Source organism: Oncorhynchus clarkii, chromosome 19, assembly GCF_045791955.1.
Source record: "Oncorhynchus clarkii lewisi isolate Uvic-CL-2024 chromosome 19, UVic_Ocla_1.0, whole genome shotgun sequence".
Lineage (NCBI taxonomy): Eukaryota > Metazoa > Chordata > Actinopteri > Salmoniformes > Salmonidae > Oncorhynchus > Oncorhynchus clarkii.
In genome coordinates this window covers 15,483,389-15,616,716 of record NC_092165.1, presented here as the reverse complement: position 1 = coordinate 15,616,716, position 133,328 = coordinate 15,483,389, and the positions used below count along the sequence as shown (strand labels likewise).

The 133,328-nt window shown below is 42.2% G+C and overlaps 5 protein-coding genes and 1 long non-coding RNA gene across 7 annotated transcripts; 1 reads left to right on the top strand and 5 right to left on the bottom strand.

The window, feature by feature from the left end:
• Positions 1-9,379: 9,379 nt before the first annotated feature.
• LOC139374781 (transcriptional repressor RHIT-like) lies at positions 9,380-22,928 on the bottom strand. The gene is made up of 7 exons (XM_071115918.1): positions 22,445-22,928; positions 15,475-15,605; positions 15,141-15,296; positions 13,264-13,425; positions 12,819-12,927; positions 11,510-11,637; positions 9,380-11,046 (listed from the first exon to the last, which is right to left on the bottom strand). The coding sequence occupies exons 1-7, from the start codon at positions 22,701-22,703 to the stop codon at positions 10,180-10,182; spliced, it is 1,812 nt and encodes a 603-aa protein (XP_070972019.1). The 5' UTR covers positions 22,704-22,928; the 3' UTR covers positions 9,380-10,179.
• Positions 22,929-31,924: 8,996 nt separating this feature from the next.
• Positions 31,925-55,209, bottom strand: LOC139374770 (transcriptional repressor RHIT-like). Of its 2 annotated transcripts, XM_071115903.1 has the most exons (7): positions 54,751-55,209; positions 54,318-54,448; positions 48,864-49,016; positions 47,721-47,873; positions 46,544-46,655; positions 46,214-46,326; positions 31,925-35,017 (listed from the first exon to the last, which is right to left on the bottom strand). In XM_071115903.1, the coding sequence occupies exons 1-7, from the start codon at positions 55,007-55,009 to the stop codon at positions 34,082-34,084; spliced, it is 1,857 nt and encodes a 618-aa protein (XP_070972004.1). In that variant the 5' UTR covers positions 55,010-55,209; the 3' UTR covers positions 31,925-34,081. The 2 variants fall into 2 exon arrangements, with proteins under 2 accessions (XP_070972004.1, XP_070972005.1); XM_071115904.1 differs by lacking the exon at positions 31,925-35,017 and having other exon boundaries at positions 41,928-46,326.
• A 16,738-nt stretch (positions 55,210-71,947) lies between these two features.
• On the bottom strand, positions 71,948-95,928 carry LOC139374412 (zinc finger protein 721-like). The gene is made up of 11 exons (XM_071115466.1): positions 95,448-95,928; positions 94,959-95,083; positions 91,567-92,732; positions 90,719-90,779; positions 90,508-90,633; positions 81,467-81,758; positions 80,644-80,774; positions 79,316-80,444; positions 74,971-75,170; positions 73,410-73,521; positions 71,948-73,197 (listed from the first exon to the last, which is right to left on the bottom strand). Exons 1-11 carry the CDS (start codon positions 95,728-95,730, stop codon positions 72,230-72,232), a joined length of 4,593 nt encoding a protein of 1,530 aa, XP_070971567.1. The 5' UTR covers positions 95,731-95,928; the 3' UTR covers positions 71,948-72,229.
• A 3,841-nt stretch (positions 95,929-99,769) lies between these two features.
• Positions 99,770-114,426, bottom strand: LOC139374773 (uncharacterized). Its single transcript, XM_071115908.1, has 7 exons — positions 113,942-114,426; positions 113,172-113,302; positions 112,818-112,991; positions 110,422-110,586; positions 109,941-110,052; positions 109,631-109,752; positions 99,770-102,029 (listed from the first exon to the last, which is right to left on the bottom strand). Exons 1-7 carry the CDS (start codon positions 114,216-114,218, stop codon positions 101,145-101,147), a joined length of 1,866 nt encoding a protein of 621 aa, XP_070972009.1. The 5' UTR covers positions 114,219-114,426; the 3' UTR covers positions 99,770-101,144.
• On the top strand, positions 106,270-108,213 carry LOC139374824 (uncharacterized). Its single transcript, XR_011627734.1, has 3 exons — positions 106,270-106,499; positions 107,257-107,439; positions 108,007-108,213. It is a non-coding gene; the product is annotated as an uncharacterized lncRNA (long non-coding RNA).
• Positions 114,427-122,849: 8,423 nt separating the features above from the next.
• LOC139374802 (uncharacterized) lies at positions 122,850-132,141 on the bottom strand. Its single transcript, XM_071115946.1, has 3 exons — positions 131,678-132,141; positions 125,392-125,522; positions 122,850-125,028 (listed from the first exon to the last, which is right to left on the bottom strand). Exons 1-3 carry the CDS (start codon positions 131,931-131,933, stop codon positions 123,859-123,861), a joined length of 1,557 nt encoding a protein of 518 aa, XP_070972047.1. The 5' UTR covers positions 131,934-132,141; the 3' UTR covers positions 122,850-123,858.
• Between the last annotated feature and the right edge of the window lie 1,187 nt (positions 132,142-133,328).

Genomic DNA, 133,328 nt, shown 5'->3' with positions numbered 1-133,328 from the left:
CTTCTCAGAGAGTATTCTTAAGTGACCCCTTCTACATGATCACTGACACCTTCAACTTTGAGGGTAGCTATGAAAACTAGGCAATGTTATTCAGAATTTTACAGATAAGAAACTACCGGACATTCACCCCCCTTAACTTCTTATGGCTAGGGGTTCACGTAGCGGCACCCCTCGACAACATTCCGCTGAAAAGGCAGCATGCGAAATTCTAAAATATTTTTTAGAAATATGCAACTTTCATACATTAACAAGTGCAATACACCAAATGAAAGAAACTTCTTATTAAAAAGGCTTTACAGCAAAAACACAACATAGGATTCTGTTAGGTCAGAGCCAAGTCACAAAAACACACACAGCCATTTTTCCAGCCAAAGATAGGAGTCACAAAAAGCAGAAATACAGATAAAATGAATCACTAACCTTTGATGATCTTCATCAGATGACACTCATAGGACATCATGTTACACAATACATGTATGTTTTGTTCGATAAAGTGCATATTTATATCCAAAAATCTCAGTTTACATTGGCGCGTTACGTTCATTAACCTTTCTGATCTCCCCATCCCGGATCCGGGATCGTGAATACAGACTCAAGCTCATTACCATAACGCAACGTTAACTATTCATGAAAATCACAAATGAAATGAAATAAATATGCTAGCTCTCAAGCTTAGCCTTTTGTTAACAACACTGTCATCTCAGATTTTCAAAATATGCTTCTCAACCATTGCAAAACAAGCATTTGTGTAACAGTATTGATGGCTAACGTAGCATTTAGCGTAGCATTTAGCATTAGCATTCAGCTGGCAACATTTACACAAAAAAACAGAAAAGCATTCAAATAAAATCATTTACCTTTGAAGAACTTCAGATGTTTTCAATGAGGAGACTCTCAGATAGCAAATGTTCAGTTTTTCCTGAAAGATTATTTGTTTAGGACAAATCGCTCCGTTTTCTGCATCACGTTTAGCTACGAAAAAACCCCTGTATCCAGGATTGTGTAAATCTATCAGCAAGCTCATTAGCATAACACAACGTTAACTATTCATGAAAATGGCTAATGAAATGAAATTAATCTATTTGCTCTCAAGCTTAGCCTTTTGTTAACAACACTGTCATCTCAGATTTTCAAAATATGCTTTTGAACCATAGCTAAACATTGGTGTAAGAGTATTGATAGCCAAGCATTGCATTAAGCCTAGCATTCAGCATGCAACATTTTCCACAAAAAAAACATAAAAGCATTCAAATAAAATAATTTACCTTTGAAGAACTTCAGATGTTTTCAATGAGGAGACTCTGTTAGATAGCAAATGTTCCGTTTTTACAAAAAAATATTATTTGTGTCGACTAATCACTCCGTTTTGTTCATCACGTTTGGGTAAGAAAAAAAAAAAGTCATTAAAACGCGAACTTTTTTCCAAATTAACTCCATAATATCGACAGAAACATGGCAAACGATGTTTAGAATCAATCCTCAAGGTGTTTTTCACATATCTATCGACGATAAAATCCATCGTGGCAGTTTACTTTCAATTCTGAAGAAATGGAACGCGCATGGACTTACTGATTACGCACACAGGACACCGGGCGGGACACCAGGTAAATGTAGTCTCTTATGGTCAATCTTCCAATGATATGCCTACAAACACGTCACAATGCTGCAGACACCTCGGGTAATATACAGAAAGCGCAGGCTCATTCCTGGCGCATTCACAGCCATATAAGGAGACATTGGAACACAGCGCCTTCAGAATCCGGGGCATTTCCTGTATGAAACATCATCTTGGTTTTGCCTGTTGCATTAGTTCTGGGGCACGCACAGATAATATCTTTGCAGTTTTGGAGACGTCAGAGTTGTGTCTTTCCAAGGCTGTCAATTCCATGCATAGTCGAGCATCTTTTCGTGACAAAATATTGAGCTTAAAACGGGCACGTCTTTTTATCCAATAATGACACAGCGCCCCTATAGGTTCAAGAGGTTAATGTTTTACTTCCAAAACATCCAGTGATTTTGCAGAGAGCCACATCAATTTACAGAAATACTCATTAACATTGATAAAAGATACAAGTGTTATTCACATAATTAAAGATATACTTCTCTTGAATGCAACCGCTGTGTCAGACTATTGACATCTAGTGGAAGCCTTAGGAAGTGCAATTTGACCCCATAGACACTGTATTCGATAGGCCAAGAGTTGAAAAACTACAAACCTCAGATTTCCCACATCCTGGTTGGATTTTTCTCAGGCTTTCACCTGCCATATGAGTTCTGTTATACTCACAGACATAATTCAAACAGTTTTAGAAACTTCAGAAACTTTTAGAAACTTTCTATCCAAATCTACTAATAATATGCATATATTAGCAACTGGGACTGAGAAGCAGGCAGTTTACTCTGGGCACGCTTTTCATTCAAACGTGAAAATGCTGCCCCCTATCCCAAACAGTTTATGCTCTATGTATCTTCAATCCCTGTTGTGGTGACATCTAAACTAATGCAGACAGGGAAGCGCTAATGTAGGTGTGCAACAAGGCTGTTTTAACTCTCCAAGCACACTTGTTGTGTAGGACCCCCTATTGAGATGTGCCTTTTGTCAGCTAATCAGGTGTTAAATGAGGTAAAAAGGAGACTGGAGCGCCACTTTAAATAGGCTGTCTACAGTTACATTGCTCCCCGTGGACATACAGTGGGGAGAACAAGTATTTGAAACACTGCCGATTTTGCAGGTTTTCCTACTTACAAAGCATGTAGAGGTCTGTCATTTTTATCATAGGTACACTTCAACTGTGAGAGACGGAATCCAGAAAATCACATTGTATGATTTTTAAGTTATTAATTTGCATTTTATTACATGACATAAGTATTTGATCACCTACCAACCAGTAAGAATTCCGGCTCTCACAGACATGTTAGTTTTGCTTTAAGAAGCCCTCCTGTTCTCCACTCATTACCTGTATTAACTGCACCTGTTTGAACTCGTTACCTGTATAAAAGACACCTGTCCACACACTCAATCAAACAGACTCCAACTGAACTGTAAGTGGGCCATTTAGGAACATTCAATGTCATCTTGGTAATTAACTCCAGTGCAGATTTGGCCTTGTGTTTTAGGTTATTGTCCTGCGGAAAGGTGAAATCTTCTCCCATTGTCTGTTGGAAAGCAGACAGCCAGATTTTCCTTCTAGGATTTTGCCTGTGCTTCACTCCATTCTGTTGATTTTTAATCTGAAAAACTCCCCAGTCATCGCAGATTACAAGTATACCCATACCATGATGGAGCCACCACCATGCTTGAAAATATGAAGAGTTGTACTCAGTCATGTGTTGTGTTTACTTTGTATTCCGGAGAAAAACGTAGTTTCTTTGCCAATTTTGTTTTGAAGTATTACTTTAGTGTCTTGTTGCAAACAGGATGCATGTTTTGGAATATTTGTATTTTGTAAAGGCTTCTTTCTTGTCACTCAGTCATTTACGTTACTATTGTGGAGTAATTTCAATGTTGTTTTCTCCTGTCACACCTATTAAACTCTGTTTTAAAATCACAATTGGCCTCATTATGAAATTCCTGAGTGGTTCTCTTCCGCTCTGGCAGCTGAGTTGTATATTTGTAGTGACTGGGTGTATTGATGCAACATCCAAAGTGTAATTAATAACTTCACCATGCTCAAAAGGAGATTCAATGTTTACTTTAGTTTATTTTTACCCATCTACCAATAGGTGCCCTTCTTTGCGAGGCATTGGAAAACCTCACTGGTCTTTTTGGTTGAATCTGTGCTTGAAATTCTCACAACTTCACTGAGGGACCTTATAGATAATTGTCTATGTGGGGTACAAAGATGAGGTAGTCATTCAAAAATCATGTTAAACACTATTATTGCACACAGGGAGTCCATCCATCTTATGTGATCTGCCAAGCAAATTTCTACTGCTTAACTTATTTAGGCTTGGCATAACAAAGGGTTTGAATACTTATTGACTCAAGACATTTCAGCTTTTCTTTTGTAATTTGTAAAAAATTCTGAAAACAAAATTCCACTGACATTATGGGGTATTGTGTTTAGATCAGTGAAACAAAATCTCAATTTAATCCATTTTAAATTCAGGCTGTTACGCAACAAAATGTGGAAGTCAAGGGTTGTAAATACTTTCTGAAGGCAAAAGTATTCACTGAGTGTACAAAACATTAAGGAACTGGATCTTTCCATGACAGACTGTCCAGGTGAAAGCTATGATCCCTTATTGATGTCACTTGCTAAATCAAATCAAATTTTATTTGTCACATACATGGTTAGCAGATGTTTATGTGAGTGTAGCGAAATGCTTGTGCTTCTAGTTCTGACAATGCAGTAATATCTAACAAGTAATCTAACAATTCCCCAACAACTACCTAATACACACAAATCTAAAGGGGTAAATAAGAATATGTACATGTAAGTATATGGATGAGCAATGGCCAAGCGGCATAGGCAAGGTGCAATAGATGGTATAAAATACAGTATATACAGTGCCTTGCGAAAGTATTCGGCCCCCTTGAACTTTGCGACCTTTTGCCACATTTCAGGCTTCAAACATAAAGATATAAAACTGCATTTTTTTGTGAAGAATCAACAACAAGTGGAACACAATCATGAAGTGGAACGACATTTATTGGATATTTCAAACTTTTTTAACAAATCAAAAACTGAAAAATTGGGCGTGCAAAATTATTCAGCCCCCTTAAGTTAATACTTTGTAGCGCCACCTTTTGCTGCGATTACAGCTGTAAGTCGCTTGGGGTATGTCTCTATCAGTTTTGCACATCGAGAGACTGACATTTTTTCCCATTCCTCCTTGCAAAACAGCTCGAGCTCAGTGAGGTTGGATGGAGAGCATTTGTGAACAGCAGTTTTCAGTTCTTTCCACAGATTCTCGATTGGATTCAGGTCTGGACTTTGACTTGGCCATTCTAACACCTGGATATGTTTATTTTTGAACCATTCCATTGTAGAGTTTGCTTTATGTTTTGGATCATTGTCTTGTTGGAAGACAAATCTCTGTCCCAGTCTCAGGTCTTTTGCAGACTCCATCAGGTTTTCTTCCAGAATGGTCCTGTATTTGGCTCCATCCATCTTCCCATCAATTTTAACCATCTTCCCTGTCCCTGCTGAAGAAAAGCAGGCCCAAACCATGATGCTGCCACCACCATGTTTGACAGTGGGGATGGTGTGTTGCTTTTACGCCAAACATAACGTTTTGCAATGTTGCCAAAAAGTTCAATTTTGGTTTCATCTGACCAGAGCACCTTCTTCCACATGTTTGGTGTGTCTCCCAGGTGGCTTGTGGCAAACTTTAAATTACACTTTTTATGGATATCTTTAAGAAATGGCTTTCTTCTTGCCACTCTTCCATAAAGGCCAGATTTGTGCAATATACGACTGATTGTTGTCCTATGGACAGAGTCTCCCACCTCAGCTGTAGATCTCTGCAGTTCATCCAGAGTGATCATGGGCCTCTTGGCTGCATCTCTGATCAGTCTTCTCCTTGTATGAGCTGAAAGTTTAGAGGGACGGCCAGGTCTTGGTAGATTTGCAGTGGTCTGATACTCCTTCCATTTCAATATTATCGCTTGCACAGTGCTCCTTGGGATGTTTAAAGCTTGGGAAATCTTTTTGTATCCAAATCCGGCTTTAAACTTCTTCACAACAGTATCTCGGACCTGCCTGGTGTGTTCCTTGTTCTTCATGATGCTCTCTGCGCTTTTAACGGACCTCTGAGTCTATCACAGTGCATGTGCATTTATACGGAGACTTGATTACACACAGGTGGATTGTATTTATCATCATTAGTAATTTAGGTCAACATTGGATCATTCAGAGATCCTCACTGAACTTCTGGAGAGAGTTTGCTGCACTGAAAGTAAAGGGGCTGAATAATTTTGCACGCCCAATTTTTCAGTTTTTGATTTGTTAAAAAAGTTTGACATATCCAATAAATGTCGTTCCACTTCATGATTGTGTCCTACTTGTTGTTGATTCTTCACAAAAAAATACAGTTTTATATCTTTATGTTTGAAGCCTGAAATGTGGCAAAAGGTCGCAAAGTTCAAGGGGCCGAATACTTTCGCAAGGCATTGTACATGTAATATAAGATATGTAAACATGATTAAAAGTGGCATTATTTAGAGTGGCATTGTATAAAGTGACGAGTGATCCATTTATTAAAGTGGTCAGTGATTGGGTCTCAATGCAGGCAGCAACCTCTCTGAGTTAGTGATTGCAGTCTGATGGCCTTGAGATAGAAGCTGTTTTTCAGTCTCTTGGTCCCAGCTTTGAGGCTCCTGTACTGACCTCGCCGCCTTCTGGATGGTAGCGGTGTGAATAGGCAGTGGCTCTGGTGGTTGATGTTTTTGATGATCTTCTTGGCCTTCCTGTGACATCGGGTGCTGTAGGTGTCATGGAGGGCAGGTTGTTTGCCCCCGGTGATGCGTTGTGCAGACCGCACCACCCTCTGGAGAGCCTTGCAGTTGAGGGTGGTGCAGTTGCCATACCAGGCTGTGATACAGCCCGACAGGATGCTCTCGATTGTGCATCTGTAAAAGTTTGTCAGAGTTTTGGGTGACAAGCCAAATTTCTTCTGCCTCCTGAGGTTGAAGAGGCGCTGTTGCGCCTTCTTCACCACACTGTCTGTGTGGGTAGACCATTTCAGTTGGTCTGTGATGTGTATGCTGAGGAACTTAAAATCTCTCCACTGCTGTCCCTTCGATGTGGATAGGGGGTGCTCCCTCTGCTGTTTCCTGAAGTCCACGATCATCTCTTTTGTTTTGTTGACATTGAGTGAGGAGGTTGTTTTCCTGACACCACACTCCGAGTGCCCTCACCTCCTCCCTCTCTTGTCGTTGTTGGTAATCAAGCGCACTACTGTTGTGTCATCTGCAAACTTGATGATTGAGTTGGAGGCGTGCATGGCCACGCAGTCATGGGTGAACAGGGAGTACAGGAGGGTGCTGAGCATGCACCCTTGTGGGGCTGCAAAGTGGAGATGTTGTTTCCTACCTTCACAACCTGGGGGCGGCCCGTCAGAAAGTCCAGGACCCAATTGCACAGGGCCTCCAGCTTAATGATGAGCTTGCAGGGTACTATGGTGTTAAATGCTGTAGTCAATGACCGGCCACCCTAGACCCACTTACCGGCCACCCTAGACCCACTAAAATTTGCTTACCGCCCCTATAGATCCACAAACGATGCAATCGCCATCGCACTGCATACTGCCCTATCCCATCTGGACAAGAGGAATACCTATGTAAGAATGCTGTTCATTGACTATTGCTTAGCATTCAACACCATAGTAACCCCTCCTGCCAGTTGAGGACTTGTGAGACGTCTGTTTCTCAAACTAGACACTCTAATGTACTTGTCCTCTTGCTCAGTTGTGCATTGGGGCCTCCCACTCCTCTTTCTATTCTGGTTAGAGCCCGTTTTCGCTGTTCTGTGAAGTGAGTAGTACACAGCGCTGTATGAGATCTTCAGTTTCTTGCCAATTCCTCGCATGGAATAGCCTTCATTTCTCAGAACAAGAACAGACAGACGAGTTTCAGAAGAAAGTCTTTGTTTCTGGCCATTTTGAGCCTGTAATCGAACCCACAAATGCTAATGCTCCGCATACTCAACTAGTCTAAAGGCCAGTTTAATTGCTTCTTTAATCAGCACAACAGTTTTCAGCTGTGCTAACATAATTGCAAAAGTGTTTTCTAATGATCAATTAGCCTTTTAAAATTATAAACTTGGATTAGCTAACACAACGTGCCATTGAAACACAGGAGTGATGGTTGCTGATAATGGGCCTCTGTACACCTATGTAGAAATTCCATAAAAAATCAGCCGTTTCCAGCTACAATAGTCATTCACAACATTAACAATGTCTACACTGTATTTCTGATCAATTTGATGTTACTTCAACGGACAAAACATGTGCTTTTCTTTCAAAAACAAGGACATTTCTAAGTGACCCCAAACTTTTTTTTCTTAATTCCATTCCTTTACTTAGACTTGTGTGTATTGTGTATATGTTGTGTAATTGCTAGATATTACTGCACTGTTGGAGCTAGAAACACAAGCATTCCGCTACACCCGCAATAACATCTGCTAAACACGTGCAACACTATTACACTAACCTCTATCACGATAACTTGCTGGGTTGAGGTTCCACTCCCCTCATCAACAGTGATTGGTTGGTCATCTCTCCATGTATTGTGTCCCACTGGCTTCACAAAGCTCCTGTGGCCTCCAGTGAGATGTCTTTCACTTGAGAGAGTGATTGGGGTAAAAGCTGGTTAGGTTAACTACTGTCAATGCTCAACGGTATGTTGTACACTATTGACACTGTCTAGAATTGGCCAGGATGTAAGGTAACACTTCTCATAACTTCTTGATATACTATTTACTGATTGATGTATTGTTTTCAATGGGCAAATAATAGGAAATGCAGTAAATCAAGAATCTGGTTAGAATATGATAGTGTCTTTGCGCAAGATAACAAAGTAATCAGGTGAATTATTGCATACTATCCAAAAACTTTCCTAGACCCATATGTGGTTAACACATCTAAATTAACATACACCGAGGGGAATGGGGCAAAATGCACTGTAAGGGATCTCGTCCTCCTCTTCTGAGGAGTAGCGAGAAGGATCGGAGGACCAATGCGCAGCGTGGTAAGTGTTCATGATGTAATAAATCAAAATGAACACTGAAATACAAAACAATAAAGTGAACGAACGAAAACCGAAACAGTCCTGTCTGTCGACACACACAAAGACATAAAATAAACACCCACAACTCAAAAGTGAAACCAGGCTACCTAAGTATGATTCTCAATCAGGGACAACGATTGACAGCCGCCTCTGATTGAGAACCATACTAGGCCGAACACAGAAATCCCAAATTGTAGAAAAACGAACATAGACAACCCACCCAACTCACGCCCTGACCATACTAAAACAAAGATATATTAACAGAACTAAGGTCAGAACGTGACATGCACCTCTTGCCATTCATCTGTCTTCTGCTAAATGTACCTCTTGCCATTCCTCTGTATCGGTCGATTGTCTTAGAATAAAAAACATGAGCTGGCGCACACCCAGAAAAATGATTTTATCAGTACTGGGACAACTGGCGAGGACGCGCTATCATGCCCCCTTCAGTTCCGGTACCTGTAGTTGCCGCCGCAATTCCCTGTTTTCATTCTAGCTTTGCATTACAGTGCCTTCCGAAAGTATGCAGACCCCTTGACTTTTTCCACATTTTGTTACATTATAGCCTTATTCTAAAAATGTATTACATTGTTTTTTCCCCCTCATCAATCTGCACACAATACCCGATAATAACAAAGAAAAAACAGGTTTTTAAAAATTATTGCTAGTTTATAAAAAATATAAAACTGAAATATCACATTTACACAAGTATTCAGACCCTTTACTCAGTACTTTGTTAAAGCACCTTTGGCAGCGATTTCAGCCTTGAGTCTTCTTGGGTATAATGCCACAAGCTTGGCACACTTTTAGATTTGGAGAGTTTCTCCCATTCCTCTCTGCAGATCTTCTCAAGCTCTGTCAGCTATTTTCAGGTCTCTCCAGAAATGGTCGATCGGGTTCAAGTCCGGGGTCTGGCCGGGCCACTCAAGGACATTCAGAGACTTGTCCTGAAGCCACTCCTGCATTGTCTTGGCTGTGTGCTTAGGGTCATTGTCCTGTTGGAAAGTGAATTTTCGCCCCAGTCTGAGGTCCTGAGCGCTCTGGAGCAGGTTTTCATCAAGGATCTCTGTACTTTGCTCTGTTCATCTTTGCCTCAATCCTCACTAGTCTCACAGTCTCTGCCACTGAAAAACATCCCCACAGCATGATTCTGCCACCACCATGCTTCACCGTAGGGATGGTGCCAGGTTTCCTCCAGACGCGCCGCTTGGCATTCAGGCCAAAGAGTTCAATCCTGGTTTCATCAGACCAGAGAATATTGAACTATACTTGTTCTAGCATAGGTTTACTATCTCTCTAAAAAAGTTATTAACACAAGCCTGTTAAATAATTCAAAGTTAAAGGGGTATGTGGTTAATTATCCCCAAGACACTAAACATTATAACTATGATATGTCAGATAAAGAATGATTCCCAGATATCACCTAATGTACATCTCAAGACACACTGCTACGATTTCTTCCCATTGTGGACACTCCTATGTCTGATAAGGCTACTCAGGAAGGAGAAGCTCTTGTGACATAATTTGCAATTGAAGCTGTCCTTGGTGTGAACAGTCTGGTGCTGCTTCACATACCTTGCCTCAGCAAAGTGCTTCCCACATGTGGGGCAGGCGTACGGCTTGTCGGCGTCCGACCTAATGCTCGGCCTCCCACATTGTGACCCCATGACACCAGAGGAGGTAGAAGCAAGAGTTTTTGAGCTCCCTCCTTGACCTCTAGCCATTGTTTGGGTGTTGTTGGAATTGTGTGCTGTGTTATAGGCTAGGTACCTCTTATGGTGAACGCCCATCCTGACCCTGTCTGTATTGGTGGGGTAAACCTGAGGTAAGTGAGGAAGGCTAGACCCAGGCCCAGGCCTTCTATGAACCAAGTCACCAGGCATTGGAAGAGGCCCTGAAGGAGAAGACAGACTTGCTGATAGACTACCACCAGGGGGGGCTCCCATCACTCTCTGTGAAGGCTGAAGCCCAGGGTGACCTGCTCTGTTCATCATGGATACTGTGGTGTTTGTATCATAGGAACAGGAGGGTTGATCTCTATCAGCCCCAGACTGCAGACTGGAGCCTCTGTTTCTCTGATGACCAACAGGACTGAGGTGGTTCAGTCCACCTGTCCACTGGTTGTGTTCTGTGTAGTGGTTGTGGTGGAGTCCCTGTCCCTCACGGTTGGGTCCTAGTTCTGACTCGGGAAGGAAGAGTGATGGCTCCAGATCCAGGGTTTTGATCCGGGGCCAGGGTTTGTGACCACCCACCTCAGATGTCCAGTCTCTTCCGTCAGCAACACCAGACATCAGCTGGTCCTCATGGACTGCAGACTATAAACACAAATTGTACAGAAATGCATAAAGGAATAAGAAACTCTTTGCTGTACACACAGAAGCATGACATGATATTATAAAATGTTAACCACTGTCAAGTACCTAACAATATGGAGCCATTTGAGTTTACTATGAAACAATGTCCATAAGTGTTGATTCAAAAAGGAAATATGCTTTGGTTCGACTGAGATGAGGGAAACTCAGTCTCTGCAATAATACAAAAATAACCAAGTCAGTCACCATACACCCCCCCCCCCCCCCCCCCCCCCCCCGCATACAGACACCTCCCTGTCCCCGCAGACCAAATCTACGCCTCACCCTGCTCTCAGCCAGTCTGCTCTCAGCCAGTCTGTTGTCATGGAGACTTAAGTTTGGTTTTTGTTTTGTGTTCGACTGTCTTTTTCTGGTTAACACTGTTGTTCCCCAGCCCAGAGTTGAGGATGCTGTCCCACCGACTGACCTCCACTATGTCACCTCTGGTCCTGGCCTGCTCGGTAATGTTGTCCCCTGGGCCCTTGGCTGCACCCGTCTGGATCTGGAAATCTAAGACGGCCGCCCAGTCTCCTCTGTTAGCCTCCAGCCAACCACCTGCAGGAGGTTAGAAAATGGACTTTGCAAACATGGCAGAGAAAACGCTACAGATGGAGTTTTTCTTTATCAATTACCTGGTCAAGTTAATTTTTAAGGATAGGCGTTCCGCTAGCGACCCACCTCGACAACATCCGGTGAAATTGCAGAGCGCCAAATTCAAAATACAGAAATACTCATAATAAACATTCATAAAAGATACAAGACAAGTGTTATACATCGGCTTTAAGATGAACTTCTTGTTAATCCAGCCACTGTGTCAGATTTCAAAAAGGCTTTACGGCAAAAGCATACCATGCAATTATCTGCATACAAACATTTTCAAGCCAAGTAGAGGAGTCACGAAAGTCAGAAATAGCAATAGAATTACTCACTTACCTTTGATGATCTTCATCTGGTTGCAGTCACAAGAGTCCCTGTTACACAATAAATGTTTGTTTTGTTCGATAAAGTCCCTCTTTATATCCCAAAAACTCTGTTTTGTTGGCGCGTTTTGTTCAGTAATCCACTGACTTGAAGGAGGTCACAACATGCAGACGAATACATCCTAATAGTACCGATAAAGTTTGTTGAAGCATGTCAAACGATGTTTATAATTAATCGTTAGACAATAGGTTGTCTATTGTCTAAATAATTGATAATATTTCAACCGTACAATAGCGTATTCAATAGAAAGGAAAAACAACAAAGGGCGCGCAATCGGTCACACGCAAACCAGCGCTGCTTCATTCTACAGTCCACTTACAAAATGGTCTCATTCTTCCTCATTTTTCAGAATACAAGGGTGAAACAATGTCTAAAGACTGTTGACATCTAGTGGAAGCCATAGGAACTGCAATCTGGGTCCTAACCCATTACATACTGCATTCAATTGAAAAGTACCCACATCAAAAAAATCCCACTTCCTGGATGAATTTTCCCCAGGTTTTCGCTTGCCATATCAGTTTTGTTATACTCACAAACATTATTTTAACAGTTTTGGAAACTTTAGAGTGTTTTATATCCAATACTACCAATTATATGCATATCCTAGCTTCTGGGCCTGAGTAACAGGCAGTTTACTTTGGGCACCTCATTCATCCAAACTTCCAAATACTGCCCCCTATCCCAAAAAAGTTTTAAGATGTGTGTTTTTGTATGCAAACATAAGTTGCTCTATGCTATAATTATTTCTCCCTTACCTTGCTCCCCCATCTTTAGTCCACTCAGGTCAATGCTCTCTGGTTCGTCTTCTATTGTCTCTTCTTTGACCAGCAGTAGATTAGGCTTCCCATCCTCCATGTCTACTGACTGTAAGAGATACAGAGTGAGAGGATGTTGGATCAAGAAATCTGATATGAGCACCCTGCTATGGAGCACCTTCTGATTGGGCAATGAGGGATTGCTTTGAGTACTTTGGAAACTTGTTAGTTGATTTGATTACTTGACACTTTTTCATGATTTGATAATTGAAACGTATGGTCTCACACTTAAGACAACATTCATCTAGACCTGGGACCTTACCTAGAAAGAGTCTCAAAGTAGAAGTGCTGATCTCGAAGATCAGGTCCTTCTCTGTCTACATAGTCTAATTCATTAGGATCTGAAAGGAAAAACCATTCAGACAGTAGTTTACAGTGGGCTCACCTCAGTGAGACTGTGTGTGGTCCTGTGCAGCTCAGCTGGTTCCTCTGTGGGTTCAGGAGGTGGTGTAGTCTGGTTGTCCTCCATGACCATGTTCCCCTCAGTGTTCCCCAGACCCTCCTCACAACCATCCTCCTTCACCAGCAGCACCTCTGGACCCTCCTCCTGGAAGAGAGGTGATACAGATTACACAGACATACACTCCCTCAGGTACACACACACACACACAGATAAAAACACTTTCAACATGGAGTGTTTACCAATCCCCACTACGTTTGAGTCATATACTGTAGATACAGAATGACTTTATTGTTGTTAAACCCATCATGGAGGACATAAATATGATGTGGGTAAATATGAGTCAGCTATGATAAGTCAAAAGTCATCATATGACAAACTAGTGTGTAAGTGTATTTAAGTGTATATTGGTTATAAAGTGCTGTTGGGTTCATACAGAATAGGGTGAGATCAGATGTGATGTATACTAAAGAGAGTCTCAATGAAAGTCTTACAATAAAAAGTCCCATTTTGTGTTTATTAAACATAAACCAGTTTTAAATACACTATATATGAAAACCACATAAACACATCAACAGAAAATGGATAACTTGCATACATTTTCTAAGTAAAAATGTATTGGAACAACATTTTGTAGTTTAACAGAAGTAATGAAATAGACATTTGTGAACATCATTTCGCCTACACAGTACAAAAACAATATGTATCAGACTTTAGGCTTATATATCACACAATGTCTGGATGCAATATTCTACACTGAAATCTGTTATTCCAAATATATCTGTGGACCTTTTCTGCTGACAACCATGAAAATATACATTTGTCTTTAATGCAGTGTTTGATGTAAATGTCAGAAGCTATTGAGTGGAATGGTTTTTCTGTTGGTGTATCCTGAGGTAGCTCCTCTCTGAGAACCTCTTCCCGCAGTGCGTACAGGCAAACGGCCTCTCTCGCGTGTGGACCATATGATGCCTCTTCAGCTGGTCCTGACGGGAGAACCGCTTCTCACACTGGGGGCAGCTGTAGGGTTTCTCCCCTGAGTGGACCCTCTGGTGCCTCTTCAGGTCACCAGCCTGGGCGAAGCGCATGTGACACTGGGTACAGCTGAAGGGTTTCTCTCCAGTGTGGACCCTCTTGTGGATTTCCACCTTCTGCGGGCAGCTGAAGCCTTTGTTACAGAACATGCAGAGGAACCGTTTCTCTTTACTATTGCCTGATGTGGCTCCTTCTCCCTGAGCCTGGGCTCTAGCTCTGTCGTTTGAGTTTAATACCTGATCGAAAAGGATGTGGCTGTGTGAATCGGAAGGTGCCATCAACGTGGACACTGGGTCGCGATCCTTGAACACGTGGAAAGGGGAGTGGGTGGCGACATTTTGATTTGTCTCTAAGCTTTCCCTGTAGTCTAAGAAATCTCTGCCCTGCGAGTGTCTGTCTCCTAGGTGACCATTCCATGTGGGAGGTACGTTGCCCTCCAACTTTACAGTCACTTCATCTACGACTAAATCCTCACCTATCTTATCTAGACAACCTTCAGAGTATACACTACTACTGTACCGGTTCCATTTCCCTCTAGACAGATCAGTCTGTGTTTCTAAACCCAAGGGCATGTTGCCAGGGTCCATCTCTGTAGCGTAAGAACAAGACAGATCATCAACGCCAGTGTCTAACGCGTCACCATCTCCACGGGAATGACCCATCCTCTGGCGAAATACTGGTAGGTACTCTGAACCGGAAGCAGCTGGACAGCTCAGTCTCTCTGGTTCTGATCTGTGTTCAGATCCTGTGTGTAAGAGCCTGTGTGTTACAGTTAAAGTCTCGGTGTCTGTCTCTGACTTGAGGACGGCGTTCGGCGTTCCACTGACCTCCAAGATGCTGTGTCTGGTCCTGGCCTGGGGCGCGGCGGTAAGGTCCTCCGGGGCTACAGCCGCTGTTTCAGTCTGGATGTCTCTGCTGTGCCGTGGGTCCTTCTCTCCTTCAGATCTCTCTTGCTTGACTCCAGGACCTGCAGCCTCTGCAGACTGACAAGAAGAGAGGAGGTTATTATCGGTACATGAGTTGAATTGGATAACAATGTGGTATTGAAGTATCAAAATCCCCTATTGCAAATATATGAATAGCTGAGGGGAGCCTTTTTCAAATTAAAAACGGGCCACATTTGATGTACTGTCATTGTTAATGTTACATTATGACATTAACCTCTATCACAATAACGTGCTGGGTTGAGGTTCCACTCCCCTCATCAACAGTGATTGGTTGGTCATCTCTCCATGTGTTGTGTTCCGCTGACTTCACAAAGCTCCTATGGCCTCCAGTGAGATGTGCTTCACCTGAGAGAGTGATTGGGGGAAACGGGTAGTTAAGTTAGGTACTGTCAATGCCCAATGCTATATTGTACACTTGACACTGTCTACAAGTGGCAAGGATGTCCCTTCTCATAACTTCTTGACATACTATTTATTTATTGATTGATTGATTGATTGATTGATTGATTATGTTCCATGCATTACATTATTTTAATTGAGTATGACAATAGGAAATTCAGTAAATCAAGAATCTGGTTAGAATATGATAATAGGAATTGGGTTAGAATATAATATTGTGTTATATTGTGTCTCTGTGTTAGAATAATTCATTCTTAATTGACCTGCCTAGTAAATACATTTTTTGCAAGATAGCTAAGTAATCAGGGGAAGTGCTACATCAGGCCCAGACACAGGCATAAGCGGTCACTTAGGGGCCCCATCCACTAGTGCCCCACCCCATAATGTCAAAGTGGAATTATGTTTTGGGGATTTTTTTAAAACAAATTACATTTAAAAAGTAATAAGTATTCAAGCATAAATAAGTCACATACATGGACTCACACTGTGTGAAATAATAGTGTTTAACGTGACTCATCTCTGTACCCCACACATACAACTATCTGTAAGGTCTCAGTCAAAGCAGTGAATTTAAAACACAGATTCAATACCTCGCAAAGAAGGGCACTTATTGGTAGAAGGGTAAAAAAAACGAAACAGGCATTGAATATCCCTTTGTAGTGACACCCAGTCACTACAAAGATACAGGTGTCCTTACTCACTCGGTTGCCAGAGAGGAAGAAAACCGCTTATGGTTTAATGGCTGTGATAGGAAAAACTGAGGATGGACCAACAACATTGTAGTTACTCCACAATACTAACATAAATGACAAGAGTGAAAAGAAGGAAGCTTGTACAGAATCAAAAATATGCATCATGCAAAAAAATGTGGCAAAGCAATTTAGTTTTTGTACCACTCCATATTTTCAAGCATAGTGGTGTCTGAATCATGTTATGGGAATTATTGTAATCGTTAAGGACAGGGGATTTTTTGTTGTTAATAAACTTAATGGAGCTAAGCACAGGCAAAAACCTACAGGAAAATCTGGTTCAGTCTGCTTTCCAACAGACACAGGGAGATTAATTCACCTTTCAGCAGGACAATAACCTTAAACACAAGGACAAATCTGCACTGGAGTTGCTTACCAAGTAGACAGTGAATGTTCCTGAGTGGCTGTGTTTAATTTTCTTAAATCTATGGAACTGAAAATGGTTGTCTAGCAACAACCTATTTGACAGAGATTGAACCATTTTTAATAATTAGCTAATGTTGCACAATCCAGGTGAGGAATGCTTTTAGAGACTTACCCAGAAAGACTCACAGCTGTCATCGCTGCCAAAGGTATATTGACTCAGGGGTGTGAATACTTATGCAAATTAGATATTTTTGTATTTCATTTTCAATAAATTTGCTCAAATTTCCAAAAACTTGTTTTCGCTTTGTCATTATGAGGTAGTATGTAGATTAGTGAGAAAAAATTATAATTAAATCCATTTTGATTTAATGCTGTAACACAACAAAATGTGGAATAAGCCAAGTGGTATGAATACTTGAAGGCACTCACCGGCAAGTTTATTAGGTATACTACCTCATTCACAAAAATGTGACAACCGAAGGCAGGCTTCATCAGCGCCGCACACACCACTTGGAGGCAGTATGCATTTTGAAAACATGTTTGGTACCCCATGGCAACATGTGTAGAACTTCAGGAAATTAACTCTAAAACATTCTCTGCCTTCAAACTTTTGCGTAGGGCCCCCAAAAGGTTAGGGCCAGCCCCAGCGTCGCCGGAAAACGTGTGGCGAGACAGTATTTGCCCCAGTACTTTTCAATCTCAAAGCAGCAGCAGCAAATGCGTTTACCAGACATATTCATTAGTTAATGTCATAGAAAAATGTTTTGCAACGGAAAAGAAAGCAGCCGTTTCTTATTGGACAAGTTTACATAGCACCTCCCCCAATTTCAGCCTGTTTTCCTCCGTTTTGTCTAGTGACGCGGTAGCCCCATGCTTGCTGTGACAGGTGGATTCACTTGTCAGTCACAGTGGTCTCCTAGCTACAGCCTCCAAAGCCTTATCAACCACTAGTTTGGTTGCACCAGCACCTGGTCAAAGACGGTACAGTATGAAGATAGGCAGAAACTGCTTCTCCAATAGAAATCCCTGATCACGCATGTAGGCGAGGTCCTTGCAACGTTGGCTAGCTTTACTCATGCGCAGAAACATGTCATCGGGTCTAACATGTGCAGGCCGTCAGATCAAAGACACTACTTCAATCTAAAGTTGTTTTTGTTCTCTCATCGACTTCTCAAACCCCGGCCTGGTCTGTTTGGTCTGCTTCGCAAGGGTTCTCGGAAGTCTCGCAATGTTGCGTCTCGGTTTAGAACCTCTGTGACCTCGTTGTTTGGCTGTCCTTGCTATCAGGGATCCTTGGGACGTCCCTACCCCATTGAAGTTAAAAGGTAAAATGGTTAGGGGTTTAGGGTAGGTATGTCCCAAGGATTTTGGATAGAACTAACAATTGTTTGACTTGCACTTTGCCTCTTTCTTCGCTCACATTCTGTGGGATCTGAATTTGTGTTTTTGTTAGCTAGTGTAAGTCTTCTTCTGCCTGCCTCATGAGAGAGCGAACACACATTTTCATGGAAAACAGAGTATGTGTTAATAAAAGCAGTTAAAGCAGTTTATTTAAAATGGCAGCAGTTTTTACAGGCGCCCAACCAATTGTGCTATTGTGTTTTTTTTGTGTGTTATTTGTAACTTATTTTGTTCATAATGTTTCTGCAACCGTATCTTACGGCAAAAAAGAGCTTCTGGATATCAGGACGGCGATCACTCACCTCAGATTAGACAAATATTTTTTCTACAACAAAGACCACGCACAAGACACTCTCCAAACACCCCACAGGACCGATATCCCCGTTATTTGCAAGAGGAAGCGACGCAGATACAGAGGATAAAGAGCCGGATGCCTGGTCAGGACCCGGAGAAGGCGACTGGGAAAGCTGCCATTACCGTCAATACTACTCGCCAATGTGCAATCATAGGACAATAAATTAGACGAGGTACGATCACGAATATCCTACCAACGGGACTTCAAAAACTGTAATATCCTATGTTTCACGGAATCGTGGCTGAATGATGACATGGATATTCAGCTAGCGGGATATATGCTGCACCGGCAAGATAGAACAACACAACAAGACGAGGGGGGCGGTCTGTGCATATTTGTAAACAACAGCTGGTGCACAAAATCTAAGGAAGTCCCTAGATTTTGCTCGCCTGAAGTAGAGTATATTGTGATAAATTGCAGGCCACTACTTGCCTAGAGAGTTTTCAGCTATACTTTTTGTGGCTGTTTATTTACCACCACTAACAGATGCTGGCACTAAGACCGCACTCAGTCAGCTGTATAAGGAAATAAGCAAGCACCACAGGAAGCACCAGTGACTCTGTCTATAGAAAAGTGGTCAGATGAAGCAGATGTTAAACTACAGGACTGTTTTGCTATCACAGACTGCAACATGTTCCGGGATTCTTCCGATGGCATTGAGCAATACACCACATCAGTCACTGGCTTTATCAACAAGTGCATCGAGGACCTCGTCCCCACAGTGACTGTACATACCCCAACCAGAAGCCATGGATTACAGGCAACATTCTCACTGAGCTAAAGGGTAGAGCTGCCGCTTTCAAAGTGTGTCACTAACCCGGAAGCGTACAAGAAATCCTGCTATGCCCTGCGACGAACCATCAAACAGGCAAAGCATCAATACAGGGCTAAGATTGAATCATACTACACCGGCTCCGACACTCGTCTTGTGTGGCAGGGCTTGCAAACTATTACAGACTACAAAGGGAAGCAGAGCTGCGAGCTGCCCAGTGACAGGAGCCTACCAGACGAGCTAAATCACTTCTATGCTCGCTTCGAGGCAACCAAGACTGAGGCATGCATGAGAGCATCAGCTGTTCCGGACGACTGTGTGATCACGCTCTCCGTAGCCGACATGAGTAAGACCTTTAAACTGGTCAACATACACAAGGCTGTGGGTCCAGACGGATTACCAGGACGTGTGCTCCGGGCATGGGCTGACCAACTGGCAGGTGCCTTCACTGACATTTTCAACATGTCTCTGATTGAGTCTGTAATACCAACATGTTTCAAGCAGACCACCATAGTCCCTGAGCCCAAGAACACAAAGGCAACCTGCCTAAATGACTACAGACCCGTAGCACTCATGTCCGTAGCCATGAAGTGCTTTGAAAGGTTGGTAATGTTGGTAATCAACACCATTATCGCAGAAACTCTAGACCCACTCCAATTTACATACCGCCCAAACAGATCCACAGATGATGCAATCTCTATTGCACTCCACACTGGCCTTTCCCACCTGGACAAATGAACACCTGCGTGAGAATGCTATTCATTGACTACAGCTCAGCGTTCAACACCACAGTACCCTCAAAGTTCTTCACTAAGCTAGGGATCCTGGGACTAAACACCTCCCTCTGTAACTGGATCCTGTACTTCCTGACGGGCCGCCCCCAGGTGGTGAGGGTAGGTAGCAACACATCTGCCACTTAGGGATGTACTGGGCCGTAGGCACTACCTTCTGTATTGCCTTGCGGTCAGATCTGAGGACACATCTGAGGACACCCTTAGGAAAATAAAAAGATTTGGCATGTGTCCTCAGATCCTCAAAAGTTTCTACAGATGCAACATCGAGAGCATCACTGCCTGGTACGGCAATTGCTCGGCCTCTGACCGCAAGGCAATACAGAAGGTAGTGCCTACGGCCCAGTACATCCCTGGGGCTAAGCTGCCAGCCATCCAGGACCTCTACACCAGGCGGTATCAGAGGAAGGCCCTAAAAATTGTCAAAGACCCCAGCCAGTCATAGACTGTTCTCTCTATTACCGCTTGGCAAGCGGTACCCGAGTGCCAAGTCTAGGACAAAAAGGCTTCTTGACAGTTTTTACCCCAAAGCCATAAGACTCCTGAACAGGTAATCAAATGGCTACCCAGACTATTTGCATTGTATGCCCCCCCAACCCCTCTTTTTACACTGCTGCTACTCTGTTTATCATATATGCAGTCACTTTAACTATACATTCATGTACATACTACCTCAATTGGGCCGACCAACCAGTGCTCCCGCACATTGGCTAACCGGGCTATCTGCATTGTGTCCCGCCACCCGCCAACCCCTCTTTTACGCTACTGCTACTCTCTGTTCATCATATATGCATAGTCACTTTAGCCATATCTACATGTACATACTACCGCAATCAGTCTGACTAACCGGTGTCTGTATGTAGCCTCGCTACTTTTATAGCCTCGCTACTGTATATAGCCTGTCTTTTTACTGTTGTTTTATTTCTTTACTTACCTATTGTTCACCTAATACCTTTTCTGCACTAATGGTTAGAGCCTGTAAGTAAGCATTTCACTGTAAAGTTTACACCTGTTGTATTCGGCGCACGTGACAAGTAAACTTTAAATTGATTTGATAACATTAGCTCGATATATAGACACTTCCAGAAGCTAACGTTAATATTATTTTAGACCAGGGGCTCAACTTTGGTTTTTAGAAGAGTGGGGGGACATAACTTTTTTTATTTTATTATTATTTATCCAGTCAGATACGCTCCAAATCGAATTTTATTTTTCACATGCGCCGAATACGACGTTACAGTGAAATGCTTACTTACAAGCCCTTAACCAACAATGCAGTTAAGAAAAAGAAGTGTTAAGTAAAAAAAAAAAAGAATTGCAAGGCAATATACAGGGGGTACCGGTACAGAGTCGATGTGCAGGGGCACAGGTCAGTCGAAGTAATATGTACATGTAGGTAGAATTAAAGTGACTACGCATAGATAATAAACAGAGTAGCAGCAGGGTAGCAGAGAGGAGGGGGGGACAATGCAAATAGTATAGGTCACCATTTAATTACCTGTTTGAGAGTCTTATGGCTTGGGGGTAGAAGCTGTTAAGAAAACTTTTGGACCTAGACTTGGCGCTCCAGTACCGCTTGCTGTGCGGTAGCAGAGAGGACAGTCGATGACTAGGGTGACCATTTTTAAGGCCTTCCTCTGACACCGCCTGGTATAGTGGTCCTGGATGGCAGGAAGCTTGGCCCCAGTGATGTACTGGGCTGTTAGCACTACCCTCTGTAGTGTCTTGCCAGAGGCCAGAGGCAGTGAAAGTTGCGTCCCCTGATTTAGGCTCAAAAAAAAAAAAACTACAAATTCCACCACAGAGCAGTCTACACAGACAATGTGAACACATTTTTCCAACCATAACAGATGCATAGCTAATGCAGAAAGAGAGAGTTGATGGATTCTAGCACCACCATAACTTTCGCAAATACAGAGATTGACGCCCTGATGGCTGCCTGTCTTGATTACCAAAGTAATTTTCCAATCGTTTCGTTCTGAACAGAACCATTCTTTTTTTTGGTTCCGTTCCACTGTTCAGACCAGCAAACTACATTTCTGAACCGGTTTGAACCAAAGAAAAATACCGGATTATATAGTTCCTTTCTAAACCTATGAAATTTATTTTCCAATTCACATGACCCCAAAAAAATCCAAGCCCTATAGTCATAACACAGATGAAAAGGGAAGCAATCTATAACAATACTTTGTCATAGCCGAGGAATAGGACCAGATTTTTACCTGACCAGGAAAAACTCTAAACAACCAACCCGTCTATTGCATACTATCCAAAAACTGACCAAGTCACAATTCTGGGTAACATCTGAACACGTGCGCAGAGGGGAACTGGACAATTTATGCAAAATGTACCTCTTGCCATTCCTCTGTATCGGTCGAGGATCTTGACACTACTGGGACGACTGGCGAGGACGCGCTCCCGTGCCACCTTTAGTTCCAATAGCTGTAGTTTCCTCCGCAATCCCCTGTTTTCTTTCTGGCTTTGAGACATTTCCAAACGGAACACTGCATAGTCATCGTCTACGAGTTTACAGATCTCTGCCACGGCTGCATTCGCTAACACCTCCATGATGGAGGCTATTTGAGTGTGAAAAACCATACAGTTAGCCATTATTGTTAGCGGCTACCTAGCTAGCTAAATAACATCTATCAACCAAGTCCTGTCTCCAACGCGAATTAAAAACTACCTGATGTAAGTATGTAATGCTGTGCTGTTAAATTAGTCATATTTTGAGTTCCATAGTGTTAATACATTTCTAAATAACAATAAAACCGCTAACGTGGAAATGGTTATTGGTCACTGTTTACTTCTGTTTACTACTACTTCTTCTTTGATGAAGTTTAACGGCGGTTGACTTTCAGTAAATGTTGCCTTACCGCCACCTACTAGACTGGAGTATAACTGCCTTATACTTTGCTTTAAACCAGGGGTGTCAAAGTCAAATGGACGGAGGGCCAAATAAAAAAATCAGCTACAAGACGAGGGCCGGACTGTTCGAATGTTCATTGAAAAATTTTTAAATGACGCATATAGTCTAGTGAACCTAATTGAACCTACTGAAAACCTAACAAATATATTACAATATGATCAGATAAATAAAGCAATATTTTCTTATGGCTCTGTCAGTAATCTTTAATTTTCAACAGACACAAAAGACAAATTTCCTTTATATAAATATCCCCATAACATGAACATTAAATGAAAGAAACCGGTATTCAAGACACCATCAGTAGACTATATTTTCTATTTTAGCAAAAGTGGGCTAAATTTACTTCAAAGAAAAAACAATAATAGCAATTTTCTATCATCCACTCAACTGAAATATTTTTAAAATATAATTGGATTGAAATACAAAAAAATAAAGTGCAAAAATCTATTAATCAAAAACAACACTTTGTTTAAGGAGAAGTAACATGCAGTGAAAACAAATATTACATTTTAACTTTTAAACTTGAACTGAGTAAAAACTCTAAATATGTGATTGCACAGTAATGTTCACTTGTTTGAGGTTGAGGGTGATACTTGGTGGTGTCCCATCTTTTCCACAAGTTCATCAATGTTCGGGGTAAGGCTCTGAGCTGAAGAAATCCTCAGAATTGAGTGGAGGTGTTCAGCAGTAAGTCGACTTCTGTGTGATGTTTTGTTCAGGTTCATCAAAGAAAACAGTTGTTCACACAGGTATGTGCTGCCAAACATAGACAACGTTTGAGCAGCCTGGATGCGCAGCTGGGGCATTGTGCCGGGGAGGAAACGGGCGAACTCCGCAGCACCCACTGCCGCATATTTTGCCCTCAGTGCATCATTGCATTGGAGGTCAATCAACTCCATTTGGAGGTTTGGTGGTGAGCTTTCCACGTCAACAGCAAATGGGTTACCGAGCAGTTCCAACCTGCTTTTTTGTGCTTCAAAGTCAGCAAATCGGCGTCGAAAGTCAGCGGCAAGCATACCTATTTTATCAGCCAACTGTGTGCTCGGGAACGCACTGGTAGAGAGCTTCTCTTTCATGGTCTGGCAGCTGGGAAAGTGGCTCAAATTTTCTTTCCGCATCTGCGTCTCCCACAGAGTCAGTTTGGTTTTAAATGCCTTCACTGTACTGTACATATCAGAGATGACACGATCCCGACCCTGCAGCTGCAAGTTTATTGCATTCAGATGACTCGTAATGTCACACAGAAAAGCCATTTCACACAGAAACATTTCGTCTCGGAGTTGTGTTGTGTCTTTCCCTTTGCTGTCCAAGAACAGACAAATCTCCTCACGAAGCTCGAAACATCTTTGAAGCACCTTTCCCTGGCTTAGCCATCGCACCTCTGTGTGATAAGGCAAATCACCATGCTCCGTTTCTAACTCCGTCAGAAATGCCTTGAACTGGCGGTGATTCAAACCTTTGGCTCTGATAAAGTTAACTGTGCGCGTGATGATGCTCATTACATGCTCCATTTTCAAGGCTTTACCGCACAACGCTTCCTGGTGTATGATACAATGATAAGCTGTCAGCTCACCTGTCGCGTTTTCCTCTTGCATCTTTTCCCGTATCTTCGCCACCAGTCCGCTCCTGTGTCCACACATCGCAGGTGCTCCGTCGGTTGTCAAACCCACGAGTTTTTCCCAAGGCAGCTCCATCTCATTTACACATCTTGACACCTCTTCATACAAATCATGCCCCGTAGTTGTGCCATGCATAGGACGTAAAGCCAAAAACTCCTCTGTCACGCTTAGGTTGGAGTCCACTCCGCGGATGAAAATTGACAACTGGGCAATGTCAGAAATGTCGGTGCTCTCATCCACAGCCAAGGAATATGCAATAAAATCTTTTCCCTTTTTCACAAGCTGCTCTTTTAGATTGATGGACAACTGGTCTACTCTCTCGGCAATGGTGTTTCTGCTCAGACTCACATTTAAAAAGAGTTGCCTTTTTTCTGGGCAAACTTCGTCACAAACTTTAATCATGCAGTTTTTGATGAAATCCCCCTCCGTAAATGGCCGGGCTGATTTAGCGATCTCTTCTGCCAAAATAAAACTGGCCTTGACAGCAGCCTGGCCTTGTGATTTGGCTTTTTTGAACAGAGCCTGTCGAGATTTGAGGCCTCGTTTTAATTCCTCTGCCTTTTGTAGCCTTTGTTCCATGTCCATATTCTTGTTTTTGTCCGCGTGTTTCGTTTCATAATGTCGTCTCAGATTATACTCTTTCAGTACCGCCACACTTTCTCCACACAGAAGACACACAGGTTTTCCAGCTACCTTCGTGAACATATACTCCGACTCCCACCTTGTTTGAAACCCCCGGTTCTCAGTATCCACCTTCCGTTTTGCCATTTTTGATGGGTATCTGAAAGTTAATTTTACTGTGATGCTGACGACTGCTGTGCCAATAAATATTGAAATGAAGCAGCCTACTGCTCGGTGCGTCACCTTTGCATTGTGGGAAATGTAGTATTGGTGCGTGTAAAAGATCTGCGGGCTGCCGGCTTGCTGCGGGCCGGTTCTAATAATAAATCAAGATCATCCCAGGGGCCGTAAAAAACCTTCTTGCGGGCCGGATGTGGCCCGCGGGCCTTGACTCTGACATATGTGCTTTAAACAATTGTTTAATAAGAATAATAAGAAATACCCTACCATCTAACACTACACTCACACAAAAATTAAATTACTTTTTTTTTTTTTTTACATATTCCACTATTTAAAATCGATTTAGTCCTACTCCAGGCCAACAGGCTGAAAAGATGGGACATCACCACTTAACACATCCTGTAACTCTTCTGATGTCAAGTCTCGCACACCCAAATACCTCTATTCAGCTGCCACCACAAAAATCCAATATTACTGAAACATATCACTTGTTGGTCTACAGATCTACAACTCACACGCCTCCTCTCAGGATCCCTCCCCCTTGACTCATCGTCCTCTATGTTCTTCATTGCCTCAGCATATGACAACTTCTGCACTACTCTGACCCTGGAAACCTCAACCTGCCTCTCTCACACTAGACATTTCTGATCCCTAGCCCCATGGGCACCCCTACAATTAACACATACCACTACTTTCCCCAATGATACACATTCCTTTGTCTCATGCCCTTCCGCACACTTCTCACACCTAGGAACCTCCCTACACACGGCTGCCAAATGCCCATAAGCTTGACACCTGAAATAACGTAATGTATTAGGCACAAAAACTCATGCAGGATAACTTACAACATCACTTTGTTGGGCAAAGACTCACCATCAAAACTCAAAAGAACAGAAAATGACTTATGTTTATCTACTCACACCACCCTGTGTGCGTTGCAACAAGCAACAAGCATCACAAACACTGGGATTTGTTTTAATTTCACCTTTATTTAACCAGGTAGGCTAGTTGAGAACAAGTTCTCATTTACAACTGCGACCTGGCCAAGAAAAAGCAAAGCAGTGCGACAAAAACAACACAGAGTTACACATGGGATAAACAAACATACAGTCAATAACAAAATAGAAGAAAAAAAAAGAAAAATCTATGTACAGTGTGTGCAAATATAGAAGAGTGGGGAGGTAGGCAATAAATAGGCCATAGAGGCGAAATAATATCAATTTAGTATTAACACTGGAGTGATAGATGTGCATATGATGATGTGCAAGTAGAGATACTGGGGTGCAAGAGGGTAAGTAATAATATGGGAATGAGGTAGTTGAGTGTGCTATTTACAGATTGGCTGTGTACAGGTACAGTAAGCTGCTCTGACAGCTGATGCTTAAAGTTAGAGAGGGAGACATAAGACTCCAGCTTCAGTGATTTTTGCAATTTGTTCCAGTCATTGGCAGCAGAGAACTGGAAGGAAAGGCGGCCAAAGGAAGTGTTGGCTTTGGGGATGACCAGTGAAATATACCTGCTGGAGCGCGTGCTACGGGTGGGTGTTGCTATGGTGACCAGTGAGCTGAGATAAGGCGGGGCTTTACCTAGCAAAGACTTATAGATGACCTGGAGCCAGTGGGTTTGGCGATGAATATGTAGTGAATCTTCCCCTTCAGTTGGTCAGCTTTCATATTTACCGCTACCCCAGTAATCACTCCTTTCAATGGCACCCTTTTCTTGAGAGTAAACCATTCACATCTTTTGTCCCCATTCGTTTAACATGAAGTGCCTGCTCCCTCTGACCAGCAGAAACACAAGCCACTTCTGGTTACCCTCACCGATTCCACATCACCCAACTCTGTTCTCACCCACCCTGAAATCACAAATGGGTCAGCCAAAAGGCAAGGGTCCATTATTTCCAAAAACTTCACTCCTACTGTCACAGACTCATCTTTATCCTGACCCTAAGTGCAAGCCTCAGGCTCTGAGAACTTCACCACACCTACCACCTCCGATACTTCGACCTCATTCACTTCCATTTCTCCTCACTCTGCTTACACTTTCTACCATTATTCTTTAACAAACCATCTCCATTTTTCCACACATTTTTACCAACTCAAGCTCGCCCTCTTCCTGACCTCCTCTGCCTCCATTCCTCCTCCGTATTCCAAGTATATGTCTCCTTATGATAATACGGCACTTCTGACATACATCTTGTTCTTGCATTGTTAAGGGACGCCATTTAACTGGCTGTCACAATCTCCGTACAATTAGCACGAACCCCTCAGGGATGTAGCGCTCAACAGTGCATCCCACTTGTAAAACAGCTGCTTCGTTTTGATGTTCTTGTTTATCAAAAGCTAACCGAAACGCTTTTCCATTTCAAACAAGCACGCTCTCTTTCTCCCGGATTCCTCGATTCGCAGACCCTGCGCCGCCACCCAGTAATGCGCTCTCGCTTTGACCCACATTCAAGTGTCTAATTCAGTTTACACGGAACATAAATTATTTTATTTGTTGGCGTCAAAGCTCAAGGGGGTGTGGTTAAATTAAACATTTAGGCGCGCTGTTGTTTGAATTACCGTACTGCTTTTACGGGTGCGTTCGTAAATTCACTCTAGCTATCTACTCTAAATTAGTTAATAGATAATTTTCAAATAAAAGTAACAGTACAGGGCCTCCCGAGTGGCGCAGTGGTCTAAGGCTGCATCACAGTGCTAGAGGTGTTACTACAGACCCGGGTTCATTCCCGGGCTAGCTAAGCAAACAACATTTGTCTTGCTTCACCAGAGATTAGGCTTTTGGAAAGGGCTTGTCATCAGCACTATAGATGACATGCAAATCAAACAATATTTGGATATAGCCATCTAGTTTATCTCCTGAAAGTTAGCTTGTTAACCAGCCATATTGACGTGCTGTTATTAACTTGCTAGCCAATTTGACGTGGTCCATCATAAAATGTAGCTTATATAATGTCTTTTAGCAGCAATCCTGATTAAACACTTCTAGAAACAATGTTGAATAGGGGCTCATGTTAGCTAACTTCCCTAGGTAGGCCTACATTGCTTGGGTCTACTTATCACTCACTATATGTTTAACCAACTTTACAACGTTTTACATGGAATAATCAGAAATGTGTAGGTCTGACAATTCTCTTCAAGAGGTGATGTTAACTATTGCCATAATTGCATTTATTTAACAATCCATTAAACGGCATGCAGTTGTCAATGGTTTTAGCGGAGCTGTGGGTCTCCTTGACTTTTGAACGGTAGTGTATATCTGTCAGATGTAAAGCAAGAAGGACGGTGGCATGTTGACCTCACGTTAGCTAGATCCCATTAGGTAGCTAGCTATAGCCTACAGATGTAACTCTGAGGTGTAGCCTACTTAATTAAAAGTTGCGCTAACAGCCGTTTTGCACTGTTTCGCTATGACTTTAGTCATCAATCTAGCAAGAGGGCAATATTTTTATTATTGTAGGGTTTCCCCCTCCTAGAAAGCTTTGACCTTTGGCTTTCCCCTGGAATTGCTTATATATGTCTGAGAAAAAAACACTAACCCATATGATCTAGTACACAATAAGTCTAATAAAACATATACAAATATGATATGAAAAAATAATTGTGAATGAATAAGCCTTTTCATACTTTATAATATGTCCATATATAGTTATAATCTGTTTAAGGAACATCTACCCAAAATATTTCACCACCTTTATTACTTTACCAAACATATCATGAGTGATAGTCCAAATCTGTTAAATTTGAACTTCTAAATCAATATTTGGGCCATTTAAACTGTGCACGTTCCTCCTATAGACAAGGGGAGGCCTATGTAAAATTATAAATTTTGTTCTGTGCATATGCAATGTTTCTATCTCCGACATAAAAAAAATGTTTGACTTCCGCACAAAATTACTTATTTAATTATTTTCGGTTTAAATAAGTGTGTAGGTCACATTCTTTATTGTAGAGCTATGAAATTTATGTTTTTAGATCTGCCTGCTCTAGACAAATTCAGTGATTGCTTTGCTATGTCTGTGCAGTAAATCAGGGACCGCCATTTTGATTTAACGTTGCAGTAAAGTGATATAAATGTATGTAATGATGCAGCCGACCACCAGAGGGAGGCATATACAAGTTTATTCAACAGAGGGCCTTTACATAGTCCTAGGAAGGTCTGGATGGCTGTCTTCTGACTTATAAAACCGTGGGAAATCAATAAAAGAAGTATACATATTTATTTTTAAGTAATTCTAGTGCCCAATTTCGGGGACTGTCAGCTTAAGAGGTTTGCAATAGAGTCGATACTTATAGAATTAATAGGGTTTTCGCTTAGCTAGCTACCTAGGCAATTTTTCATCTGTGAGGCAGTTTGGCTGCAAAATTAGGTCTCAACAATCACAGGCATCGAAGATAAAGATGCACTATACAGAAAATAACTCAGCCATTTCCTGGTGCTAAAATTCTAATAGTTTGCCTAATTTCAGTTTCTGAAACAAACAAGCAAGTCTAGTGTACATGATCATTGTACCATCTAAACCGCTGTAAAAAAAAAAATTCAAGAACCACAAATATTGTATTTAACTGTTTGAAGCTGGGGTACAAAATTGAAAGTAAAAGGCCCAAAAACAAAAACTTAAGAACGGGAAGCATTAAAATAGCACACAAGGAACAGATCTACCACATCTTAGACCTGCTTTCAATGAGAGTGACAGATCTATGTCACACATTTCTATGTGAATTTGGTCAGGTCGCCCAAAAAGTTACATATTGCAGATTTAACAGCTTGGTAACTACAGTAAAATAGGGAGGAGCATGATATTATGATGGAAAAGTCAAGGTAGCATATGTTAGTGAGATCAGACGTGGTGCCATAATATATATGTAAAGTGATGTGGGTAATAAACTGTTCCTTCTCCCTTAATGTGACCTGACCTGGGCCCCCATTCCTCACTAATCCACAGCTCTCCACCCTTATCAGTGACTGCAACCATGTGATTGCCTTTCTCTTACCCAGTAACATTCCAAGCCCTGGCTCATATCAGAGAAGATTAAAAACACCTACAATCTCTGCTTTCGCAGGCTGCCCCACCACCACAGAAAGCACTGAGCTGCCTTTTATTTATTTATTTATTTTGTAACCTTTATTTAACTAGGCAAGTCAGTTAAGAACAAATTCTTATTTACAATGACGGCCTATCAAAAGGCCTCTTGCAGAGTTGGGGGCCTGGGATTAAAAATACTAAATAAATAAAGGCCAAAATACACATCACAACAAGAGAGACAACACTACATAAAGAGAGACCTAAGATGACAACACAGCATGGTAGCAACACAACATGGTAGCATCACAAAACATGGTACAAACATTATTGGGCACAGACAACAGCACAAAGGGCAAGAAGGTAGAGACAACAATACATCACACAAAGCAGCCACAACTGCCAGTAAGAGTGTCCAGGATTGAGTCTTTGAATTAAGAGATTGAGATAAAACTGTCCAGTTTGAGTGTTTGTGGCAGCTTGTTCCAGTCGCTAGCTGCAGCGAACTGAAAGGAGGAGCGTGCTTTGGGGATCTTTAACAGAATGTGACTGGCAGAACGGGTGTTGTATGTGGAGAATGAGGGCTGCAGTAGATATCTCAGATAGGGGGGAGAGAGGCCTAAGAGGGTTTTATAAATAATCATCAACCAGTGGGTCTTGCGACAGGTATACAGAAATGACCAGTTTACAGAGGAGTATAGAGTGCAGTGATACGTCCTATAAGGAGCATTGGTGGCAAATCTGATGGCCGAATGGTAAATAACATCTAGCCACTCGAGAGCACCCTTTCCTGCTGATCTATAAATTACGTCTCTAATCTAGCATGGGTAGGATCGTCATCTGAATCAGGGTTAGTTGGGCAGCTGGGGTGAAAGAGGAGCAATTACGATAGGGGAAACCAAGTTGAGATGTAACTTTAGCCTGCAGCTTTGATATGTACTGACAGAAGGACAGTTGGGCAGCTGTCCTCCCAAGTACTTGTATGAGGTGACTACCTCAAGCTCTAAATAACATCTGTGGGAGGAGGGGCATTCTTCTTCCCAAACCATATTACCTTTGTTTTGGAGGTCAGAACAAGGTTAAGGGTAGAGAAAGCTTGTTGGACACTAAGAAAGCTTTGTTGTGGAGCATTTAACACAAAATCCTGTGGAGAGGACCAGCTGAGCATTAGACTATCGTCTGTATATAAATGGATGAGTGTTTCCTACTGCCTGAGCTATGTTCATTGAGAAGAGTGTGGGGCCTAGGATCAAGCCTTGGGGTACTCCCTTGGTGACAGGCTGAGACAGCAGATTTTCTGAATTTATACACTGCACTCTTTGAGCGAGGTAGTTTGCAAACCAGGCCAAAGACACCTCAGAGACACCAATACTCCTTAGCCCGGCCCACAATAATGGAATGGTCTACCGTATCAAAAGCTTTGGCCAAGTCAATAAAAATAGCAGCACAATATTGCTTAGAATCAAGGGCAATGGTGACATCAGAGGACCTTTAAGGCTGCAGTGACACATCCATAACCTGAGCGGAAACCAGATTGCATACCCGGAAGAATACTATATACATCGAAAAAGCCAGTCAGTTGATTATTGACAAGTTTTTCGAACTCTTTTGATAAACAGGGCAAAATCGAAATAGACCTATAACAGTTAGGATCAGCTTGATCTCCCCTTTAAATGAAGGACGAACTGTGGCTGCCTTCCAAGCAATGGGAATCTCCCCAGAAAGGAGAGAGGCTTGGCGATGATAGGGGCAGCAACCTTAAAGAAGAAAGTGTCTAAACCATCTGCCCCAGATGTTTTTTGGGGGGGTCAAGTTTAATTAAGGAGCTCCTTTAGCACCTCGGGCTCTGTGACTGCCTGCAGGGAGAAACTTTGTAGCGGGCAGGGGATAAAACAGGGAGAAGCATGAGGAAATGTTGGACAGGCACCTTTTGGAGCTGCCTTATTCAAGAAAGAGACCGAGTTTGTTTGTATGCTGTGATATGAATGAATCCCAGAATTACATGCAAAACAGCCCCCCAAAAAAATACAGTAATGAGGTGGGGCTCAAAACAGCTGTGCCTCACCTGCCCTGAATGACAGGTCAACACTGTGTAGTTATACTTTATTTACATAATTTTTACATTATGCAAAGCTGCAAAAATTATTGATTTCGTATCATGCACATTGCATTTTACTGTAGATGTATATTTTGAAGGCAAAAATCGAAAAAAAAAACCCTAACAGAAGTCTTAATGTTGCTGCCGGGACGCTAATCTAAATACAAACAATAAAAACACTAACGTGAAAATTGTTCTTGGTCATGTTTACTTCCGTTTACAATAAAAATAAAGGATCTTATTGGTTGAAGTCATAGGTCAAAGGGTGTGTAGCTGTTCTTTGAAACACGGCACTGATTATTACATTACACATCAAATCTCCTATGATCGGTATCTTTCAAGCTGAGAGCAGACTTGTTAATTGTCTGATTAATCAAACTGCAATACATCTAATTTGTATATACAGCCTGAAACTAATGTAACATTGTGCAAATGTTCCTTACAAGCAAGAATATTGAGTCAAATTACATGTGAACTTACTCTACGCTGGTGATCTGTGCGGTTTGTCCTTCAGTTGCTCGAAATTCGAGACAAATTATCGACAGGAAACTGACTTTTTAGAGCACTATTACTGCCGTTTTAAATTATTATCACCTGGCACGTGCACAAAATCATTTAAAACACCTGCAGACTTCAGATTCATGAATACTTTGCTTTTCCATGTACTTCGGTCTTGTGCACGGGCAAAAAAATCTTGATTGCCACACACAGAGATCCACGTTTTGAAGTCAGGTTAATAACACTCTCCTGTTGATATTTTGTCTAACATGTCTACCAAGAGAAGGACGAACACCACGGACAATCGGCAGAGTAAGTTCAAATTAAGTTTATTAAACATCTTGACTTGTAAGGGGACGGTTTGTCATTATTGAATGTATATGTGCACAGTGTTGGCATAATTTGAAGGCCACGTTTCGTGACTAACTTGTAAGGAAAGAACCGTGTGTTCATACGAATAGAGCAGAAGAGAAAATAATGATAATCAGCTTCTTGATATGCCACACTGGAGAGGTGGATGGATTATCTTGGGAAAGTAGAAATGCTCACTAACAGGGATGTAAACAAATTTGTCCACAACATTTATGAGAAATAAACTTTTTGCGCATCTGGAAAATTTCTGGGATCTTTTTCAGCTCATGAGACATGGGATCAACACTTTACATGTTGCGTTTATATTTTAGTTCAGTGTACATTACACATAAAATCTCCTATGATTGCTATCTTTCGAGCTGAGCGCAGACTCGTTTAGAAAGAACAGTGTGTTAGCAAGAATAGAGTAGAAGAGAAAATTATTAATTTATTTCATCTACATCACCTCAGTAAGGTAAAAACAATGGTCCTTGTTCTAGCCTAGGTTTACTGTCTCTCTTAAAACAGATTGACAAATTAACAAAGAGTTAATGAGGGATATGTGGTTAATTACTCTCTTACCCAAAGACACTTCACACGATAACTATAATATGTCAGCTAAAAAATGGTTCCCAGATATCCCTGTGTGCATCTCAAGCCACACTGCTACAATTTCTCCCCATTGTGGACACTCCTGTGTCTGATAAGGTTACTCAGGAATGAGAAGCTCTTGTAACATAGTTTGCACTTGAAGGGCTTCTCCTTGGTGTGAACGGTCTGGTGCTTCTTCACATAGCTCGCCTCAGCAAAGCGCTTCCCACACGTGGGGCAGGCATACGGCTTGTCGGCGTCCGTTCTAATGCTCGGCCTCCCATGTTGTGACCCAATGACACCAGAGGAGGTAGAAGCAGAAGCCACCACCCTTAGGTGGTTAGTCTTTGAGCTCCCTCCTTGACCTCTGCCCATTGTTTGGGTGTTGTTGGGATTGTGTGCTGTGTTATAGGCTAGGTACCTCTTGTGGTGAACGCCCATCCTGGCCCTGTCTGCATTTGTGGGGTAACCATGAGGTAGCTGAGGAAGGCTGGACCCAGGCTTCCCCTGAACCCATTCACCAGGCATTAGACAAGATCCTGAAGGAGAAGACAGACTTGCTGATAGACTACTGCCAGGAGGGTCTCCTACCACTCTCTGTGAAGGCTGAAGCCCAGGGTGACCTGCTCTGTTCATCATGGATACTGTGGTGTTTGTATCATAGGAACAGGAGGGTCTATCTCTATCAGCCCCAGGTCCTGCTTCATCCCTGCACTGAGACTGTGAAGAGATGGGTTTGGCCTGCAGACTAGATCCCTGACTGGAGCCTCGGTCTCTCGGGTGACCACCAGGACTGAGGTTGTTCCGTCCACCTGTCCACTGGTTGTGTTCTGTGTGGTGGTGGAGTCTCTGTCCCTCATGGTTCAGTCCTAGTTCCGACTCAGGAAAGAAGAGCAACGGCTCCTGATCCAGGGTTCTGATCTGAGGCCAGGGTTTGTGACCAGCTGCTTCAGAGGTCCAGTCTCTCCCGTCAGCAACACCGGACATCAGCCGGTCCTCATGGACCGCAGACTGTTAACACAAAATTGTACAGAAGAGCATATAAAAGGTTTATATAAGAAACTCTTGCTGTACACACAGAAACATTTATATACCACGCCCCCTTGTGCCCTATTGCTATTATGAACTGGTTACAAATGTTATGAGAACAGTAAAAATAAATGTTTTGTCATCCCTGTGGTATACGGATGTTAACATTCAAAGCTCAAACCACCCAGTTTATAATAAAATGTCAACCAAAGTCAAGCCCATCTCTAACACTGTGATTCAAGTATCAAAATGGAGACACTGGAGGTTATTTTATTTTATTATTTATTTAATTTTAAAGCAACAGACCACGTGTAACTGCGCCAGCTCAGAACCTACACATCTGGCTTCTTCAGCTTCGGGATCATCTGAGACCAGCCACCCAGACAGCTGATTTAAACCGTGGGTTTGCACAAACAAAGAATTTCTGCACAAACTGTCAGAAACCGTCTGAGGGAAGCTCATCTGCGTGCTCGTCGTCCTCACCAGGGTCTCGACCTGACTTCAGTGGGCAAATGCTCACCTTCAAATGGCCACTGGCATGCTGGAGAAGAATGCTCTTCATGGATGAATCTCGGTTTCAACTGTACCGGGCAGATGGCACACCAGATAGTGACTGGTTTTCTGATCCACGCCCCTAACTTTTTTAAGGTATCTGTGACCAACAGATGCATACCTGTATTCTCAGCAGTGTTGTCGTACTCAATACATGTTGAGTGTCTGTCTTGTGTCAGATACATTTGTACTCAGTCTTGACTCTGTCTCAGACAGTGAAGCCTCGTAATATCTTCCAGAGACCAGCGGAGTAAAACAAATCATAATTATCAGCTTTCATTCAGTAAGTGCATAAAACCGCTTTGTTTTCTGTAAGATATGTTAGATTAAAGAAGAACGCATTGTACAAGTCCCTACATACGGGGTCTGGGAAACAGCCCAGCTAGTCGATTACCTATCAACTAGACTCCATAACATTATCGTTTCAATAGAAAGTGCAAACATAACAGCACAACCATTAAGTTCTTAACAGTCAAGTCATAACAAATGAAAATGCATTTTCTTTTTACTTCAGTTGTTTAATTAGACCAGAGGACATTTCTCAAAAATGTCCCCACGTGCAGTTGCAAACCGTAGTCTGGCTTTTTTTAATGACGGTTTTGGAGCAGTGGCTTCTTCCTTACTGAGCGGCCTTTCAATTTATGTCGATATAGGACTTGTTTTACTGTGGATATACAATGCTCAAAAAAATAAAGGGAACACTATAATAACACATCCTAGATCTGAATGAATGAAATATTCTTATTAAATACTTTTTTCTTTACATAGTTGAATGTGCTGACAACAAAAATCACACAAAAATGATCAATGGAAATCAAATTTATCAACCCATGGAGGTCTGGATTTGGAGTCACACTCAAAATTAAAGTGGAAAACCACACTACAGGCTGATCCAACTTTGATGTAATGTCCTTAAAACAAGTCAAAATGAGGCTCAGTAGTGTGTGTGGCCTCCACGTGCCTGTATGACCTCCCTACAACGCCTGGGCATGCTCCTGAAGAGGTGGCTGATGGTCTCCTGAGGGATCTCCTCACAGACCTGGACTAAAGCATCCGCCAACTCCTGGACAGTCTGTGGTGGATGGAGCGAGACATGATGTCCCAGATGTGCTCAATTGGATTCAGGTCTGGGGAACGGGCGGGTCAGTCCATAGCATCAATGCCTTCCTCTTGCAGGAACTGCTGACACACTCCAGCCACATGAGGTCTAGCATTGTCTTGCATTAGGAGGAACCCAGGGCCAACCGCACCAGCATGTGGTCTCACAAGGGGTCTGCGGATCTCATCTTGGTACCTAATGGCAGTCAGGCTACCTCTGGCGAGCACATGGAGGGCTGTGCGGCCCCCCAAAGAAATGCCACCCCACACCATGACTGACCCACCGCCAAACCGGTCATGCTGGAGGATGTTGCAGGCAGCAGACCATTCTCCACGGCGTCTCCAGACTCTGTCACGTCTGTCACATGTGCTCAGTGTGAACCTGCTTTCATCTGTGAAGAGCACAGGGCGCCAGTAGCGAATTTGCCAATCTTGGTGTTCTCTGGCAAATGCCAAACGTCCTGCACGGTGTTGGGCTGTAAGCACAACCCCCATCTGTGGACGTCGGGCCCTCATACCACCCTCATGGAGACAGGCACATGCACATTTGTTGCCTGCTGGAGGTCATTTTGTAGGGCTCTGGCAGTGCTCCTCCTGCTCCTCCTTGCACAAAGGCGGAGGTAGCGGTCCTGCTGCTGGGTTGTTGCCCTCCTACGGCCTCCTCCACGTATCCTGGTGTACTGGCCTGTCTCCTGGTAGCACCTCCATGCTCTGGACACTACGCTGACAGACACAGCAAATCTTCTTGCCACAGCTCGAATTGATATGCCATCCTGGATGAGCTGCACTACCTGAGCCACTTGTGTGGGTTGTAGACTCCGTCTCATGCTACCACTAGAGTGAAAGCACCGCCAGCATTCAAAAGTGACCAAAACATCAGCCAGGAAGCATAGGAACTGAGAAGTGGTCTGTGGTTATCACCTGCAGAACAACTCCTTTATTGGGGGTGTCTTGCTAATTGCCTATAATTTCCACCTGTATTGTCAATCAGTGTTGCTTCCTAAGTGGACAGTTTGATTTCACAGAAGTGTGATTGACTTGGAGTTACATTGTGTTGTTTAAGTGTTCCCTTTATTTTTTTGAGCAGTGTAGATACTTTTGTACCTTTTTCCTCCAGTATCTTCACAAGGTCCTTTTGCTTTTGTTCTGGGATCGATTTGCACTTTTCGCACAAAAGTACGTTCATCTCTAGGAGACAGAACGTGTCTCCTTCCTGAGTGGTATGACGGCTGCGCGGTCCCATGGTGTTTATACTTGCATACTATTGTTTGTATGGACGAACGTGGTACCTTCAGGCGTTTGGAAATTGCTCCCAAGGATGAACCAGAGTCATGGAGGTCCACATTTTTTTTCTGAGGTCTTGGCTGATTTCTTCTGATGATGTCAAGCAAAGAGGCACTGAGTTCGAAGGTAGGCCTTGAAATACATCCACAGGTATACTGCCAACTGACTCAAATTATGTCAATTAGCCTATCAGAAGCCTCTAAATCCATGACATACTTTTCTGGAATTTTCCAAGCTGTTTGAAGGCACAGTCAACTTAGTGTTTGTAAACTTCTGACCTACTGGAATTGTGATACAGTGAATTATAAGTGAAATAATCTGTCTGTAAACAATTGTTGGAAAAATGACTTGTCATGCACTAAGTAGGATGTCCTAACCGACTTGCCAAAACCATAGTTTGTTCATTTGGATTAAAAGCATGCCCAAATTCAACTGCCTGCTACTCATCCCCAGAAGATAAGATATGCATATTATTAGTAGATTTGGATAGAAAACACTGAAGTTTCTAAAACTGTTTGTATCATGTCTGTGAGTAGAACAGAACTTATGTAGCAGGCGAAACCCTGAGGACAAACCATTCAGATTTTTTGGGGGGGTCACTCTTTTCAATGGGTTTTCATTGGGAATCCAGATTTCTAAGGGACTTGCTTGCAGTCCCTACCGCTTCCACTGGATGTCACCAGTCTAGAAATTGGTTGAGGTTATTCCTTTGTGTAATGAAGAAGTACGGCCATCTTGAACGAGGGTCACTTCATGTGTACTGTTTGATAGAGGCGCATGACCAGAAAGCATGCTTCAGTTAGTTTTCTTCCTGTATTGAACACAGATCATCCCGTCTTCAATTTTATCGATTATTTACTTAAAAAAATACCTGAAGTTGTATTACAAAAGTAGTTTGACATTTTTTGGCAAAGTTTACAGGTAGCTTTTGAGATATTTTGTAGTCACGTTGCGCAAGTTGGAACCGGTGTTTTTCTGGATCAAACATGCCAAATAAATGGACATTTTGGATATATATGGACGGAATTAATCGAACAAAAGGACCATTTGTGATGTTTATGGGACATATTGGAGTGCCAACAGAAGAAGCTTGTCAAAGGTAAGGCATGATATATATTTTTATTTCTGCGTTTTGTGTCGCACCTGCAGGGTTGAAATATGTTCTCTCTTTTGTTTATGGAGGTGCTATCCTCAGTTAATAGCATTGTTTGCTTTCGCCAAAAAGCCTTTTTGAAATCTGACATGTTGGCTGGATTCACACGTGTAGCTTTAATTTGGTATCTTACATGTGTGATTTCATGAAAGTTTGATTTTTATAGGAATTTATTTGAATTTGGCGCTCTGCATTTTCTCTGGCTTTTGGCGAAGTGGGACGCTTTGTGGAGTGGTTGAAAAACGAGTTTTAATGACTCCAACCTAACTATGTAAACTTCCGACTTCAAATGTAAGTAGGGATGGAAGTGCTGGCAGAGGATGAGGATGCTGAGGCACTCTCAATTTGTGCGTAGTTCTGCTGGGGTGAGTGCGCTCGAGGCAAACGCGACAGGCTGGCCTGCATAAGGCAGCATCCAAGTCCACTTTGGCTGGAGTCGCTTGGATTGTGAAAGGCTTTGTAACGCTGTAGTAGAGCAACACTGATGTGGATGAAGCCAGAGATTTCAGCTCCTGCACCGCGGTCTCATTTTTGGGTAGCCAGTGCCAAGGTGTGTCTTTGTCCAGCAGCCAGCGCAGATGCTCACGAACTGCTGATAGGTGTGACATGAACTTTGCAAAACCGACGAGACGCTGTACTCCTTTTGCATCAGACGGGTTTGGCATGTCGAGGATCACTCTGACCTTGTCATGGTCCGGCTTCAGGCCTTTTGTCGTGAGAATGTGGCCATGGAAGTGGAGGTCTTTCACCTTGAACTGCAGCTTCTTAAGGCCAAGGCGCAGCTTAACTGATCGGCAGCGCTCCATCAGTGCCAGGAACTTCACATCGTGGTCACGTTCTGCTTCTTAGTGTGTGTCACCATGGCCTACGATCATCAGCGATGGGTTCAATGCCCTTGAGCCCAGCCAATAACTTGTGCTGCTTGCGTTGGTGTACCTCAGGCGCCACAGAAACACCAAACTGGAGTACTCTCCTGAGTACAGCTTTAGTCTAATATGGCAGGGCAAGAAATGTGTGTCAGGTGCCAGATTGATTTTGTCTTTGTAGCTCATTACAGTGCACGTAGCACTGGAATTCAGTTGACATTGTTGCAGCCTGTGTAATCGTACTGTCACAAACCATTTCTTCCCTCGAGTGTACAGACCCAATGTATTCATGCATGTAAATGTCACTTTCACTGTTCTGAACACTGAGTGACATCAACACAGTGAATCCTGCCCTTTTTGCTTTTGAGACACTTTTGCAAAGTGATTATTAGTTCCACAAGCTCTGCATGGTTTTCCGTAGGCAGGCAGTGCTCTTTGCGTGTGCATTTCCACAGTGTGCACCGTTCGTTGTGAATTACTCTGCCTTGATTGGTTTTGTCTGAATGTTTGCCTGGCAACAGTGTGAACAGTATCAGCGTCGGTGCATGGGGTTTAGATTTCTATTGCTCTCATTCTCATAGCAGTGCGGCATATTTCAATGGCAGTTGCTAATGTTAAGCCTCTCTCTTGGTTGACGTTCATCTTTCAATCCCCCGTATTAACAAGTAGCGGATCTTTCTCTCAAATGGGTTACAAATTTGTTTACTGACTCACCCTCTTTGTTTGCAGCTTCCAAAATCAAACTGCTCGTAAATGACGTTCCTGGTAGGTCTGAAGTAATTATCCAATGCATCCAGCATGGCCTTTGCATCACACTGTTGTTGAGTGTGAGATTGCGCAGGTAGATGTGCCTGGATTCTCTGCCCATTAAGCTCCTCAGAGTTGCTGCTTGGAACTCATTGGGTTTTTCATGTTGGCCAGCGCATAGTCCTCGAATTCATCCCTAAAGTTGTCCGAATTAGAATTTCAGTCCCCGGTCAGAACGTTCGCTGCCATAGCGATGGAATAGATCTCTTTGCCTTAGGTTGTTCGTGATGCTAACTAGCCAGTTAACAACGAGTTGATCAGTGGTGAGACGAACATTAGCAGTAGGAAACAGTGTGTGTTCTCATGAAGAAGGAGTACACTTGTTGTAAAACGGAGGCTATAAGCAGGTATAAATCAAACCATACACATGGTTAGCAGATGTTAATGCAAGTGTAGCGAAATGCTTGTGCTTCTAGTTCCGACCATGCAGTAATATCTAACAAGTAATCCAACAATTTCCAATGGCCATTTCGTATAATCACTTCTTAATCCCCTCTGACGCGTATCAAAGTAGTGTAGTGGAGGTATACAATTTATCAGTTATGTAGTACAATAGAGAAATCATGCACAAAGTATCCTACACAATCGCATAGCACGTGAACTATATTCACATGCGTGGCGCACAGATAGCCTAGTTTCAGCAGAATGTCATCTACACGCAGCAAGCGCGCACAGCTCTGGTTTTGGCATGGAGCAGCTCTCAGAAGAATGACATCGGTAGCCGGTAGGGTAGGTAGTAAAGACTTTTCAACTTGTGATATCTACAAGTAAATGGGTATGCAAACCAGGTATTGAAAACGTTTGGGCCAAAGTCTTTGTTAGTAGGCTATTTGTGATGCACAATTAAGTAATCATGCCCTGTTTTCTTCAGGGGTGCAGGCATGGCCAGGCCCACCCGATTAGATTGAGCAAAAACAAAAAAAGAATACATTATTTTTACAAAAATACTCCACACCTCCACAAATCTTCTGATTTTCCCCAGACCTCCAAAATGGTCTCAGGTTGTGGTTTAAGCATTGTGGACTTAGAAAAACAACAAAAATGTGATGTTATATTTTAAAAAGTGTGATTTTGAGAGTGCCAATTTGAAAAAGATATAGGAATACTAATAAAAAAACATTAGGGAAACATTGGGTATTTGTATTTATTATGCCAAAACAGCAGATAATTTTGCTGGACCCCAGGAAGAGTAAGGCAGTTTATACAATTTTAAAAACAATATTCACATATTTCACAGCACACTGTGTGCCCTCAGGCCCCTACTCCACCACATCTACAGTACTAAATCCATGTGTATGTATAGTGTGCATGTTATCATGTGTGCATGTGGCTGTGCCAATGTTTGTTGCTTCACAGTCCCCGCTGTTCCATAAGGTGTTTCTTTATCTGTTTCTTAAATCTAATTTTACTGTTTGTGTCAGTTATTTGATGTGAAATAGAGTTCCATGTAGTACTGTGTGTCTGTTCTGGACTTGGGGACTCTGAGGAGACCTCGTGGCATGTGTTGTGGGGTATGCATGTGGGTCCGAGCTGTGTGCCAGTAGTTTAGACAGACAGCTCGGTGCATTCAACATACCTCTCATAAATAAAAGTAGTGATGAAGTCACTCTTCTCCACTTTCAGCCAGGAGAGATTGACATGCATATTATTAATATTAGCTCTCTGTGTACATCCAAGGGCCAGCCGTGCTGCCCTGTTCTGAGCCAATTGGAATTTTCCTAAGTCCTTTTTTGTGGCATCTGACCACACACAGTAGTCAAGGTGCGACAAAACTATCAAGACGACCTGCCTTGTTGATAGTGTTGTTGATAGAAGGCAGAGCATCGCTTTAGTGTAGACAGACTTCTCACCATCTTAGCTACCACTGCATCAATATGTTTTGACATATCTAGGGTTACTTCAAGCAGTTTAGTCATCTCAACTTGCTCAATTTCCACATTATTTACTACAAGATTTAGTTGAGGTTTAGGGTTTGAGTGTTTTGTTCCCGAATACAATGCTTTGAGTTTGAGAAATATTTAAGGCCAACTTATTCCTTGCCACCCACTCTGAAACTAACTGCAACTCTTTGTTGACTGTTGCAGTCATTTCAGTCGCTGTAGTAGCTGACGTGTTGAGTCATCCGCATACATAGACACTCTGGCTATACTCAGTGGCATGTCGTTAGTAAAAATTGAAAAAAGCAAGGGGCCTAAACAGCTACCCTGGGGAATTCCTGATTCTAACTGGATTATATTTGAGGCTTCCATTAAAGAACACCCTCTGTGTTCTGTTTGACAAGTAACTCTTTATCCACATTATAGCAGGGGGTGTAAAGCCATAACACATACGTTTTTTCCAGCCGAGACTGATCGATAATGTCAAAAGCTGCACTGAAGTTTAACAAGACAGTCCCCACAATCATTTTATCATCAATTTCTCTCAGCCAATCATCAGTCATTTGTGTAAGTGCTGTGCTTGTTGAGTGTCCTTCCCTATAAGCATGCTGAAATTCTGTTGTCAATTTGTTTACTGTAAAATAGCATTGTATCTGGTCAAACACCATTTTTTCCAGAAGTTTACTAAGGGTTGGTAACAAAACTGTCAAAATATTGTCTCCGAGTATAACAGAACTGATATTACAGGCGAAACCATGAGGAAAATCAAACGGAAAGGAAGTGGCTTCTATTTTAAACTCCATGTTCCATAGCCTGCCACAGTCTTTAGACATAGTTTCAGGCTTTTATTTTGAAAAATTAGCGAGAAAGATAACATCGCGTCATTGTATGGCCGGGTGCCAGCAGCGTTTTGTATGCGTAACAGAGTTTGGGCAGCCTTTGCCTTTCCCTCTCCGACTGAAAAACAGTTGCGGTTGATATATTATCGATTATAAAAAAAATTAAACCTGAGGATTGATTATAAAAAACGTTTGACATGTTTCTGTGGACATTACGGATACTATTTGGAATTTGTCTGCGTTATCGTGACCGCTCTTTCCTGTGGATTTCTGAACATAACGCGCCAAACAAACGGAGGTATTTTGGATATAAAAATAATCTTAATGGAACAAAAAGGAACATTTGTGTAACTGGGAGTCTCGTGAGTGAAAACATCCAAAGATCAAAGGTAAACGATTAATTTGATTGCTTTTCTGATTTGTGACCAAGCTACTTGATGCTAGGTGTACATAATGTTTTGTCGAGCGATCGATAAACTTACACAAACGCTTGGATTGCTTTCGCTGTAAAGCATATTTTCAAAATCTGACAGGACAGGTAGATTAACAAAAGGCTAAGCTGTGTTTTGCTATATTTCACTTGTGATTTCATGAATATATTTTTTGTAATATTATTTGAATGTGGCGCTATGCAATTCAGCGGTTGTTGATGACAATTATCCCGTTAAAGGGATGGCAGCCATAAGAAGTTAAGGTGCCCCAGTGCTTTTTACTATCATTAGTTATATAATTTCTCTTTGTTTCATAGTGTAGTTTATTTTTATTTAGTCACATGATTAAGGGCGACGCATTTCCTAATGAAAATGTAGAACTATTACTTCCCACTGCAAAAAACATTTAACATTTAGCACAAAGTAACCGGTGACCTAAAGTTTATATTTTCAAAGAGATGGCTAAGAAAAGCAAGTGAGCTCCAATAAAACAGTTCAACTCACCAGATGATCATTTGAAACTTAACTTCTTGTTGGAAGTTGTTGTTGAAAAGGGAGAAGCCAACATTAGCAACATCTTCCTCAATAACTGCTGCAGCCACTGCAAACGAGCCTACAACTAAAGATAGCTAGCTAGACCATGAGAACTACTGCTCGCTATTGCGCAGTGACCTGTTGGCCATTGAGAAGGCAGATGTTTCCATACGTTTTTTTTTTTGTAAAAACGGTTCAACCCATTCATTACAAGTCAAAATGTAATTGGTTGATTCCATTGTCACGCCAAAATTTTGCCCTTATACAGTTGAATGGCAGATCCCTGTGGCCTAGCCTCTGGTGGCCAAGCCAATGGCTTACATGGCAAGCTAGATTTATCTACCCAGAGACATCATGATTAAATCTTTTTTCTCTTGAGTGTTAACCCTTTCCAACAAAAATGCAATAGATTAAATCAGAACATAATTGAAAATAGTAATGTAAATAGCATTATTATATTATAAATCCTTAGCCCTTCTCTGAAGATGTAGAAGGACCTCATTGATACCCTTGCTTTGATAAAATACATTTTAAAGTACTTTGGAAAAGTTTCAACATTACACACATCACTACTTTATTTAAAGTAAACATGAATTAAGGCACTATCATTTCCTTATTATAAAACACCAGTATTAACCTAAAGGGACAGAGTTGTCACTCTTCATCAGTGAAGCATATTTACAAACACCATCACCATATAATTTACTCTGTCTCATCATACTCAGTCTTTCCTCAGTTCACCTCATCCAGTTCCCTATACATCCAAAACCAACATAATTAACTGCAAACAAAATAATTAGTACTACATATCACTATACTCTATACATGGGCTGTGTGCATTTTCTGCTGGTGTATCCTGAGAGAGCTCTTCTCTGAGAACCTCTTCCCGCAGTGCGTACAGGCGAACGGCCTCTCTCCCGTGTGGACCTTCAGGTGCATCTTCAGATGGTGCTGGTGGGAGAACCTTTTCTCACACTGGTGGCAGCTGTAGGGTTTCTCCCCTGTGTGGACTCTCTGGTGCAGCTTCAGCTGATGCTGGTGGGAGAACCTTTTCTCACACTGGGGGCAGCTGTAGGGTTTCTCCCCTGTGTGGACTCTCTGGTGCCTCTTCAGGTGGCCAGCCTGGGCAAAGCGCATGTGACACTGGCTACAGCCGAACGGTTTCTCCCCAGTGTGTATCCTCTGGTGGATCTCCACATGTTTGGGGAAACTGAAGGCTTTCCCACAGAATGAACACGGGAAGCGCTTCTCCTTGGCGCTGCCACCTTTACTGATTCCATCTCTACTACTGTAATTGATCAATGGGCTTGTGTAGCCATTTAGTGTTGAGGCACTGGCATTGTCTGGGGTCTGGTTTAACATAAGGAGAGTGTGAGGAGCATGAAGTCCAGGGAGTGTCTGTGTTGTCACAGGGTCCATGTTCCAGTTGATAGATCCTATAGAAGGCAGGCTGAAGCCAGCACCTGCTAGGGGCTTAACCTGAGGTGCCATCAGTCTCTTTGAATCACAACTATAGGAGCAGGACGGAGCATCGCTAGCCGAGTCTGTGTCTGTTCTCTCCCTCCACATACGGACACCTCCCCGTCCCCACAGACCAAATCTACACCTCGCCCTGGTCTCAGCCAGTCTGTTGGCATGGAGACTAAATTCGGTTGTTGTTTTGTGTTCGACTGTCTGTTTCTGGTTAACAGTGTTGTTCCCCAGCCCAGAGTTGAGGACGCTGTCCCATCCACTGACCTCGCCTCTGGTCCTGGCCTGCTCGGTGATGTTGTCCCCTGGGCCTTTGGCTGCACCGGTCTGGGAATCAGAGATGGCTGTCCAGTCTCCTCTTTTAGCCTCCATCCAATCACCTGCAGGAAGAGGGTAGAAAATAAACTTTACAAACATGGAAGAGAATGCTACATATGGAGATTTTTTTGTCAATTATCTGGTCAAGTTCATACATTAAGATGTGTTTTTCTATGTAAACAAGTTCTATTAATTTAATTTTATGAATGAAGAAAAGGAAAATAAAAATGGTCAGGAAGATTTATTACTGTATGTAGGTTATATGTATTTCTCTCTTACCTTGCTCCCCCATCTTTAGTCCACTCAGCAGATCAATGCTCTCGGGTCCATCTTCTATTGTCTCCTCTTTGACTATCAGCAGATCAGGCTTCCCATCCTCCATGTCTACTGACTGTAAGAGATACAGAGTGAGAGGATGTTGGATCAAGACATGTGGGTAACACTTTACGTGACACCTAGCATCATAACACGGTCATAACTGTGTCAATATCTCAACAGCCGACATAACCTGTCAAAATATGGCCATGACACATACTTAGACCTCTTGTGACCTATTGCATTATTGTATGGCTGGTTATGACACCTACATAAGAGCGTCAAAACCCACAAATCCTACCTGGAACATTTTCTGAAATTGAGCATATTCATATATTATTGTAATTGTGCACACATTGATGTCAGACATGCACCTTCCCCAATGCTTTGTTGCTGATGAATGCAGGAGCAGATTTCAAGAGCAGGAAAAGACACCCTCTTTTTGACTGATGACTGACATAAGGGCATGTACGTGATAGACCTATCTGGCTTATATGATAGTCCTAATGCTTCTTGACAGTGTCAGTGTATTTTCTTTGTCCAAGTAAAGGGACACAGGATGGTCATAATGCTTCATGGGTGTCAAAGTGTATTTTCTACAAGTTACTTAAAATATGATAAACAAAAACGACTAAAGAATTCATTACAACAAAGGATGTAAGGAACCTCTTAGCAGGGAAAAAACACCGTTGAATACATGTGGGTGCCATACAATAATGTAATATAGATCACAACCGGTGTAAATATGTGTCATGACAATTTTATGACATGGATTAGACCGTGTCAAAATGTGTTATGTAAAGTGTTACTGAAATCGGATATATGGAGCATCTTCTGATTGGGCAATGAGGGATTACTAGGAGTACTATGCAAACATGTTAGTTGATTTGATTACTTGACATTTTCATGGTTTGATCATTCAAAAGGCATGGTTCCACACTTAGGACAAAATTAATCAAGACCTGGGCCCGTATCCACAGAGTCTGAGTTGAAGTGCTGATCGGGTATCAGACCTGATCGTCTTATTCATTATGAACTAAAAGACTAAACTGATCCTAGATCAGCACTCCTACTCTGAGAGGCTTTGTGGATATGGACCCTGACCTAATACCATACAGACAGTAGTTCACAGTGGGCTCACCTCAGCGAGACTGTGTGTGGTCCTGTGCTGCTCAGCTGGTTCCTCTGTGGGTTCAGGAGGAGGTGTAGTCTGGTTGTCCTCCATGACCATGGTCCCCTCAGGGTTCCCCAAACCCTCCTCCTTTACCAGCTGCACCTCTGGACCTTTATCCTCCTGGAAGAGACAGGTGATACAGATTACACAGACATACACTCCATCAGGTACGTACACACAGATAATAAACATGTTCAACATGGAGTGTTTACCCATCTCCACTACATGAGACCTGTACTGTAGTTATAATTATTTTGCTGTTGTAAAACCAATCATGTAGACATAAATATGATGTTGTGGGTAAAAATAAGTCAGCTCATCAGACTAAATCTGACTAAACTATTTTGACGTGTGCAGTAGGTGTTTGTTAGTGTGTGGGTATATTTAGTAAGTCTATAATGGTTATAAAGCACTGTCTTATTTTTCTTGAGCCACAGTATTTTCCCCAACTAGTCAAATGTATTCATCTGACTTCCCTTTTACCTCCTGCACAGCCAGTAAACATTCCCCATTTTGAGTTTATTGGTCACATCCTCTGCATCCATTTTACTGTCACATGAGTTACGGCATTCAGTTTGTTAGAACCTATTTATTGATGCGATTATGATATGCTATAGGTCTGGCCCTATTTGTCGCGTGCATGCGAAGCATACATGTGTCACAAAGACAGCAAGGGTTGAGGGAATAGGGAATGTCTTTCCTAAACAAATTAGATTTTGGTAACATAGCCTTTACAGCCATTTCTGACTGAAAAGTTGTGTTGCAACAGACAGTGCTATACACACACTGATGCTCTGTGGTCACTGCAGCAGGGAGGAGAGGGAGAGACAACGGGTGCTAGTGACACAGTCACTCTGTCCTTTTTTTAAACAAAGTGCAGCAAGTCTGAGCCAGGCGGCACAATCAAATCAATTGTGGTCGGACTCCTTTCAATCATTTGTGTGTCTTAATTGTTTCATCAAACAGTTCGCTTAAAGCATCAGACAATCTGCATATATTTGATTAAAACAATAGATTGGTCAAAAGAAAAGACAACAACTCTTAGTCGGTGACAGCCTTTGTGTTACAGTTAAAGTCTCTGAGTCGGTCTGAGGATGGTGTTACACTGACCTCAGTGATGCTTTGTCGGGTCCTGGGCTGGGGCGAAGGGAGTTCCACTCCAGCCTCTTCTCCAGTCTGGATGTGTCTGCTGTCTCGTGGGTCCTCTCCTTCAGTCCTCTCCTGCTTGACCAGAGAGAATCTTCCAGGACCGGCATGTGCCGACTGACACAAGAAAATTAGGCTATTAACTGTTAGGGGTGTGAACATTAAAATTGGGAACGTTTAGAAAAATGCACAGTGCATTTATCACAAAACTACCACTAACAGGTCCCGATCATCATCATCATCATCGTAAATGGAACCATTTAAATTATGGTGTAATGGAATTACTTACTTAGATTTCACTTTAAAATGCATGCCAAACAAAAACCATTGATTTCAAAGTTTAACAAACCATACAACTCTATGCACAAGGACTACTTTGAATAATTTATACAGAGAATTTCAAAAACTGTACAAATGCAAATTGTTAACAGAATTACAGTAAAACCATGGTTTTCCCAAAACTTAAATATCTGCTCTGACTTAAGATTCAAAGATGTCTGCAGGAATAATGGGGTGTCAGCTATGACATGCTACGCTGTGTTTGAAGAAATGTCTTTTGGTTATTGAACTACAGTAGGTGAAGTTAACAGAATTACATCATGGGTCCCTGATCTGTACTATACAGAAATGCATAATTACGGATATGAATATCATTCTCTTCATTATGATGTATCCTGAATAGGTACACAAAGGTAGTGAAATATGTAATATCTGTATTTTGCATATTTGGTTATTATTCTACACACTGGCTATTATTCTAATGAGCTCCACCCCCAAACAAGACCACCTTTGGTTGATCAGGACCAGACAAAATTTGAAACCATCAGACGTCTGTTTCACAAGTTTGGACATCGAAGTACAGTACATTACTGTACTCTAGTGTGTTCTACTGTCGTTTTCACACGACAGTCCTTTAGCGGTTCGCCACAGCAAAATAATTTATCCCACGGCAAAAAAATATGCCACATGAAAAAGACGCACATTGAAGATGCTAGAACAGTTTACATTTAATTTCCTCTGCAAACAAAACGAGTAATGACGAACAAAACCAGGCATTCCATACTAGAATAGCTTATCTATTTACTAGTCGGCTTGTTGTGCGTACTATTCGTGGGAAATATTCCTATTAAGTAGGATTGGGCGATATTTGGGGAGACCTCTTCTACGATATGCGACTCCAAATATCACGTCTCAATATATCGTCAATGTCAAAGATCACAATATTCAATTTAATTATATCGTCCCAACCCTACATTCAAGTTGCGACTTGCGAGTGCCATAGAGAGGGAAACAAGCAGTCAATGCACAACAATTCATAATGCAATCGCAGGGGGAAACTGTTTTAATGGCCTTTGTTAAAAAGAGGGGGTTCCCAGCTTTCCATTCCTACTTTATTTATTTCTCAACTCCTAAATATGCGCGAACTGCACCATTTTGAAACCAAGTTTTTAGCAGTGGTACTTGTTACTGCTTCACAATGAGTCCATAGGGGAGAGTGGGGCTGAATGTAACACGGATCAATTGTAGGGTAACTTTGGGTAAAAACCCACCCTACCTCAATTTTTGTTGATTGGCTTAAATTGTTATGAGAGATGTTTTTGTTGAGAAAGAGTAGTAGCATTCAGGGAAAGTAATTGTAACAAAGTGGTTTCTGTGAAAAGTACAGGCAGGGGAGCGATTACCCCTGGCGGCATTTTACCCCAAGTTACCCTAACAGGTAGGCCCGCAAATATAGAAAATGCGCTGTACAGCTCACTTTCTGTCTTAAATATTCTGAATAATTATGTCTTTCTTCAACGTTTAGGCTATTCATTTATTTATTGAATATTTAGGCATTTTGAACAGCATGTGATGATTTGCTCTCTTGTCACGTCAAACCACCATTCTCCAGATCCTAGAAAATGTCCATATGCACAAAAAGCTTATTTGCCTAAAATTGTGCACAAATTTGTTTACATCCCTGTTAGTGAGCATTTCTCATTTGCAAAGGTAATCTATCCACCTGCCAGGTGTTGCATATCAAGAAGCTGATTAAGCTTCATTATAAAGGAGCACTCCAATATGTGCAGTTTCGTCACAACACAATACCACAGATGTCAAGTTTCAAAGGAGCATGCAATTGGCATGCTGACTGCAGACCACGTGTAACGATGCCAGCCCAGGACCTACACATTTCGGCTTCTTCACCTGTGGGAAGCCTCCCGGACAGCTGATGAAACTGTGGGTTTGCACAACTGAAGAACTCCTGCACAAACGGTCAGAAACCTTCTCAAGGAAGCTCATCTGCGTGCTCATCTTCCTCACCAGGGTCTTAACTTGACTGCAGCTCGGCGTCGTGAATGACTAAAGTGGGCAAATGCTCATCTTTGATGGCCACTGGCACGCTGGAGAAGTGTGCTCCCACGGATGAATCCTGGTTTCAACTTCAACTGTACCGGGAAGATGGCGTATATGGCGTTGTTTGGGCAAGCAGTTTGCTAATGTCAACATTATGAAGAGTGCCACATGGTGGCAGTGGGGTCATGGTATGGGCAGGCGTAAGCTACAGAGAATGAACACAATTGCATTTTATCAATGGCAATTTGAATGCACAGTGATACCGTGACAATGTCCCAGTTCTTCCATGCCCTGCATACTCAGACATATCACCCATTGAGCATGTTTGGGATGCTCTGGATCGACGTGTACAACAGTGTTTTCCAGTTCCTGCCAATATCCAGCAACTTCACACAGCCATTGAGGAGTGGGACAACACTCCACAGGCCACAATCAACTGCCTGATCAACTCTATGCGAAGGAGATGTCACGCTGCATGAGGCAAATGGTGGTCACACTGGATACTGACTGGTTCTGATCCACGCCCCTGCCTTGTTTTTTTTTAAAAAAAGGTATCTGTGACCAACAGATGCATGTCTGTATTCCCAGTCATGTGAAATCCATAGATTAGGTTCTAATGAATTTAATTCAATTGACTGATTTCCTTATATGAACTGTAACTCAGTAAAATCTTTGATATTTTTGTTCAGTGTATAAACTGCATTACACTTATGAGTGCACCACTCGTTTGTGCTATTAGAAGTAACAAACTCAAGGACTATTTCATTTGTTTATAAGAAAGAATGTGCTTTACAAGTTTAATTCATTGTAATAGGTTACCTGTTGGTTTGGCATGGGCCCTCAGATCCTCAAAAAGGTTCTACAGCTGCACCATTGAGAGCATCTTGACTGGCTGCATCACTGCTTGGTATGGCAACTGCTTGGCATCCGACCACAAGGTGCTACAGAGGGTAGTGCATACGGCGCAGTACATCACGGGGGCCGAGCTCCCTGCCATCTGTTGGTGTCGGGCAAGCAGTGTTGCTAGCGCACGCACTTCACACCTCATGCAATCGGTCATTGCATTGGTTAGTCCTGTTTTGGAGTCATGCTATATTCGGAAAATTATCCATTCTATTGCTTAACCAATAACTGTAGCAATTATGATTTAAGTTTGTCTATCGGATTTCCTTTTAGTGCCTTTTACAATGATCTAGCCATGTATCTGCTTAGTTTGCATCGGTATGGTTTCTCTCCAACTGGGTGTGCCGGGGGATATTGTGGGTATATCTTTACCATTATCAGTAGAACTGCTGTGAAGATAGCAACACGTTAAGTTCTCTAAACAAATTATCAGTTGAGTGAGGTTTGTTGGCCCGTTATAGGCTTTATGCGTTTTGCCTTTCAGTTGCTATTGCATGATTTTGCCCTTTGTCGACTGCAAAAGGCTACCAGGACGTAATTGTTGGATAAATTCTGAGCCATTTTTGTAAATATTCACCTTGTAAATAAAACCTTACATTTTGGACCATATTTTTTCTATGGTTCTCTTGTGCTCAAACTCTCCTGTTAGACTGCCGGATCCCGTGACATCTTAACACAGTAGTTGAAACAAAAAACAATTGTGTAGCCTATTTGGCTCGTGTACAGTTAGGCCCTAAAGCTTGGCTTATGCATATAATAAAAGAAAGAAGCCTATAGATATGAATTGGACATGTATGGATTTATGCATTGTTTTCTCTTCCATCAACCCACCCATACAATATTCCATGACACTAAATCCACCCGCCCTGCGGAATGCGGATATAACCGCGAGCAATGCGGTTATGAGTCAACTCGCACATCACTAGCCTATATTATATTCAATGTTTATGCAAGTTTTTTGGGCCATAAAATTCAGGGTGCTGAAGCAGCAGCTACTCTTCCTGGGGACCACACAAAACACAGTGCATAAGGAAAGTATTCAGACCCTTTCGCCTTTTCCACATTTTGTTAGACGTATTCTGAAATGGATTAAATCGTTTTTTCCCCCCTCATCAATCTACACACAATACCCTATAATGACAAATCAAAAACAGGTTTTTAGAAATGTTGGTAAATGTATTAAAAATAAAAACTGAAATGTAACATTTGCATGTTTCATCAGAGCAGAGAATCTTGTTTCTCATGGTCTGAGAGTCCTTTAGGTGCCCTTTGGCAAACACCAAGCGGGCTGTCATGTGCCGTTTTCTGAGAAGTGGCTTCTGTCTGGCCACTACCATAAAAGGCCTGATTGGTGGACTACTGCAGAGATTGTTGTCCTTCTGGAAGCTTCTCCCATCTCCACAGAGGAGCTCTGACAGTGACCATCGGGTTCTTGGTCACCTCTCTGACCAAGGCCCTTCTCCCCCAATTGCTCAGTTTGACCTGGCAGCCAATTCTAGGAAGAGTCTTGGTGGTTCAAAAATGTCTTCCATTTAAAAATAGAGGCCACCGTGTTATTGGGGATCTTCAATGCTGCAGAAATATTTTGGTACCCTTCCCCAGATCTGTGCCTCGACACAATCCTGTCTCGGAGCTCTACGGACAATTCCTTCGACATCACAGCTTAGTTTTTTTCTCTGACATGCACTGTTAACTGTGGGACCTTGTTTAGACAGTTGTGTGCCTTTCCAAATCATGTCCAATCAATTTAATTGACCACCGGTGGACTCCTTGATGTTTCTACTTCATTGGATGATTAATGGAAACAGAATGCACCTGAGCTCAATTTTGAGTCTCAGAGCAAAGGGTCTGAATACTTATGTAAATAAGGTATGTTTTTTATTTTTAATACATTTGCAAAAATATCTGAACCTGTTTTCGCTTTGTAATTATTATTATTTTATTTATTATTATTTATTATTATTATTTTGTGTAAATTGATTAGGGGTAAAAAATGTATTTAATCAATTTTAGAATAAGGATGTAATAACAGTGGTAAAAAAGGGAAGGGGTCTGAATACTTTCCGAATGCACTTTACATGTAAGCAAGTGAAAAGCTAAGGAAAGCATTGCTGAAATAAACTGTCCACATTTGATTTACAAAGTAACTAATTTTTTACATAACACTATTACACTAACCTCTATCACAATAACATGCTGAGTTGAGGTTCCACTCCCCTCATCAACAGTGATTGGTTGGTCATCTCGCCATGTATTGTGTCCCGCTGGCTTCACAAAGCTCCTGTGGCCTCCAGTGAGATGTCCTTCACCTGAGAGAGTGATTTGGGGAAAAGAGGTGGATAGGTTAACTATGGTCATTGCTCAACAGTACACGAATGGCACTGTCTAGAATTGGCCAGGAAGTAAGGTAACACTTCTCATAACTTCTTGGTATACTATTTATTGAACGAAATGCAATAAATGAAGAAACTAGTTAAAATGTGATATTGTTGTGCAAGACGGCTTAGTAATCAGGGAGATTATTGCATACTATCTAAAAAAACTGACCAAGACCCAATTCCGTTTAACCACATCTGTGGTAAACAAGTCGTGCATATGGGAAAGGGCCTACCTCTTGCCATTCCTCTGTATCGGTCGAGGATCTTGACACTTCTGGGACGACTGGCGAGGACGCGCTCCCGTGATACCTTCAGTTCCAGTAGCTGTAGTTTCCTCCGCATTGCCCTGTTTTCTTTCTGGCTTTGAGTAATTTCCAAACGAAACACTGCATAGTCGTCGTCTACGAGTTTACAGATCTCTGCCACGGCTGCATTCGCTAGCACCTCCATGATGGAGGCTATTTGAGTGTGAAAAACCATACATTGATCCATTGTTCGCTAGCTAACGTTAGTAGTTACCGAGAACAATTATCAACTAAGTCCGGTCTCCAACGTGAATTAAACACTACCTGGTGTATGTTATGCTGTTAAATGTGTCATATTTTAAATTACAATGTGTTAATGCACGGCTAAATAACGACAAACGCTAATGTGGAAATTATTCTTGGTCACTGTTCACTTCCGTTTATACTGAAGAGAAAGGATCTTATTGGTTGGCATTGTGGCTGAAAGGGTGTGGTTGAATTTTTAAGTTATGCGCGCTGTTTTTTTTACGGTACTGCTTATTACATTACAAATCAAATGTACTATGATCATTATATTTCAAGTTCAGCGCAGACTTTAGAAATTACTGTTAACAAGAATTTTGTAGAAAATAAATTACTTTATTCGAGCTACATCACCTCAGTTAGGTAAATATTAAACTGTCCTTGTTCTAGCCTAGGCTTACTGTTGCTCTAAAAACAGGTATTTACACAAGCCTGTTTCAAATAACTAGTTATTAAGGGGTGTGTGGTTAATTACCCTCATACCCCAAGACACTTCGCATGATAACTATAATATCAGCTAAAGAATGGTTCCCAGATATCCCCTGCGTAAAACTCAAATTGTAGTGGTGTGGCTTATCTCCATTGTGGACACTCCTATGTCTGTTAACATTAGTCAGGAAGGAGAAGGTCTTGTATCATAGTTTACACTTGTAGGGCCTCTCCTTGGTGGGAACGGTCTGGTGCTCCTTCACATACTGTAGTTTGCATTAGCAAAGCACTTCCCACACGTGAGGCAGGCATACGGCTTGTCAGTGTCCATCCTAATGCTTAGCCTCCCACATTGTGACCCAATGACACCAGAGGAGGTAGAAGCAGGAGCCACCACCCTCAGGTTGTTAGTCTTTGAGCTCCCTCCTTGACATCTAGCCATTGCTTGGGTGTTGTTGGGATTGTGTGCTGTGTTGTAGGCTAGGTGCTTCTTCTGGTGAGTGCTCAACCCGACCCTGTCTGTATTGGTGGGGTAACCATGAGGCAACTGAGGAATGCTAGACTTGAACCCAGTCACCAGACATTAGACAAGATCCTGAAGGAGAAGAAAGGCTTCCTGTTAGACTCCCACCACCCTCTGTGAAGGCTAAAGCCAAAGATGACCTGCTCAGTTCATCATGGATACTGTGGTGTTTGCATCATAGGAACAGGAGGGTCTATCTCTATCAGCCTCAGGTCCTGCTTCATCACTGCACTGAGACTGTGAAGAGAATGTTCTGGGCTGCAGACTGGATACCTGACTGGAGCCTCCATCACTCTGATGACCACCAGGACTGAGGTTGTTCAGTCCACCTGTCCACTGGTTGTGTTCTCTGTGGTGGTGAAGTCTCTGTCCCTCGCGGTTGGGACCTGGTTCAGACTCGGGAACGAAAAGGGACGGCTCCTGATCCAGGGTCCTGATCCGGGGCCAGTGTTTGTGACCATCACATCAACCATCACCATATCATCTACTCTGCCTCATCATGCTCATTCTTTCCTCAGTTCATCCAGTTCCCTACTACATCCTAAACTAACGTAATTGATGACAAACTAACTAGTACTACATTACATCACTATTCACTACTGTTGTGTGCATTTTCTGCTGGTGTAACCTGCATCTACTCTCTGTGTACCTCTTCCCGCAGTGCATGCAGGTGAATGGCCTCTATCCCGTGTGGACCTTCAGGTGCATCTTCAGCTGGTGCAGGTGTAAGAACACCCTTTCACACCGGGGGCAGCTGTAGGATTTCTCCCATGTGAACCCTCTGGTGTCTCTTCAGATTGAACGAGTGGGAGAAACTAGCCTTGGCACAGGTGCCAGCCAAACTGTTTCTCCCCCATGTGCATCCTCTGGTTGATCTCCACGTGTTTGGGACAACTGAAAGCTTTTCCACAGAATGAACACGAGAGTCGCTTCTCTTTGTGTGTGTTGTAGGGTCCATGTTCCAGTTGATAGATCCTATAGAAGGCAGACTGAAGGCTGCACCTGTTAGGGGGTTTAACGGAAGCACCATCAGTCTCTCTGAATCACAACTATAGGAGCAGGACGGAGCACCACTAGCAGAGAGGCGACTACGGGATGCTGGCCCTTTAGGCAGAGGAAAAGCCACATCTCAGACTGGCCAATAAAAATAAAAGATTAAGATGGGCAAAAGAACACAGACACTGGACAGAGGAACTCTGCCTAGAAGGCCAACATCCTGGAGTCGCCTCTTTACTGTTGACGTTGAGACTGTTGTTTTGTGGGTACTATTTAATGAAGCTGCCAGTTGAGGACTTGTGAGGCGTCTTTCTTAAACTAGACACTAATATACTTGTCAGCTACTAACACCCTGGTACTTCCCGTAGCTCCCATTCTCCTCAGTCTGAGAAAACAGAGAGAAAGGTATGTGTTGCAGATTACTCCTTTGTGGAAGTCCATAACGTGAAATAAAACATCCCAAGGTTAATGCTGTAGATATTGTTATAAGGGCGTGTGAGACTATTGCAACATGTAACTTTCAGAGTTTTGTTGTTATTAATATAGTTTAGAGTGCTAAAAGTGCTGCTGTTGTTAGCTAGCATGTCTTTCTGTGATGCAGACGGTTAGCTGAGCTGCCGACTGGTGCTGGCGTTGCATGATGGAAGATGTAGTTTGGTCCTTTACGGTCCAAGTGGAATAGAGGCGATCTCACGTTGTAACTTGTTTATGTTGCAGTGTTTTTGTACACGAGTTGCAGTATTTTGCTACTGTCAACACTGAAAGCACCTAGCAATGTATTGGGGCTGTGAGACAGGATATGTGTTTTACCTTTCTTCATGCTCCTGCATAGAACAACTTGTCAGATGGTGCATTGGAGACTGATGTGTTCCTGCCCTGTCTTTTCACAATACTTTTGCAGATCAACATAAAAGCCTAAAAGACAGCCGTGGTGTCGCTCTTCATTTCTTGGTTCTCCTATGGTACATAAGAAACCCGCAACAAATGTGTATGCAGAATAGGGTGAGATCAGATGTTATGTATATTAAAGGGGGTCTCAATCAAATTCTTAAACCCAAAATGGTAATTTTCATTCTATTAAACATTAAGCTTAATACACCATATGAAAACCACACGTCAACAAAAAAATCTGCATTAATTCTCTCATTAAGTGTTTTGGGGGAAAAAATTAAGTAGTTCAAAATGTATTAAATGTATTGTTTTTCTACACACAATACACCATAATGACAAAGTGAAAACATGTTTGGACATTTTAGAAAATGTATTAAAAATGAAATACAGATATCTAATTTACATAAGTATTCACACCCCTTTGCTATGCCACTGAGCTGAGGTCTACAGACGATGCAATCGCCATAACACTGCCCTGTCCCATCTGGACAAGCGGAATACCTATGTAAGAATGCTGTTCATTGACTAGAGCTCAGCATTCAACACCATAGTACCCTCCAAGCTCATCATTAAGCTAGAGGCCCTGGGTCTCAACCCCGCCCTGTGCAATTGGGCCCTGGACTTCATGATGGGCCGCCCCCAGGTTGTGAAGGTTAGGAAACAACATCTCCACTTCGCTGATCCTCAACACTGGGGCCCCACAAGAGTGCGTGCTAAGCCCCCTCCTGTACTCCCTGTTCACCCACGACTGCATGGCCATGCTCGTCTCCAAATCAATCATCAAGTTTGATTACCAACAACAACAATACAGCCTACAGGGAGGAGGTGAGAGCACTCGGAGTGTGGTGTCAGCAAAATAACCTCACTCAATGTCAACAAAACAAAAGGAGATGATCGTGGACTACAGGAAACAGCAGAGGGAGCACCCCCATATCCACATCGACTGGACATCAGTGAAGATGGAAAGTTAAGTTCTTCAGCATACACGTCACTGACAAATTGAAATGGTCCACCCACACAGATAGTGTGGTGAAGAAGGCACAACAGCGCCTCTTCAACCTCAGGAGGCTGAATAAATTTGGCTTGGTACCTAAAACCCTCAAACTTTTACAGATGCACAATTGAGAGCATCCTGTCAGGCTGCATCACCGCCTGGTACGGCAACTGCACTGGCCACAACCGCAGGGCTCTCCAGAATGTGGTGGCATCCCCGGGGGCAAACTCCCTGCCCTCCAGGACACCTACAGCACCCGATATCACAGGAAGGCCAAAAAGATAAAGGACAACAACCACCCGAGCCACTGCCTGTTCACCCCGCTACCATCCAGAAGAAAAGGTGATTCAAAGCTGGGACCAAGAGACTGAAAAACAGCTTCTATCTCAAGGCCATCAGATTGTTAAACAGCCATCACAAACACAGAGGCTGCTGCTGCCTATACACAGACTTGAAATCATTGGCCACTTTAATAAATGGATCACTCGTCACTTTAAAACCTCTACAGGATCGGTGGGTTCCCCGCTGGACAGATGAGCTAACGTAGGCTAATGCATTTAGCATGAGGTTGTAAGTAACAAGAACATTTCACAGGACATAGACATATCTGATATTGTCAGAAAGCTTAAATTCTTGTTAATCTAACTGCACTGTCCAATTTACAATAGCTATTACAGTGAAAGAATTGTGTATCGGAGGCTTGGGTTGTGTAACGCATGACTTTCAACCTTCGTCTCTCCCGAGCCCGTACGGGAGTTGTAGCGATGAGACAAGATAGTACTACAACAATTGGATACCACGAAATTGGGAGAAAAAGGGGTAAAACATTTTTTTTTTAATTAAAATTTTAAAAAATAATATGCATACAGATCCTGAAAATTGGGGGAAAAAAAGGGGTTAAGATGTTTTAATAATGCCACTTTAATAATGTTCACATATCTTGCATTACTCATCTCATATGTACAGTTGACGTCAGAAGTTTACATACACCTTAGCTAAATACATTTAAACTCAGTTCACAATTCCTGACATTTAATCCTAGTAAAAATTCCTTGTCTTAGGTCAGTTAGGATCACCACTTAATTTTAAGAATGTTAAATATCAGAATAATAGTAGAGTGATTCATTTCAGATGTTATTTCTTTCATAACTTCCCAGTGGGTCAGAAGTTTACATACACTCGATTAGTATTTGGTAGCATTGCCTTTAAATTGTTTAACTTGGGTCAAACGTTTCAGGTAGCCTTCCACAAGCTTCCCACAATAAGTTGGGTGAATATTTTGGCCCATTCCTCCTGACAGAGCTGGTGTAACTGAGTCAGGTTTGTAGGCCTCCTTGCTCGCACACGCTTTTTCTGTTCTGCCCACAAATTTTCTATGGGATTGAGGTCAGGGCCTTGATGGTCACTCCAATACCTTGACTTTGTTGTCCTTAAGCCATTTTGCCACAACTTTGGAAGTATGCTTGGAGTCATTGTCCATTTGGAAGACCCATTTACGACCAAGCTTTAACTTCCTGACTGATGTCTTGATGTTGCTTCAATATAGCCACATAATTTTCCTTCCACATGATGCCATCTACTTTGTGAAGTGCATCAGTCCCTCCTGCATAAAAGCACCCCCACAACATAATGCTGCCACCCCCGTGCTTCACGGTTGGGATGGTGTTCTTCGGCTTGCAAGCCTCCCCCTTTTTCCTCCAAACATAACGATGGTTATTACGGCCAAACAGTTATATTTTTGTTTCCTCAGACCAGAGGACATTTCTCTAAAAAGTACAATCTTTGTCCCCATGTGCAGTTGCAAACCGTAGTCTGGCTTTTTTTATGGCCGTTTTGGAGCAGTGGCTTCTTCCTTGCTGACTGGCCTTTCAGGTTATGTTGATATAGGACTCGTTTTACTGTGGATATAGATACTTTTGTACCCGTTTCCTCCAGCATCTTCACAAGGTCCTTTTCTGTCATTCTGGGATTGATTTGCACTTTTCGCACCACAGTACATTCATCTCTAGGAGGCAGAACGCGTCTCCTTCCTGAGCGGTATGACGGCTGCGTGGTCCCATGGTGTTTATACTTCCGTACTATTGTTTGTACAGATGAACGTGGTATCCTCATGTGTAAGGTAATTGCTCCCAATGATTAACCAGGCTTGTGGAGGTTTGGGTGGTGTAGTGGGGGGAGGAATGTGGTGTCTAGGGCTCTATTTCACTTTCTTGGAAGAACAGGACTAATGAGAATTTAATGCAGGTAGGCCGTGATTGGCCTCACTCCAGTACAGTTGTTGAAGGTGTATGCGATCTGCCAATCCAATCTCAAAGATGTGTATGTCAGAGTAGAAACTATACCAGGAAGTCCAACAAACTGTCCATAGAGCTGAGATATCTATGGAAGGTTATAAAACAATTTCTAGAGTGTTGAAAGTTTCTAAGAGCATAGTGGTCTCCGTCATTGGGATATTTAAAAAAAATATGGAACAACCGAGACTCTGCCTACAGCTGGCTGTCTGACCAAACTAGAAAGAAGAACCTTGGTCAGGGAGGTGACCAAGAACCCAGTGACCACTTTGACAGAACTACAGAGTTCCTTGGCTGAGATGGGAGAACCTGCCAGAAGGACAACAATCTCTACAGCACTTAACCAATATGGGCTTTATGGGAGAGTGGCCATGAAAATCTGTGGAAAAACTAAGATTGTTAAGTTATATGGGAAGCGGTGATGAACAGAGCATGAGGAAATCTTCAAGGAAAAATGGAAGAATATCCCCAAATGTGCAAAGCTGATACAGACATACCCAAGATGACTCCAAGCTGTAGTTACCACCAAGAATGCTTCTACAAAGTATTGACTCAGAGGTGTGAATACTTACGTAAATTCATATTTCCGTATTTCATTTTCAATTCATGAGAAAAAATGTTTTCATTTTAATTCAGGCTGTAAACACAACAAAAGTGGAATAAATCAAGGGATATTAATACTTTCTGAAGGCACTGTAGCCTACCCAGTACAAACACAATATTTAACAGACTTTTTAAACGTATACACCGAGTATACAAAACATTAAGAACATCCGCTCTGTCCATGACAGACTGACCAGGTGAAAGCTAGGATCCCTTATTGATGTCACTTGTTAAATCCACTTCAAATCAGTGTAGATAAAGGAAGGAGACAATAATTTAGACAATTGAGACATGGATTGTGTACAGTACCAGTTAAAAGTTGACACACCTACTCATTCAAGGGTTTTTCTTAATTTTGTTTATATTTTCTACATTGTAGAATAATAGTGAACACATGGAATAATGTAGTAATCAAAAAAGTGTAAAACAGATTCTTCAAAGTAGCAACCCTTTGCCTTTGCCTTTGTCTCAGCCTCCAGTATTTATGCTGCAGTAGTTTATGTGTCGGGGGGCTAGGGTCAGTTTGTTATATCTGGAGTACTTCTCCTGTCCTATTCGGTGTCCTGTGTGAATCTAAGTGTGCGTTCTCTAATTCTCTTCTCCTCTCTTTCTCTCTCTCGGAGGACCTGAGCCCTAGGACCATGACCCAGGACTACCTGACATGATGACTCCTTGCTGTCCCCAGTCCACCTGGCCGTGCTGCTGCTCCAGTTTCAACTGTTCTGCCTTATTATTATTCGACCATGCTGGTCATTTATGAACATTTGAACATCTTGGCCATGTTCTGTTATAATCTCCACCCGGCACAGCCAGAAGAGGACTGGCCACCCCACATAGCCTGGTTCCTCTCTAGGTTTCTTCCTAGGTTTTGGCCTTTCTAGGGAGTTTTTCCTAGCCACCGTGCTTCTACACCTGCATTGCTTGCTGTTTGGGGTTTTAGGCTGGGTTTCTGTACAGCACTTTGAGATATCAGCTGATGTACGAAGGGCTATATAAATACATTTGATTTGATTTGATTTGCCTTGATGACAACTTTGCACACTCTTGGCATTCTCTAAACCAGCTTCATGAGGTAGTCACCTGGAATGCATTTCAGTTAGCAGATGTGTACCTTGTTAAAAGATAATTTGTGGAATTTCGTTCCTTCTTAATGCCTTTGAGCCAATCAGTTGTGTTGTGACAAGGTAGGCATGGTATACAGAAGATAGCCCTATTTGGTAAAAGACCAAGTCCATATTATGGCAAGACCAGCTCAAATAAGCAAAGAGAAACAAACTGTCCATCATTACTTTAAGACATGAAGGTCAGTCAATCCAGAAAATGTCAATAACTTTTTTTAAGTTTCTTCAAGTGAAGTCGCAAAAAACATTAAGCGCTATGATGAAACTGTATCTCATGAGGACCGCCACAGGAAAGGAATATCCAAAGTTACCTCTGCTGCAGAGGATAAGTTCATTAGAATTACCAGCCTCAGAAATTGCAGCTCAAATAAAAGCTTCAGAGTTCAAGTAACAGACACATCTCAACATATACTGTTCAGAGGAGACTGCGTGAATCAGGCCATGGTCAAATTGCTCAAAGAAACCACCACTAAAAGGACACCAATAATAAGAAGAGACTTGCTTTGGCCAAAAACACGAGCAATGGTCATTAGACCGGTGGAAATCTGTCTTTTGGTCTGATGAGTCCTAATTTGAGATTTTTGTTTCCAACCGCCGTGTCTTTGTGAATCGCAGAGTAGGCGAACTGATGATCTGCGCGTGTGTGGATCCCACCTTGAAGCATGGAGGAGGTGTGGGGGTGCTTTGCTGGTGACACTGTCTGCGATTTATTTAAAATTCAAGGCACACTTAACCAGCAGCATTCTGTAGCGAAATGCCATCCCATCTGGTTTGTACTTAGTGGGACTATAATTTGTTTTTTAACAGGACAATGACCCAACACACCTCCAGGCTGTGTAAGGGCTATTTGACCAAGAAGGAGAGTGATGGAGTGCTGCATCAGATGGCCTGGCCTCCACAATCACCCAACCTTAACCCAAATGAGATGGTTTGGGATGAGTTGTAACGCAGAGTGAAGGAAAAGCAGCCAACAAGTGCTTAGCATATGTGGGAACTCCTTGAAGACTGTTGGAAAAGCATTCCAGGTGAAGCTGGTTGAGAGAATGCCAAGAGTGTGCAAAGCTGTCATCAAGGCAAAGAGTGGCTACTTTGAAGAATCGAAAATATATTTGGATTTGTTTAACGCTTTTTTGCTTACTACATGATTCCATACATGTTATTTCATAGTTTTGATGTCTTCACTATTATTCCACAATGTAGAAAACAGTAAAAATAAAGAAAAACCTTTGACTGTGTAGGTGTGTCCAAACTTTTGACTGGTACTATGTGTGCCATTCAGATGTTTAATGGGCAAAACAGACAATTTAAGTGTCTTTGAATGGGGTATGGTAGTAGATGCCAGGCGCGCCGGTTTGTGTCAAGAACTGCAACGCTGCTGGGTTTTTCACACGCAACAGTTTCCTGTGTGTATCAAGAGTGATCCACCACCCAAAAGACAGCCAGCCAACTTGACACAACTATGGGAAGCATTGGAGTCAACATGGGTCAGCATCCCTGTGGAACGCTTTCGAACCCTTGGAGTCCATGCCATGACGAATTGAGGCTGTTCTGAGGACAAAAGGGGGGGTGCAACTCAATATTAGGAAGGTGCTCGGTATACTCAGTGTATATCACACAATATTTTACCCAGGAATATTCAACTCTGAAATCTGTTACTCCTGTTATTCCAAATGCATCTTTGGATATTTTCTGCTAATAACAATGCAGGGTTTGATCTAAAACGTCAAACTATCGAGTGAAATGGTTGCTTTCTATAACATTTTTCATGTGCCAATTTATCTTACCATTTCTACCGGTCTGCGTACAAGTTATGACTTTCATATACACAATTTTGTGGAACAGTTTAATTTAAAATATAATAACATTAACCACATGACAATGATTTTAATCTAAATTCGATCTAAATCAAAATGATCTAAAAGTTCAAATGAATCTAAGGCAAGAGCGCCTGCCTCTGCAAAATGGACACATTGTACGATACACCTTGAGCCATTGGCAGCTAAAGAACGTAGTGCAGAATTCAGAGATAGGCTTTATACCAAATGCAAGGCACTATAAGTCCTTACACCATGGCAACCCTGCATCCCTACAAGCTATGGGTATTGATCATGTTCCGGTCTCAATTAGAAAAGGGCAACATCTTAAAACAGCTAAACCAAAGGGAAGGTGTTTGGATTTACAGACTACAGGCCACTAAGTATCCTGGTTTAAATGAAGAAATGGATTTCTCACCTTTCCTGTAGGGTCATGATAGGTCCATTTGCTGTCATCTAGTAGCCATTTTGCTTTATTGCCCTCAGCAATCTTCAGCTATGTTGTCGACTATGTTTGCTGTGTTCTAGTGTACTATGGAATAGATGCTTTCCTATTCTTGGCACTTTGCCCAGTCTTATTTGAGGTTAGAACTACCTTTCTAGGCATTCTGGAGTTACATTTTTTAATAAACATATCTATAGTATTTCACTTTTTTTCCTTTAAATTTCACCCCCTTTTCTCCCCAATTTCGTGGTATCCAATTGTTAGTAATTACTATCTTGTCTCATTGCTACAACTCCCGTACGGGCTCGGGAGAGACGAAGGTCGAAAGCCATGCGTCCTCCGAAACACAACCCAACCAAGCCGCACTGCTTCTTAGCACAGCGCGCCTCCAACCCGGAAGCCAGCTGCACCAATGTGTCGGAGGAAACACTGTGCACCTGGCTACCTTGGTTAGCGCGCACTGCGCCCGGCCCGCCGCAGGAGTCGCTGGTGCGCGATGAGACAAGGATATCCCTACCGGCCAAACCCTCCCTAACCCGGACGACGCTAGGCCAATTGTGCGTCGCCCCATGGACTTCCCGGTCGCGGCGGGCTGCGACAGAGCCTGGGCGCGAGCCCAGTGTCTCTAGTGGCACAGCTAGCGCTGCGATGCAGTGAGTATTTCACTTTTTAATGTGTATAGTATTGCATACTAGGTGTTGTTCAATCAATGTTTAACCACTCCCTCTTCAAATTAGGGCTAATTGGAAAAACCGGCTCAAGAGAAGATTGTATTATAATTTCTTTGTACTCCCTGACAAAGGCCATGCAGCCGAAATCCGTCAGATTAAAAAAAAAAAATTGAACATGAACATGCCATACAAATAAATGACAACTAGTTAAAAATAGCCTACATAAAGCCACAAATAAAACAATTTCAGGTAGAAAATATTCCGATAAAAATAAGTATCCTATAAATCACATTGGCTACGCATAGCAGTTTGTTCATGTTCTTTCAATCGCATTTCTCTCTCTACTCCACCTGTCTGCAACGAACTTGAAACATTGTATCAACTGCGTCTGGTCTGAAGCTCCCACTTGCAGCATTGTATCAACCATTCTGGGCCCTCAGAGTTTCTCGCGCCAGTGAGTTCCGGACAGAGCTAGCTGTATTTACGCAAAGGATAAGAATTAATCAGGTATTTTATGATGTTTTCACTGGATCAGAGCATGACATTTTTCCCTTTCACACCTAGGCTCGGTGGTTATTGAAAGGGAGAGAGTTGGAAATATTTTCCAAATACATTAGCTAGGTTTCCATCCAATTGGCGACAGATTATCATGTGAATATTGTAAAATCTGCACATTTTCCGACCAGAGGGGTGTTTCCTGTTTAAATGTCACATGCACAAGTGCAGTAAAACGCTTTTCTTGTTGCAGATAACAGGCAGTATGTGATGAGGTAGTGCACATAAAAATGACTTTAGTGGTTAAATTCCCATGTGCCGATAAATTGGTTTCCATCCCATTTTCAATTTTACTGATGGCACGTGCACTCTAGCTAGCCATCAACACGCAGATACAGTGTGGGTATATAGTCTACGTGATAAGATTGACAAAATAGATTATTTTGATCTGTAAATTAAAGGATTAGCCTAGATTTCCAACTAACCTTTTAAAAGCTGACTGTGCCAAATTCTTGCCAATCCATTATTCTACTGCTAACTATGAGGAATGTTTTCCATAATGTACATTTTATGCATATACATTCGAATAAAGAACACTATCACATTGTGTTTCACTATTTATTAAGTACGAAGACAAATAGCAAAAGGTGTCTCAGGAAAGTATGAAGTATCTAAATATAGTGTAACCTACCAATGTTATTAAGTTCTGATGGAGATTGTACAATGCATGCATCACTATTCCCACCTAAATCAAAATAATCCCACCCTGGTCACCAATGGAAGACAAATAGCAAAAGGTGTCTCAGGAAAGTATGAAGTATCTAAATATAGTGTAACCTACCAATGTGAGTGAATGAGTGAATCAGCTGAGCCTATGCTTGGTGAATAGCACTTGGTTGATTTCTGGGAGCGGGACACAGGGAATGAGAGCTGAATAGATCATGAGACAAAGCTGAAGAATGAATCAAAGAAATCATCACCGCAAAGGATTGTAGTTTGAGCTAGAAATGAAAATCCTGACAGTCAAAACAATTACAACAACTAGGCTAAGGATAGAGGCTCTGCATTCTACTCCAATGTAGCTATATCACATTATCTGGTGTAGAAAGATTTTTGGTATCCATGACTGGACGTTACAGGGTTGTCAATACAAAACACAGCCATATATTCTTCAACTAACATGGTGTTGCCGATACTCTCCTCGTTCTCAATTATGGAAAACAGTGATTTTATAAAATGTCTGTGTCCAGTTGCAGGTGGTTCTACAATCACCAAAAAAACAAATCTAAAATAGTAAATCCATGTTTTGTTCCTTGCCATCCTAGCTGCCGCACATCTAGAATTTCCCAGCATCTTTTGCTGGAACTAGTTGTCTATGAGATGCAGCAACTTGCAGAAGTAGATGACAGTACATCACAGTGCTATCAAAATAAAGATGTAGACACACATCTCACTCAAATTTTTTATATGTTTTAGAATATAACTTTTCCAGAATCAAGAACAAAGAGTGTTGCAGATACCAGGTTAGTTGAATAATCTATGGTGGCGTTTCGCAACAGATGGAAAATGTGAACATGTTTGTGCAGATCCTGTTCTACGCAAATGTCTGCAGACTTGAACTGCACAAACAATTGCGAAGTGCTTATTAGGGAATTTTGTCCGGGTCAGAAATGTTAAAATAAATAAAAAATTGTCCGCAAAAGTATGACTACTTGCATGTGAATGAATGAGGCGGAACACACCTCAATACAAAATAAAAACGTAGAAAATCATTTGAAATTGACAAGTTGAAAAAAGCCTATAAATAAAAAGGACAGCGCAGATTAAATGTACTGTTGCATAACAATCACATTCTGGAAGGTAGAGAAATATCTAAACATCACGTGCATAAAAATATATATAATAAACTCATGCTGGGGCGACGTTAGAGATATTTGGAACTGATACATGAAAAGGTTAAAGAGAATAACAAATTTTTCAAATTGGCTTATACTTCACACTTCTATACTACCATTACTGTCAACTTCATCATAGACCCACAGGATCAGGAAGTTAGACCACATCCCAACAATCCAAAAGACCTAATCTGGTGAGATGTGTGTCAGAACAGAACAAACACTCCTTCACATATCACTCAATACACTCCTACATATCAAGGTGTGTAAACTTCAATCCAAAACCTCAGGACTGTTACCTCCCCCATTTTGACACGACTCCCAATGTGAGTAATGTGTAAAAAAAAAACACACAAAAAACACTACTGGTCAAAAAATAACAAAATCGAATCATTACCCTTAACTCCATAAAGAAAAAGTATTGTATCCATACGGTCATAGTAAAATAGACTTAAGACAGACTACCCTTAGTTAAAGGCAACGCCCTCCCCTTCTTTCCATTGGTCCAAATCTCAAATATGACTAAGAACTATATTAGACTAATTAATAAAAACACTCAAAACATTTCGTATCCCAGGTTTCCAGTAAATGTCTTATCAAAATAATTAACATGTTCAATTAAAACTCAGAACATAAAAACCTCAAAATTCCATGTGTGTGTTCCCCTTTAAAATACCTTGGCAAGAAGACAAAATGGAAAACTCACTAAACCCAAATGAAATAGAACACTCACAATAAATCAAACATAGCATTTTTAAAAACACTAACAAATAGTCATAAGTGTGTTGTGTGTGGGTATTTGCAAACCTTAAGGTAAAAACAAAAATGGACAGGCCTTATTTAATTTGGTAGTTTATGGCCTCAATCTCACTCACTCGGGGAAACAGACTCGGGGAAACATTTCAAAGAGAGACAATGAAACCCCCATTCTCCCGGGAAAAAACCCAAAACATTTTGTTAGCATTCACAAAACTAATATCATAATCAGCAACCCAAAGTTTTATGATAAATCCACCATACTCCCATAAATCATTAAGAGTTTGTTTTAATGTATCCCAACGTTTATGTTCATTTGCACTTAATTTAGTATGCGCTACCCTCAGACACTGCAACATGTATCTCGCCACCGGGTCTAACGGTTCACTCCCATATTATATGACCGGTCTCTTTTTCCATAACCATGTAAAATTATCCTGGTATCTTTACTAGACCCATGTCCAATAACATATGGAATAGCTGTTTCGCCTTAAATTTGTCCTCTTAACCTCTCTAAATGTATTTTTTTTCTGTCGTAAGTACAGTTAATGTCTCAGCGTAAGGAATCAGTGATCATTTTCGGTAATGCATGTCATTTGTTCCTGTTTGACGCATTCATTAATAAGGTATTACTTATTACTGGAAGCCATTGTTACTCAGTTGTCTCGAGAATTGATCCAAATACAACAAAGAGCCTTTGCCCTTATCCCAAAGCGCGTATTCTTCCGCTTGAAATCGCTCTTCAAATCAATATAATCATAATCTCACAGAGATATTAACGTCCTTCCCCTGTAAACAATTATAAGGTCTAATACCGGGAACATAAATCAGTCTGATGAACGCAAAGAAAAGTGTTGCGAATTGATCAATCCAACGCATCAAATGAATATTTTCCATAAATCAAAACCTACATAAACAGCTTTATGAAACGAAATATACATATTAAAGACACTAAATACAGGCTATTAAGTCACAACAAGCTCGATTTGAAATATCGACATGAAAATTAAAATACCCTGCACATTAAACTGCTGAACACAAATGCAAACTGTCAGATCAATCCTAAACATAATGCATTGAAATAAATGACATGCAACCAACGGAATTACTTACAGTCATCAAAGACACATACATGTTTATTTAGTTCTCTCGGGGTGACCGGTTTATCCGAACAGAAATCTTTATTTTGCTGTTTTGAAGCAAGCACGGTCATCCTCAGCATCAACGGCAATCGGCTGGCGTGGGTCTTTCTCCGCTAGTCTTGTGGAGCTGTGCTTGGCCTGAAGGTGCTTCTTGATATTTGAAGTTGGCACAATTTTAATGTTTTTTTCTCCTTTAATTCTACCAATTCAAAATAATGTGAATACTTCCACGATGTAAAGGCTGTCGTCTCTGCCATGTTGCTGGCTTCCCGCCACAACGTTCTTGAAGAAACAGGAAGTGTGTGAACTTAGGGAAAGGATTTATTTTTGCGGGGCCCAAAAAACAAAACAAAGAAAAAAGTAACAATTTGCTTATTTGAAAACATAACTAAGTAACTGATTACTTCAGTTGAAAATACTAAGGCGTTAAGTTACTCTTTACAACAAAAAAGTAATTTGAGTACTCTACACCCAACACTGCTGAGGAATCACTTTAAACATTAGGCTGCAGCACCCGGCTGTCGCAACATGCACTGCTGCCTCCACCATAAATAATATGCTCACAGTCAATCACACATTGCCAGCACACGCATACCCATGTTTATCCTGCTTATATGAAATCATCAGGACAGTGCATCATCATACGCAGTTTTACCACCAGGTCCTTTTCTCCTGCTCAGTTCATAAAAAATGATAAGTGCCATATCTGTAATTCGGAGTTTCATCCAGATGAGACTTTAATTTATTCCGTCACTCTAGCTAACATGATTGTATTGCAATACACTACACCCCCCAAAGGTGTCAAAAGAGCTCTCTTGTGACATAAACATACAGACATCAGACTCATGCAGAGCTCGCAACCCAGAAATATATGAAGGAGACACACTTACCAATGCTTTCCACACCAAACAGTTATCCGATTCACAAGAGTTCTTTGCCAGATTGGTGGGGTCACACACAGATACAAATGTGGTCAGTTCTTTAAACATGAACTTTACAGGTGAGGTGGTGCGACTAAATCAAATTCATCTCATTCTAAATTAAAATGAAAGAGCACTCAACTCTTTTGTCACGTGTCCTCCGGTGATAAACCCACCCTGCTCGCAGCGCCAATGTTAGGAATTGAAAACTGGTCAAAGTTTGGAGAAATGCTAGATGGAAAATATAAGGTGAACAACTTATATATTTTACAGGTCTAGACAGACATATGGGAAGACAGACACTTTCCTCTAAGAGGTTATCAGACACCCCCCCCCCCCTATCTGTTCGCTGTTTAAATCATTACATCAAGGCGGAGACCTTGGGGTTGAATAGACTATACATTTGAAACATCTTAATCGCTTAAGGACACCCATTGACGATTTAATGGCTCAGGGGCCCAGATACCAGTTACTGAGACCTGCTTTACAGGGTGATATCTGGCCTTACAGAGGGTACCTAGGCCAAATTCCAATATGTAATAATCATAATAAAATAGCATTCTAACACACAGAAATATGATATTATAAAATGTTAACCACAGTCAAGCCTATCTCTAACAGGTGAGTTTTTCCTAGCCACCGTGCTTCTACATCTGCATTGCTTGCTGTTTGGATTTAGGCTGGGTTTCTGTATAGCACTATGTATGTGACATCTGCTGATAAAAAAAGGGCTTTTTAAAAAAATTTATTGATTCAAGTAGCTAAGAATATGGAGCCATTGGAGTTTATTATTTAAATGTGTTGATTCAATAATTAAGTATAATGTTTTGGTTCCACTGAGATAGGGACAACTCAAGTCCCTGCAATGATACACAAATAACCTAGTCAGTCAGCACAGAGTCAATTTTGTATTTCATTTAAACAAAATGGTCATACATTCACATAAAATGAAGTACTATTAGGGCACTATAATTGCCTCATAAATAAACACCAACAACAAAGAACAGTCAGTGAAGCATTTGTACAGACACCTCACACCAACCATCACCATATAATCTACTCTGCCTCATCACACTCATTCTCTCCTCAGTTCACCTCATCCAGTTCACTATACATCCAAAATCAACTGATTTAACTACAAACAAATGAACTAGTACTACATTACATGTCACTATACTCTATACATGGGCGGTGTGCATTTTCTGCTGGTGTATCCTGAGGTAGCCCCTCTCTGAGAACCTCTTCCCGCAGTGCGTACAGGCAAACGGCTTCTCTCCAGTGTGGATCTTCAGGTGCCTCTTCAGATGGGGCTGGTGGGAGAACCTCTTCTCACACTGGGGGCAGCTGTAGGGTTTCTCCCCTGTGTGGACCCTCTGGTGCCTCTTCAGGTTGGACGAGTCTGAAAAACTGGCCCGGCACAGGTGGCAGCCGAATGGTTTCTCCCCCGTGTGCATCCTCTGGTGGATCGCCACCTGTTTGGGGAAACTGAAGACTTTCCCACAGAACGAACACGGGAAGTGCTTTTCTTTGGCGCCGCCACCTTTACTGATTCCATCTCTACTACTGTCATTTGTCAATGGGCTTGTGTAGCCACTCAGTGTTGAGGCACTGGCATTGTCTGAGGTCTGGTTTAACATTAGGGGAGTGTGAGGAGAACAAAGGCCAGGGAGTGTCTGTGTTGTCCCAGGGTCCATGTTCCAGTTGATAGATCCTATAGAAGGCAGGCTGAAGGCAGAATCTGTTAGGTGGTTAACCTGAGGCGCCATCAGTCTCTCTGAATCACAACTATAGGAGCAGGAAGGAGCATCACTAGCCAAGTCTGTGTCTGTTCTCTCCAGCTGCATACGGACACCTCCCCGCCCCCCCGGACCAAATCTATGTCTCATCCTGGCCTCAGCTAGTCTGTTGTCATGGACACTAAGTTTGGTTGTTGTTTTGTGTTCGATTGTCTTTTTCTGGTTGTGGTTAACAGTGTTGTTCCTCAGCCTAGAGTTGAGGATATTGTCCCATCCACTGACCTCCACTATGTTGCCTCTGGTCCTGGCCTGCTCGGTGATGTCATCCCCCTGGCTCTTGGCTGCACCCGTCTGGGTCTGGGAATCCAAGATGGCCGCCCAGTCTCCTCTGTAATCCTCCAGCCAACCACCTGTAGAAAGAGGTTAGAAAATAGACTTTACAAGACTTTACAAACATGGCAGAGAACTCAATTAAAGTTCATACATTATAATGTGTTTTTGTATGTAAACATAAGTTGTATTGATTTAATTTTATAAATGAAGAAATAATAATAGCCAGGTGCATCACTATTCCCATTGAAGGTCTATTACTGTATGTAGGCTATATGTATTTCTCCCTTACCTTGCTCCCCCATCTTTAGTCCGCTCAGCAGGTCAATGCTCTCTGGTCCGTCCTCTATTGTCTCCTCTTTGACAAGCAGCAGATCAGGCTTCCCATCCTCCATGTCTACTGGCTGTAAGAGATACAGAGCATGGTTTCCGTTAGGAAAGTGTGGCGCTGGACATTTGAGAAATGTACCGGACCCATAAGCATTAGATGCATAACCTGAATAGGGCGTCCACCCACTACAGAATGGCGCAAATGGAATCAAATATAAAATACATCAAACACATGGTTTCTAACATTCCACCGATTCCGCTCCATCCATTACCACGAGCCCGTTCTTCCCAATTAAGGAGCCACCCACCATGGTGCTCAGAATGAAATAAATCACATTTAGAATATGGGAAGTTCATATTACCAGAACAAGTCGAGGATGCGACAATGCAACGACGTGTGGTACTGAATTCTGAATTTCACTTTTTAAAAATGTATTTGTATTGAACCTTTATTTAACTAGGCAAGTCAGTTAAGAACAAATTCTTATTTACAATGACGGCCTACACCGGCCAAACACGGACGTCACTGGGCCAATTGTGCGCCGCCCTATGGGACTCCCAATCATGGCCGGTTGTGATACAGCCTGGAGTCGAACCAGGGCGTCTGTAGTGACGCCTCTAGCACTGAGATGCAGTGCCTTAGACCGCTGCGCCACTCGGGAGCCAAAGACTTTGAAGATGTTAGAATAACTATCCACATGTACTTTTCCTCAGACAACGAGATGAGTAACAAACAGCAAAATCGCTAGCCTATGTCAATCTACTAAAGTACAAAAGTTTAGATGACCTATTCTATTGGTCACTTTGTAGAGAAAGAAATAGCCTATTCCAAACAGACTCTGGGACAGTTGTGGGATGAAAGATCCCAAATTCATACAACCAGTAGGCCTAGGCTACATAAGAAAAACATTAAAAAGCAATGAGTCTGAAGCAACACACACGCCAATTTAATTCCACTAAATTATGCAAATTAACCTATCGACTGGTGTTTCCATAAATGAATAGGCAAGAAAGCATTTTTTCTTCTTCTCCCGGAATATTGGCTGTGCCAATTTTATTTATCTGCTTTGACATTTTTTAGAGGACAAAAGCTGTCTATTACAGGCTAACAGAAAGCCTGATACAGAGTGAGAGGATGTTTGATCAAGAAATCTGATATTAGCACCGTGCTATGGAGCATGTTATGATTGAGCAATGAGGGATTGCTATGAGTACTATGCAAAACTGTTAGTTGATTTGATACTATGCAAACGTGATAGTACCTTTGATTACTAGACACTCTTTAATGGTTTGATAATGCAAAGGCATGGTCCTACACTTTAATCACAACCTGGGCCATATCCACAAAGCGTCACAGAGTAGAAGTGCTGATTGAGGATCAGGTCCCCACCCGTCTACATCGTCTTATTCATTATGATCGAAAAGACAAAACTGATCCTAGATCAGCAGTCCTACTCTGACACATTTTGTGGATACAGGTCCTGATCTAATACCATTAACACGTTAATTCAGAGTGGGCTCACCTCAGTGAGACTGTGTGGGGTCCTGTGCTGCTCAGCTGGTTCCTCTGTGGGTTCAGGAGGAGGTGTTGTTTGGTTGTTTTCCATGACCATGGTCCCCTCAGGGTTCCCCAGACTCTCCTCACAACCATCCTCCTTCACCAGCAGCACCTCTGGACTCTCCTCCTGGATGAGAAAGGTGATACAGATTATACAGACATACACTGCCTCAGGTACATACACAGACAAAGATAAACACACTTTTAACATTGCTTGGCCATACTTGCAAACATAAGCAACTATTTACATTTAAATAGTCTCTCCAGCTCAATATGAGTATCAGCCAATTACAAAAAAAAAAAATGTTGAAAACCTAGCGGTCAAACTGTGAAATGCTTCCAATCGTTTTTCCACCATAGGTAATTTTAGAAACACTTCAAATAAGGGCTGTGTTTCGTGTAGACTTATCCTGGCGTGACGTTTTGATTACCATGTAAATGTCTCTCGGACAAGGTGACTTATCAAATCAATATATTCTGCACTATTTACTCTCAGATTTGAAAATGCTAATTAGCATCAAAGTAGACATCATGCAGGACCACAAATCCCTGCAAACTCCTGCACGTTATCTCTAGCGGACACCTTTGCCAACAGGTATTGTGTCAATTTACTTAACCAAGACAGTTCACAATTGTCCATTTAAAGAAATGTAGCCAATGTATTCATTACTAAACGTAGCTAACATTAATGCTGAGAATCTTACCTTTTCCTCGATTTGGTAGTCCCGTCCAGATCATCATGGCATTTGTAGTTCTTTATGATAGCCACATTAGCAGCTAATTACCATTTCATTTTTGGGCGGGTAACTACAGGCAAATTAATATATATATTTTTTAAGTCATCATGTCCTAGAGAGATTTACACAGTTATCAAAGCGTCACACCAGGGTAGGCTTATACAAAATACATCCCCTTTTAGTGTTTCTAAAATCCCCTTTGGGAGAAATTAATGGTGGAAAACGATTGGAGCCATTTCCTTGTTTGACCGCTAGCTTTTGTGGGTATTATGACTCATACAGGTGGCACAGTCAGGAGGATTCAGAAGACTCAGGAGGTATGCTTAGATATTACAGCAGGAATGATACCAGTACCGCAATATTTTTTTTCATGCCAAAATTTAACACAAAGCAGACAACTCTTTGGTCCTTTAAAAACCTGCTGTATGTAACATATTGTGTGTTATGGAAAATAAATAAATGCGAGTCTGGATGAAAACACAATGATATTTGTTTTCAACATTAGGGCTGTTTTCCTAAAAAAGTTACATCCGCATCGTGTTTTGTTTCCTTGCCACGATACTAACGAATATCGCGATACTGGTATAGTCCCGGTCCTATTAGATATACAGAAAAATAGCCATATGGATGTTAAACCCATCATGGTGGACATAAATATGTTGTGGGTAAAAAAAATAAGTCTGCAATGATAAGTAAACATCTGACAAACCTGACTAAACTATTTTGACGTGTACAGTAGGTGTTTGTTAGTGTGTGGGGTATGTGTAGATATATTTAGTAAGTGTAAATTGGTTATAAAGCCCTATCAGTGTATGCAGAATAGGGTCAGATCAGATATGATGTATACTAAAGAGAGTCTCAAAGAAAGTCTTGAAATGAAAAGTCCCATTTTGTATTTATGAAACACAAACAAGTTTTAAATGCACCATATGAAAACCACACATACAAGTCTCAAATAAAAATCTGCATGAACTTGATGAACTGCATTCATTGTCTCATTAAAAGGTGTCAAGGGAAAACAATTAAGTAGTTGAATGGAAGTAATGAAACAGGCATTTGTGAACATCATATAGGCTACACAGTACAAACACAACATGTAACAAACTTTAGGCTTATACTGTACACTGAGTATACAAAACATTAAGAACACCTGCTCTTTCCATGACAGACTGATCAGGTGAAAGTTGATCCCTTATTGATGCCACTTGATGAATCCACTTCAAATCTGTGTCGATAAAGGAGGATTTAAGTCGAGACAATTGAGACGGATTGTGTATGTGTGCCATTCAGAGGGTTAATGGGCAAGAGAAAATAGTGCCTTTGAACAGGGGATGGTAGTAGGTGCACTGGTTTATGCCAAGAACTGCAACGCTGCTGGGTTTTTCACGCTCAACAGTTTCCTGTGTGTATCAAGAATGGTCCACTATTCAAAAGGACTTTCACCGACTTGTAGAGTCCATGCACCGACAAATTGAGGCTGTTCTGAGGGCAAAAGGAGTGTGGGGGGGGGGGGGGGGGCGACCACCATTCTTGAAAAAAAAATATGAAGAGTGCCACTCAGTGATGTTGTTTTGGATTTGCCCCAAACATAACGGTTTGTATTCAGGACAAAGAGTTAATTTCTTTGCAACATTTTTTGCAGTTTTACTTAAGTGCCTTATTGCAAACAGGATGCATGTTTTGAAATATTTGTATTCTGTACAGGCTTCCTTCTTTCACTGTCATTTAGGTTAGTATTGTGGAGTAATTACAATGGTGCTGATCCATCCTTAGTTTTCTCCTATCACAGCCATTAAACTCTGTAACTGTTTTAAAGTTACCATTGGACTCATGGTGAAATCCCTGAGCGGGGTTTCCTTCGTCTCCGGCAACTGAGTTAGGAAGGACGCGGTGACTGGGTGTATTGAAACACCATCCAAAGTGTAATTATTAACTTCACCATGCGCAAAGGGATATTCAATGCCTGTTTTTTTTGTATGTATGTATGTATGTATGTATGTATGTATGTATGTATGTATATATAAACACACACACAGTGCATTCGGAAAGTATTCAGACCACTTGACTTTTTGCTCATTTTATTACGTTACAGCCTTATTCTAAAATGGATTAAATTGTTTTCTCCCCTCAATCTACACACAATACCCTATAATGACAAAGCAGGTAAAGACATTTTTCAAGTGTATTAAAAATCTGAATAATCACATTTACATAAGTATTCAAACCCTTTACTCAGTACTTTGTTGAAGCACCTTTACAGCCTTGTCTTCTTGGGTATGACGCTACAAGCTTGGCACACCTGTATTTTGGGAGTTTCTCCCATTCTTCTCTGCAGATCCTCTCAAGCTCTATCAGGTTGGATGGGGAGCGTCGCTGCGCAGCTAATTTCTGGTCTCCCCAGAGATGTTCGATCGGGTTCAAGTCCAGGCTCTGGCTGAGCCACTCAAAACATTCAGAGACTTGTCCCGAAGCCACTCCCGCGTTGACTTGGCTGTGTACTTAGGGTCGTTGTTTTGTTGGAAGGTGAAACTTTGCCCCAGTCTGAGGTCTTGAGCAGGATTTCATCAAGAATCTCTCTGTAATTTTCCCTCAATCCTGACTAGTCTCAAAGTCCCTGCCGCTGAAAACCATCCCCACAGCATGATGCTGCCACCACCATGCTTCACCATAACGATGATGCCAGGTTTCCTCCAGAAGTGACGCTTGGCATTCAGGCTAAAGCATTCAATCTTGGTTTCATCAGACCAGAGAATCTTGCGATGGTTGGAGAGTCCTTTAGGTGCAAACTCCAAGCGGGCTGTCATGTGCCTTTTACTGAAGTGGCTTCTGAAGTGGCTTCTGTCTGGCAACTCTACCATAAAGATAGAGTTGCCGGCAAGGCAAAACATACAGTAATCCCATCCCCACTCCTGAATGCAGAACCTCAAACATTTACACTGTACGTTTGTGTATATACTTATTCCAACAACACTTGAATCTGTTCTTTACAGCGATGAGGTAGTGGTTGAATCTGGGGTACAGCGATGAGGTACTGGTTAAAAGATCATGTTAAACACTATAATTGCACACCGAGTGACTCCATGTAACTTATGTGATTTGTTAAGCAGATTTTCACTCCTGAACTTATTTAGGCTTGTCATAACAAAGAACTTTGAGCTTTTCATTTTTTATTAATTATTTTAAAAAATAACATAATTCCACTTTGACATTATGATGTATTGTGTGTAGTAGGCCAGTGACACAAAATCTCAATTTAATCAATTTTAAAATTCAGGCAGTAACAACAAAATGTGGAAAAAGTCAAAGGGTGTGAATACTTCTGAAGGCGCTGTATCCCACAATGTATGGGCCTTGCACTACAACGCTCTTAGTTGTTGTAGAAATTGACCCACTCCTGCGGTTTACTTTGTGCATTTATGTAATCTCGTTGAGTCTACCTTTAATGCAGGGTTTAATCTAAATCTCAGAAGCTATCGAGTAGAATGGTGACTTTATGTTATAGAGTGGAATGTTTTTTCTGCTGGTGTGTCCTGAGGTATCTCCTCTCTGAGAACCTCTTCCCGCAGTGCGTACAGGCAAATGGCCTTTCTCCTGTGTGGACCCTCTGATGCCTCTTCAGGTCACCAGCCTGAGCGAAGCGCATGTGACACTGGGTACAGCTGAAGGGTTTCACCCCTGTGTGGACCCTCTGGTGCCTCTTCAGGGTGCCAGCCTGGGTGAAGCGCATGTGACACTGGGTACAGCTGAAGGGTTTCACCCCTGTGTGGACCCTCTGGTGGATCTCCACCTTCTGGAGACAGCTGAAGCCTTTGTTACAGAACATGCAGAGGAACCGTTTCTCTTTACTATTGCCTGATGTGGCTCCCCCTCCCTGAGCCTGGGCTCTAGCCCTGTCGTTTGAGTTCAATACCTGATTGAAAAGGACGCGGCCGTGTGAATCGGAAGGCCCCATCGACGTGGACACTGACTCGCGATCCATGAACGTGTGTAAAGGTGAGTGGGTCGGGACATTTAGATTTGTCTCTAAGCTTTCCCTGTAGTCTAAGAAGTCACTGGTGTTGTCCTGCGAGTGTCCTTTTCCTAAGTGAGTCTCATCTGCATTCAGTGTCAGAGGAGCATCACCCTCCACTTTCACAGTCACCTCATCTACAACCAGACCCTCCCCTTTCTTATCTAGGCACCCTTCAGAGTATACACTACTACTGTACTGGTTCCAGTCCCCTCTGGACAGATCAGTCTGTGTCTCTAAACCCACGGGCATGTTGCCAGGGTCCATCTCTGTAGCGTAAGAACAAGATGGATCATCACCGCCAGAGTGTAACGCGTTACCATCACCACGGGAATGAACCATCCTCTGGCTCTGGTGAAATACCGGTAAATACTCTGAGCCAGGAGCATGTGGACAGCCCAGTTTCCCCAGACGCAGTCTCTCTGGGTCTGATCTGTGATCAGATCCTGTGTTTAAGAGGCTGTGTGTTACAATTAAAGTCTCAGTGTCTGTCTCTGACTTGAGAACGGCGTTTGGCGTTCCACTGACCTCCGTGATGCTGCGTTGGGTCCTGGGCATGGGCGCGGCGGCGAGGTCCTCCATGGCTTCAGGGGAAGCTCCAGCTGCTGCAGTCTGGATGTCTCTGCTATGCTGTGGGTCCTCCTCTCCTTCAGACCTCTCAAGCTTGACCCCAGGACCTGCAGCCTCTGTATCCTGACACAAGAAGAGAGGAGGTTGTTACTAGTATCCTGTTCAATTGGATAACAATGTCATAGGGAAGTCTCACAAGCTCCCCTATGGCAGATAAATTAGGATGTACATGTAAGCAAGTGAATAGCTGACGGGAGCCTTTCTGATATAAACTGATCACATTTGATATACTGTAATTTTAATGTAAAACTATTACACTAACCTCTATCACAATAACGTGCTGGGTTGAGGTTTGAATCCCCTCATCAACAGTGATTGTTTGGTCAACTCTCCATGTATTGTGTCCAGCTGGCTTCACAAAGCTCCTGTGGCCTCCAGTGAGATCTCCTTCACCTGAGTGTGATTGGGGGAAAAGAGGTGGTTAAGTTAGGTACTGTCAATGCTCAAAGCTATTGTACACTATTGCCACCGTTTAGAATAGCCACTTAATATAATGTTTACATACCCTACATTACTCATCTCATATGTATATACTGTACTCGATACCATGTACTGCATCTTGCCTATGCCGTTCTGTAGCATCACTCATTCATATATCTTTATGTACATATTCTTTATCCCTTTAGACTTGTGTATAAGGTAGTAGTTGTGGAATTGTTAGGTTAGATTACTCATTGGTTATTACTGCATTGTCAGAACTAGAAGCACAAGCATTTCGCTACACTCGCATTAACATCTGCTAACCATGTGTATGTGACAAATAAAATGTGATTTGAAGAATGTAAGATAACACATCTCATAACTTATTGATACTATTTATTGATCAATGTATTATGTTACATGTATCACATTGTTTTCATTGTGTAAATAAAAGGAAATGCAGTAAATAAAGAATCTGGTTAAATTATATTGTGTCTTTGCCCAAGATAGCCAAGTAATCTGATGAACTATTGCATACTAACTATCCAAAAACTGACCAAGACTCAATTCTGGTTAACCATATGTGGTTAACACATCTAAAATTACACATGCGCAGAGGAGAACCAGTGACATGCCTCGCATCCTTGAACTTCTGCTAAATGTACCTCTTGCCAATCCTCTGTATCGGTCGAGGACCTTGACACTTCTGGGACGACTGGCGAGGACGCGCTCTCGCATTGTCCTCTCTGCGCGCTCCCGTGACAATTTCAGTTCCAGAAGCTGTAGTTTCCTCCGCAATGCACTGTTTTCTTTCTGGCTGTGAGTTATTTCCAACCGAAACACTGCATAGTCGTCGTCAACGAGTTTACAGACCTCTGCCACGGCTGCATTCGCTAGCACCTCCATTATGGAGGCTATTTGAGTGTGAAAAACCATACAGTTAGCAGCCATTGTTAACTAACTTAGCAGCTAGGTAGCGTTACCTAGATAGCTAACCTCTATTAATCAAGTCCTGTTTCCAACGCGGATTAAATACTACATGGGGTAAGTATGTGATGCTGTGCAGTTAAATGAGTCATAGTTTGAGTTCCAGGGTGTTAATAAACGTCTAAATAACAACAAAAACGCTAACGTGGAAATTGTTCTTAGTTACTGTTTACTTCCGTTTATACCGACGAGGAAGGATGTTGTCGCTCAAAGGGTGTGGCTAAATGAAAAGCGTATGCACGCTGTTCTTTGAAATACGGTACTGCTTATCTCCTATTTAAGAACAGTCTTTCGAGCTTAGATCACTAGTTTAAAGAAGTGTGTTAGCAATAATAGAGTAGAATACAATCACTTTACTCCATCACCTCAGTACGGTAAACATTCAACTGTCCTTTTATCTAGCCTAGGTTTACTGTCTCTCTAAAAACAGGCATTTACAAGCCTGTTTCAAATGACAAGTTTAATGAGGGGTATGTGTTTAATTAAACCTCCTATAAAAAGGGTAGTTCCATTTGATTTCAATTACTTTTTGACCAAAACCCTTTTTGATGGGTTCATAGAAGAACTGGGCATGGATGTTGCCTTCCTCGGTTACCTCAGGGTTACCCCACCAATACAGACAGGGTCAGGATGGGCATTCACCATGAGAGGCACCTAGCCTACAACAGATTGTGTGCAATCCCAACAACACCCAAACAATGGCTAGAGGTCCAGGAGGAAGCTCAATGACGGAGGTTCTCCTTCCTAAGTAACCTTCTCAGATAAAGGCGTGTCCAGTGAGAGAAATCACAGCAGTGTGGCTAGAATTATACACAGGGGATATCTGGGAACTATCTGAAATACAGTTATGAAGTGTCTTGTGGTAAGAGTTTTTTTTGTGTGTTTTTTTTACTAAGTCCCTCAGTTGAACATCTGGATATGATCACATTCTCACATAGATGTGACGCCAAAGGAGAAGACAGACTTGCTGCTAGACTATATCCAGGGGGGTCTCCCACCACTCTCTATGAAGGCTGAGACTGTGAAGAGAAGGGTCTGGGCTGCAGACTGGATCCCTGATTGGATCCTCTGTCTCTCTGTTGACCACCAGGACTGAGGTTGTTCAGTCCAGCTGTCGTGTTGTGGTGAAGTCTCGGTCCTTCGCGGTTGGGTCCTGGTCCCGACTCTGGAAGGAAGAGCGGCGGCTCCTGATCAGGGTCCAGGGTTTGTGACCAGCATCCTCAGAGGTCCACTCTCTCCCACCAGTAACACTGGATATCAGCAGGTCTTCAGGGACAGCAGACTGTAAACAAAGTTTATACAGAAAAGCATAAAGGGTTAATAAGACATTCTTTGCTGTACATACAGAAGCATGACATGATGTTATAAAATGTTAACCAGTCAAGCCCATGTCTAAAACTGTGATTCAAGTACCTAACAATATGGAGCCATTGGAGTTAATTATATAATTTTTTTCCATATGTGTTTCAAGAATGAAGTATAATGTTTTGTTTAGACTGAGATAAGGGAAACTCAGTCCCTGTGTTACGGATACAGGTATCCTGTGTCTGTGTGTATCCTGTGTCTGTGTGTATCCTGTGTGTGTTTCTTTTCTCTCCTTCTCCCCTCACAGGTGAAAATCATCACTCCCCAATCAGTCAACAATCAACCCATCAATCAGAAGACACACCTCCTCCTGTTTCCTACCCTATCACAATTCCTTCCCCATGGTTTAAAAACCCCATCATTTGTTTGCTCTAGAGCTCAATCTTTGTAATGCCATGTTGGTAGATAGCTGTTCTTGGTAGATTTCAGGAGAGCTCAATCTCTTTGTAATGCCATGTTGGTAGATCTCCATTCTTTATAGATTTCAGGAGAGCTCAATCTCTTTGTAAATGCCATGTATGTAGATCTCTCTCTTTGTGTAGTAATTAACCTCTTCTTTTGTTTGAGCACCTCCAAATCACTTTGTCATCTCCTGTGAGTATTGTTTTTGCTTATGGTGTTTGCTGGTGGGAAAAGGGGGAAACCAAGACAAGTCGCCCATGGGCATACACTACCCGTAGGTGAACTTTTGTTAAATACACTAGTTAGAACTGGGCGGACCACCCACTGTATTTTGGTTAGTTAGTTAGCTGTTGTTGAAATAGGCTAGTCTAGCTTAGGGGTGTTTTTGCATATTGTTTCGTTCCTTGGGTCCAGCTCAGCCCCTTTTCCTGCTCCCCCCATTACCGTGTGTTTATAAATAAACCCTGAGTTTGACGGTATTATTTCGGTTGTCGTGGTTATTTCGTTCACTTTTACTTTGTCACTATTATAATTGACATGAGTTATGTTACGGGTCTCACTACCATCCCCCCTAGACTGTTGGGCCAAAAGGGATTCGTAACATAAGTGGGGGCTCATCCGGGATCTGTCTTTACTGACACCCATGCCGCTCATGTAGATTGTTGAAGTGGTATAGTTCAGTGTTGAGCGTCATAGCTGAAGTAGCATTAGTGTTTGCTATTTTCGTTGGTTCTTGTGAAGTAGTGTAAGATGGCTACTTTTGATTTGAAGTCCTTTTTGGATAATCCTTCGTGGGAGGTTTTTGATAAATGTCGTAGAGTTGATTTAATGACCTTGGCTGACCATTACTCAATATCGATTCCGCAGAGTGTAGTTAAGGCGGAGGTTAAACAGCTAGTATTAAATGTATTGTTGGAAGAGCAAGTGCTTGTGTTACCGCTGCCTGAGTCTACTAACCCTGTAGGGGATGTTGCTGCTTCTGTAAGCCCATTGGTGTCTGATAATGAGGGCGAGGCTAAAACACCAGCCACATTGTCCCATTTTGAACCACTCTCCCCACTGTCAAACGGTGATGCCAGGAGGGATGTCCGTTTAGTACAGTTCCAACTAGAGGTGGAAGAGAGAGCCCAAATTAGGCGAGAGACTCTCCAGTTGGAGATGTGTAAAATTGAGGCAGAAAAAGAACGAGAACAGCGGCATTTGGAGATGGGTAAAATTGAGGCAGAAAAAGAACAGCGGCATTTAGATTTGGAGATGGGTAAAATTGAGGCAGAAAAAGAACAGCGGCATTTAGATTTGGAGATGTGTAAAATTGAGGCAGAAAAAGAACGAGAACGAGAACAGAGGCAGATGACGTTTAAAATGCGCCAGATGGAACTGGAGGCAGAGACAGCAAGGCTAGCCTTCGTTCCTACTGTGCCTGTTAGTGAGTCGTCCTCACCTGCTGTGTCCTCAAACACGTTTGACATTAGTAGGCAGATAGCCTTAGTACCTTTGTTCAGAGAGTCGGAGGTTGACTCCTATTTTTGTGTATTTGAGCGTATAGCCGTAGCATTGAAGTGGCCTGAAGAGGTATGGTGCCTATTACTTCAGTGTAAATTAACTGGTAAAGCCCAAGAGGTTTTGTCAGCGCTACCTCTAGAGGACAGTTTGAATTATGAAGTAGTCAAAGCTACTGTTCTTCGTGCCTATGAGCTTGTGCCTGAGGCATACCGACAGAGATTTAGGTCTCATAGAAAGTCTTCTAGTAAGACTTATGTGGAATTTGCTAGAGACAAGGGAAATCTGTTTGATAAATGGCATGCTGCTAGTAAGGTAACTGATTTCAACTCTCTCCGGGAGTTAATCTTGTTGGAAGAGTTTAAAAATTGCTTACCCGAACGCATTGTAGTTTACCTAAACGAACAGAAAGTATCCTCCCTGGCAGAAGCGTCTGTGTTGGCAGACGAGTTTGTGTTGACGCACAAGAGTGTGTTTTCGGCTCAAACTGAGAGTAGATCCACTGAGTTTCCTACCTTTAGCCCTAGTCGGCCCGCAGTAGTATATCAAGCACGCCAGAAGAATGAGCGTTCCTGTTTCTATTGTCATAAAGTGGGACATATGATTAATGATTGCTTCCTGCTTAAACGCAAACAAGGGACGCCTCTTCGTGCCAAGCCGCCAACAGGTGTTGGTCTAATTCGTACGGTTGTGAGGTCTGCAACAAAACAGGTGCCTCAGGGTAACTGCAGTTTGAAAGTCTCAGTCCCCGACCGCAGTTATGAACCATTCATTTTCGAGGGGTTTGTGTCCCTAACGAATGACGAAGCGTCTCAGCGTCCGGTTAAAATCCTTAGAGATACTGGTGCGGCGCAGTCGTTTATATTGTCTGATGTGTTGCCCTTATCTGACGATACATACTGTGGTTCCAGTGTGTTAGTGCAGGTTATTGAAATGGGTTTTGTCCCAGTGCCATTGCACTTTGTGAAAGTACACTCTGAGTTAATCAGTGGAATATTCAGAGTGGGGGTACGTCCTAAGTTGCCAGTGAAAGGTGTGACCTTTATAATGGGTAACGATATTGCTGGAGGAAAGGTAGTACCCGTATTGGAAGTATTGGATAAAAGTGACCACTCTCTCTCGAATGAGTTGGCACAGAGTTATCCACATGTGTTCCCCGCTTGTGCTGTCACTCGTGCTCAGGCACTACAAGAGGGTGACGTGATAGATTTGTCGAACACTGTTCTGTTCAAAGAGGATGATCAAGAGGATGGATTGTGTGATACCTCTGAGAAGCTGATCACCTCTGACAAACAGCCCAGGAAAGAATTAAAGAACGTTGAACTTATTGCTGATGCAATACAGTTACCAGTCACTCGTGAGCAGCTGATTGCTAACCAAAAGGTTGACGACAAACTTGCTAAATGTTTTTCTAGTGTTGTCTCATTGGAAGATGTGAAGAAGAAGAACGTGGCTTACTTCATTGATGGTAATCTCCTCATGCGTAAATGGAAATCCCATGTTGACGCGGGTGGAGATTGGAATGCTGTTTACCAAATAGTGATTCCTACAGCCTTTCGACAAAATGTGTTATCCCTTGCTCATGATCACCAGTGGTCTGGTCATTTAGGAATTACAAAGACGTATGATCGGATCCTTCGACATTTCTTTTGGCCGGGTTTAAAACAAGATGTGGCTCAGTTCTGTCGGACATGCCACACATGTCAGATAACAGGAAAACCAAATCAGGTTATTCCTCCCGCTCCTCTTTGTCCCATACCTGTCATAGGTGAACCATTTGAGCATGTGGTGGTTGATTGTGTCGGACCGTTACCGAAGACAAAATCGGGTAACCAGTTTTTGTTAACGATAATGTGTATGGCTACAAGATACCCCGAGGCTATTCCTCTGAGAAGGATTACAGCTCCGATAGTGAGTAAAGCCTTAATAAAATTCTTCACGACATTCGGGTTACCTAAGGTGGTACAAAGCGATCAAGGTACCAATTTCCTATCCAAGCTCTTCAAGCAGGTGTTGAAATCCTTATCAATTACGCACCGTGTATCAAGCGCCTATCACCCAGAGTCTCAGGGTGCGCTTGAAAGATGGCATCAGACACTGAAGTCTATGCTACGTAAATATTGTTTGGAATCTGAGAAAGATTGGGATGAGGGAGTTCCTCTAGTTTTGTTTGCTGCTCGTGAAACTGTGCAGGAGTCCCTAGGTTTCAGCCCGGCTGAACTAGTGTTTGGTCACACAGTAAGAGGACCAATGAAAGTCCTTAAAGAACAGTTCTTGTCCCAAGAGTTGTGTACCAGAGATGAGAATGTGTTGGACTATGTTAGTCGCTTTCGTGAGCGCCTACACCAAGCTTGTGCTCTTGCAAAGGAAGCTCTGTCTTCCTCACAGAGGAGCATGAAAAGACACTATGATAAAGAGGCTGTTTCTCGTCCACTACAGCCAGGTGACCAAGTACTGGTGTTATTACCTGTTCCAGGATCTTCACTGTCAGCTCGTTTCTCTGGTCCTTATTTAATTGAAAAGAAAATAAGTGAAACTGACTATGTGCTTCAAACTCCTGATAGAAAACGCCAATCTCGTGTGTGTCACATTAACATGTTGAAAGCATACCACACCCGACCCATCACACAGTTAGATAGTTCAAAAACAGAGGAAGGTACTGCTGTCTCCTCTGCTACTACTGCGTTGATAGTGGACTGTCAAATTGATGATGTTGATGGCTTGGAGTTGCGCAATACTCAACAGCAGTGTGTTAGATTGCCCAACTCAGAAGTGCTGCTGTCTATCCAGTCAGGTCTGGTTCATTTAACGGATGGACAGGCTAATGATATTGTGAGGCTACTACACAGTTTTCCATGTCTCTTTAATGACGTTCCTACTCGCACAAATGTGTTGGAACATGACATTAATGTTGGAAATGCTACACCTATCAAGCAACACCCATATCGTATCAACGCTTCCAAGAGGAAGATAATGAGGGATGAGGTGAGATATTTGTTGGAGAATGACCTGGCTAAGCCAAGTTCAAGCCCTTGGAGTTCTCCTTGCATTCTGGTTCCTAAACCTGATGGTACGTCCAGGTTATGTACGGATTATCGAAAGGTAAATTCTGTCACAATGCCAGATTCGTTCCCGTTACCCAGACTGGATGACTGTATCGATACTATTGGTGCTGCTAAGTATGTAACGAAGTTGGACCTCTTAAAAGGTTACTGGCAGGTTCCGTTAACTTCACGTGCTTCAGAGATTTCTGCCTTTGTGACCCCAGACAACTTCCTACAGTACTCAGTCATGGCTTTTGGGATGCGAAATGCACCAGCCACTTTCCAACGACTGGTTAACTCCGTATTAGCTGGCGTTCCTAATTGTAGTGCATACCTTGATGACCTAGTGATTTATTCGTCTGAGTGGTCAGATCATGTTGACTTGCTAAGGGTAGTATGTGAACGGTTGGCAGCTGCTTCTCTAACCCTGAACTTGGCAAAGTGCGAGTTTGGGAAGGCTACTGTTACCTATCTCGGTAAAGAGGTTGGCCATGGACAGGTGCGCCCTGTTGATGCCAAGGTCTTGGCTATAACTGCATTCCCTGCACCTACCACCAGACGAGAGCTACGCCACTTTTTAGGGATGGTTGGCTACTACCGTAGCTTCTGTAAAAATTTCTCTGCGGTAGTTGCTCCATTGACCGATTTGCTTAGTCCGGCTAGACCATTTGTGTGGTCCCCTGATTGTAAGAGCGCTTTTGAATCTGCGAAAGCACTCTTATGTAGTACCCCTGTACTTGCTGCTCCGGATTTTGAACAACCGTTCAAGCTTGAGGTAGATGCTAGTGCCAGAGGTGCTGGTGCTGTTCTACTGCAGCAGGACAAGAGTGGAGTGGATCATCCCGTTTGTTATTTTTCACGTAAATTTAATAAATGTCAAACAAACTATGCGACAATAGAACAAGAAGCTCTTGCTTTGTTGTTGGCTCTGCAATACTTCGAAGTATACATTGGTTCCAGTGCCTTACCAGTGATTGTGTATACTGACCATAACCCCTTAGTTTTTCTCCACCGAATGTACAACCAGAACCAGCGCCTTATGCGTTGGGCGCTGATTGTACAAAATTATAATTTGGAGATCCGCCACAAAAAGGGTTCAGATAATGTGTTGGCAGATGCTTTGTCTCGTGTGTAAAAATGATTTTTGTATGTTTTGGCAAGGTTGACGTTGTTGTTGTAAGTATTAATTTTGTTGGGAGTATTAATTGTAATACTGTGGTCGCAATCCCCCCTAGGGTTGCTCTTTTAAGGGTGGGAGTGTTACGGATACAGGTATCCTGTGTCTGTGTGTATCCTGTGTCTGTGTGTATCCTGTGTGTGTTTCTTTTCTCTCCTTCTCCCCTCACAGGTGAAAATCATCACTCCCCAATCAGTCAACAATCAACCCATCAATCAGAAGACACACCTCCTCCTGTTTCCTACCCTATCACAATTCCTTCCCCATGGTTTAAAAACCCCATCATTTGTTTGCTCTAGAGCTCAATCTTTGTAATGCCATGTTGGTAGATCTCCATTCTTTATAGATTTCAGGAGAGCTCAATCTCTTTGTAAATGCCATGTATGTAGATCTCTCTCTTTGTGTAGTAATTAACCTCTTCTTTTGTTTGAGCACCTCCAAATCACTTTGTCATCTCCTGTGAGTATTGTTTTTGCTTATGGTGTTTGCTGGTGGGAAAAGGGGGAAACCAAGACAAGTCGCCCATGGGCATACACTACCCGTAGGTGAACTTTTGTTAAATACACTAGTTAGAACTGGGCGGACCACCCACTGTATTTTGGTTAGTTAGTTAGCTGTTGTTGAAATAGGCTAGTCTAGCTTAGGGGTGTTTTTGCATATTGTTTCGTTCCTTGGGTCCAGCTCAGCCCCTTTTCCTGCTCCCCCCATTACCGTGTGTTTATAAATAAACCCTGAGTTTGACGGTATTATTTCGGTTGTCGTGGTTATTTCGTTCACTTTTACTTTGTCACTATTATAATTTACATGAGTTATGTTACGGGTCTCACTACCATCCCCCCTAGACTGTTGGGCCAAAAGGGATTCGTAACACCCTGTAACGATACAAAAATATCCAAGTCAGTCAGCACAGTGTCAACTTTGTATTTAATTTGAACAAAATGGTCATACACTAACAACTTTGCAGTACAGTACTTTTATTGCACAAAATAATGTCAAGGTGAATAACGTCTCACTATGTTTGCACTAGAAATCTGTTACCCTCGACTAGTATCTAAAGGGACAAAGTTGCCACTCTTCATCAGTGAAGCATTTTTAGACACCATCACCATATCATCTACTCTGCCTCATCATACTCATTCTTTCCTCAGTTCTCCTCACCCAGTTCCCTATACATCCAAAACCAACAGAATTAACTACAAACTAACTAGTACTACATCACTATAGTCAATACATGGACTGTGTGCATTTTCTGCTGGTGTATCATGAGGTTGCTCCTCTCTGAGAAACTCTTCCCGCAGTGCATACAGACGAACAGCCTTTCTCCCGTGTGGACCATCAGGTGCATCTTCAGCTGGTGCTGGTGGGAGAACCTCTTCTCACACAAGGGGCAACCAAACTGTTTCTCCCCCATGTGGATCCTCTGGTGGATCTCCCCTGTTTACAAAAACTGAAGGCTTTCCCACAGAATGAACACGGGAAGCGCCATCAGTCTCCCTTCTCCTCCTGGAAGAGACAAGTAATATAGATTACACAGACATACACTCCCTCAGGTACGTACACACAGAAAATAAAAACACTTTCAACATGGTGTTTACCCATCCCCACTGCGTTTGAGTCCTATACTCTAGTTACATAATTACTTTATTGTTGTTAAATCCATCATGGTGGACATAAATATGATGTTGTGGGTAAATATAAGTCAGCTATGATGTCATCAGACAAATCGGAATAAACTATTTGATGTGTACAGTAGGTGTGTGGGTATGAGTACCCAGGTAGGTATATTTACTAAGTCCTATGTTGGTTATAAAGTGCTGTCAGGTTTATGCAGAATAGGGTGAGATCAGGTTTGATGTATAGTAAAGAGTCTTAATGAAAGTCTTACAAAGAAAAGTCCCATTTTGTGTTTATGAAACAAATAAGTTAAATACACAGTATGAAAACCACAAATACACATGTCAACAAAAAAAGCATGAACTGCATTTATTAACTCATTAAAAATGGGAAAAAAATAAAGTAGTTAAATGAAAGTAATGAAATAGGCATTTGTGAACATCATACAGTCTACACAGTACAAATACAATATGTAACAGACTTTTTAGCCTTATATATCACACAATGTCTGGATGCAATATTCTACCCAGGAATATTCAACACTGAAATCTGTTACTCTCATTATTCCTAATGGATCTGTGGTTCTATTCTGCTGACAACCGTTAAATGTATATTTGTCTCTAATGCAGGGTTTGATCTAAACATCAGAAGCTATAGAGTGGAATGGTTTTTCTGCTGGTGTATCTTGAGGTAGCTCCTCTCTGAGAACCTTTTCCCACAGAGCGTACAGGCGAACGGCCTTTCTCCAGTGTGGACCTTGAGGTGCGTCTTCAGATGGTGCTGGTGGGAGAACTTCTTCTCACACTGGGGGCAGCTGTAGGGTTTCTCACCTGTGTGGACCCTCTGGTGCCTCTTTAGGCTGCCAGACTGGGCAAAGCGCATGTGACACTGGGTACAGCTGTAGGGTTTCTCCCCTGTGTGGATCCTCTGGTGCACCTCCACCGTCTGAGGGCAGCTGAAGCCTTTGTTACAGAACATGCAGAGGAACCGTTTCTCTTTAACATTGCCTGATGTGGCTCCCCCTCCCTGAGCCTGGGCTCTAGCCCTGTCGTTTGAGTTCAATACCTGATCGAAAAGGATTTGGCCATACGAATCAAAAGGCCCCATCGATGTGGACACTGGGTCACGTTCCCTGAACGTGTGTAAAAGGGAGTTAGTTGCGACATTTTGAGTTGTCTCTAAGCTTTCTCTGTAATCTAAGAAATCTCTACCCTGTGAGTGTCTGTCTCCAAGGTGACTATCGGCATTCCATGTTTGAGGAACGTCGCCCTCCACTTTCACAGTCACTTCATCTGTGACCAGACCCTCCCCTTTCTTATCTAGGCACCCTTCAGAGTATACACTACTACTGTACTGGTTCCAGTCCCCTTTAGACAGATCAGTCTGTGTCTCTAAACCCAAGGGCATGTTGCCAGGTTCCATCTCTGTAGCATAAGAACAAGACGGATCATCAACGTCAGGGTATGATGCATCACCATCTCCACGGGAATGAACCGTTCTCTGGCTCTGGTGAAATACTGGTAAATACTCTGAGCCAGGAGCAGGAGGACAGTCCAGTGGCCCCACCACCAGTCTCTCTGGGTCTGATCTATGATCAGATCCTGTGTGTAAGAGCCTGTGTGTTACAGTTAAAGTCTTGGTGTCGGTCTCTGACTTGAGGACGGCGTTCGGCGTTCCACTGACCTCCGTGATGCTGCATTGGGTCCTGGGCTGCGCTGTGGCAGTGGTAGGGTCCTCCGTGGCTACAAGGGGCACTTCAAGCACTCCAGTCTGGATGTCTCTGCTGTGCCGTGGGTCCTCCTCTTCTTCAGTCCGCTCGTGCTTGACTTCAGGACCTCCAGCCTGACACAACAAGAGAGGAGGTTAGGGCCGGTGATTGTCAAGCAAGTAACTGCCAGTCTCACGGTAATTGGCTGTTAATCAACAAACACATTAAGCATCTCCTGGCTTCCACGCATCACCTATAAGCCACTGATGCAGACCTAATAAATCCATATAATATAGCCTACACCACAATAAATCTATAATTTATTTTAGACAGGCCTAAAGAAACATGATATGAAGAAAGTGTAGTCTATTTCAGAAGAATAGAATAGCATACTCTGAGCTGTCCTTATGTTAGGTCCTGATCTGGCTATGCCAGATGGCTGTGGGCTACACAAGTACATTTATCAAACAAGATTTGCTTAGAATTCCGTGGCATTATTTTATAGTATGAAGAATACAATTGAACATAGCTGAATAAAATAGGATCATTTCAGAGGGAGTGCGCACATGCAGCTATTCTGTGTTGAGCGGTTAAGAAAGAAACAGGTCCTCCTATATGCTTAATTTTAGAGTTATTTATGCAACTTTAGTTGTGATAAACGTTGTGCTATATGTTTAGATTTTTAAAACATGAGGCTGCATGACGCAACTAATGATGAATTGAAGAGTTGCATGAAAGGCATGAGCTCTGCTCTGTTTCTTGCGCAGGCTGCACACACTTCATCAGTCTCTCATTCACAATTGGACAAGCACTTGATAATGCCTCTAATTTCCCGCCGGCATCCCCCTTGTGTGGCCGTAATGTCCCCTAAAAAAATCCACGCCTTTTGCGGCCACAGTGTCTGTTTATAATATAATAATCATAATTCCCTTCTCCCGGCTGCCAAACGCCGTGCTCTGAAGCAACTCTGACTCACATCACTGACTCTCAAATCAAAATTCTTATTAGCCAATGCCTGTCATCTGATTGGGTCCTTCTCACAGACATCTCAGCTCCACAGTAAGCTACAAGTGGAGACAGACACATCAGGAATGCAACTGTGTGCGTCCTTCTTATCGAATTCAGAGGCATATATTGAAGATGTTAGAACTGTCAGCCAACAAGATGAGTAGACCTAACGGACAGCAAAAGCACTAGCCTATGTCAATCTACTATCCCCCATTGTACAAAAGTTTACCTATTCTATTGGTCAACTTTTCCTTCTGTGTGAGAAATAAATATTCCAAACATACTCTGGGGACAGTTGTGGGATGCGATTGATCCCAAATTAATACAACCACTCGCACCAAAAAAACATTTTAAAAGCAATGAGGCTGATACCAACCGATCAGAACGTTTAGCTTAAAATGTTGATAAATTATTAGGCTATTTTGTCACATTTTAAGCACAGCAACGTGCAAACGGCAGTAGGCTATAAGCGCTGATGTTCCAAAATGCAATCAATTAGTGGGAAAGAACCATTCTCAAATGTGACTGAAAATGCAATTTATGCATGTAATGCTTTATAAAGGTGCATTTTTTACAAGAAAAATGATCTTCTCCAAACTAGAAACTCACGCACCACCTATGTATAGGCTCTACACCGGTTGTAAAGAAGAATGTGAATGTGCTTAATTTTAAGAAGTTATTTAGCTACTTTAGTTGTGATTATGGAGGACTCTTTTCCTGTGGTTAATTTTCATCTCAGCCAGGTAGGCTACACTCCTGTTGTAAAGCGAAGCAATGTGCTTAATATTAGGAAAGTTGAGAAACAAATATAGTAGGCCTAGCCTATAGAAAGCTGATGTTTTTTTTTCTTATTAATAGAGCCCATCAAATCTCTGTTTTCTCAAGCAATTGCATAGCCAATAGAAATTTTGTGCAAAGTGAGCTCTCATGAAGTGTTTGATTTGAATTTTGATTACATATGCATTGATGTTAGAGGGACAATAGAGTGCTGCATACCAGACAGTTAGCAAGTTTGGTAAGCTACTAATTACCATCAGCAGCATCAGAGCTAGGAGAAGCATAGTTTCCGTGACTAAACAGTGTTGTGGATGTTGGCTGTGGTCATGACTCAAGACTGCCGGTGTGGTGGTAATTTGGTCACCGTAACAACCCCCCAGATTATTACCGGTACATCAATTGTATTGGATAACAATGTCATTGTCTCCCCTATGTCGTAAAGAAGTCTCACAAGCTCCCCTATGGCAGATGTACATGTAAGCCACTGAATAGCTGAGGGGGAGCCTTTCTGAAATGAATGGGCCACATTTGATTTAAAGTAACTGTATATTTTTATGTAACACTATTACACTAACCTCTATCACGATAACATGCTGGGTTGAGGTTCCATTCCCCTCATCAACAGTGATTTGTTGGTCACCTCTCCATGTATTGTGTCCCGCTGGCTTCACAAAGCTCCTGTGGTCTCCAATGAGATTTCCTTCACATGAGAAAGTGATTTGGGAAAAAGAGGTGGTTAGGTTAGCTACTGTCAATGCTCAACACTATATTGTACACTAGAATTGGCAAGAGTGTAAGATAACACTCCACATAACCTCTTGATATACTATTCATAGATTTGATTATTATAATTATGTTCCATGCATCATATGGTTTTCAATTAGTAAATAATAGGAAAAGCAGTAAATTAAGTGTCTTTGTGCTAAGTAATCAGGGTAGTACTGCCTACTATCCATCTGACCTAGACCCAATTCTGGTTAACCGTATATGTGGTTGACACATCTAGTCACACAGAGGGGATCAGGGTGAGAGGTCTCACAGCCTCGGCCTTTTGCAAAATGTACCTCTTGCCATTCCTTTGTATTGGTCGAGAATCTTGACACTACTGGGACGACTGGCGAGGACGCGCTCTCTAATTGTCCTCTCTGCGCGCTCCCGTGTCATCTTCAGTTCCAGTAGTTGTAGTTTCCTCCGCAATGCCCTGTTTTCTTTCTGGCTTTGAGTTATTTCCAAACGAAACACTGCATAGTCGTCGTCTACGAGTTTACAGATGTCTGCCACGGCTGCATTCGCTAGTACCTCCATGATGGAGGCTATTTGAGTATGAAAAACCATGCAGTTAGCCATTGTTAGCAGCTAGCTAGCGTTATCTTGATAACATCTAAGTCCTGTCTTCAACGCGAATTAAACGCTGCCTGGTGTAAGTTTATGATGTAGTGCAGTTAAATGAGTCATATTTTGAGTTCCATGGTGTTAATAAACGTCTAAATTACAACAATAACGCTAACGTGGAAATTGTTCTTGGTCAGTTCACTTCCGTTTACACTGAAGAGAAAGGATCTTATTGGTTGGCATCATAGCTCCAAGGGTGTGGCTAAATTAATAGGGTATGCGCGCTGTTTTTGAATGACGTTTCTGCTTATTACATTATGCATCAAATCTCATGACTTGTTTTAGACTTGTTCAGAATGAACAGTGTTAGAAAATGAATTACTTTATTACATCTACATAACTGTTCACAGTATGCTAACACTTTACCATTTCTGTAAATCTGGTGCCCCCACTTAGAATACTTTGGAAAATGTTAAACATTACATTACACACATCTAGACTACTTTCTGTCAAGTTTTTTTTTACTCTTTATAAAATACCAGCATCTGATCACTTTATCAGTGAAGTATTTTTACAGATACCATTACACCAACCTTCACCATATAATCTACTCATTATTTCCTCTGTTCACCTCATCCAGCTCCCTACTACATCCAAAATCAACAGAATGAACTACAAACGTACTAATACTACATTACATATATTATACATGGGCCGTGTGCATTTTCGAAGGTAGCGCCCCTCTGAGATCCTCTTCCCGTAGTTCTTACAGGCGAACGTCCTCTCTCCCGTGTGAACCTTCAGGTGCCTCTTCAGCTGGTGCTGTTGAGAGAATCTCTTCTCACACTGGGGGCAGCTGTAGGATTTTTCCAGTGTGGACCCTCTGGGGCCACTTCAGGTTGGACAGGTGGGAGAAACTGGCCCAGCAGAGGTGGCAGCCGAACGGTTTTACCCCCGTGTGCATCCTCTTATGGATCTTTGAATTAACTGGTGCACTCTCCCTTTGGGATATATTTTGTATGTGCACGGTTTATAAATGAGCCCCCCGGCCAACAGTCTGGAAGATGGTCCCCTTTTCTTTAAACCCCCTGTAGTAGATCTTCTAAAATCTCTTACACCCAAAAATATACAGTGCCTTGCGAAAGTATTTGGCCCCCTTGAACTTTGCGACCTTTTGCCACATTTCAGGCTTCAAACATAAAGATATAAAACTGTATTTTTTTGTGAAGAATCAACAACAAGTGGGACACAATCATGAAGTGGAACGACATTTATTGGATATTTCAAACTTTTTTAACAAATCAAAAACTGAAAAATTGGGCGTGCAAAATTATTCAGCCCCCTTAAGTTAATACTTTGTAGCGCCACCTTTTGCTGCGATTACAGCTGTAAGTCGCTTGGGGTATGTCTCTATCAGTTTTGCACATCGAGAGACTGAAATGTTTTCCCATTCCTCCTTGCAAAACAGCTAGAGCTCAGTGAGGTTGGATGGAGAGCATTTGTGAACAGCAGTTTTCAGTTCTTTCCACAGATTCTCGATTGGATTCAGGTCTGGACTTTGACTTGGCCATTCTAACACCTGGATATGTTTATTTTTGAACCATTCCATTGTAGATTTTGCTTTATGTTTTGGATCATTGTCTTGTTGGAAGACAAATCTCCGTCCCAGTCTCAGGTCTTTTGCAGACTCCATCAGGTTTTCTTCCAGAATGGTCCTGTATTTGGCTCCATCCATCTTCCCATCAATTTTAACCATCTTCCCTGTCCCTGCTGAAGAAAAGCAGGCCCAAACCATGATGCTGCCACCACCATGTTTGACAGTGGGGATGGTGTGTTCAGCTGTGTTGCTTTTACGCCAAACATAACGTTTTGCATTGTTGCCAAAAAGTTCAATTATGGTTTAATCTGACCAGAGCACCTTCTTCCACATGTTTGGTGTGTCTCCCAGGTGGCTTGTGGCAAACTTTAAATGACACATTTTATGGATATCTTTAAGAAATGGCTTTCTTCTTGCCACTCTTCCATAAAGGCCAGATTTGTGCAATATACGACTGATTGTTGTCCTATGGACAGAGTCTCCCACCTCAGCTGTAGATCTCTGCAGTTCATCCAGAGTGATCATGGGCCTCTTGGCTGCATCTCTGATCAGTCTTCTCCTTGTATGAGCTGAAAGTTTAGAGGGACGGCCAGGTCTTGGTAGATTTGCAGTGGTCTGATACTCCTTCCATTTCAATATTATCGCTTGCACAGTGCTCCTTGGGATGTTTAAAGCTTGGGAAATCTTTTTGTATCCAAATCCGGCTTTAAACTTCTTCACAACAGTATCTCGGACCTGCCTGGTGTGTTCCTTGTTCTTCATGATGCTCTCTGCGCTTTTAACGGACCTCTGAGACTATCACAGTGCAGGTGCATTTATACGGAGACTTGATTACACACAGGTGGATTGTATTTATCATCATTAGTCATTTAGGTCAACATTGGATCATTCAGAGATCCTCACTGAACTTCTGGAGAGAGTTTGCTGCACTGAAAGTAAAGGGGCTGAATAATTTTGCACGCCCAATTTTTCAGTTTTTGATTTGTTAAAAAAGTTTGAAATATCCAATAAATGTCGTTCCACTTCATGATTGTGTCCCACTTGTTGTTGATTCTTCACAAAAAAAATACAGTTTTATATCTTTATGTTTGAAGCCTGAAATGTGGCAAAAGGTCGCAAAGTTCAAGGGGGCCGAATACTTTCGCAAGGCACTGTATCTGCTGCTGCCACATCTACAGGTAACTGCCAAAATAAAGGAAACGGCAACATAAGTGTCTTTAATAGGGCGTTGGGCCACCACGAGCCAGAACAGCTTTAATGCACCTTGGCATAGATTCTACAAAGGTCTGGAAATCTATTGGAGGGATGCGACATCTATTCATCCATAAGACAGTCCATAACTTGGTGTTTTGTTGATAGTGCAGGAAAAGTCTCGGGCGCCACTCCAGAATCTCCCATAAGTGTTCAAATTGGTTGACATCTGGTTACTGAGATGGCCATGGCATATGGTTTACACAATTTATGCTCATCAAACCATTCAGTGACCACTTGTGCCCTGTGAATGGGGGCAATGTCATCCTATGGGGGCATAGCCACGGTAGCCAAAATAATGGCCTACCCAGTATTTTTATACATGACCCTAAGCAGGATGGGATGTTAATTGCTTAATTAACTCAGGAACCAAACATGTGTGGAAGCATCTGCTTTCAATATACTTTGCATCCCTCATTTACTCAATTGTTTCCATTATTTTGGCAGTTACCTGTATTTTCTGGGATTTACACTCCATCAGTGCAGGACAGTTAACCATAGCAATAAATGCAAGAAACCCTATTTTACTAACATTCATCCTCTCTGGAGCTCTCTCTTCAGGCCTATTCACTCACCCTTGGGCTGTCCTCTATTCTCTTCACTGCCTCAGCATAGGAAACTTTCTGCACCACTCGAATTCTGTCAATCTCAACCTGTCTCTCTCTCACAGGGCGCACAGTTGACACAGTGCTTTCTCTATCCCAACTCCCAACACTCTGACTATGCCCTCCTGCACATTTCTCACATTGTGGGATCTTCCTTCTAGACATTGCTGTAACATGTCTGAATCCTTTGCAACAAAAGCACCATAGCGGGTTTGGAACATAGGCCTCACAGAATAGCAAATATAACCTGGCCTTATCAGTAGAAACTCTGTGTCATAGTTCAAGACAGATTGAGAATACCCTGTCTTGCCTTTGCCACCGGATCTACGTCTCAACAAACGGCGGGCATCACAAACACCAGAAATATTCATTTTCAGTTGATCCACCTCTACACTCAATGCTACCTGCTCCAGAGAGCAAAGCACGACGCAGGTCGATCCTGAGGAGTGTGACATGGAGAGCCCGTTGCCTCGGGGCAAAGGATGCACAAAAGAAAAAGAAAACCGCAACAATTCTACTTCTCGAAACTTAGAATTCAACTATTCATCCCCGAGAGGCAATTCGTTCAGGGCTGACGGTGCTTCAGACAGGACAAACACACACACAGTATTTTTTTTAAAAGTAGGAGACAAAAAAAACAACTAAGGCATCAGTTAAAAGTGCATGGTGCCATTTTAAGTCCATGGTAGCCACAGTTCTTAGTTTAGCCCTGCCATTAATTATCTCCAGAATAGTCCCTAGGTCTTCATTACATTTTCCTGTTAACCAGGCGATTGGCCTCGGGCACAAACAACGCCCTGCATCTATTGGTGGAACACTTGAGAAAGCACAGGCAATGTCCCAAAGGGGAGCAGATGGAACTGCAGGTTGAGGACACAGTGCTCTCCCCCACAATGTCATACATAGGCTTTCCTCCTGGCCTGCTGCTCAAAGAATGAGGCCAGACTTCTGAAAGGCAGCCCGGTGATCTTTGAGCAGGTGTTCACAATGGCTTGAAGGCAGTATCTGTTCTTGACAGAGAGGGATGTAAACCAGCATACGAAGGACAACACAGAATGCTCTCGATGAAAGAACTGTAAAAAGGATTGCGATATTGATTTGTGGACACTTAATGAGTTCAATTTCCTGAGGAAATATTGTGTCTGCTATTTTGATGATGGTCGTCTGTGTTTTGCTCAAACTTCCCGGGTGTTATCAAAGATGGTGCCAAGATATGTATACTGGTCCACATTGTCCACCTCCTCTCCATCAAAGATCATTGTACTGGCGGGCTAATTGTACAATAATTGTATTTTGTCTTAAAGACATTCAACTCCAGCGGCGTACTCCCACACCAGTCAATGAAGTCAGGGATGGCTGGGCCATGGTCAGGCTCTTGAGAGGAGTGACCAGAGGACTGCGTCATCGGCAAACTTCACAAAATGGCGGTTGGCGCGGGCACTCAGTCATTGGTGTAGAAACTTTAAAAAGGAGGGGTGACACCTTTGTGGTGAACCTGTGCAAGTGAGTAGGGTGTCTGACGTGGCACCATTAGCATAGACTCTCCATAATCCACAAGTTAAGGCTGTAGTCCTTATTGGTTGGCGTAATAGTTCAAAGGGTGTGGTGAAATGAAAAATATATTTACCCTGTTCTTTGAAATACGGTACTGCTTATTACATTACACATCAAATATCCTATGATCAGGATCTTTCAAGCTGAGAGCAAACTTGTTTAGAAAGAACAGTGTGTTTAGCAAGAATAGAGTAGAAACTAATATAATTACTTTATTCCATCGACATCACCTCAGTAAGGTCAATATTAAACTGTCCTTGTTCGAGCCTTGATGTACTGTCTCTTAAAAACAAGTTAAAGTGTTAATGAGAGGGTATGTTGTTAATTACACTCTCACCCCAAGACACTTCACATGATAACTATAATATGTCAGCTAAAGAGTGATTCCCTGACATCCCCTGCGTACATCTGAAGACACACTGCTACGATTTCTCCCCGTTGTGGACACTCCTATGTCTGATAAGCTCTTGTAGTTTAGTCTGCACTTGAAGGGTGTGAACGGTCTGGTGCTGCTTCACATAGTTCGCCTCAGTAAAGCGCTTCCCACACGTGGGGCAGACGTACGGCTTGTCGGTGTCCGTCCTAATGCTCGGCCTCCCATGTTGTGACCCAATGACACCAGAGGTAGAAACGGGAGTCACCACCCTCAGGTGGTTAGTCTTTGAGCTCCATCCTTGACCTCTAGCCATTGTTTGGGTGTTGTTGGGATTGTGTGTTGTGTTATAGGCTAGGTGAATGCCCATCCTGACCTTGTCTGTATTGGTGGGGTAACCATGAGGTAACTGAGGAAGGCTAGACCCAGGTCTTCTGTGAACCCATTCACCAGGGATTAGATGAGACCCTGAAGGAGAAGACAGACTTCCTGTTAGACTCCCACCAGGAGGGTCTCCCACCACTCTCTGTGAAGGCTGAAGCCCAGGGTGACCTGCTCTGTTAATCATGGATATTGTGGTGTGTGTATCATAGGAACAGGAGGGTCTATCAGCCCAAGGTCCTGCTCTATCCCTGCACTGAGACGGTGAAGAGAAGGGTCTGGACTGCAGACTGGATCCCTGACTGGAGCCTCCATCTCTCTGATGACCACCAGGACTGAGGTTGTTCAGTCCACCTGTCCACTGGTTGTGTTCTGTGTGGTGGTTGAGTCTCTGTCCCTCACGTTTGGGTCCTGATTCCGACTCGGGAAGGAAGAGCGACGGCTCCTGATCCATGTTCCTGATCTGTTGCCAGGGTTTGTGACCAGCCACTTCAGAGGTCCAGTCTCTCCCACCAGTAACACCGGATATCAGCAGGTCTTGATGGACTGCAGTCTGCAAACAAAGATGGTACAGAAAAGCATAAAGGTTTATATAAGAAACTCTTTACTGTACACAGAAACATGACATTATAAAATGTTAACCACAGTCAAGCCCATCTCTAACACTGATTGAAGTACCTAACAATATGGAGCCATTGGAATCTTTGCAATGATACAAAAATAACCAAGTCAGACAGCACCGAGTCAAACTAGTATTTAACTTAAACTAAATGGTATTACAATTGCATTTATTGCACCAAACGATACGTGACGAGAATAACTTCTCATTATGGTAACACTATACCTTTTCTGTAAATCTGGTACCCTTGCTTTGACAAAATCAATTTTAGAATACTTTGGAAAAGGTTCAATATAACATTACACGCAGCTTCAAATCAAATCAAATCAAATCAAATCAAATCAAATTTTATTTGTCACATACACATGGTTAGCAGATGTTAATGCGAGTGTAGCGAAATGCTTGTGCTTCTAGTTCCGACAATGCAGTAATAACAAGTAATCTAACTAACAATTCCAAAACTACTGTCTTGTACACAGTGTAAGGGGATAAAGAATATGTACATAAGGATATATGAATGAGAGATGGTACAGAGCAGCATAGGCAAGATACAGTAGATGGTATCGGGTACAGTATGTACAAATGAGATGAGTATGTAAACAAAGTGGCATAGTATAGTATAAAGTGGCTAGTGATACATGTATTACATAAGGATACCGTCGATGATATAGAGTACAGTATATACGTATGCATATGAGATGAATAATGTAGGGTAAGTAACATTTATATAAGGTAGCATTGTTTAAAGTGGCTAGTGATATATTTACATCATTTCCCATCAATTCCCATTATTAAAGTGGCTGGAGTTGAGTCAGTGTCAGTGTGTTGGCAGCAGCCACTCAGTGTTAGTGGTGGCTGTTTAACAGTCTGATGGCCTTGAGATAGAAGCTGTTTTTCAGTCTCTCGGTCCCAGCTTTGATGCACCTGTACTGACCTCGCCTTCTGGATGATAGCGGGGTGAACAGGCAGTGGCTCGGGTGGTTGATGTCCTTGATGATCTTTATGGCCTTCCTGTGACATCGGGTGGTGTAGGTGTCCTGGAGGGCAGGTAGTTTGCCCCCGGTGATGCGTTGTGCAGACCTCACTACCCTCTGGAGAGCCTTACGGTTGAGGGCGGTGCAGTTGCCATACCAGGCGGTGATACAGCCCGCCAGGATGCTCTCGATTGTGCATCTGTAGAAGTTTGTGAGTGCTTTTGGTGACAAGCCGAATTTCTTCAGCCTCCTGAGGTTGAAGAGGCGCTGCTGCGCCTTCTTCACGATGCTGTCTGTGTGAGTGGACCAATTCAGTTTGTCTGTGATGTGTATGCCGAGGAACTTAAAACTTGCTACCCTCTCCACTACTGTTCCATCGATGTGGATAGGGGGGTGTTCCCTCTGCTGTTTCCTGAAGTCCACAATCATCTCCTTAGTTTTGTTGACGTTGAGTGTGAGGTTGTTTTCCTGACACCACACTCCGAGGGCCCTCACCTCCTCCCTGTAGGCCGTCTCATCGTTGTTGGTAATCAAGCCTACCACTGTTGTGTCGTCCGCAAACTTGATGATTGAGTTGGAGGCGTGCGTGGCCACGCAGTCGTGGGTGAACAGGGAGTACAGGAGAGGGCTCAGAACGCAACCTTGTGGGGCCCCAGTGTTGAGGATCAGCGGGGAGGAGATGTTGTTGCCTACCCTCACCACCTGGGGGCGGCCCGTCAGGAAGTCCAGTACCCAGTTGCACAGGGCGGGGTCGAGACCCAGGGTCTCGAGCTTGATGACGAGCTTGGAGGGTACTATGGTGTTGAATGCCGAGCTGTAGTCGATGAACAGCATTCTCACATAGGTATTCCTCTTGTCCAGATGGGTTAGGGCAGTGTGCAGTGTGGTTGAGATTGCATCGTCTGTGGACCTATTTGGGCGGTAAGCAAATTGGAGTGGGTCTAGGGTGTCAGGTAGGGTGGAGGTGATATGGTCCTTGACTAGTCTCTCAAAGCACTTCATGATGACGGATGTGAGTGCTACGGGGCGGTAGTCATTTAGCTCAGTTACCTTAGCTTTCTTGGGAACAGGAACAATGGTGGCCCTCTTGAAGCATGTGGGAACAGCAGACTGGTATAGGGATTGATTGAATATGTCCGTAAACACACCGGCCAGCTGGTCTGCGCATGCTCTGAGGGCGCGGCTGGGGATGCCATCTGGGCCTGCAGCCTTGCGAGGGTTAACACGTTTAAATGTCTTACTCACCTCGGCTGCAGTGAAGGAGAGACCGCATGTTTTCGTTGCAGGCCGTGTCAGTGGCACTGTATTGTCCTCAAAGCGGGCAAAAAAGTTATTTAGTCTGCCTGGGAGCAAGACATCCTGGTCCGTGACTGGGCTGGGTTTCTTCCTGTAGTCCGTGATTGACTGTAGACCCTGCCACATGCCTCTTGTGTCTGAGCCGTTGAATTGAGATTCTACTTTGTCTCTGTACTGGCGCTTAGCTTGTTTGATAGCCTTGCGGAGGGAATAGCTGCACTGTTTGTATTCGGTCATGTTACCAGACACCTTGCCCTGATTAAAAGCAGTGGTTCGCGCTTTCAGTTTCACACGAATGCTGCCATCAATCCACGGTTTCTGGTTAGGGAATGTTTTAATCGTTGCTATGGGAACGACATCTTCAACGCACGTTCTGATGAACTCGCACACCGAATCAGCGTATTCGTCAATGTTGTTATCTGACGCAATACGAAACATCTCCCAGTCCACGTGATGGAAGCAGTCTTGGAGTGTGGAGTCAGCTTGGTCGGACCAGCGTTGGACAGACCTCAGCGTGGGAGCCTCTTGTTTTAGTTTCTGTCTGTAGGCAGGGATCAACAAAATGGAGTCGTGGTCAGCTTTTCCGAAAGGGGGGCGGGGCAGGGCCTTATATGCGTCGCGGAAGTTAGAGTAACAATGGTCCAAGGTCTTTCCTCCCCTGGTTGCGCAATCGATATGCTGATAAAATTTGGGGAGTCTTGTTTTCAGATTAGCCTTGTTAAAATCCCCAGCTACAATGAATGCAGCCTCCGGATAAATTGTTTCCAGTTTGCAGAGAGTTAAATAAAGTTCGTTCAGAGCCATCGATGTGTCTGCTTGGGGGGGGATATATACGGCTGTGATTATAATCGAAGAGAATTCTCTTGGTAGATAATGCGGTCTACATTTGATTGTGAGGAATTCTAAATCAGGTGAACAGAAGGATTTGAGTTCCTGTATGTTTCTTTCATCGCACCATGTCACGTTAGTCATAAGGCATACGCCCCCGCCCCTCTTTTTACCAGAAAGATGTTTTTTCCTGTCTGCGCGATGCGTGGAGAAACCTGTTGGCTGCACCGCTTCGGATAGCGTCTCTCCAGTAAGCCACGTTTCCGTGAGCAAAGAACGTTACAGTCTCTGATGTCCCTCTGGAATGCTACCCTTGCTCGGATTTCATCAACCTTGTTGTCAAGAGACTGGACATTGGCAAGAAGAATGCTAGGGAGTGGTGCGCGCTGTGCCCGTCTCCGGAGTCTGACCAGAAGACCGCCTCGTTTCCCTCTCTTTCGGAGTCGTTTTTTTGGGTCGCTGCATAGGATCCACTCCGTTGTCCTGTTTGTAAGGCAGAACACAGGATCCGCGTCGCGAAAAACATATTCTTGGTCGTACTGATGGTGAGTTGATGCTGATCTTATATTCAGTAGTTCTTCTCGACTGTATGTAATGAAACCTAAGATGACCTGGGGTACTAATGTAAGAAATAACACGTAAAAAAACAAAAAACTGCATAGTTTCCTAGGAACGCGAAGCGAGGCGGCCATCTCTGTCGGCGGTAAGGCACTATTGCTCATATTGAGGTATATACAGTACCAGTCAAAAGTTTGGACACCTACTAATTCCAGGGTTTTTCTTTAATTTTATTATTTTCTACATTGTCGAACAATAGTGAAGACATCAAGGCAAAAGGTGGCTACTTTGAAGAATCTCAAATATAAAATATATAGTTGATGTCTTCACTATTATTCTACAATGTAGAAAATAGTAAAAAATAAAGAAAAATACTAGAATGAGTAGGTGTCCAAATGTTTCACTGGTACTGTATACCTGTATACCTCTATGTGCAATTCAATGTTATTTACATATTTGTATTATTTAATTTTGGGGGGGGGTCAGTCTGTTATGTCTGGAGTATTCTTCCTGTCTTATCCGGTGTCCTGTGGGAATTGAAGTATGCTCCCTCTAATTCTCTCTCTTTCTCCTCTCGGAGGACCTGAGCCCTAGGACCATACCTCAGGACTACCTGGCCTGATGACTCCTTGCTGTCCCCAGTCCACCTGGTCATGCTGCTGCTCCAGTTTTAACTGTTCTGCCTGCGGCTATGAAACCCTGACCTGTTCACCGGACGTGCTACCTTGTCCCAACATTTACTCCTGAGGTGCTGACCTGTTGCACCCTCTACAACCACTGATTATTATTATTTGAATCTGCTGGTCATCTATGAGCGTTTGAACATCTTTGGCCATGTACTGTTATCTCCAGCCGGCACAGCCAGAAAAGGACTGGCCACCCCGCAGAGCCTGGTTCCGCTCTAGGTTTCTTCCAAGGTTCCTGCCTTTCTAGGGAATTTTTCCAAGCCACCGTGCTTCTACATCTGCATTGCTTGCTGTTTGGGGTTTTAGGCTGGGTTTCTGTATAGCACTTTGTGACATTGGCTGATGTAAAAAGGGCTTTATAAATAAATGTGATTGATTGAACTAAGAGCATTCAAGTCAAATCAAATGTTATTGGTCACAGCTGATGTTAAAGCGTTAGCAGATGTTAATGCGAGTGTAGCAAAAGGCTTGTAGCTAAGTCAACACGGAGCCATGCTGACTGACAAGTGGCGTGGATTGGTACAGCTCGGCTCAGTCCCAAATTGCGTGTTATTATTTGGCTAAATTATCATCCGTAGTTGCCTACAGCTACAGCAGTCTTAACAAAATGGACTGTTACCTTGATTGCAACAGTAAGGTGTTAAAACATTTAAACCCCTTTTGAACTGTGACATTTCCTGACACCTCTCTCTGTGTGTGTGTGTGTGTGTGTGTGTGTGTGTGTGTTACCTTTTTACCAATATCGATGGATGTAAATTGGGACTTCCACTCCATACTTAATCTAATTCCATCTCCTGTATCGTTCTTCCCTCTCTATAGATTATGCTGCTGCCCCGCTGTAAGAACCTGGAGATCTTCACTGAGGGAGGTGACATGGCCACAAACAGTGCCTGGGACTCATTCCAGTGCTACCGCTGTCTGGAGAACAGCCAGGGGGTGGTCAAGACATCCGGCACAACTTCATCTTCAGTGTGTCAGCTCTGCTGCACCTGGGAGCTAAAGGTATGGCACCGCACTCCCAACAGTCATGTATGCTTAAACATACTTGTATGCTAATTTACGTGTTTCTTAAAGCGACCAACAGCAGTTGAAACAATAACAAAGCGTACTCCCCACCACTGTTTCTGTGAACCACTCAAATTCATAGACAAGAGCTATGGATGCAAGGACAGACCATGGCTCCTCCTAAAACCCCATTGGAGGAGACGGCCCAAGGTTCCTCGCCTCAGACCTCTTCCAATGGGTTTTGAGAAGGATGCGAGTAGAGGAAGTGAGGAGTTCAGCAGAGATTGGTGGAATCTTATGTTGAATGATGTGCTTATCTTTGTTCTACGTATAATTTACCCACAGATGGCTCTGGGTTGCTGATGAAATCTGATCTGATGAAACTCCCTATACGATTTGACCCCTGTATTACAGACTGTAAAACTTTCAATGCCAAATTGAAATCCTTCAATATTCTGTAATTGATAGACGATGATGGTTCCCAATCAGCCAATTACTATACATCAAATCTGTTTCTCAGTGCAATGTTTGGTGAATGCATGGCATTGTTTTTTTTTACCTCAGTCCTCCTTTGAATGCTGTGTATACTGGCTCAGTTCTAAACGACCATCATCGAGTCCATCCTCACCTCCTCGATCACTGCAATGATTGGCCGGTCTGCCGAGAGGGTTATTGGCTGCCGCCTGCCCTCCATTGAGGTCTTGCATGACTCCAGGGCAAGGAACCGTGCAGGAAAGATCATCGCCGACCCCTTCCACCAACTCTCATCTCTTCCAAGCGGTTCAGGTCAATCACGACCCCCCACGATGATTCTCTCGTCTATGGACTTTGCACCATCATCCCAGAACTGCACATTGCTCTTTGCACTCTCTGCTTATCGCTTACATGCATCATTTTTCATGTAGCTTATAGTTTAGTCTAAAGTTTTGTGGATCTGTGGAAATTCTGAGTCTATGTATTTTGTCTGTTTAATGAGGCAACACCATTTCCCAGAGTCAAATTCCTGTACATGCAAATATATTTGGGGAATAAAGCTGATTCTGACATGTTTAGCTGGTTTATCATATTCTCGTCAGTTTACATTCAAAATCCCCATGGGCTGTGTGTGTGTGTCCTTGGGCTTAATACCGTAAATATTGGATCCTGCCTTCAATTTTTGGACTTCATTTTACAGACAAACATTGCTGGTTAACAATTAGCTCTTTAACTTTAGTGAGTAGATTCCACTCAACTTAAGTTATAGTACACCTATTTGAATTTATTTCACAATTCATTTGGTTATCAAGCAGCTGGGTTTCCAAGTCGTTTGGCGCTTACTTCTCAAGCTGGCAAGCTGGCTAAACAGATGGCGCTGCATTGCCCACAAACAGAAAGCTCAAGCAATCACACAACAAGTCGCAGGCTGCATAATAGCCAATCGCAACACTGGACTGGCTGAGGGCAGGAGTTTGTTAGTTTGTCCACTCTAGTGAAAGTGACCAATCTCAGATTTTCTATACAAGCACCCGCCTTTAAGCCCCCCTCCAATCAGACTGAAATTCAAACCTAAAGGTGCCAAGACTTTAGAGAGAGTCATTTGAGAAATTGAGAGTGAAAACTTAACCTTGACAAGCTACTATTGCTGGTGGACAATTTAATGCGTTCAAATGTATTTTCACATGTTTGAAATCCGTTCCGTTTCTTTGTATTATTGAAGACATTTTTCCTTTTGATCTGTTGACAATGATGTTCTGCTCGCAGGACTTGAAGTTAGCTGAATACCCGATAAGCTTTCTGCTGTTGAGTGACCACTTCATGTTTAACCTAGCTAGCCAGTTATATTTGCTGGCTAGTAGAACGCAACCGTCATGGCATACGGCATACTTTTTACTGAACATTATGTGATAAATAGTATAACAATGAGTACATACTACGCAGTTTAAGTACAGTATGTAGTATGCTATTATGGGTATTCGGACACGGTCTGTGTTGTTGCAGGGTCCATGTTCCAGTTGATAGATCCTATAGAAGGCAGGCTGAAGGCAGCACCTGTTAAGGGGTTAACTGACTTGCCTAGTTAAATAAAGATAAATAAATAAATATGAAGACTAAATTTGATTGTTTTGTGTTCGACTGTCTGTTTCAACTGGAACATGGACCCTGTGTTGTTCCCCAGCCCAGAGTTGAGGACGCTGTCCCATCCACTGACCTCTACTATGTCGCCTCTGGTCCGGACCTGCTCAGTGACGTCGTCCCCTGGGCCCTTGGCTGCACCCGTCTGGGAATCCAAGGCGGCCACCCAGTCTCCTCTGATAGCCTCCAGCCAGCCACCTGCAGGAAGAGGTTACAAAATAGACTTTACAAACATGGCATGAGTTAATGCCCTGGTCAAGTTCATACATTATAATTTAGTATGTAAACCTAAATTATATTGACTTAATTTTATGAATGAAAAGAAAATAATAGCCAGGTGCATCACAATTCCCATTGAGGTATATCTATATGTATTTCTCTCTTACCTTGCTCCCCCAACTTTAGTCCACTCAGCAAGTCAATGCTCTCTGGTTCGTCTTCTATTGTCTCCTCTTTGACCAGCAGCAGATCAGGTTTCCCATCCTCCATGTCTACTGACTGTAAGAGATACAGAGTGAGAGGATGTTGGATCAAGAAATCTGATATGAGCACACTGCTATCTTGTGATTGGGCAATGAGGGATTGCTATGAGTACTATGCAAACATGTTAGTTGATTTAACTACTTGACTATCTTTAATGGTTTGATAATTGAAAGGCTTGGTCCCACACTTAATCCAGTTCTGAGCCTGTATCCACAAAGAGTAGAATTGCTGATCGAGTATCAGGTCCCCACCGGTCTATATAGTCTTATTCATTATGATCTAAAAGGCAAAACTGATCCTAGATCAGCACTCCTACTCTGAGAGGGTTTGTGGATATTGGCCCTGACCTAATACCATTCAGACAGTAGTTCACAGTGGGCTCACCTCAGTGAGACTGTGTGTGGTCCTGTGCTGTTCAGCTGGTTCCTCTGTGGGTTCAGGAGGTGGTGTCGTCTGGTTGTCCTCCATGACCATGGTCCCATCAGTGTTCCTCAGACTCTCCTCACACACCTCCTCCTTCACCAGCAGCACCTCTGGACCTTCATCCTCCTGGAAGAGACAGGTGATACAGATTACACAGACATACACTCCCTCAGGTACGTACACACAAATAAACACTTTTTCAACATGGAGTGTTTACCCATCCCCACTACATTTGAGTCCTACACTGTAGTTACAGAATGACTTCATTGTTAAACCCATCACAGTGGACATAAATATGATGATGTTGGTAAAAAAATAAGTCAGCTATGTTAAGTCAAAAGTCATCATCAAACTATTTTGACGTGTACAGTAGGTGTTTGTTAGTGTGTGGGTCTAAGAGTCTCAATGAAAGTCTAAGAATAAAAAATCCCATTTTGTGTTTATTAAACAAGTGTTAAATACACTATATGAAAACCACACACACAAAAAAATCAGCTTGAACTTGATAAACTGCATTTATTAACAGTGTCTTGGGAAAATCTGAATATCATATAACCTACACAGCACAAATGCAATATGAAGCAGACTTTTTAGGCTTATATCACACATAAGCTATGGATTTTTTCTGCTGAAAACAACAAAAATGTATCTTTGTCATTAATGCAGGGTTTGATTTAAACGTCAGAAGATATCAGAAGAATGGTAACTTTCTATTTTATAGAGTGGAATGTATTTTCTGCTGGTGTATCCTTAGGTAATTCCTCTCGGAGAACCTCTTCCTGCAGTGTGTACAGGCAAATTACCTTTCTCTCCTTCAAGTTTTAATGTCGCCTGTACAGGTACAGTGAAATGCCTTTCTTGTAATCTTTAAACCCAGCAATACAGTAATCAATAACAATGTAATACTAAAAGTAACACAAGGAAAAAGTAAATAAGCATACTATATAAACAGAGTCAGTCAGTTACAGTACCATATTACAATTTGCAGTGATAGAGAGGTAGATATGTATAGGCTGGCAAGGAGTAAGGTGACAAGGCATCAGGATATATGATAAACAGAGTAGCAGCAGCGTATATGATGAATGTATGTGAGTGGGTGTAAAGTCAGTATAAATGCATGTGCATATTATGTGTGTGAGCAAATTATGAATTGAGTGTTTGTGTGTGTTCTGGTGTGTGTGTGAGTGTGCATAGAGACAATCAAAAATAAAAATACAAGGGTCAACCCAGATGGTCGATGTAGACATTTTGTTAGCTATTTAGCAGGCTTATGGCTTGGGGATCGAAGCTGTTGATGTCAGACTTGATGCACCGGTACCGCTTGCCGTGCTGAAGCAGAGAGAACAGTCTATAGCTTGGCGGCTGGAGTCTTAAAATATTTTCTGGGCCTTCCTTTCACACCGCCTGATATAGAGGTCCTGGACGTACTGGGTTGTCCGCACCATGCTCTGTAGCGCAATGCGATCGAGGGCGGTGCTATTGCCATACCATGCAGTGATGCACCTCCAGTCAAGGTGCTCTCAAAGGTACAGCCTCTTCAGGGTGTCCTGGTGGGAGAACCTCTTCTCACACTGGGAACAAATGAAGGGTTTCACCCCTGTGTGGACCCTCTGGTGCCTCTCCACCTTCTGGGGGCAGCTGAAGCCTTTGTTACAGAATATACAGAGGAACCGTTTCTCTTTACTATTGCCTGATGTGGCTCCCCCTCCCTGAGCCTGGGCTCTAGCCCTGTTGTTTGAGTTCAATACCTGATTAAAAAGGATGTAGCCATGTGAATCAGAAGGTGCCATCAAAGTGGACACTGGGCCTAGATCCCTGAATGCGTGTAAAGGGGAGTAGGTCTTGGATATGGATTTGTCTCTAAGCTTTCTGTATAATGTAAGAAATCTCTGCCCCGTGTCTGTCTGTCTCCAAGGTGACTATCTGCATTCCATTTGGGAGGAGCGTCACCCTCCACTTTCACAGTCACCTCATCTACCACTATAACCTCCCCTTTCTTATCCAGGCACCCTTCAGAGTATACACTACTACTGTACTGGTTCCAGTCCCCTGTAGACAGATCAGTCTGTGTCTCTAAACCAAAGGGCATGTTGCTAGGGTCCATCTCTGTAGTGTAAGAACAAGACCGATCATCAACACAAGTGTCTAACGCCTCACTATCTCCAGGGGAATGAACTGTCCCCTGGCTCTGGTGAAATACCGGTAAATACTCATCCGGGAGCAGGAGGTTGGCACAGTCTCCCCAGTCCCTCTGGGTCTGATCTATGGTCATATCCTGTGCGTATTTCCCTGTGTGTTACAGTTAAAGTCTTGGTCTCCGTATCTGACTTGAGGATGACGTTCTGCGTTCCACTGACCTCAACGATGCTGAGTCGGGCCCTTGGCTGCACTGGGGTGGTAGTGGGGTCCTCCGTGACTACAGCGGGCAATCCAGACGCTCCAGCCTGGTTGTCTCTGCTGTGCCGTAAGTCCTCCCCTCCTTCAGACCTCTCCTGCTTGACCCCAGGACCTGCAGCCTCTGCATCTGCAGACTGACACAACAAGATAACAAGGATAACAATGTCATAGGGAAGTCTCATAAGCTCCCCTATAGCAGATAAATGAGGATGTACATTTAAGCAAGTCAATAGCTGAGGGGAGCCTTTCTGAGAACCAGGCCACATCGATTTACAAAGTAACTTAATTTTTTTATGCAGCACTATTACACGAACCTCTATCACGATAACGTGCTGGGTTGAGGTTCCACTCCCCTCATCAACAGTGATTGGTTGGTCATCTCTCCATGTGTTGTGTCCGGACGGCTTCAAAAAGCTCCTGTGGCCTCCAGTGAGATGTCCTTCACCTGAGAGAGTGATTGGGAGGAAAAGAGGTGGTTAGGTTATCTACTGTCAATACTCAACGCTATATTGTACACTATTGACGCTGTCTAGAATTGTCCAGGGTGTAAGGTCTCATAACTTCTTGATATACTATTTATTGATCTATGTATTATGTTCCATGCATCACATTGTTTTCGTTGACCAAATAATAGGAAATGCAGAAAATCTCAAATCTGATTAGAATATGATAGTGTATTTGCGCAAGTTAGCTAAGTAATCAGGGGAATAATTCCATGCAATCCAAAATCTGACCAATACCCAATTATTGGTAACACATTGTCTTGTTTTGTACGCTTTGTACAAAATAATAAAATGCAGTACTACAGGATATTTCTTAACGTAGCTCTTTATTAGCTAGTTATAACTGGCATGTTCACGTATCTCCAACCATGATCAACTGACCATGACCTAACCATCTGGGTGGTCTTAACCAATCATAGCACAGTATGATACGGCGGTAAAATGCATCCAATTATAATTCAGTATGTTTACACATATTAATATTACACACATCACATGTACAGAGAGGAACCGAGCAACATGCACTACGGGATATATGAACGGCGATGGGCTGCGCATCCTCAGCCTTAAACAAAACGTGCCTCTTGCCATTCCTCTGTATCGGTCGAGGATCTTGACACTACTGGGACGACTGGCGAGGACGCGCTCTCGCATTATCCTTTCTGCGCGCTCCCGTGCGACCTTCATTTCCAGTAGTTTCCTCCGCAATCCTCTGTTTTCTTTCTGGCTTTGAGTTATTTCCAAACGAAACAGTGCATAATCGTCGTCTACGACTTTACATATCTCTGCTACGGCTGCATTCGCTAGAACCTCCATGATGGAGGCTATTTGAGCGTGATAAGCCATACAGTTAGACATTTTTAGCTCACGTTAGCAAACTAGCGTTTAGATAACATCTATTAACTAAGTCCTGTCTGCAACGCGAATTAAACACTACGTGGGGTAAGTATGTGATGCGGTGCAGTTAAAGACTCGTATTTTCTAGGGTGTTAATAAATGTTTAAATAACAACAATTAAAAACGCTAACGTGGTCACTGTTCACTTCCGTTTACGTCTTCTTAGTGTGAGTTTCCGGCAGACTAGACGCTATGTTGCGTATTGCTCGCTGCCATTCACAGGTCATAGGAGTCATGGGCTGGGAATACACACATACATACTGAACAAAAATATAAAAGAAACATACAAGTTACAGTTCATATAAGGAAATCACACAGGTACACCTCCAATTGACTTAAATTATGTCAATTAGCCTATCAGAAGCTTCTAAAGCCATTACATAATTTTCTGGATTTTTCCAAGCTGTTTAAAGGCACATTCAACTTAATGTATGTAAACTTCTGACCCACTGGAATTGTGATACAGTGAATTATAAGTGACATAATCTGTCTGTGAACAATCGTTGGGAAAATGACTTGTCATGCACAAAGTAGACGTCCTAACCGACTTGCCAAAACTATACTTTGTTAACAATAAATGTGTGGAGTGATTAAAAAAAAGAGTTTTAATGACTCCAACCTAAGTGCATGTGAACTTCCGACTTCAACTGTACATCTCTTGACACATTGATGACAATGGTATTGGCCTCTGAACCTTCAAGCTGCATACTGGACCCTATAACAACTAAACTACTGAAAGAGCTGCTTCCTGTGCTTGGCCCTCCTATTTTGAACATAATCAACGGCTCCCTATCCACTGAATGTGTACCAAACTCACTAAAAGTGGCAGTAATAAAGCCTCTATTGAGAAAGCCAAACCTTGACCCAGAAAATATTTAAAAAATGAATTGGCCTATATCTAATCTCCCATTCCTCTCAAACATTTGAGAAAAAGCTGTTGCGCAGCAACTCCCTGCATTCCTGAAGACAAACAATGTATACGAATTGCTTCAGTCTGGTTTTAGACCCCATCATAGCACTGAGGCTGCACTCGTGAAGGTGGTAAATTACCTTTTAATGGCGTCAGACCAAGACTCTGCATCTGTCCTCGTGCTCCTAGACCTTAGTGCTGCTTTTGATACCATCAATCACCACATTCTTTTGGAGAGATTGGAAACCCAAATTGGTCTACAGGGACAAGTTCTAGCCTGGTTTAGATCTAATCTGTCGGAAAGATATTTGTTTGTCTCTGTGGATGTTTTGTCTTCTGACAAATCAACTGTAAATTTCAGTGTTTCTCAAGGTTCCGTTTTAGGACCACTATTGTTTTCACTATATATTTTACCTCTTCGTGATGTCATTCAGAAACATAATGTTAACTTTCACTGCTATGCAGATGACACACAGCTGTACATGTATCACTAGCCACTTTATACTATACTATGCCACTTTGTTTACATACTCATCTGGTACCCGAATCTACTGTATCTTGCCTATGCTGCTCTGTAAATTTCATATATCCTTATGTACATATTCTTTATCCCCTTACACTGTGTACAAGACAGTAGTTTTGAAGCCTGCATTGTTTTTCGCTACACTCGCATTAACATCTGCTAACCATGTGTATGTGACAAATAAAATTTGATTTGATTTGATTTTTACACAGCTGTACATTTCAATGAAACATGGTGGAGCCCCAAAATTGCCCTCCCTGAAAGCCTGTGTTCCAGACATAAGGAAGTGGATGGCGGCAAATGTTTTACTTTTAAACTCAGACAAAACAGAGATGCTAGTTCTAGGTCCCAAGAAACAAAGAGATCTTCTGTTGGATCTGACAATTAATCTTGATGGTTGTACAGTAATCTCAAATAAAACTGTGAAGGACCTCTGCGTTACACTGGACCCTGATCTCTCTTTTGATGAACATATCAAGAATATTTCAAGGACAGCTTCGTAACATTGCAAAAATCAGAACATTTCTGTCTAAAAATTATGCAGAATAATGTGTCCATGATTTTGTCACTTCTAGATTAGACTACTGCAATGCTCTACATCCGGCTACCCGGATAAAGAACTAAATAAACTTCAGTTAGTGCTAAACACGGCTGCTAGAATCTTGACTAGAACCAAAAAAATGTATCATATTACTCCAGTGCTAGCCTCACTACACTGGCTTCGTGTTAAGGCTAGGACTGATTTCAAGGTTTTACTGCTAACCTACAAAGCATTACATGGGCTTGCTCCTCCTATCTTTCCGATTTGGTCCTGCCGTACATACATACACGTACACTACTATCACAAGATGCAGGCCTCCTTACTGTCATTAGAATTTCTAAGCAAACAGCTGGAGGCAGGGCTTTCTCCTATAGAGCTCCATTTTTATGGAATGGTCTGCCTCTATCCATGTGAGAGAAGCAGACTTGTTCTCGACCTTTGTCTTTATTGAAGACTCATCCTATGATTGAGTGTAGTCTGGCCCGGGGCTGTGAAGGTGAACGGAAAGGCACTGGAGCCACGAACCGCCCTTGCTGTCTCTGCCTGGCCGGTTCCCCTCTCTCCACTGGGATTCTCTGCCTCTAACCCTATTATGGGGGCTGAGTCACTGGCTTACTGGTGCTCTTCCATGCCGTCCCTAGGAGGGGTGTGTCATTTGAGTGGGTTGAGTCACTGACGTGATCTTCCTGTCCGGGTTGGCGCCGTGGGGGAGATCTTCGTTGGCTATACTTGGCCTTGTCTCAGGGTAGTAGGTTGGTGGTTGAATATATCCCTCTAGTGGTGTGGGGCTGTGCTTTGGCAAAGTGGGTGGGGTTATATCCTGCCTGTTTGGCCCTGTCCGGGGGTATCGTAGGACAGGGCCACAGTGTCTCCCGACCCCTCCTGTCTCAGACTCCAGTATTTATGCTGCAATAGTTTGTGTGTCGGTGGGCTAGGGTTAGCCAGTTATATCTGGAGTATTTATCCTGTCTTATCCGGTGTCCTGTGTGAATTTAAGTACGCTCCCTCTATTCTTTCTCTCTGAGGACCTGAGGCCTAGGACCATGCCTCAGGACTACCTGGCCTGATGACTCCTTGCTGTCCACAGTCCACCTGGTCATGCTGCTGCTCCAGTTTCAACTGTTGGCACTGCCTGCCTGTACACTGCCTGTGCCTATGGAACCCTGACCTGTTCACCGGACTTGCTACCTTGTCCCGGACCTGCTGTTTTCAACTCTCTCTCTCTACCGCACCTGCTGTCTCTTAACTCTGAATGATCGGCTATAAAAAGCCAACTGACATTTACTCCTGAGGTGCTGACCTGTTGCACCCTCTACAACCACTGTGATTATTATTTTCTGATCCTGCTGGTCATCTATGAACGTTTGAACATCATCTTGGCCATATTCTGTTATAATCTCCACCCGGCACAGCCAGAAGAGGACTGACCTCAGAGCCTGTTTCCTCTCTAGGTTTCTTCCTAAGATCCGGCCTTTCTAGTGAGTTTTTCCTAGCCACCGTGCTTCTACATATGCATTGCTTGCTATTTGAGGTTTTAGGCTGGGTTTCTGTACAGCACTTTGTGACATTGGCTGATGTAAAAAGGGCTTAATAAATACATTAGATTGATTGAACGTGTAAAGTGCTGGTCGAATGTTTCATGAGCTGAAATAAAAGATCCCAGAAATGTTCCATTAAAAAAAAGCTTATTTCTATCAAATGTGCACAAATTTGTTTACATCCCTGTTAGTGAGCATTTCTTCTTTGCCAAGATAATCCATCCAGCTGTCAGGTATTGCATATCAAGAAGCTGAATAAACAGCATGATCTATTACACAGATTCACCTTGTGCTGGGTACAATAAAAGGCCACTCTAAAATGTGCAGTTTTGTTACACAACACAATGCCACAGATGTTTCAAGTTGAGGTAGCGTGCAATTGGCATGCTGACTGCAGGAATTTCCACCAGAACTGTTGGCAGAGAATTTGATGTTAATTTCTCTACCCAAGTGCATGGCGTCATATGTGTGAGCGGTTTACTGATATCAACATTGTGAACCGAGTGCCCCATGGTGGCGGTGGAGTTATGGTATGGGCAGGCATAAGGTACGGACAACAAACACAATTGCATTTTATTAATGGCAATTTGAATGCACAGAGATACTGTGACGGCCCATTTTTCGTAAATGTATTTGACCAACAGATGCATATTTGTATTCCCAGTCATGTGAAGACTGTAGATTAGTGACTAATGAATTTATTTTGATTGACTGATTTCCTTATATGAACTGTAACTCAGTAAAATCTATGAAATTGTTGCATGTTGCATTTATATTTTTGTTAAGTATATTTACCAAGAGTTATCATCCATAATTGTCATAGCCATTTATTTACCACAACAAACAGATGCTGGTGTATAGGGCCATAAGCAAACAAGAAAAGGCTCACCCAGACACCGTCCAATCAATAGTAGAGCTATAGCCTACATTAATTCACATCAGATAGTGTCCTCCTTATGCTATAACCTACTAATGCATATGGAACTTTGCATGGTACACCTGAATTTATGATGAACCCCATTAACTGTAGCCTCGACTTCCAGTGTGGTGAGGTTAAAGCCTAGTGGAGCTTACCCAGAGTGATTACGCCCTCTCCTGGCGAGGGCACATTAGTGTAGGCTATATTCCTATGTAGGCTACACTTACATGAAGGCCTACAACAGCAGTGGGCAATTCCAGTCCTCAAGGGCCTGATTGGTGTCACAGTTTTGCACCAGCCCCAGCTAACACACCTGACTCCAATAATCATCTAATCATGGTCTTAATTTTAGAATGCAATTTGATTAATCAGCTGTGTTAGCTTGGGATGGAGAAACAGTGCGACACCAACAGGCCCTCGAGGACTGGAGTTGCCCACAACATTTTATAGGCTATGCATTATTCTAGTCATCCACTTAGTCACGTGTTTTGAATCGAGCATCAAGGACCAGCAGTGAACAGTTTTTTCCTAACAAAAAATCTTGATGCGGGAGGGGCTCATGGTTAAAGTGCACTATAGATTTCGAGTCAACCGTTTTAGCAGTGTGTGCCACCTAGAGGTGATGGTGATAATAGTAGCCTACATGTTTGCTATTTGACAAATCCATAAGGCTCTGTTTTTTTCTTACGTAAGATAAACATACCTTATTTCTATTTGTTCCATAAAAGCACATAGATGTGTGTGAAACAGAAACGTGGGATTTTGTCATATAAAAACATTTGAAAATGTCTAACAGTAGTAGCTAGTAGTCTAGTCAAGGATGCATCAATGCAATATTGGCACAGAACATTTGGTTAAAAACCAACTGAACAAAAGCAAACCTTGAATTTGTAGGTTTATAATATCCTTTTAGTGGCCAAGGTTGACCTATTTTAAGAAATAATATTGGTTGGGGGATATAAGATCTTTAAAGATCTTATGAAGAATTTGTTACAGGATATAATCACTGCCACCTGGTGAGATAAGCATAGGGCTAATGTTTGTGCCATCTGTCACTACGTTTTTACATTCTGGAACGTACAGTTGAACGGAAACTATGCTGTAATGAACGACCAGTTAAAAAACTAGAAAGGGTTGGGTTGGGGAACCCCGTCAGCATGGCCACTGCCCTTTAAATAAGTCACTCATTGCTTCAAGCCACACCCACCAAAGTCTGTTAACTTAAAGAACGTACAAGAATGTTTTTGGGAAACGTGTCGTTCAGTACAAACCGTTCCGCAACGTTCAAGCGAACTGAACGCACTTCAGCTACAATTCAGCGTTCTGTTGCGTGCAAGTACATCAATGGTTTTAATTGGATGATACGTATTTTGAGCAAGAGAAACTTGCTTATGTACGCAAGTATGCGTGTTACCTATCCCCACCACGTTTGAGTCCTATACTGTAGTTACAGAATGACATAAATATGTGGGTAAAAAATAAGTTAGCAATGATAAGTTAAAAGTCAGACAAACAATGGAAGAGAGAAAAAGTAAAACAAATAAAAAATCTGCCGGCCCTGCATTAAAGACCAAAATTGGTTAAAGAAAATTGTGATATATAAAAAATATATACCAGTTTTATTTAAGGACCAAAAAATTGACAGCTGTGCCATATAAATGGCAAACGATTTGGGGAGAGATTTTCGATGTACCGATTCCATGGCACATGGTTTATGAATTGACATGCAAAACGACGCTGTATTCAAATGTTGAATTTAAATTATACATTATGATTGCAACCAATATAATTTTATATGGGGAATACAGCCTTCCCAGCTCTGCAGATTTTGCTGCGAGGAAGCAGTCATTAGATAATTTATTTAATTTAGATAATTAGATAATTTATTTCTACTGTCCATATGAAGCCCGTTTTTGGTCACAGGTCCAGGAATGGCTGAAAAATGGGAGGGGTTGAATGGAGCTGAAGGGTGGAACTAATAACAAGACAACAAATGTAAAACATACGGGATCTGTAAAATGTATATAGGTTGAGAACTTTTGTGAAATAGCACAGATAGAAATCAAACTGGATGGACATCAGGAATAGAGGAAGGCCAGGACTAAAAACAAACTAAATATAACTATTGTAAAAATAGATTGTGTCTGTAAAATGTATATATTATGTATAAGCTGGAAGTAGAAGCTATGTGTTATTCTCCAATTAGGGGTGGTAGGGTTAGCAGGGAATAATAAAGGAAAATATTTTTTTATATATATATATATATATATATATATATATATATATATATACACAGTGCCTTGCGAAAGTATTCGGCCCCCTTGAACTTTGCAACCTTTTGCCACATTTCAGGCTTCAAACATAAAGATATAAAACTGTATTTTTTTGTGGAGAATCAACAACAAGTGGGACACAATCATGAAGTGGAACGACATTTATTGGATATTTCAAACTTTTTTAACAAATCAAAAACTGAAAAATTGGGCGTGCAAAATTATTCAGCCCCTTTACTTTCAGTGCAGCAAACTCTCTCCAGAAGTTCAGTGAGGATCTCTGAATGATCCAATGTTGACCTAAATGACTAATGATGATAAATACAATCCACCTGTGTGTAATCAAGTCTCCGTATAAATGCAACTGCACTGTGATAGTCTCAGAGGTCCGTTAAAAGCGCAGAGAGCATCATGAAGAACAAGGAACACACCAGGCAGGTCCGAGATACTGTTGTGAAGAAGTTTAAAGCCGGGTTTGGATACAAAAAGATTTCCCAAGCTTTAAACATCCCAAGGAGCACTGTGCAAGCGATAATATTGAAATAGAAGGAGTATCAGACCACTGCAAATCTACCAAGACCTGGCCGTCCCTCTAAACTTTCAGCTCATACAAGGAGAAGACTGATCAGAGATGCAGCCAAGAGGCCCATGATCACTCTGGATGAACTGCAGAGATCTACAGCTGAGGTGGGAGACTCTGTCCATAGGACAACAATCAGTAGTATATTGCACAAATCTGGCCTTTATGGAAGAGTGGCAAGAAGAAAGCCATTTCTTAAAGATATCCATAAAAAGTGTTGTTTAAAGTTTGCCACAAGCCACCTGGGAGACACACCAAACATGTGGAAGAAGGTGCTCTGGTCAGATGAAACCAAAATTGAACTTTTTGGCAACAATGCAAAACCTTATGTTCGGCGTAAAAGCAACACAGCTGAACACACCATCCCCACTGTCAAACATGGTGGTGGCAGCATCATGGTTTGGGCCTGCTTTTCTTCAGCAGGGACAGGGAAGATGGTTAAAATTGATGGGAAGATGGATGGAGCCAAATACAGGACCATTCTGGAAGAAAACCTGATGGAGTCTGCAAAAGACCTGAGACTGGGACGGAGATTTGTCTTCCAACAAGACAATGATCCACAACATAATCTACAATGGAATGGTTCAAAAATAAACATATCCAGGTGTTAGAATGGCCAAGTCCAGACCTGAATCCAATCGAGAATCTGTGGAAAGAACTGAAAACTGCTGTTCACAAATGCTCTCCATCCAACCTCACTGAGCTCGAGCTGTTTTGCAAGGAGGAATGGGAAAAAATGTCAGTCTCTCGATGTGCAAAACTGATAGAGACATACCCCAAGCGACTTACAGCTGTAATCGCAGCAAAAGGTGGCGCTACAAAGTATTAACTTAAGGGGGCTGAATAATTTTGCACGCCCAATTTTTCAGTTTTTGATTTGTTAAAAAAGTTTGAAATATCCAATAAATGTCGTTCCACTTCATGATTGTGTCCCACTTGTTGTTGATTCTTCACAAAAAAATACAGTTTTATATCTTTATGTTTGAAGCCTGAAATGTGGCAAAAGGTCGCAAAGTTCAAGGGGGCCGAATACTTTCGCAAGGCACTGTATATATATTTGACCAAAAAATATGGGGGATTGGAAATTATGCAGACAATTACATTGATGTAAGCTTCAATCTATCCGCAATATTAAAGCCAAAAACAAAAATAAAATAAAAGTTAGACAAACATGATTAAACTATTTTGATGTGTATAGGTGTTTGTTAGTGTATGGATGTGTATATTGATGTTATAAAAGGCTGTTGGGTTTATGCAGAATAGGGTGAGATCAGATGTGATGTATAACGAAAGAGAATCTCAAGTGTCTTAGACAAAGTACAATTTTGTGTTTATTAAACATAAACAAGTTAATACACAATAAGAAAACCCCACACATCTCAACTACAGAGCTGCATGAACGTCATTCATTTTCACATTAAAATAATATTGTGGGAAAAAATTAAGTAGTTCAATGGAAGTAATGAAAGATGCAGTTGTGAACATCATATAGCCTACACAGTACAAACAATAAGTTAAATACTTTTTAGGCATATACATGTCTTATACAGTGAGTGTACAAAACATTAGTGTACAAAACAAAGGCTTCTTACCAGCTTCTACCCCCAAGTCACAAGACTCCTGACTCTGTACCGGTACCTCCTGTATATAGCCTCGCTACTGTTATTTTACTGCTTAACACTTATTTTTCTTAAAACTGCATTGTTGGTTAAGTGCTTGTGAGTAAGCATTTCACTGTAAGGTCTACCTGTTGTATTCGGTGCATGTGACAAATACCATTTGACTTTACCTTCCTAATATGGAGTTGCACCTCCTTTGGCCCTCAGAACAGCCTCAATTCGTTGGGGCATGGACTCTACAAGGTGTTGAAAGCGATCAACAAGGATGCTGGCCCAGACTGACTCGAAGGCTTCCCACAGTTGTGTCAAGTTGGCTGGATGCCATTTCGGTGGTTGACCATTCTTAAAACCCACGGGAAACTGTTGAGCATTGCAATTCTTGACAAGCTGGTGCCTCTGAATGGCACACATACACAATACATGTCTCAAGGCTTAACAATCCTTCTTTAACCCGTCTCCTTCCCTTCATCTACACTGATTGAAGTGAATTTAACAGGTGACATCAATAAGGGATCATGTTCAGTCTGTCATGAAAAGAGCAGGTATTTCTAATGTTTTATACACTCAGTGTATATTCCACAATGTCGTGGCCTTGCACTTCCAACGCTCTTAGTTGTTGCAGAAATTGAAAGTCTACCTTTAATGCAGGCTTTCATCTAAACGTCAGAAGCTATTGAATGGAATGGTTACTTTCCATGTTATAGAGTGGAATGGGTTTTCTCCTGATGTATTCTGAGGTAGCTCCTCTCTGAGAACCTCTTCCCGCAGTGCGTACAGGCGAACGGCCTCTCTCCCGTGTGGACCTTCAGGTGCCTCTTCAGTTTGTCCTGGCGGGAGAACCTCTTCTCGCACTGGGGGCAGCTGTAAGGTTTCTCCCCTGTGTGGACCCTCTGGTGCCGCTTCAGGGTGCCAGCCTCGGTGAAGCGCATGTGGCACTGGGTACAGCTGAATGGTTTCTCCCCTGTGTGGACCCTCTGGTGGATCTCCACCTTCTGGGGGCAGCTGAAGCCTTTGTTACAGAACATGCAGAGGAACCGTTTCTCTTTACTATTGCCTGATGTTGCTACCCCTCCCCGAGCCTGGGCTCTAGCCCTGTTGTTTGAGTTCAATACCTGATCGACAAAGACATGGCCGTGTGAATCTGAAGATCCCACCGACGTGGACACAGGGTCTCGATCTCTGAGCGTGTGTAAAGGGGAGTGGGTCGCAACATTTGGATTTGTCTCTAAGCTTTCCCTGTAGTCTAAAAAATCTCTGCCCTGCGAGTGTCCTTCTCCTAGGTGATTATCTGCATTCCATGTGGAAGGAACATCGCCCTCCAATTTCACAGTCACTTCATTTATGACAAGCCCCTCCCCTTTCTTATCTAAGTACCCTTCAGAGTATACACTACTACTGTACTGATTCCAGTCCCCTATAGACAGATCAGTCTGTGTTTCTAAACCCAGGGGCATGTTGCCAGGGTCCTTCTCTGTAGTGTAAGAACAAGCAGGATCATCACCACCAGTGTCTAACATGTCACCATCACCATCCCCACGGGAATGAACAGGCCTCTGGCTCTGGTGAAATACCGGTAAATAGTCTGAGCCGGCAGCAGGAGGACAGCCCAGTCTCCCCAGACCTGGATCTGATATTTGGTCAGGTCCTGTGTGTAAGAGACTGTGTGTTACAGTTAACGTCTTGGTGTCTGTCTTTGACTTGAGGACGGCGTTCAGCGTTCCACTGACCTCCGTGATGCTGCGTCGGGTCCTGGGCTGCGCTGCGTCAGTGGTAGGGTCCTCGACTCCAGTCTGGATGTTTCTGCTGTGCCGTGGGTCCTCGTCTCCTTCAGACCTCTCTAGCTTGAACCCAGGACCTGCATCTGCAGGCTGACAAGAAGAGGGGAGGTTATTACCGGTACAAGAGTAGAATTGGATAAGTCTCACAAGCTCATTTATGGCTAATGTACATGTGAATGGCTGAAGGGTGCCTTTCCGAAATAAATGGGCCACATTTGACTTATAAAGTAACTGTAATTTGTAATGCAACACTATTACACTAAGCCATGGCTCTCCAACCATGTCCCTGGAGAGATACCCTTCTGTTGGTTCACTTCAACCCCAGTTGTAAGTAACCTGATTCAGTTTATCAACCAGCTAATTATTAGAATCAGGTGCACTAGATTAGGGTTGAAGTGAAAACCTACAGGACAGTAGCCCTCCAGGAACAGGGTTGGAGAGCCCTGCACGAACCTCTATCACGACAACGTGCTGGGTTGAGGATCCACTCGCCTCATCAACAGTAATTGGTTGGTCATCATTCCATGTATTGTGTCCTGCTGGCTTCACAAAGCTCCTGTGGCCTCCAGTGAGATGTCCTTCACCTGAGAGAGTGATTGGGGGGAAAGCGGTTGTTAGGTTAGCTACGGTGGTATAGACATCTTTCTGTGTTTGCAAACATTGCCGCACAAGGGCAATGCGTGCAATTTGATTACTGAACACGGGGGAGTTCTCTGAAAACACACCAAAAAAAACATACATTCATGAGAAACATGTAAATGTATTTCACACTACCTTTGGATTATAATATGATTTTAAGCCTTGTGTGAAGTCAAAAAACAAAATTTGCCTGTGTTTTGCATGTACAGTACCAGTCAAAAGTTTGGACACACCTACTCATTCAAGGGTTTTTCTTTATTTTTACTATTTTCTACATTGTAGAATAATAGTGAAGACATCAACTATGAAATAACATATGCAATCATGCAGTAACTAAAAAGTGTTAAACAAATTAAAATATATTTTATATTCCTCGAAGTCAAATCAAATTTTATTGGTCACATACACATGGTTAGCAGATAATGCGAGTGTAACGAAATGCTTGTGCTTCTAGTTCCAACTGTGCAGTAATATCTAACAAGTAATCTAACAATTTCACAACAACTACCTTCTACACACACACATACGTGTAAAGGAATAAATAAGAATATGTACATATAAATATATGGATGAGCGATGGCCGTGCGGCATAGGCAAGATGCAGTAGATGGTATAGAGTACAGTATATACATATGAGATGAGTAATGTAGGGTATGTAAACAAAGTGGCATTGTTTAAAGTGACTAGTGATACATTTATTACATAAATGTTTCATTATTAAAGTGGCTAGAGATTTGAATCAGTATGTTGGCAGCAGCCACTCAATGTTAGTGATGGCTGTTTAACAGTCTGATGGCCTTGAGATAGAAGCTGTTTTTCAGTCTCTCGGTCCCAGCTTTGATGCACCTGTACTGACCTCGCCTTCTGGATGGTAGCGGGGTGAACAGGCAGTGGCTCGGGTGGTTGTTGTATTTGATTGGATTGTAATTCTCTTTTAGTCCCCATTTGGACTAATCTTCCAAGAGTCCTTAAACATTAAAATACAATTTATAATACGAAAACATACACACATATAACACACTATTACAAACATACATAATATACTAACATAAAGACCCAATAAATACTCAATCTAAAAAAATATTGATTCTTCATCTACTATAGTCCCACAACATTTCTATACATTATATTTAAATAGATTTAAAATAATGTTTAAATTTATACGTTGAAAGGTTTCTGGTTTGCTCAATTAATTTATTCAATTTCTTTATTGCTCTAAATCAAAATGTGATTTAGCCTATTTCTCTTTTCTGTCTGGATAACGCATAGATGGTGGACAATCTATTCCTAGTATGTACGGAATGTCTGCCTCTTACCAACGGAATACCATTGTGAATAGAACTTGGCCAGCTTCATGAGGTAGTCACCTGGAATGCATTTCAATTAACAGGTCAACCTCAATCAACCTTGTTGATTGAATTTGTGCAATTTCGTTCCTTCTTAATGAGTTTGAGCCAATAAGTTGTGTTGTGACAAGGTAGGGGTGGTATACAGAAGATAGCCCTATTTGGTAAAAGACAAGTCCATATTATGGCAAGAACAGCTCGAATAAGCAAAGTGAAACAACAGTCCATCATTAATTTAAGACATGAAGGTCAGTCAATGCGAAAATGTGCAGTCACAAAAACCATCAAGCGCTATGATGAAACTGGCTCCCATGAGGACCGCCACAGGAAAGGAAGACCTAGAGTTACCTCTGCTGCAGAGGATGAGTTCATTAGAGTTACCAGCCTCAGAAATTGGAGCCCAAATAAATGTTTCACAGAATTTAAGTAACAGACACATTAAAATCAACTGTTCAGAGGAGACAGCGTGAATCAGGCCTTCATGGTCAAATTACTGCAAAGAAACCTCTACTGGAGGACACCAAATGAAGACGTGCTTAGGCCAAGAAACACAAGCAATGGACATTTGACAGGTGGAAATCTGTCCTTTGGTCTGATGAGTCCAAATTGGAGATATTTGGTTCCAACCGCTGTGTCTTTGTGAGACACGGTGTGGGTTAACAGATGATCTCTGCATGTGTATTTCCCACCATAAAGCATGGGAGGTGGTGATATGGTATGGGGTGCTTTACTGGTGACACTGTCTGTGATTTATTTAGAATTCAAGGCACACTTAACCAGCATGACTACCACAGCATTTTGCAGCAATACGCCATCCCATCTGGTTTGGGCTTAGTGGGACTATCATTTGTTTTTCAACAGGACAATGACCCAACAAACATCCAGGCTGTGTAAGGGCTATTTGACCAAGAAGGAGAGTGATGGAGTGCTGCATCAGATGACCTGGTCTCCACAATCACCCAACCTCAACCCAAATTAAATGGTTTGGGATGAGTTGTACCGCAGAGTGGAGGAAAAGCAGCCAACAAGTGCTCAGCACATGTGGGAACTACTTCAAGACTGTTGGAAAAGCATTCCAGGTGAGGCTGGTTGAGAGAATGCCAAGAGTGTGCAAAGCTGTCAAAGAAAAAGGTGGCTACTTGAAGAACCTCAAATATAAAATAGTTTTAGATTTGTTTAACACTTTTTTTGGTTACTACATGATTCCATATGTCATTTCATAGTTTTGACGTCTTCACTATTATTCTACAATGTAGAAAATTGTAAAAAAAATAAAGAAAAACCCTTGAATGAGTAGGTGTTCTGAAACTTTGGACCGGTAGTGTATATTTAAAAGAAAAATATGGAACTTACCTGTTTTGTATGTTATTTTGGCATTAATACAGTGGGGCAAAAAAGTATTTAGTCAGCCACCAATTGTGCAAGTTCTCCCACTTAAAAAGATGAGAGGCCTGTAATTTTCATCATAGGTACACTTCAACTATGACAGACAAAATGGGATTTTTTTACCCAGAAAATCACATTGTAGGATGTCTAATGAATTTATTTGCAAATTATGGTGGAAAATAAGTATTTGGTCACCTACAAACAAGCAAGATTTCTGGCTCTCACAGACCTGTAACTTCTTCTTTAAGAGGTTCCTCTGTCCTCCACTCGTTACCTGTATTAATGGCACCTGTTTGAACTTGTTATCAGTATAAAAGACACCTGTCCACAACCTCAAACAGTCACACTCCAAACTCCACTATGGCCAAGACCAAAGAGCTGTCAAAGGACACCAGAAACAAAATTGTAGACCTGCACCAGGCTGGGAAGACTGAATCTGCAATAGATAAGCAGCTTGGTTTGAAGAAATCAACTGTGGGAGCAATTATTAGGAAATGGAAGACATACAAGACCACTGATAATCTGGAATACTCCCTCGATCTGGGGCTCCACGCACGTTCTCACCCCGTGGGGTCAAAATGATCACAAGAACGGTGAGCAAAAATCCCAGAACCACACGGGGGGACCTAGTGAATGACCTGCAGAGAGCTGGGACCAAAGTAACAAAGCCTACCATCAGCAAGGGCATTGAAGGTGAAACGTGGATGGGTCTTTCAGCATGACAATGATCCCAAACACACCCGGGCAACGAAGGAGTGGCTTCGTAAGAAGCATTTCAAGGTCCTGGAGTGGCCTAGCCAGTCTCCAGATCTCAACCCTATAGAACATCTTTGGAGGGAGTTGAAAGTCTGTGTTGCCCAGCAACAGCCCCAAAACATCACTGCTCTAGAGGAGATCTGCATGGAGGAATGGGCCAAAATACCAGCAACAGTGTGTGAAAACCTTGTGAAGACTTACAGAAAACGTTTGACCTCTGTCATTGCCAACAAAGAGTATATAACAAAGTATTTAGATAAACTTTTGTTATTGACCAAATACTTATTTTCCACCATAATTTGCTAATAAATTCATTAGAAATCCTACAATGTGATTTTCTGGAGAAAAAAAATTATAATTTTGTCTGTCATAGTTGAAGTGTAGCTATGATGAAAATTACAGGCCTCTCATCTTTTTAAGTGGGAGAACTTGCACAATTGGTGGTTGACTAAATACTAAATACGTATGTGTCACATATCAGTTTGCAAACAAACGTAAAAATATATATCATTGAGTTAATAAAGCTGCATATAAACATGGTCCCTTTGTTTTCTTGAGTAAGGCAGCTCCAAAATGCAGGCGTTTCAGCTTAGTTCCATGCTTTCTGTTGTGTTAGGGCGAGCCAGCAGAAAATAGGAGCATTGCGCCATGATTGGCTCAGTGTTCTGTCACTTATGGGGACACTACATCATCGGCAAGTTTAAGTCTTTAGTAAGGGTAGACATCCAAAGTTTCAGCCCTTTGGGTCCTGCCATAGAGTTATATTACAAGTGCCCTTCCAAGAAGGCTCAAGATCACTGGCCACAGATAAAATTACATCAAATCACATTATTTGTTCAGTAGCTTTGACTTGATGTCAACATCTTTCAATTACATTACTTTCAAAGTCTTAGTTAGCAGTCATCATCATGAATCAAGTCATCAATTTACTGGCAAATCCTTTTTAATCCTTGTCATATGAAGAGAAATTACAGATAAAACGTATCGTTTCTCATCGGCCATTGGACAAAGATTTGCACGACAAGTTGGAAATCACCTTCCATACAACTCCTTGTTGAATGTGCATCAGTGGCTAACTGCAAGCATTGCAAAGCAACCACTAGCCTGCTATTCAATGGAGTGGCTGTGTGTTTTTCCCCGAATTCCCACCATAAATCCAAATAGTGCCAGACTTTGATGACAAAATTTGCCCACAAAGGTGCCACGCCACCTTCCTGTTTAAGTGACATCACAAAGTGAGTGCTGAACATTCTATAATAGAATTGTGTTATTTGACGCAAGACCCAAACGGCATTTAATGTGCCTCACCCTAATAATTTGGTATATTTTCACCTCTTAATTTCACCCACTGTTCTAACTTCGTGGTGCACATGTAGCCTATAACCTGTTTTAGAGAAATGTAATCATTGAATATTGTAAGAGCTTTCATTGTCTGTTTATATGCCCCCTTTATTTATCCTACGGTTCTGACTTGGTGTACAGGGAAAACACTAAACGGCCCATGTTCTGAATTCTGTCGCTGTACATTTCAAAAGTGCTGAACAAATAGTTATGACTACGTCCGTCGACGCTTGCTCATTGTCTTAATCAAAATTACGGATTGCCTCTTATCCGCTTGTCTTCCCTTATGCCATAGTTTGTACATCTCAAATTGTCAGTAGAAACCACATTTGTTTAAGCAAGTCAGCCATGTTTTTTTTAAGGCAGTAAATGAGGCTGAATGAACTGTTTCACTGGTAGTGGTAAGGTGTTGGGACAGCTTTATGTATGCCCTAACAGTTTGTGGGCACCGTTTGTCACCGTTATAGTGCAATTTATTTATTGTTTGGTGTTATGGCTTTGTTGGCATGCATCCCACATTTAGTATTTTTTTGCCCCACCAAGATTTACATGGTAAAATCGCCACTGGTCTCATCACAAATCAACTGCATTTCACTTTTTTTTTTTTTTTTTTTTAACAACTTCAACCAGTAAAACTTTGGCTAACTTTAGGCCACTGGGTTCCCGAATGGCGCAGTGCTTGAGGCGTCAGTACAGACACCTTGGTTCGATTCCAGGCTGTATCACAATCGGCCGTGATTGGGAGTCCCATAGGGCAGCGCACAATTGGCCCAGCGTCGTCCGGGTTTGGCCGGTGTAGGCCGTCATTGTAAATAAGAATTAGTTCTTAGCTGCCTTGCCAAGTTAAATAAAGGTTAAATAAATCAAATAAAATACCACAGCCTATGTCAATGTGCGTTAGCATTCTAGCTAACAAGTGCTGTTGCCGAAATAAGTATTTTACAAAGATCCCAACCAAATATAATATTAGTGTCTGCTCAAGCTAAATTATAAACATTGTAAGCGTACTATGACATCCCCAAAATATGGTTTTGATTACAACAACTATAAATGTTTATTCGAGGCAGCGGCGCTAACTTCTTTAATTCTTCATCCAAAGGTCTCGCTTATCTGGTTAGAATACGATAGTGCCTTTGCACAAGATAGGTAGTTAAGTAATCACGGGACTTTTTCCATACTATCCAAAAACTGACCAAGACCCAATTCTTGGTATGACATCTGAACACATGGGAAACGGGGCGACAGCAACATCGGCCTTCTGCAACATGTACCTCTTGCCAATCCTGTTTTGTATCGGTCTAGGATCTTGACACTACTGGGACGACGCTCCCGTGCCACCTTCAGTTCCAGTAGTTGTAGTTTCCTCCGTAATCCGCTATTTTCTTTCTGGCTTTGAGAAATTTCCAAACGAAACACTGCATAGTCGTCGTCTACGAGTTTACAGATCTCTGCAACGGCTGCATTCGCTAGAACCTCCATGACGGAGGCTATTTGAGTGTGAAAACCCATATCGTTACAGTCAGCCATTGTTAGCAGCTAGCTAAATAACGTTACCTAGATAACATATATCAACAAGTACTTTCACCAACACGAATTAAACACGATATGGGGTAAGTATGTGATACTGGGAAGTTAAATAAGTAAAATGTTGAGTTCCTGGGTGTAAACAAACGTCTAAATAACTAAAACGCTAAGTGACGAAATTGTTCACTTCCGTGTAAGGGTCTTATTGGTTGGCGTCATAGCTAAAGGGTGTGGTTAAATTAAAAACTCACGCGTGCTGTTCTTTTAGTTACGGTACAATTTATTACACATCAAATATCATATGATCAGTATATTTCAAACTCGGAGCATACTTGTTTTAAAGAACAGTGTGTTAGCAAGAATATAGTATAATATAAGTAATTACTTTATTCCATCTACATCAACCCAGTAACGTAAATATTCAACTGGGCCGTATTAATTTGTATTTTATTAAATGCATTACGCCGTTTCTGTTGCAAAACGTTTCTTAAATGGAAGCAAATGGAACGATGCGGGGAGGGACCTACATAGACTGAAAAAAGAATGGGGACATACCTGAATTTGTCCAATCGAAACTCTCGTTTTACTTGCACAACTGTTTGGACGAAAGATTACATCCCTGTCCTTGTTCTGCCTAGGTTGACTGTCTCTAAAAACAGGGATGTATACAAGCCTGTTTCAAATGACAAGTTAAGTACCCTTCTAAACGGATTCAGTTTGTAGAGAACAGTCAGTCTGGAATATCAAGCCCAAGTTCACATTCGTTTATGTTTAATATTCACCCCCAGTCATCACAAGACCTGAAGGCTTCAGGCCATTTACTGAAAACAGCTTAGGGTCAAGGACTTGGCTTGGTTAAACCCCAGGATGGGAGACTAAAGGCATAGCTGTAGATAAATCAACTGTTCAGTAGGAAGTGCTGTCCATCCTTAACCATGAAAACTCATACCTGAACGTGTATATACAAGTATTGTATTTTTCTTATAGTAATTGTCATGGTTTTTATATGTTGACATAAAAACAATGTGAAATTATAAGAAAGGCATTTATTTTGTAGAGGTTACATTATCAGAGCATACAGTGCCTTTAGAAACTATTCATACCTCTTGACTTATTCCACATTTTGTTGTGTTACAGCCTGAATTCAAAATGTATTAAATCTTTTTTCCCCTCACCCATCAACATACAATACACCATAATACCAAAGTGAAAACATGTTTTTCGAATTTTTTCAAATATATTGAAAATGAAATACAGATATGTCATTTTACATAAGTATTCACATCCTCAGTCAATACATGTTAGAATCACTTTGCCAGCGATTACAGGTGAGTCTCTCTGGGTAAGTCTCTAAAGCCGTGCTCACATTGGCAGTTTGAAATTAATCAAATCTAATTT

Bases quoted from the DNA above. Each gene is read 5' to 3' on its own strand.
- LOC139374781 (XM_071115918.1), bottom strand. From the start codon at position 22,703: ATGGCTAACTGTATGGTTTTTCACACTCAAATAGCCTCCATCATGGAG. The intron at 15,297-15,474 runs GTTAATGTCATA...TCTTCTTGTCAG, and splicing joins AGCACGTTATTGTGATAGAG to TCTGCAGAGGCTGCAGGTCC. The intron at 11,638-12,818 runs GTAAGGGAGAAA...AACCTCCTGCAG, and splicing joins ACTAAAGATGGGGGAGCAAG to GTGGTTGGCTGGAGGCTAAC.
- LOC139374770 (XM_071115903.1), bottom strand. From the start codon at position 55,009: ATGGATCAATGTATGGTTTTTCACACTCAAATAGCCTCCATCATGGAG. The intron at 49,017-54,317 runs GTTAGTGTAATA...TTCTTGTGTCAG, and splicing joins AGCATGTTATTGTGATAGAG to TCGGCACATGCCGGTCCTGG. The intron at 46,327-46,543 runs GTAAGAGAGAAA...CTCTTCCTGCAG, and splicing joins ACTAAAGATGGGGGAGCAAG to GTGATTGGATGGAGGCTAAA.
- LOC139374412 (XM_071115466.1), bottom strand. From the start codon at position 95,730: ATGGCTAACTGCATGGTTTTTCATACTCAAATAGCCTCCATCATGGAG. The intron at 80,445-80,643 runs GTTAGTGTAATA...TTCTTGTGTCAG, and splicing joins AGCACGTTATTGTGATAGAG to GATACAGAGGCTGCAGGTCC. The intron at 75,171-79,315 runs GTACGCACTGCG...TACCTGAGGCAG, and splicing joins AGGAGAAAGGCCATTTGCCT to TGTATGTCTGTATAATCTGT.
- LOC139374773 (XM_071115908.1), bottom strand. From the start codon at position 114,218: ATGTCTAACTGTATGGCTTATCACGCTCAAATAGCCTCCATCATGGAG. The intron at 110,053-110,421 runs GTGAGCCCACTG...TATCTCTTACAG, and splicing joins CCACACACAGTCTCACTGAG to TCAGTAGACATGGAGGATGG. The intron at 109,753-109,940 runs GTAAGAGAGAAA...CTCTTCCTGCAG, and splicing joins ACTAAAGTTGGGGGAGCAAG to GTGGCTGGCTGGAGGCTATC.
- LOC139374802 (XM_071115946.1), bottom strand. From the start codon at position 131,933: ATGGCTGACTGTAACGATATGGGTTTTCACACTCAAATAGCCTCCGTC. The intron at 125,523-131,677 runs GTACATGTTGCA...TCACTCTCTCAG, and splicing joins CAAAACAGGATTGGCAAGAG to GTGAAGGACATCTCACTGGA. The intron at 125,029-125,391 runs GTTCGTGCAGGG...TCTTCTTGTCAG, and splicing joins AGCACGTTGTCGTGATAGAG to CCTGCAGATGCAGGTCCTGG.